At 42.4% G+C, this 128,964-nt stretch overlaps 4 protein-coding genes across 10 annotated transcripts in view; 3 read left to right on the top strand and 1 right to left on the bottom strand.

Moving 5' to 3' along the window:
- The first annotated feature begins 7,899 nt into the window (after positions 1 to 7,899).
- slc19a2 (solute carrier family 19 member 2) lies at positions 7,900 to 74,660 on the top strand. Its single transcript, XM_060919034.1, has 6 exons — positions 7,900 to 8,150; positions 19,570 to 20,121; positions 41,918 to 42,158; positions 43,840 to 44,032; positions 45,210 to 45,351; positions 69,575 to 74,660. The coding sequence occupies exons 1-6, from the start codon at positions 8,022 to 8,024 to the stop codon at positions 69,752 to 69,754; spliced, it is 1,437 nt and encodes a 478-aa protein (XP_060775017.1). The 5' UTR covers positions 7,900 to 8,021; the 3' UTR covers positions 69,755 to 74,660.
- A 4,907-nt stretch (positions 74,661 to 79,567) lies between these two features.
- Positions 79,568 to 87,551, bottom strand: ccdc80l1 (coiled-coil domain containing 80 like 1). 4 transcript variants are annotated; one of them, XM_060919033.1, is made up of 9 exons: positions 87,353 to 87,551; positions 85,296 to 87,018; positions 85,106 to 85,154; positions 84,998 to 85,033; positions 84,756 to 84,892; positions 84,494 to 84,645; positions 83,221 to 83,324; positions 81,517 to 81,600; positions 79,568 to 79,888 (listed from the first exon to the last, which is right to left on the bottom strand). In XM_060919033.1, exons 2-9 carry the CDS (start codon positions 86,991 to 86,993, stop codon positions 79,602 to 79,604), a joined length of 2,547 nt encoding a protein of 848 aa, XP_060775016.1. In that variant the 5' UTR covers positions 86,994 to 87,018; positions 87,353 to 87,551; the 3' UTR covers positions 79,568 to 79,601. The 4 variants fall into 4 exon arrangements, 3 of the variants coding, with proteins under 3 accessions (XP_060775016.1, XP_060775015.1, XP_060775014.1); XM_060919032.1 differs by having other exon boundaries at positions 84,998 to 85,154; XM_060919031.1 differs by lacking the exon at positions 87,353 to 87,551 and having other exon boundaries at positions 84,998 to 85,154; positions 85,296 to 87,044.
- A 15,576-nt stretch (positions 87,552 to 103,127) lies between these two features.
- faimb (Fas apoptotic inhibitory molecule b) lies at positions 103,128 to 104,938 on the top strand. Its single transcript, XM_060918180.1, has 4 exons — positions 103,128 to 103,623; positions 103,737 to 103,965; positions 104,312 to 104,361; positions 104,570 to 104,938. Exons 1-4 carry the CDS (start codon positions 103,513 to 103,515, stop codon positions 104,705 to 104,707), a joined length of 528 nt encoding a protein of 175 aa, XP_060774163.1. The 5' UTR covers positions 103,128 to 103,512; the 3' UTR covers positions 104,708 to 104,938.
- A 4,115-nt stretch (positions 104,939 to 109,053) lies between these two features.
- agap1 (ArfGAP with GTPase domain, ankyrin repeat and PH domain 1) overlaps positions 109,054 to 128,964 on the top strand; it is a 322,009-nt gene continuing 302,098 nt past the window's right edge. Inside the window, exons 1-2 of one of the 4 annotated variants that reach the window (XM_060919026.1) lie at positions 110,133 to 110,248; positions 115,788 to 115,867. In XM_060919026.1, the coding sequence (XP_060775009.1) occupies positions 110,231 to 110,248; positions 115,788 to 115,867 (98 nt within the window). In that variant the 5' untranslated portion in view covers positions 110,133 to 110,230. Of the gene's footprint in view, positions 110,249 to 115,787; positions 115,868 to 128,964 lie in introns of those variants that run through there. The other 3 variants (XM_060919024.1, XM_060919028.1, XM_060919025.1) reach the window with 3 other exon arrangements.

Here is a 128,964-nt window from a genome sequence, read left to right as displayed (position 1 = left end):
TGTAACTTTCAACTGTCCTTATGGGGCCATCCTCAACAGGAGCGATGCGATGAGACTCCAACCAGACACAGGGCACCAGGATGAATCAAGCAGGTCCGAGGAGCAGAAGAGGTCAGCATCTCGATCCCAGGACCGACATGTAACTCAGAGGGACAGATTTGGGGGGGGGGGGGAACACAGGTTGTTAGGTATACCCTAAAAATGATATATGTTTAAACATATGTTATATGTTTTGACAATCAAACAACTAAACAATATATTTTGTTTTTCTTCTAACTTTATTTATCATACGTGACAGGACGGGTTCATCTATAAAGGCGGGATGACTAATGTTAGTACCGATTAATAAAATGGTGGACGTGACGGATGTCTCTGTGAAACTGGAAGAAAAAAGGTAAGATTATACATTATGTAAATAAATGTCACAAAAATGGTATTGCGGGACGGAACACTTGTTATACATGGGACGGAACAGCATATAAAAACCCAGAAGGCAAATATAAGAAAATATGTGACACCACATTAAAATACATGACGGTACTGTTCCATCCCGTTCTGTTCCGTACTGGGTTATGGGAGATGCGAAGCATTATCATTATCACTGTCACGGTTGTTTCTAGCCATATTTATAATGCTGTTTAAATGCTCCGCTTTCTGTTTTGCTTTTGTAAAAAAAAAAAAAACACTTGGAAGATGGCTCTGGACACTTACAGTAATGCATTTATGTCTGAGGACTACAGTCGACTTCCTAACTTTAGGACTGCAGTTGTCATGAACAGTTTTGCACTTGAGTTTCCATCAATGGACAGTTTATAACTTTAACAAAACAGACTTCATGTTAAAACTATAATGACTTTCCTGGTTACACAGTTGTACCTACTTTGTGACTATATAGGACACAGTTATAGAATTGAGTTATTTATAATCACATTATCTGTCATCACCCAGATGAGGATGGGTTCCCTTTTAAATCTGGTTCCTCTCAAGGTTTCTTCCTCATGTCATCTGAGGGAGTTTGTCATCGCTCATTGGGTATAAATTAGGGATAAAATTAGCTCGTATTTAAAGGTCATAGGCAATGGTCGGAGGTGAAACGTAGAATATCAACTTTATTGTTGAGAAGAACGACCTAAAAAGTGAATTCAATCTTCCTGGTGTCTAATTTGCACCCTAAAATTGAATTAAACGGTTAAAATATACTGTTTTGCCCAATTTCCGAAGGTTTGTTTACATCTCACTTATGCGCACTTTCACCGCCAGAGGACAGTCGTCGTGACGTCATTCAAGCCAAACAGCCCTGGAGCAGTTCTGTGTTTATCTGCGAACCGAGCACACGTGTATGGATTTTGGTCGTGAGTTGCTGTTGTTGTTGTTGGTAAGGTCACTCTGGGTCACCCAGAGTCTGCCTGCTCGCATATAAAAAGGTTTAGGAGGTTTCTCCAGACTTTTCTATCCATTGCCAACTGGCATGCTGTAAGAAGATCTTGGTTCTCGCCAAGAAGGGATTTAACATCATCTTCTAAGAAGCGGATTATGGATCCACGAGGACGACCCACAGAGTGTGTCCCATGGGATGGGCTCCAACTGAGCAGGTACCTGGGTATTCTTGCACTGTCCATGCATGCTACGTGTCCCAGGTAATGTAGGTGAAGTAAGGCGATCCTCAGGCTTAGCTGTAGACAACCAGTCTTTACTCTCAGCTCACTGTTAGGCGTGAAGTCATACCAGCGAAGTCGTAAAATTCGTCGGAGACATGAATTCTGGAAAGCCTCAAGACGGTCCTGTTGCTGCTGTTTCAGAGCCCAAGTCTGACAGCCATACAAAAGGATAGGCAGGATACCACCTTCAAAGAGCTTAACCTTGGTGTTGATAGAGATCCTGGAATGATGCCAGATGTTGTTCAAAGAATTAAAGACACTGGAGGCTTGCCTGATCCTTGTATTGAGTTCTCTATCTAAGGAGCCATCACTCGAAATTATAGAACCAAGATATCTAAAATGGTTCACTTGTTCCAGAGGTTCACCATTTATCATGAGTTCTAGCATCTCATCTTCAGGAAAGGGGCGTTGATTGTGAAACTTCCCGATGGTCATAGTTTGGGTCTTCTTGGCATTAATTTGGAGACCTGCTTCTCTTCCAAAGTCAGAGATCTTGATGGTGGCCTCTTGCAGCCCATCTTTAGAACTGTCAAGAACAGCAATATCATCTGCATAGTCGAGGTCAGAGATATGCACTGCTAGGTGACGCGAACTACGGCGCTTTTGGAGTAGGAAGCCTTTGGAAACATCTTTCCATCGTAGAACACTCCATTACCCAGTTTAACACGATATTAAATATAGGAGGGGCTTGAATGTCACCTTGACCAGTTCCAGATTTTACATCAAACCAGTCCATTAGGGTGTCACCTATGCGGACAGCACTGGTGGTATCAGAATAGAAGGCTTGGAAGATGCTGATATACTTCTTAGGGAATCCGTAATGTTGGAGGGCAGACCAGATGTATTGGCGATCAACAGAGTCAAAAGCTGCCTTGAAGTCAATGAAGTTGATGTATAATGAGAGATTGTATTCCAAGGCTTGCTCTATTAAGATCCGGAGCGCGAACAGCTGATCTGTACAGGATCTACCTTTTCTGAAGCTACATTGATTCTCTCGCAGCAGGGACTCAATACCATCTGACAGTCTCGTTATTATGATCATCTGAAACAGCTTAGAAGCAGTACAACGTAGTGTGATACCGCAGTTGTTCTCACAGTATGACGCGTCGCCCTTTTTTCCAATCTTAGTGATAACACCCTTGAGCCAGTTGGAAGGCACTTTCTCAAGATTCCAGACTTTCTCAAAAAGTGGAGTTAGTAGGTCTAAAGATGCCTCACCACCAGAGTGCAACTCTTCGTTGCTGATCTGGTCAATACCGCTCGCTTTGTGATTGCGAAGTCATGCGAGAGCTTTCTGAATCTCCTTGCGTGTTGGGAGGTACATAGGGAGGTCAAGGAAGAAGTCATCTAGGACAGGATCGGCAGGGGGAACTGATGACTGTGCAACGGCAGGGGTGTTTAACAGGTCTTCAAAGTCCTGAGACATGTCGTGAGAGGTTGTGTAAAATGTCTGAAAGCGATAGCAATTTTGAAGCAGGAAGTCTCCAAATTGAATATTGAGAGGTGAAACCATATATGTATGAACCTATGGCCGTTGCGAAGCAATCAGTGAATGTGGCTCACTGGTTTGACCATGCAGCCTCGGAATTGGACAGCAACACGGCCAATTCTGATCACGGTGACCCCAGACTTCAACAAGACTCGCGCCCAAACAATTTATCCTGGTAGTTATGATAAATTCTTACTTTCATCGTAATACTAAATAAGAGGCCTTTTGAAGAATAATTAAGTCGCCCTCCCTAGTGGATATACAGTGGGGCAAAAAAGTATTTAGTCAGCTACCAATTGTGCAAGTTCTCCCACTTAAAAAGATGAGAGAGGCCTGTAATTTTCATCATAGGTACACTTCAACTATGAGAGACAGAATGGGGGGAAAGAATCCAGGAAATCACATTGTAGGATTTTTAATGAATTAATTGGCAAATTCCTCGGTAAAATAAGTATTTGGTCACCTACAAACAAGCAAGATTTCTGGCTCTCACAGACCTGTAACAACTTCTTTAAGAGGCTCCTCTGTCCTCCACTCATTACCTGTATTAATGGAACCTGTTTGAACTCGTTATTAGTATAATAGACACCTGTCCACAACCTCAAACAGTCACACTCCAAACTCCACTATGGCCAAGACCAAAGAGCTGTCAAAGGACACCAGAATGAAACTGTAGACCTGCACCAGGCTGGGAAGACTGAATCTGCAATAGGTAAGCAGCTTGGTGTGAAGAAATCAACTGTGGGAGCAATTATTAGAAAACGGAAGACATACAAGACCACTGATAATCTCCCTCGATCTGGGGCTCCACGCAAGATCTCACCCCGTGGGGTCAAAATGATCACAAGAACGGTGAGCAAAAATCCCAGAACCACATGGGGGGACCTACTAGTGAATGACCTGCAGAGAGCTGGGACCAAAGTAACAAAGGCTACCATCAGTAACACACTACGCCGCCAGGGACTCAAATTCTGCAGTGCCAGACGTGTCCCCCTGCTTAAGCCAGTACATGTCCAGGCCCGTCTGAAGTTTGCAAAAGAGAGCATTTGGATGATCCAGAAGAGGATTGGGAGAATGTCATATGGTCAGATGAAACCAAAATAGAACTTTTTGGTAAAAACTCAACTTGTCGTGTTTGGAGGAGAAAGAATGCTGAGTTGCATCCAAAGAACACCATACCTACTGTGAAGCATGGGGGTGGAAACATCATGCTTTGGGGCTGTTTTTCTGCAAAGGGACCAGGACGACTGGTCCGTGTAAAGGAAAGAATGAATGGGGCCATGTATCATGAGATTTTGAGTGAAAACCACCTTCCATCAGCAAGGGCATTGAAGATGAAACGTGGCTGGGTCTTTCAGCATGACAATGATCCCAAACACACCGCCCGGGCAATGAAGGAGTGGCTTCATAAGAAGCATTTCAAGGTCCTGGAGTGGCCTAGCCAGTCCCAGATCTCAACCCCATAGAAAATCTTTGGAGGGAGTTGAAAGTCCGTGTTGCCCAGCGACAGCCCCAAAACATCACTGCTCTAGAGGAGATCTGCATGGAGGAATGGGCCAAAATACCAGCAACAGTGTGTGAAAACCTTGTGAAGACTTACAGAAAACGTTTGACCTCTGTCATTGCCAACAAAGGGTATATAACAAAGTATTGAGATGAACTTTTGTTATTGACCAAATACTTATTTTCCACCATAATTTGCAAATAAATTATTTAAAAATCAGACAATGTGATTTTCTGGATTTTTTTCTCATTTTGTCTCTCATAGTTGAGGTATACCTATGATGAAAATTACAGGCCTCTCTCATCTTTTTAAGTGGGAGAACTTGCACAATTGGTGACTACTAAATACTTTTTTGCCCCACTGTAGGTAACGATTACTTGACAGTGCGCCGGTAGGCCACATTAGCCTGCCATCCACGGCATTATACTATTTATAGCCTACTCTGAGGGAGGAAATATCCTTTTGTCTCATTTCCACAATGATAGGATCCCTCAGGATTCATGACTTGTCAATTGCAAGCAAAAGTAAAAATGTTTACCTCCAACATTCTCCTTTTTGCTTGAGCGTTGCTGGTCCATTTCTTCTTTGACTGCTTGATTTTGTTTCACGCGCACAATCCACTCTCTCCGCCTCATCAGCTCTTCCAGAAAAGCCAACCCTCTGGCTTCACGCGCACAATCCACTCTCTCCACCTTGTCTCCTCTTCTGGAAAAAGCCAACCCGCTCGCTCCACCTCTTCTCCTCTTCCGGAAAAAGCCAACCCTCTCGCTCCTCCTCTTTTCCTCTTTTGGAAAAAGCCAACCCTCTCGTGCCTCCTCTTTTCCTCTTTTGGAAAAAGCCAACCCTCTCGCTCCTCCTCTTCTCCTCTTTTGGAAAAAGCCAACCCTCTCACTCCTCCTCTTCTCCTCTTTTGGAAAAAGCCAACCCTCTCGCTCCGCCTCTTCTCCTTTTTCAGAAAAAGCCAACCCGCTCACTCCACCTCTTCTCCTTTTTCAGAAAAAGCTAACCCACTCACTCTGCCTCTTCTCCTCTTTTGGAAAAAGCCAACCCACTCGCTCTGCCTCTTTTCCTCTCTCGGAAAAAGGAACCGGTCCCGTTGTTACAGTTCACTGCACAACAATAAGGCATGGTTTTTCTTTGGAAATTCCCAAACGCACGTCTGCACTCAAGCCGAATGGCAATGCAAGTAAACGGGAGTGGACTCAACTGAAGCGGTTTGTTTGTCTTGAATGACATCACGCGCCAAGTGGTCACGAAAATCGCCGAACAGAAATTCACCGCGGGGCGGCACGGTGGTGTAGTGGTTAGCGCTGTCGCCTCACAGCAAGAAGGTCCGGGTTCGAGCCCCGCAGCTGGCGAGGGCCTTTCTGTGTGGAGTCTGCATGTTCTCCCCGTGTCCGTGTGGGTTTCCTCCAGGTGCTCTGGTTTCCCCCACAGTCCAAAGACATGCAGGTTAGGTTAACTGGTGACTCTAAATTGACCGTAGGTGTGAGTGTGAATGGTTGTCTGTGTCTATGTGTCAGCCCTGTGATGACCTGGCGACTTGTCCAGGGTGTACCCCGCCTTTCGCCCGTAGTCAGCTGGGATAGGCTCCAGTTTGCCTGCGACCCTGTAGAACAGGATAAAGCAGCTAGAAATAATGAGATGAGAAATTCACCGCGATCCGCGCTAACTTATTTTAATTATTACTTATTACTTAATAATTACTTACTTATTACTTTAATTATTACTTATTCTGGTCTTAGGACCAGAAGAAAATTACAGAGGGTTTTTTAACATATAAAGTTTCAAATGTGCATAAATTGAAAACCGTTGCCTATGACCTTTAAAGTCTTTAATTCACTGTAAAGCTGCTTTGCGACAATGTCCATTGTTAAAAGCGCTATAAAAATAAACTTAACTTAAATATCACGCCTGCTAATAAACACTCTTCCTGCACTTAGATCCATCTACCGCCATCTGATCCCCAGATCCTTACCCCAGCCACATATGAAAAGTTGTACTCCATGCTCTTCCAGGTTTTCATCTAGCTATTTGTCCATGTAGAATGATGTCTGCAGCACCAGGTAGTTTGAGATATCGGGGAACTCAACAGATGGATCATTTTCCAACTCATAGGAAAAATCCTTCTGTGTTAGCATGTAAGGATCTATCTCATTGAGTGGTTTGTATATCCACTTCTTTTGAGTGTACTTATTGGTTTTAATAACTTGCTTGTTTGCTGTACACAAACATGGCAATAAGTTCTTGTGTTAATCGCCCAGACTCCACTTTTGGATCATTAATCCCTTTTGACTGAGAATGCCCTGCATGTATGGTTTTATGTTGGCTTCTGGCACATTCATATAGTTTTAAATACAATACCTACAATTAAAAACAGCTTGTTTTTAATTGCATTTATTTAATTCCTGGACTCCCATCTGTAACAGGGAGTGATGTTGCATTCTGTTAATACACTTTACAATAGATTACTAGATTCTAATAGAATAGATAAGCCAAAATAATTAGGGATCTTTTTTAATGGGCCCTGACTCATTGCAAGTGTGAATAGGTGGTCCTCAAAGCAGAAAAGGTTGACAGCCCCGGTGCTAAAGGGCATAGGAAAGGAAATACTGAAGCACCTTCAAAGAATTGGATCAGCTCTTATCATGGCTGCCATTTAAATACTTCCAGGTCATTTCACTCAGTTACGAACCTTTTTAAGCAAAAAGACTATTGCAATACAGCCTGACTATACTTTGGAAACACACATGGATATACTTGAGCCACACAATACATTATCTTAGGAAAGTGAAAATTCAGAATCAATATATTGGGAAATACAGACATTTTGCCAAGACTGGGGACAAGACCAAAATAAATATTCTGAAACCAGTTGACAAAGAGAAGTCCGCATCAGTGTCCTTTTTTATATCTTTGAGAAATACACTGGAGGGATAAAGACGATGAATCATTTTAAAAGTCACTTCCTTAACTTTATTTAGAAGGTAGGCACCAGGTTTTCTTCCAGTCCATATCACGGTTATTATTGCTCATTTTATAGAATTTAAAAAAAAAAACACACACTTCCGACCAACAGTGGGAGAAATGTTACTTCAGATTCTATTCAGTTTCGCCACCAGAACGAAAAGCGCCACACGCAGGATGTAGAAAGTCTGCAGATTGTAGAAGGGGCGTGATAGAGGCGGCGGCTCTTACACGCAAAAGAATCGCATAGAACGATTGGTTGCTTTGGCTTTACTTCTATGTCGTCACTTTCTTGCGCCCGATATCTGTATATATACTGGCTGGATCGGCGATATGCTGATAATTCTGCTGCAATTCACGCATGAGGGGAATGTGATACCGTTTTATATCATTCGCGGTTGTAATGGCTGAAACATGGTTTTATCCCACAGTTTTGTTGTGCGTATATGGATTTTTCTCGAATCTCAGACCATCAGAGCCTTTTCTCACCGCCTTCCTCATGGGACCTGACAAAAACCTGACTGAGCGAGAGGTGAGTAGTGGTACATGTGACTAAAGGTGATGCAACTACGCACAAAACTAAAACCGGATAAGCTCGTTTTGAAATGCATTTCCCTGCGTTAGACTCTCAAGTCTTCTGTCTTTTAATAATAACATTTATTTAGGATAAATATTCTGCTTTAATCACCAAAGCTCAGATGACTCTTTAAGAAATGTCATCCTGAGGTGATAATAATAATAATATCCAGTCTTTACTCAAGCAAAAGTGTGATTACACACTTAATTGAACACTATGGTAAAAGCTGAAGTACAGCCTCTTTGTTCTAGCAGATATAATTTTTTTAAAAAACATCTTTTCCCTCCACTTTCTGTGTCACCTTGGGGAAGCAGCTTGGCAGTGCTGGGGCCCAAACCCCTGACCTTCTGATTATTAACCCAGAGCCTTACCCCATTGTGCCATCACTAGTATTTATTATAGTGCTTGATTTTGAGTGTTAATCAGAGCCCAATCTGTAGTAAAGGAGATTGAATTGATAAAGAATGATCTAGGAATGTAGACCTCTACTGCCTCAGAGATTCTGCCTCACAGGTCGATCCGGGAACAAACCGTCACAGACACAGCTGCTCAGAGATATTTCTCAGTTTATTGTAGGGCAAACATGAGCATATATTCACATTCAAGAGTGTGTTGGAGCGATATGATTGGATGATGTGATTGACGAAGCTAAGTTATCTATGTATGACAGGGTAACAAATGGGTAATGAAGCATTACATCACCCATCAGGATCATAGTTTTATGAAAAGAAGAAAGACATTACCGGTCAACATAACCATTAAGCAGAATGTGCGAGTGAAGATAAATCTCAAGATTTTAACTAACCAAAACAAGTAGTAATCAGAACAGTTTATACCAGTTTTAAGCATGCTAAACATATTTCTGTCACCAATTTACCAAGAAACCAAGTAATATGGGAATGCATTTGCTAAAGTTAACTAACCGATCTGTCTGTGTCAGCTAACATGACTCTGACTTTTACTAGTTAAATGCTAATAACTATCTGCCACAATACTGACTGCCTGAATAAATACAAAGAGTGAATGAATTTGAGGATGTATCAGAATTTCAGCTTTCATTTCATATTTCTGCAATGGCTCTGTTCGATATTCCCTTTTTTCTCAGCTAGAAAATGAGGTGCTTTTCTCCTGTAGACAACTCATTGGTCTTCATGTTGGTTTATTCTTTACAAATACGATCTTCACATGCAAAACCAGGACTCAAAACAAAAGTAGACATTCAGAGCTATTAATTGAGCTTGAGAAGGTGTATGTGAAATCCAGTCGCAAATATAATGAACACAAACAAGATAGGTTATTTACTCCTTTCCCCTAAAATCTCCAAATTAATCATAAATAGACTAAACGCAGATTGCCCAATCCAAGTATAAATGATACAAAAGGACAGATGACAGAACTCAAAGTCAAGTATTTTTTGTTTGAATGAAAGTGTTAAATTTTCTGCTGAGCATGATTTGATATTCAGAATAAACATGGCATGAATTCAGCAGGGCATTATGGACTTGAAACACTTAGAGAGGTTTGGAAATCTGGAGCTTTTGGAAGGAGAGTTGGGAAATTGAAGGAGAAACTCTAGATCAGATTTAGAACTTTTTTTTAACTAAAATAACAAAGGGGAACTGAAGACAATTTTTTAATCAAAATTCTATTTATCTCATGTTATTAAATATAGGAATGCATTTGTCACTGCTATAGCAAGTTATGAGTGTTTGAAATATGCTATGTAATATCAGTCCATGTGTCAAAGCAATGGGCGTAAACGAGATTCATTGAGACCTGTGCGAGACATTGTAGGACGGAAGTAAAACATACAGCAGAAATCAAATCCTGTGTCCGAAATCGTCCACTGCTCGTGTGTGTATGTATGTATATGTGTGTGTGTGTATGAGAGAGAATTAATTACTAAAAAAAGGATTATATAGTGAGCTCATTGATAAAATGAAAATGCTTTCAGACACTACTCTGTCGCGCTGGTATTTGTCATTGCTGTTGCACAATTAAAATGTGCCAGACCAGTCAGCTGGTGGGTTTTCAAAATAATAATATATGCATGGGTTTCCCCAAAGTGTTTTAGCGTATCGGGCCTGATACGCTTGCTCTGCCTGCCGATATGCTTAATCGCTTTAGTAAAAATCCGATACGCTTATGTTAGGGTTTTGCTGGGATTCGAACCTGGTTCGTTGGTGTGATAATCCAGCAAACCCCCACTAGGCCACCAGGGGGATGACTCAAATGCAGAGGCGTGAGGCGGAAGTAGAAAAAGAATCAAAAGGTTTATTTAAACTATATACACTATATACAGGGCAAAACAAAAGACAAAAAAAAAACCAAAGAGTATAATCCAAAAGAAAAGCAAAGTGCAAAAATACAAAAGCTAAGAAGATCAAAAAACACAGTACAAAGGAAACTGGAGATCAACATAACAGCACAAAGACTCCGTGACAAGAGGACTGAACTCAGGGGTATAAATACACAAACTAATTAAGGACACAGGTGAAGATAATTAGGACTAACACAAACACAAAACACAGGAACAGTGGCGGCCTCTAGAGGCCAAAATAAACACGACATGAAAAGGAAATAACAGCGGCCTCTAGAGGCCAAAACAGTCCTAGTCCTAACAGGACCCCCCCCTCTAGGAGCGTCTCCTGACGTTCCCAGGGCGATCCGGATGGGCCGAATGGAAGTCCCGACATAGTTCTTTATCAAGGACATCCCGAGCAGGAACCCAGCAGCGCTCCTCAGGACCATAGCCCTCCCAGTCCACCAGATATTGCAACCCGCCGCGGACCCGGCGGGAGTCAAGCAGGCGATTCACAGTGAACACAGTCTGCCCCTGGAAGATGCGGGGGGGTGGGGGGTTCCTAGGGGCAGGGGCATACGTAGACGTCAGTACGGGCCGTAACAGGGAAACATGGAAAGTGGGGTTGATCCTCAGAGTCCGGGGCAACTGGAGCCGGTAGGAGACAGGGTTCACCCTGCGCACCACCTTGAAGGGGCCAATGTAGCGAGGAGCAAGCTTGCGGTTCTCCACCCGCAGTGGAAGGTCCTTGGTGGACAGCCAAACACGCTGCCCAGGGCGGAAAGTGTGTGCAGGTCTTCTATGGCGGTTGGCCTGAGTCTGGTTGGTTCTGGAGGTCTGTATGAGGGTCTTCCTGACCTTGCTCCAGGTCTTGCGACACCGTCTCACATATTGGTTGACCGAGGGCACCCCCGCGTCCTCCTCCTGGTCCGGGAACAGAGGTGGCTGGAACCCGAATTGGCACTGGAATGGCGACAGCTTGGTGGCCGACGACTGCAGGGTGTTGTGGGCGTACTCCGCCCATGGCAGCCAGGTGCTCCACGATGTCGGGTTATCCATAGCCAGGCCTCGCAGGGTGGTTTCCAGGTCCTGGTTGAGCCTCTCCGTCTGACCATTGGACTGTGGGTGAAACCCAGAGGAGAGGCTGGCAGTGGCTCCGATGACCTTGCAGAACCCGTGCCACACTCGGGAGGAGAACTGGGGCCCTCGGTCTGAGACGATGTCCTGTGGAAGACCAAAGACTCGGAAGACATGATTAAACAAAAGTTTCGCAGTTTCAAGAGCAGAGGGGAGTTTGCACAGTGGTATGAAGCGGCAGGCCTTGGAGAATCTGTCAACTAAGACCAAAATGACCGTGTTACCTTGTGACTCAGGGAGACCCGTGATAAAGTCGACTGCCACGTGGGACCAGGGACGCCGGGGAATGGTCAGAGGATGCAGGAGACCCTGGGGACGCTGTCGTGGGTTCTTGGTTCTGGTGCAAACCTCACAGGACAGGACAAATGACCTTACTTCCTTCTCCATGTTAGGCCACCAGAAGCGTCTTTTCAGGAAGTCCAGGGTCCTCCGAGCTCCCGGGTGGGCGGTGAGAGGGGAAGAGTGACCCCACTGGAGAACCTTGGCCCGGGCTTGATGTGGGACGTACAAGAGGCCTGGTGGCCCCGTCCCAGGACCGGGGTCCTGGCGTTGGGCTCGTCGGACAGCCTCCTCAATACCCCAGCGGACAGGGGCCACAATCCGGGACACAGGGATAATAGGCCCGACTTCATTCTCCCTGTTAGTGGCAGAGAACAGTCTGGACAGTGCGTCAGGTCTGGTGTTCTTGGAGCCGGGGTGGTATGAGAGGGTGAAGTCAAACCGACTGAAAAACAGGGCCCACCTAGCCTGTCGAGGGTTCAGTCTCTTGGCTTGCTGGAGGTACTCCAGGTTCTTGTGGTCAGTCCAAACCAGGAATGGATGTTGTGCTCCCTCCAGCCAGTGCCTCCACTCCTCAAGGGCCAGTTTGACCGCTAGCAGTTCTCGATCCCCCACATCGTACCGGGACTCAGCAGGACTCAGGCGGTGGGAGAAGTAAGCGCAGGGGTGCAGCTTTCCTTCCGAACGTTGAGAGAGCACCGCGCCGACACCACTGTCCGAGGCGTCCACCTCCACGATGAATGGTTGGGAGGTGTCCGGGAGAACCAGAATGGGTGCCATGCAGAAGCGGTCCTTGAGGTCTTTGAACGCCTTTTCTGCCTGAGGAGACCAGCCATAAGATCCACCTGTCCCTTTGGTGAGGTCTGACATGGGTGCTGCCACAGAACTGAAGTTCCTGATGAACTTGCGGTAGAAGTTAGCGAATCCTAAGAACCGCTGAACCTCCTTAACGGACTTGGGAGTAGGCCAATCCCGGACGGCCAGGGTCTTGGCAGGGTCCATTTGGAGTTGGCCTGTCCGTACAATAAATCCCAGAAAGGAGACCTCGGGAACATGAAATTCGCATTTCTGGGCCTTGGCGAACAGATTGTTCTGTAGCAGCCTCTGGAGAACCTGGCGGACATGGTGGCGGTGCTCCTGCACGGTCTTGGAAAAGATAAGGATGTCGTCGAGGTAGACAAAAACGTATAGGTTAATCATGTCCCTTAAGACGTCGTTGATTAGGGCCTGAAAAACCGCTGGTGCGTTGGTGAGTCCGAAGGGCATCACCTGGTATTCGTAGTGCCCAGACGGGGTGTTAAAGGCAGTCTTCCACTCGTCTCCCTGTCGGATACGGATGAGGTGGTATGCGTTCCGTAGGTCCAACTTGGTGAAGACGGTGGCGCCTTGGAGCAGGTCGAAAGCAGTGGACATCAGCGGAAGAGGATATCGGTTGCGCACAGTAATCTTGTTCAGGCCCCTGTAGTCAATACATGGTCGAAGCCCCCCATCCTTCTTGCCGACAAAGAAGAAGCCGGCACCAGCAGGTGAGGTGGAGGGTCGAATGAACCCAGAGACCAGGGCGTCTTTGAGGTATTCCTCCATAGCCTTGCGTTCTGGCTGAGAGAGGGAAAACAGTCTGCCACGAGGAGGGGTAGTCCCAGGGAGCAAGTCGATGGCACAGTCGTAGGCCCGGTGCGGAGGAAGAACGGCGGCCCTGCTCTTGCTGAATACCTCCTTGAGATCCCAGTACTCTGTGGGAACTTGAGATAACTCGGTGAGATCAGGGGGCTCGGCAGGAGACACAGGAGAGCTAGAGAGCAGACAAGAGGCATGGCATGCAGGGCCCCATTCCACAACCTGGCTTGTTACCCAGTCTATGCGAGGGTTGTGGCGAGTAAGCCAAGGAAGGCCTAGAATAACTGGGAACTCAGGTGAAGGAATCAGGTGCAGGGATATTTCTTCCTTGTGACCTTGAGACTGGAGGAAAACTGGAGAAGTAACTTGGGTGACTCTTCCATCACCTAACGCTTGGCCATCGAGGGCAGACACAGACAGTGGGACTTCAAGAGGTGCAGTCGGAATATTGATGCTTTGGGCGAAGTGAATATCCATAAAGTTCCCAGCCGCCCCTGAGTCTAACAAAGCTTGACAAGAGTGGACAGACTCACCCCAGGAGATGGAGACCGGGATGTAGATTCCTTGGCCAGGGAGTCCGGGAGAGAGGGTAGGCCCCGTCACAACCCTCCCTCGGCTGGACGGGGCGGTCCTTTTCCCAAGAGTTCGGGACATGATGCTCGGAAGTGACCAGGCTTGCCACAGTAGATGCAGCACTTGTCCCTCCTTCTGCGCTCCCTCTCAGATGCGGAGAGGCGAGTACGACCCACTTGCATGGGTTCTGGACAGTCACTGAAGGAGGTAGACGGTCTCCAGGTAGAGGTAGGGAGGCTGGGGGGGCTCAAGGCTTGGTGGCGTTCTCTCATCCTGTTGTCCAGACGAATAGCATGTGAGATGAGGGTTTCGAGGTCACTTGGGCATCCAATAGAGGCCAGACCGTCCTTGATGGGGTCAGACAGACCATGGTGGAAGGCTGACACCAGGGCAGTCTCGTTCCATCCACTTACTGCTGCGAGTGTTCGGAACGAGATGGCGTAATCTGCGACGCTTCCTCCTTGCCGGATGGACATGAGCTTTCGGGCTGCGTCGGTACTGATGTCTGCCTGATCGAAGACCCGAAGCATCTCTTCAGAAAACAGCTGGAAATCAAAGCACTCAGGTCCCTGTCTTTGCCAGATAGCAGTAGCCCAGGCTCGCGCCTTACCAGCTAATAAGGTTATCACAAAGGCAATCTTGCGGCGATCCGTAGTGTAGGTGGTAGGCTGAAGCTCAAAGGTGAGTTGACACTGGGTAAGGAACTCTCGGCACTCACTGTGCTTGCCGTCATACCTCTGTGGTGCAGGAAGGCTGGGTTCGCAAGGTGAAGAAGGCAGCATTGCAGGAGGCACTGGAGCAGGAGTGGGAGCTGGATCAGGAGCAGGAACTGGATCAGGAGCAGGAACTGGATCAGGAGCAGGAGATGCAGGCAGAGATGTCAGCTGTGCCAGGGTTTTCCCAATTTGCTGAAGCAGTTCCTCGTGGCGAGCGAGGGCCTCATGTTGGCTGGTGAGTGTACGTCCATGAGCGTCCATGGTCGCTCCGAAGCGTGTCAAAGCTGCCATAATTCCCTGAAGGTTGGCCGGGTAGACAGTTGAAGCAGCCTCTGCTGAGTCGGTCATGACGGAGTCTTTCTGTTAGGGTTTTGCTGGGATTCGAACCTGGTTCGTTGGTGTGATAATCCAGCAAACCCCCACTAGGCCACCAGGGGGATGACTCAAATGCAGAGGCGTGAGGCGGAAGTAGAAAAAGAATCAAAAGGTTTATTTAAACTATATACACTATATACAGGGCAAAACAAAAGACAAAAAAAAAAAACCAAAGAGTATAATCCAAAAGAAAAGCAAAGTGCAAAAATACAAAAGCTAAGAAGATCAAAAAACACAGTACAAAGGAAACTGGAGATCAACATAACAGCACAAAGACTCCGTGACAAGAGGACTGAACTCAGGGGTATAAATACACAAACTAATTAAGGACACAGGTGAAGATAATTAGGACTAACACAAACACAAAACACAGGAACAGTGGCGGCCTCTAGAGGCCAAAATAAACACGACATGAAAAGGAAATAACAGCGGCCTCTAGAGGCCAAAACAGTCCTAGTCCTAACAGCTTAGATTTATACCAATATGTTAAAATTTCCTACCGACAAGTAACTAGATACATAGGAGAGCAAATAACAGATCCATTTACATACTGATTGATACTTGTGTTAAACAAGCGGTCTTTTTTCCCAATGTTTGTGTTGATTCTGTCAAAGTAATATGTCCGTGTGGTATGATGTAAACAAACTGTAATCTGTTGGCTACGTCAAGATCACGTGTTCAAACCGTCCAATAAAAATATTGAAAGAAAACGTCAAACATCCCAGAAGTTTCCGATTCATTATAAGCGATCTCATTGGTTGCCGATGTTGTCCCCCACCAGACGGACTGACTTTAATAAGCTAGGAGAAGACTCGCTGGACAATTTGATCCACATCAGCATGGATAACAGCGAGACGGACTATGAGAGGGTTGCCCAACATTGGGCCAAGCAAAAGCCAAGGAAAATTAATCTGCTTTAAAGGAGTAGAAAACTTAATTCATTAGTTTGGGTTTGCAGAAAGATTATGTACTTATAAACACTCTCACGAAGTGAAGTTGTCCAAATGTGTCAAATATAACAATTTCAAATAATCATCATAAGTATTTTTGGCAGTGTGATGTCACTGGGATCCATTTAACAAAAGAAGGCTCCGGATTATTCTTTTGTTAAAGGGTCACAGTGACATCACACTGCCAAATATGCTTATCATTATTATTCAAAATTATGCTACATTTGACGCTTATTAACACAATCTCTTCATGAATGTTTTCATAAATACATAATCTTTCTGAAAACTTAAATGTATGAATTAAGTTTTCTTCTCCTTTAAATATGTTTTAATCTTAATCTAGTCCATTTAATAAAGTGCCAAAATTTAAACTTTATAATATGCAGTTGCCTTACTTTTCTTTTCAGTGCATCTTAGTTCTACATATATTATGGTAATTGCATCAGAAACATTTTAAATCATTACAGTTATAGTAATACAGTAACTTATTTTAAGGTGGCAGTTCTTAGGTTCAGATCCCTTCGTGATCAACAGGAGGTCATGATGATCGATTCTCTTCATTGGATTGCATAAGATGGAGCAAACCACTGTTCTTATTTTCATGCACATTTTTGTTACAACACTACTTGATCATAGATAATTAAGTGCAAGGTATCCCTGTAGATTTTCAAATCTATCGTATACCTAAGTAATCTATAACAAAACAGTTTAACTTGCATGTTGAACTTTAAGGTGAAATTTCAAATGTGTATACATTAATATTATTTAGGTCAGAAATCATTGAAGCACTGTTAAAATCTATCCTATAATCATGTATCTAAAACCTCTCAGAGACCCTGAAAATGCACCTGAGAGCATCTATTTTCAAAAAATTTTCTGGGGGGCATGCCCCCGGACCCCCCTTGTTTCGCTTTGTGCTGTTGGCGCTCAATTGTCTGTGTTTTATCATGCCAGAATTTAGGGTTTTAATTTTTTTCTGGGGAAAACACTGATATGCATGTATTTTTGTGATAAATAGCTACATACTGGGCGTATTTCCCACATTAATCAATGCAAAGTACCTGCATCTTTTAGTTCTTTTAAATCAAGACTGAATACTTTCTTCTTTGCCACTACCTTTTTTTAAATCAAATTTGAGACTTTTTTTAATTTCATTTTTCAGCCCGACTGCAATGCATGATGGGATATATTGCTTTGGTTAGTGACCATCGTTGTACACTTCTTTTCATGATGTATTGTGAGTGCACTATATAGGGTGTAAGTAATCCTCACTAAGGTTTTGGACAGCACTACAAAATGGCGTCCCCACTATATAGTGAGTAGGGAGCGATTTCGGACACAGGGAAAGTGACCGACATCTGCAAACATTGTCAAAAGACGCGCGTGCCCTCTTTCGAATGCTGATGTAATTAGGCTGGAAGTTTTGTTTGTTTTGATAGCAATCAGGAAAGTTTTGTGGGGGGGGAAGTAGGCAGTAATAATCATTTAAACTCGTTTTTGTGCAGTGTTTCGTTTGGAAAACAATTTTCAAAATGGTGGCACAGATACTTCACATTTCAAAGTCTCGCACAAGTCTCATGAAGATCACGCGGATAAGCAATGCCTGCCATGGGCCAAACGAACTAAATTCAACATGGCTAAAAACTGAATAGGCTGAGAAATATATTTAATTGCAATTAGTTGCCAATATGAGTCATGATATAAGGTTACTAAAACCGAAAACGTACAGTGGTGCTTGAAAGTTTGTGAACCCTTTAGAATTTTCTATATTTCTACATAAATATGACCTAAAACATCAGATTTTCACACAAGTCCTAAAAGTAGATAAAGAGAGCCCAGTTAAACAAATGAGACAAAAATATTATACTTGGTCATTTATTTATTGAGGAAAATGATCCAATATTACATATCTGTGACTGGCAAAAGTATGTGAACCTTGAGGATTAGCAGTTAATTTGAAGGTGAAATTAGAGTCAGGTGTTTTCAAATCAATGGGATGACAATCAGGTGTGAGTGGGCACCCTGTTTAATTTAAAGAACAGGGATCTATCAAAGTCTGATCTTCACAACACATGTTTGTGGAAGTGTATCATGGCATGAACAAAGGAGATTTCTGAGGATCTCAGAAAAAGCATTGTTGATGCTCATCAGGCTGGAAAAGGTTACAAAACCATCTCTAAAGAGTTTGGACTCCACCAATCCAAAGTCAGACAGATTGTGTACAAATGGAAGAAATTCAAGACCACTGTTACCTTCCCCAGGAGTGGTCGACCAACAAAGATCACTCCAAGAGCAAGGCGTGTAATAGTTGGTGAGGTCACAAAGTACCCCAGGGTAACTTCTAAGCAACTGAAGGCCTCTCTCACATTGGCTAATGTTAATGTTCATGAGTCCACCATCAGGAGAGCACTGAACAACAATGGTGTGCATGGCAGGGTTGCAAAGAAAAAGCCACTGCTCTCCAAAAAGAACATTGCTGCTCGTCTGCAGTTTGCTAAAGATCATGTGGACAAGCCAGAAGGCTATTGGAAAAATGTTTTGTGGACAGATGAGACCAAAATAGAACTTTTTGGTTTAAATGAGAAGTATTATGTTTGGAGAAAGGAAAACACTGCATTCCAGCATAAGAACCTTATCCCAACTGTGAAACATGGTGGTGGTATTATCATGGTTTGGGCCTGTTTTGTATCTGGGCCAGGGTGGCTTGCCATCATTGATGGAACAATGAATTCTGAATTATACCAGCAAATTCTAAAGGAAAATGTCAGGACATCTGTCCATGAACTGAATCTCAAGAGAAGGTGGGTCATGCAGCAAGACAACGACCCTAAGCACACAAGTCATTCTACCAAAGAATGGTTAAAGAAGAATAAAGTTAATGTTTTGGAAGGGCCAAGTCAAAGTCCTAACCTTACTCCAATTGAAATGTTGTGGAAGGATCTGAAGCGACAGTTCATGTGAGGAAACCCACCAACATCCCAGAGCTGAAGCTGTTCTGTACAGAGGAATGGGCTAAAATTCCTCCAAGCCGGTGTGCAGGACTGATCAACAGTTACCAGAAACATTTGGTTGCAGTTATTGCTGCTCAAGGGGGTTACACCAGATACTGAAAGCAAAGGTTCACATACTTTTGCCAGTCACAGATATGTAGTATTGGATCATTTTCCTCAATAAATAACTGACCAAGTATAATATTTTTGTCTCATTTGTTTAACTGGGTTCTTTTTATCTACTTTTAGGACTTGTGTGAAAATCTGATGAAGTTTTAGGTCATATTGATGCAGAAATATAGAAAATTCTAAAGGGTTCACAAACTTTCAAGCACCACTGTAATTGAATAACACGTTTAATTAAGAAATAAAGCAAGTTTAAAAATGTTCTCCTTTAATGTTAGAATGGAATCTAAACTAATATTTTCCTCCTAGGTTGTGAATGAGATCTATCCACTATGGACATATTCCTACCTGATCTTACTGTTTCCTGTTTTCCTGGCTACGGATTACCTCCGTTACAAGCCTGTGCTCATCCTGCAGGCTGCCAGCTACATCATCACTTACGCGATGCTGGTGAAAGCCCAGGGTGTGCTGGCCATGCAGTTTCTGGAGTTTTTCTTTGGAGTGGCGACAGCCACTGAGATTGCTTACTATTCCTACATCTACAGTGTGGTTGAGCCAGCCAGTTACCAGAAAGTGACTGGTTTCTGCCGTAGTGTCACTCTGCTGGGATTAGCTACAGGATCACTCATTGGACAGATACTGGTGTCACTGGCCCAATTTTCATTGCTTAACCTCAGCATCATCACACTGTCCTCGTCCTGCTTGGCATTCCTGGCACCGTGTTTTTTGCCCATGCCCAGCAAAAGCCTGTTTTTCCACCAAAGAGAGAGGGTGCTTCAGGACAACATGGCACAGGAGCTGGCTGACAAGTCAGAGGACTATGAGTGCAAAGTCCCACTTGGCGTGAGCAATGGCACCATGGTTAGTATCGTTTTGTCATTCACTGTGATCTGCAAGTTGAGTTGGAAAATGTATAAGAAATAAAACATTACCATGTGCTAGAGGAAAATAATCAGTGACTTTGTGATGTGATGCAACCTGCATGAATGACAATCTTTTCTGATGGTGTGATTTTCTTATAACAGCATGCATCCCCTGTCATGTTTTATTCCTCTTACACCACAGCAATGGAATTATCAGAGCTGCTTTATAGAAAATGATCAACATCTTCTGACCAATCAGATTTGAGCACTGTGGTATAAGAATATATAATCATGATGGCCTGAAAAGTTCACAATGCAATTTTGAGATCACTGGTACCATCAACACTAACAAACTTGACTGTTGCTCAAAATATCACGGAGACACTCTACTTTCTTAATTTTTCCTTCAACATGTACAAAATTTCACTTTTTTCTTTTTTCCCCCCAAAGGGTGTTAAAATGTTGCACTACTGAAAATCTGAATATCTACTGACAATATATTGTGTGACGATACAAACTTATGAAGATTTGAATATCCATAATCACTTATCCTGTGCAGGGTTGTGGGCAAGCGGGAGCCTATCCCAGCTGACTATTGCCGCTTTTCCACTACAAACGCGGCTGAGTCGGGCTGAGCCGTGCCGTGCTGAGTTGGGCTGAGTCGAGCTGAGCGGGGCTATTGGAGTTGTATTTCGACTACAACCGCGCTGAACCGTGCTGGCTGGAAGTGGGTGGACACATTGGGTGGAGTTAGCGAAAGTGGGTGGACGTCACGTGATGTCGTTAAGCGGCGCAAACAGTGACATCAATGATCTTTTAAGCGGTAGTCTCACGACCCGGATAGTAAACAATAAACATGGAGGACATGGAGTCGTTAGTGTTGCTGGTCTTGGTGCTGTGGCTTGTTGTCACCGACAACGCCAACAGATACTGGCAAGAGCGTATAGACACACATGCAAACTCCTCACCTTTCGGTGAAATTCGCCGTTTTGGTCCCAAAATAGGTCACTTGTGTGAATCGTGTAGATCCGAAGAGTTTGTTTTTTTTTGGGGGGGGGGGTGTAGGCAGGCTACAACGCTATTGTTGCCAAACATTTCACTTACAAGGTTACAGCCAATCGAGATAAACAGTTACTAACACGCTTCTTTTCCATTGGAGTTCTGATCAGCTGGTGCGCAACCCACTGCTGGTTGCCAGTCCTCGCTTACGGATATTCCACAGATTCAGACCGCAAAGTCACCTTTTTATAGAGAGATCTGGCAACCTCATCTCGCGACTGAATCTGAATACCAATGGAACAGTTTCCAGCGCGCTCGGGGGTGAATAACCATGGGCGGATCTACCGGGGTGGCATATGCCACTCTAAAAGAAAGCCTTGCCACCCCTGCTGCTACCCCAGTTGGCAGCGACGAATTCAAAGAAAAATTACGGCCAATTTGACATTTACGTGCGCGAATTTCCAATGTCCGACTGCGGCGAATGCAGCACGAGATAACGCCAGAGATTGGTTGTTTTGGAAAATTGAGAGGCGCGAAGCGAGGGAGCCAGGAGTCGCGAGGAAAGGAGACACGGGAGGAAAGGGGTAAAAGCTGATTAACTATCTATCAAAAAATGAAATTATAATGAATGAACAGTGCTAGTATAGTTGCGATGCTGATTTTGAGAGGATAAAAATCAGGTTGGAGAAGGTTATTTAGCTAACTATACATGTAAGGCAAAAAAAAAGTGTTTCCAGTAACCCGACCGATCGAGAATTTCCGCGTCGAAATTGCCGACCGTAAAGTTTTTATTACAAATTTCCCTCGATATTTTAGTGTAAGCAGCGTTAGTTTGTCATAATTTTTTTGTTTCAACGCATTCAAGTTGTGAAAGAAACGATAAAAAGTAAAATGTTTTGCCACTTCTATCAGCCCTCCTGGCTGTAATGCAGATTGCTTCCTCTTCAGTATACAAGTGCACTTCCATGGCAGGGAAAAACACTACATTTTGCCGCCTATGTAGTCCCCTATTTATACAAATAGGAGTCATTCAGGATTCAGCCATGTTTTTGCTCCGTGTTTTTGCTCGACCCAAGTTCTACAGTAGGCTAGGCGAGGCCGGCTGCTTTTAATGGAAGTAGCCTAGCCTAGGACGTTAAACCATATTTTCACGTTATTTCTTGATAAGGTGTTTTCACATTATCACATGAAAATATCATGAAATTACGTGTTATGTTATTACATGATAAATATATTGTAAAAACGTGATAACTCTGTTAACAATATCTTTTCACGTAATTACTTGAGTCTAAGCCAAATTTTTTTTTTTGAGTGTGGCAGCAATACGCTTCCGCAGATCATAACTCGAACTCTTGCGATATTTTTTTTATTCGTTTAAAGATTTAAAACACTTATTTTATTATGATGTGTGGTATAAAGGATTCTGTGCCAAAATACTATTTTGTAAGATGTTTACTTGTGTTAATTTTTTCGAACAAAATAAAACAAATTAAGAAAAAAAAATTTCCTACCTACCGACCTTATTTTAGTATTTCATGTTACCTGAAACACACTTTTTTTTTTTTTTTTTGGCCTAATGTTAGCTAGGTCTGACATTAGTTTTGTGTAAAGTCGGCCACAGAAGTTAATATTGATTCACCGTCTGTCAAGGAAAACATTGCTATTGGCTGAAGCTTATGATTCAAATATTGAGGATCTTAAACATGAGTTACATCAGACGAGGAGAGTACTAGACAGAAAAAAGGGGGAACAGGAGAGTCCTACCACTCTCATGGAGTTCACTGTTTTTGGACCCATACCAAGATGATGTTGTTGGTTTTTTTTGAGTTGTTCAGGTTGTGTAAAATAGCGGTTGTCTTGCCTGTGAGCAGTGCATCCTGTGAACGAAGTTTTTCATCTCTCAGGCTCATAAAGACTTATTTGCGGTCGACTATGACAGAAAAGAGACTATCAAGTTTGGCTGTACTCAGCATTGAATCAAAGCGCACAAAAGCATTAGATCTTGATAAATTTGTGAAGCGTTTTGCTGAGCAACATGGAAATCGCCGCATTCAGCTGTTGTAGGCATGACAAGTTCATGTTATGCTCACTGGTGAGCCTTTACAAAGCGTGAGAAAAAAAACTATAAAATGTGACACTGGTGTAAATGGTTTAAATCATGCTGAACTTGAAGCAGTGTTGTTATTGTTGTTTTTTAGTGTCTGTTCTTTTGCATATACAGTATAAAACTGTCCAGAAACGGTATAGACCTCATCTGAGAATGTGTGTTCTTCGTGAACAATAAAGGCATGAGATTAAGTTTATCTGTATGAGTTTGTAAATGGCAGTCTGTGCCCTTTTGTAGTGTGTACATACTATTTGTCGTCAAACTGTGATTAAATTCAGTATATATACATGTCTGTAATACGTATTTTTGTAACGTAGACTACGAAATGTACTTTTGCGCGCGTGCCGTGTCCCCGTGCATCCTTCTCACCTTTTTCACCCCTGACCAGTTTGCATGCCTGATAGATGAGGCGAGGTGCATAAGGCTTCAGAAATTCTCGTAATTAGGGCCCGAGCCCTATGGGCGAAGGCCCTATTGTTCTTGTAAGAGTTCACTATTATTATTCTTTTTCCGTCTTCTTCTTCTTCTTCTTCTTCTTCCGTCTTCTTCTTCTTCTTTATTTTTCTCCGCTGTTGGGCCATTTTCGGGGCACCTGCCATGGGCGAAAACGCGCGAAATTTGGCGCCACTTCCGAGAATTGCCACCGCTACTCAGAACCAAAAGCCCACACTTGGCCGGGGCTCAGGGCCTCTATAGCGCCCCCTAAGTCGTTGTGATTTTGGCATCCCGCATTAAGGTGCCTGGTTGCCATATAGTTTGTAGTAGTGGCATGCCATTTGGTATGCATATGTATCTCACTAAGCCGGACAAAAATGTAATGCCAATGCATTAGCCACGCCCAACAGGAAGTGAGGTAATTTCACTTTTGTGCGAAATGCATGGCCACGAAGACGGCGCAACTCCTCCTAGACCGTTCATAGGAATGTCACCAAAATTGATACACATCATCTACAGACATGGCTGACAAAAGTTACTAAATACGTTTCACGTAGGATAAACCGTTCAGAAGTTATACGTAAATCAATTTTCACTTCAAAATTTTACATGCTTAAAAATTCATAACAAATCTTCTAATTGCTCAACACTGCTCATACTCCACACGCTAATCACTCATTGGGCTTCTGACATGTTACCCAATTTCTGTGATATTTCGCCACTGGGGGCGCTATTTTTGGGCAAAAATTCCAATCTTTCCTCAAATTTGGTCAAACTTCACGGCCACCCTCTTTCTACCTCCCATGTCATGTATACCACATTTTGGGAATTTTCGTCCATGGGGGGCGCTGTTTTTGGCCGACGCAATTTCTCCAAAACGGGTTTTTGGTAAATAATTCCATTATGCTTTTCGTTCACACCACTACCTTGTGATAGTACGTTGCTGTTGTGGACACTTATTTTTCCATCTCATAATCACTCATGTACAGCATAGCGCCACCTACTGACATGGGAAAAACCAAAAAATTTATTCTTCAAAAATCTATATCTCATCTTCTGTTTACTCAATTGTCATCAAACTTCATACGCGAACTCTTCATAGCTCACCTGACATGTACGCCAAATTTTGTGCACTTTCGCCCCTGGGGGTGCTGGTTATGGCAGAAATGATATTGCAGCTTCTGATTTGTCAATCTTGGCAAGCAAACTCTTTACAAGACCCTTTTTGGGGCGCTTGCCATGGTCGACATCGCACTAAATTTGGCTCCTTTTTCTTACACTCCCACCGCTACTGAGAACCAGAAGCCCAGATCCAGGCGGGCCTCAGGGCCTCTATAGCGCCCCCTAACTCATTGTGATTTTGGCCTCCCGCATTAAGGTGCCTGGTTGCCATGTAGTTTGTAGTAGTGGCATGCCGTTTGGTACGCATATGTATCTCACTAAGCCGGACAAAAATGTAATGCCAATGCATTAGCCACGCCCAACAGGAAGTGAGGTAATTTCACTTTTGTGCGAAATGCATGGCGACGAAGACGGCGCAACTCCTCCTAGACCGTTCATAGGAATGTCACCAAAATTGATACACATCATCTACAGACACGGCTGACAAAAGTTCCTAAATACGTTTCACGTAGAATAAACCGTTCAGAAGTTATACGTCAATCAATTTTCAATGCAAAATTTTACATGCTTAAAAATTCATAACATATCTTCAAATTGCTCAAAACTGCTCATACTTCACACGCAAATCACTCATTGGGCATCTGACATGTTACCCAATTTCTGTGATATTTCGCCACTGGGGGCGCTATTTTTGGGCAAAAAATCCAATCTTTCCTCAAGTTTGGTCAAACTTCACGGCCACCCTCTTACTACCTCCCATGTCATGTTCACCACATTTTGGGAATTTTCGTCCATGGGGGGCGCTGTTTTTGGCCAACGCAATTGCTCCGAAACAGGTTTTTGGTAAATAATTCCATAATGCTTCTCCTTCACACCACTACCTTCTGATAGTACGTTGCTGTTGTAGACACTTATTTTTCCAACTCATAATCGCTCATGTGCAGCATTGCGCCACCTACTGACATGGGAGAAACCAAAAAATTTATTCTTCAAAAATCAATATCTCATCTTCTATTTTCTCAATCTTGATCAAACTTGATAGGCACACTCTTAACAGGTCACCTGACATATGTGCCAAATTTTGTGAACTTTTGCCACTGGGGGCGCTGTTTTCAGGCAACAATTTATATCTCGGCTTCTGATTGGTCAAACTTGATCAAACTTTACAAAACAACTCTTCATCGGTCCCATGACATGTATACCAAATTTGGTGAACTTTCTCCACTGGGGGCGCTCATTGCGCTGTAGCAGTTGCAGGAGAGGTGTTTACAATCATGAGGCACCAGGAGTATGTTGTTTTGGTTGCCTTAAACACACATGACTTGTGGACCACTGGGGGCACTCATTGCGCTGTAGCAGTTGCAGGAGAGGTGTTTACAATCATGAGGCACCAGGAGTATGTTGTTTTGGTTGCCTTAAAAACACATGACTTGTGGGGAATGGGTAGGCAGTCGGGAGCAAGTGTTGTAGCGTTACATACAGACTAATAGATGTCTAACAGAAGACAATCCTATGTAGCTTTAGCTTGGTGACTGATGAGGTAAATACATTAATTTGGTTGGGAGGCCATGGCATAAAATGTTCTGTCCATGACAACATCTCAGCGCACCGTGTACTCTGTGTCCAATTCTGTGCTTTGTCACCATTGTGGGAGTAATGTCTCTTGCCAAAGAAGCTGTGGAAGGTATTTCGCGGGGACGCATGCCCCCGCCCCCCTTGGCCGCTGGCGCGAGGGCCCGTCGAGGCCGCTTGCGGCTTTAATTCGTAATTCTTCTTCTTCCGGGTTTGCGGTGTTTACAGATCCCAGCGTGCTCGCGGGGCGTGTGTGGGCATGTGAGGACACTCCTCCTCACCAATCAGTGCACAGGGGAGTGTCTGCTCACGCCCCCAGCCTCACTCAGCTTGGTTTGGCTCGCTTCAGCCCTACTCCAAAACCGTGCGAGTTTTGGGTGCTAAGCAGGGCTGAAGCGAGCTGAGTCGAGCTGTTCTGAGGTAGTCGAAACGCGAGCCATGTCGGGCTGAAGCGAGCTGAAGTGAGCTGAAAAAGGGTAGTGGAAAAGGGCCATATGGGTGAGGGGTGGGGTACACCCTGGACAAGTCGCCAAATCATCGCAGGGCTGACACATTGAGACAAACAACCATTCACACCTACAGTCACTTTAGAGCCACCAATTAACCTAACTTGCATGTCTTTGGACGATGGGGGAAACCAGAGCGCCTAGAGGAAACCCACACGGAGAACATGCAAAAACACAGAAAGGCCCCCTTTGGCCACTGGGCTCGAACCCACAACCTTCTTGCTGTGAGGTGACAGTACTAACTACTACACCACTGTACTGCCCCAAGATTTGAATAGATTAAATTAAAAAAGAATTGCGATTATTAGGCTGGATCATCTTTTTTCAGATACTCCCGTTAGGGGTCACCACAGCGGATCTGTTCTGTTTATTTGATTTGGCGTAGGTTTTACACTGGATGCCTGGTTACAACACAACCTTCCCCAATCTATCTGGACTTGGAACCGGCACGAAGTATGCACTGGCTTGTGCAGCCCAATTGGCTAATCTGCATGTCTTTCACATGTAGAAAGGCCCCCCCGTCGGCCGCTGGCCTTGAACCCAGAACCTTCTTGCTGTGAGGCGACAGTGCTGCCTGATTTTTAGGCTTTATAATCTTATTAGGCCAGATAACTTTAGCTTTTCCTAGCTGTAATTGCGGGGGTTTTGTTTTGTTTAATTGTAATTGCATTTAGAATAACAATATATCAATATTGTTATTCTAAATGCAATGTTTTGACAATAACAAAATATCAGGAATACATGGGACTTCACCCTAGGTGGAAGCTCTAATGCAGCAAAACCGCACACACACAAAGGACATAAATTGGGAAAGAACTGTTGCGCGATTCACTACAAATAGATTTAAGAAGAAATTGGTTCTCTTCTTACAGAGTGCTGAAAGCTAAAGAAAAAAGAAGCAAATCCAGGTAGTATAAATGTTCATAAAAGTTTAGTAAGAAAAGGCCTATTTATCCACTTTTTCATTTTTAATAAAATGAATGTTTTTGTTAATCGGCTAATAAAAATAGGTATTTTTTACTCCAACCTTTAATAAATGTGGGTGAATACTTATTGTTGGTTATTAAGAAAATGAAACAAAGGTGTTTTTTTTTTTTAATAAAAGGAATATTTAAAGCAGATACGCAGAACTTTTTTATTTTTAAATACATTTCTGAATGGATAGTATCTCCATCCTTGACTCTTGTATGCTGCATAAATGCGAATAAAAAATATATTTGAGAGTTAAACTCGACCGCAAAGTTGGCATTTGAGCTGCCCCGCTGAGCCAGCCAGCCCTGAGTGCGTGACGTCACAGCAGGAACCAGATTTAAGGCCAAGGCCTTTGACAGCTATAGACCAAAGTCATATAAATAAACTTATGGTGAAAGTGAGAAATACCGTTACCGACTTGCTCAACTAAGACTGATTTGACTTCATTGATTGTGGGTTGACTCTCATTAAAACAGGATAGGTGTTATAACTTGTGCAACATACATGTACAGTGGGGCAAAAAAGTATTTAGTCAGTCACCAATTGTGCAAGTTCTCCCACTTAAAAAGATGAGAGAGGCCTGTAATTTTCATCATGGGTACACTTCAAGTATGAGAGACAGAATGAGAAAAAAAAATCCAGAAAATCACATTGTCTGATTTTTAAATAATTTATTTGCAAATTATGGTGGAAAATAAGTATTTGGTCAATAACAAAAGTTCATCTCAATACTTTGTTATATACCCTTTGCTGGCAATGACAGAGGTCAAACGTTTTCTGTAAGTCTTCACAAGGTTTTCACACACTGTTGCTGGTATTTTGACCCATTCCTCCATGCAGATCTCCTCTAGAGCAGTGATGTTTTGGGGCTGTCGCTGGGCAACACGGACTTTCAACTCCCTCCAAAGATTTTCTATGGGGTTGAGATCTGGAGACTGGCTAGGCCACTCCAGGACCTTGAAATGCTTCTTACGAAGCCACTCCTTCATTGCCCGGGCGGTGTGTTTGGGATCATTGTCATGCTGAAAGACCCAGCCACGTTTCATCTTCAATGCCCTTGCTGATGGAAGGAGGTTTTCACGCAAAATCTCACAATACATGGCCCCATTCATTCTTTCCTTTACACGGATCAGTCGTCCTGGTCCCTTTGCAGAAAAACAGCCCCAAAGCATGATGTTTCCACCCCCATGCTTCACAGTAGGTATGGTGTTCTTTGGATGCAACTCAGCATTCTTTCTCCTCCAAACACGACAAGTTGAGTTTTTACCAAAATTCTATTTTGGTTTCATCTGACCATATGACATTCTCCCAATCCTCTTCTGGATCATCCAAATGCTCTCTAGCAAACTTCAGACGGGCCTGGACATGTACTGGCTTAAGCAGGGGGACACGTCTGGCACTGCAGAATTTGAGTCCCTAGCGGCGTAGTGTGTTACTGATGGTAGCCTTTGTTACTTTGGTCCCAGCTCTCTGCAGGTCATTCACTAGGTCCCCCTGTGTGGTTCTGGGATTTTTGCTCACCGTTCTTGTGATCATTTTGACCCCACGGGGTGAGATCTTGCGTGGAGCCCCAGATCAATGGAGATTATCAGTGGTCTTGTATGTCTTCCATTTTCTAATAATTGCTCCCACAGTTGATTTCTTCACACCAACTGCTTACCTATTGCAGATTCAGTCTTCCCAGCCTGGTGCAGGTCTACAATTTTGTTTCTGGTGTCCTTTGACAGCTCTTTGGTCTTGGCCATAGTGGAGTTTGGAGTGTGACTGTTTGAGGTTGTGGACAGGTGTCTTTTATACTGATAACGAGTTCAAACAGGTGCCATTCATACAGGTAACGAGTGGAGGACAGAGAAGCCTCTTAAAGAAGTTGTTACAGGTCTGTGAGAGCCAGAAATCTTGCTTGTTTGTAGGTGATCAAATATTTATTTTACCTAGGAATTTACCAATTAATTCATTAAAAATCCTACAATGTGATTTCCTGGATTCTTTTCCCCCATTCTGTCTCTCATAGTTGAAGTGTACCTATGATGAAAATTACAGGCCTCTCTCATCTTTTTAAGTGGGAGAACTTGCACAATTGGTAGCTGACTAAATACTTTTTTACCCCACTGTATATGCATGCATTTTCACTGATAAAACGTAAAAGGCTAATTTAAATAATCAACTGAGACAATCACACTCTGAAGCAAATTAAATAATCTTATACTGGTAACTTAAATACACAATACAAGTTACATGTATTAATGTAAATGCAGGTAAAGAGTGTGGTGGTGTTTTATTTATTTATTTATTTATTTATTTATTTTTTAAATATCCAAATGAGAGTTGGAGCTGTGTTCTTGCTTCTTGAAGGCTGATCTTGTGGCCGATTGTTTTGAAACAATCTGACTTTCAGTTGTTCGTTCAGTTCTCTGTTCATTCACTTCTTCCATGGAAGGGCGGAGATGGCAGCAATATCCAGTTTAGAAATAAGTTGGCTGGGACTTCTGGGAACATGGCGGAGTGAGCAGCAGCAATTTGCCCAGCTCTCCCAAGTTGGTTAAAATAAACCCACAAATAAATGTAACTCGACAGATGAAAACAAGGTATGAGAGGAAGAGAAAAGAGAAGAAGCCAGAGAATCAACAAGAAATTAAACAATCGTTCTGAACAACCCGAAATGGAAGAAATCTCCGAACACGAAGCTAGCGCTAGCGAACACGGGATGGAAGATGCAGCGGAGAAAGTAGATGGTCAAGGCGAGGTGGGGACGCTTCAGGTCGGGCTCGCCATTATCAGAAGTGACATAAGGAAGCTTAAACAAGAGCTACGACATTAGTTTACCACACTCAAAGACGAACTGAAAAGAGAAGTGAAGGAAGAAATCAGCAACTTCCGACAAGAAATTGAACGTAAGCTCACTGAGAGCAACAGCGAACTGCAGACACAAAAGATGAACATCACAGAAGCCCAGACGCGCATAGCGGAGCTGGAAGAGTGGTAGGCGGACGTGAACGACACACTGACGCAGATGCGGGAGCAGACAGGTCGGATGCAAGAGAAGATAACGGACCTTGAAAGCAGATCAAGGAGAAACAATATTTGTGTCTTCGGCATCCCGGAGGGGACGGAAGGGAGCTCTGCCGCCAAATATTTGGAACAACTACTAGGCACCGAACTCCAGCTGCCAGAAGGAACTAATCTCCAGATCCAAAGAGCACACAGAGCCCTTGCCCAAAAACAGGGACCGGGAGCTGTTCCCAGGTCAATTATAGTCAACTTTCTACAGTTTGAGATGAAGGAAATGATTTTAAAGAAAGCGTGGCAGAAGAAAATACAGATGGGCGGTAAACAAGTTTTCTTTGACCATGACTACCCTACTGAAATAGTCCAGAAACGGAAGACATATGCGGGCATCAAAAAAGTGTTAAAAGAAAAGGGAATTCGTTTCCAGACACCGCTCACAAGAATATGGATTCACTGGAATGACGGTGTGAAGGTGTACGGGAGCGCCAGAGAAGCTGCACGCGACATGGAGGAAAGGGGCTACACTGTGGACGTGCCAGCGGAGGACACCGGAGCTGTGACGGGAGGGGAGATGCGAGGAGCCGTGGGATGGCAGCAAGTGACAGGGAAAGAACGGAACCGAGATACAGTGAACTGAGTGAGAGGAAAACTACAAAACTATCAGTGGAAACTGTAAAGAAATGTTTTACTTAAGAAAAGAGGTAACACCGAGGGTCAGAGAGAATACAGGTATGGACAAAGACAAGTACAAAGATAGGACAGAGGAAAAGATATGAGGAAAATCCTTAATCACAGCAAACATTATTTGAATATATCTCTGCACATCGAATGGGACTTTGTCCACAATGTGGGTTGAAATGACTGATTCAAAGACTTACTTAATCTGAGTTAAGAACCGACTGGGAGAGGTCAGGTGATTTTAAGTTGGACATTAGGGACAGCACAAGTTGGGTTAGCTCTGGGCCTAGGAAGGGGCCCTCTCCTAGAGATGAGGATTTCCTCTTCACCCACCGACGGGGACTTGGGGAGGGAGGAATATCCCCCCACCTCTGGAAGTTCTCTTGTTTCTTGTTTTTTGTTTCATGTTATGTTAAATGTTCAGAGAATTTAGTTCAGTTGTCTGGGAGCACATTTTATGAGAATGACAAAACAGAATGATGGCTAATATTGTCATTCATGTCGCTGAACGTAAATGGTCTAAATATGCCAATGAGAAGAGAAAGGGTTATGACAAAACTGAAGAAAGAAAAAGCACAAATCATATTCCTGCAAGAGACCCATTTATCCCAGGCAGAGCATGATAAATTAGAAAGATACGGCTATAGGAACTTGTATTACAGTGCATATAAAGAGGGACACAGAAGAGGAGTTGTAATATCAAACACAATTCAATTTGACTATGAAAAGGAACTCAAAGATAGAGAAGGAAGATACATCATAGTAAAGGGGAGGATAGAAAACCAACCAATGACATTGATAAACATATATGCACCCCCAGAGAGTGATGATAATTTCTTCAAATCCCTGTTCGATGTCATAGCTGTAGAAACGGAGGGAATCTTAATATGCGGGGGAGACATGAATGTTGTTATGAAACATAATATGGACACAACGAGTCTTAAAAGAACTAAAATGCAGTTATCGAGATTCATAAACGTATCACTGGAAGAGATGGAGGTGGTGGATATATGGAGAAACCTACACCCTTTGGATAAGGATTATACACATTACTCAGCTGCTCATAAAACTCATTCAAGGATTGATTTATTTCTTTGTGAACCAGAGCGATAGCTTCAGAGTGAAAGAATGTGAGATCGGTGGGGCAGATGTGTCAGACCATAATCCCCTCTACTTACAAATTAATATAAATAACAGAGAAAGACGCACAGTGTGGAGACTCAATGTAGGAATATTAAATAATGAACAAAGAAAAGAAAAAATAACAGAAATAAAAAGATACATAGAGGAAAACGATAATGGAGAGGTGGACCCGACAATAATCTGGGATGCCATGAAAGCTGTTATTAGGGGGAAAACTGATAGCTGAAACTGCCAATGTAAAAAGAGTTAAATTGGAGTGTAAGAGTTTGAGCGGGTCGGTGGAGCACAGAAGTACGGCAGGCCAGAACTGAGTTGTCAAAACTCTTTATTGTGTTACTTTTCAGTGACACACAAACTCCCAGACACACGCGCGCACACACACATTAGTTGTCTGGTTCGGGAGAGAGCTCCCTTCCTCCTCTCTCTCTCTCCTTATATAGGGCGCGGTCACTGGGGAAGACACACAAACACAGGTTAATTGACGTCAGGTGCAGTGATTCTGCCACTTACCTTCCCTGACTCCGCCCTCCGGTCACAGGCCGACGCTTGACCACGCCCCCGCTGCCACATACCCCCACCGCCCGACTCAGGCCGGGCAGCTGTCCGGCCTGCAGCCGACTCCCAACCCCCCCACCCCCCCCTTGACGGGAGAGGAAGTCCGCCACGACCATCTGCGCTCCCGGCCTGTGGCTCACCTTGAAGTTAAAGGGCTGGAGTGCCAGATACCAACGGGTGATTCGCGCGTTGGCATCCTTCATGCGGTGGAGCCACTGGAGGGGCGCGTGGTCCGAACAGAGGGTGAAAGGGCGTCCCAGCAGGTAGTAGCGGAGGGCGAGGACCGCCCACTTGATGGCGAGGCACTCCTCCTCTATTGTGCTGTAGCGCCCCTCATGCACTGACAGCTTCCTGCTGATGTACAGCACGGGGCGATCCTCCCCCTCCTCCTCCTGGGACAAAACAGCCCCCAGCCCTCTGTCTGATGCGTCCGTCTGCAACATAAAGGGGAGAGAAATGTCAGGGGAGTGTAACAGTGCAGCCTTCACCTCAGAGAAAGCCCGCTGGCATTGCTCCATCCACTGGACCAGATCTGGTGCCCCCTTTTTAGTGAGATCAGTCAGCGGGCTGGTGACGTCCGAATAATTAGGTATAAGCCTACGATAGTAGCCAGCCAGCCCCAGGAACTGTCTCACCCCCTTTTTGGTCTTGGGCCTCGGGCAGGCCGCAATTGCTGCCGTCTTATTAATTTGGGGACGCACCTGCCCATTGCCCAAGTAGAAGCCCAGGTACCGTACTTCCACCCACCCAATCGCACACTTCTTCGGGTTGGCCATGAGACCCGCTCGCCTCAGCGACCCAAGGACGGCCCTCAGGTGTTGTAGATGCCGCAGCCAGTCATTAGTATAGATTATAATATCGTCCAAGTATGTGGCCGCATAGGTGGCGTGGGGGTGGAGGACCCTGTCCATAAGCCGCTGAAACGTAGCGGGGGCCCCAAACAGCCCAAAAGGAAGTGTGACGAATTGGTGTAAGCCAAACGGTGTGGAAAAGGCCGTTTTTTTTCTCGGGATAGTGGAGTCAAGGGGATCTGGCAATAACCCTTTGTCAAATCCAGTGTCGAATAAAAGTGAGCCGTGCCTAGTCGATCCAGCAACTCGTCAATACGAGGCATTGGGTACGCATCGAATTTAGACATCGCGTTGACTTTTCTATAGTCCACACAGAACCGGACCGACCCGTCGGCCTTGGGAACCAAGACCACTGGGCTGTTCCAGTCACTGTGGGACTTCTCAATGATGCCCATTTCGAGCATGGCCTCGAGTTCTTCCCGAACCACCTTTTTTTTTGTGTTCAGGTAGCCTGTAAGGGCGGCTGCACGCTACCACCCCCGGGGGCGTCTCAATGTGTTGTTCTGTGAGGCGGGTGCGGCCGAGCAGGGGCGAGAACACGTCCGAAAATTCGGTCTGCAACTGGGCAACCTCCGGGAGTTGGGTCGGGGAGAGGTGGTCTCCACAGGGGACCAGAGAGGTACACGATGTCAATGTTCCCTTTTGAACCTCCGGCCCCAGCTTCGCCTTCTCCGTAACCACCAACGCCACGGGGACCTCCTCGTTCCAGAGTTTGAGTAGATTGAGGTGGTAAATCTGTAGCGCCCCACCCCTGTCCGTTCGTCTCACCTCATAGTCAACGTCCCCGACTCACCGTGTGACCTCAAAGGGTCCTTGCCACTTGGCGATCAATTTGGAGCTTGACGTGGGCAACAGTACGAATACTTTATCTCCCGGTGCGAACTCCCTAAGGTGCGTACCCCCGTCGTACAGGCAGATTTGCCATTCTTGGGCCTGCTGCAAATTCTCCTGGGTTAGGTGTGTGTGTGTGTGGAGTTTTGCGCGCAGGTCAATAACGTATTAGATTTCATTTTTGCTCGGTGAAGGTCCCTCCTCCCAATTTTCCCACAGTACATCTAGGATGCCGCGCGGCTTACACCCATATAATAATTCAAATGAGGAGAACCCCGTGGAGGCTTGGGGGGTCCTCTCGCACTGTGAATAACAGGGGGTTCGAGCCATTTATCCCAATTGCGTGCGTCCTCACTTACGAATTTTTTAATTATATTCTTGAGTGTGCGGTTGAACCTTTCGACTAAACCGTCCGTTTGTGGGTGAGAAACGCTGGTGCAGATCGGCTTAATTCCCAGTAACCCATACAGTTTGCTCAGTGTGCGTGATATAAACGAAGTGCCTTGATCAGTCAGAATCTCTTTGGGAATTCCGACTCAGGAGATGACGTGGAAGAGTGCTTCCACAATACTACATGCTGAGATATTACGAGGAGGCACTGCTTCCGGGTATCGCGTTGCATAGTCCACCAGGACTAAAATAAAGCGATACCCTTGTGTTGACCGATCTAATGGCCCGACGAGATCCATCCCAATTCTTTCGAACGGGGTCTCGATTAATGGTAGAGGGTGCAAAGGCGCTTTTGGAATGGCCGCTGGATTTACTAACTGGCATTCACGGCATGCCGTACACCACCTACGGACATTGCGAGGACGAGACACGGGGGGGAGGAGAGAAGTGAAGAGGGGATCTGTGATCCTGCCGTGGGAACAGCCGCCAAATGATCCTCCGCCAACTCGATGGCCTGATCCAGCAACGCCGGGCGATGGCACTGGACCCACTCCGCGGTCCCTTTGGGAAGTTGCGCGATGAACTGCTCCAGTGCCACCAGATCAATGACTCCCTCGGCGTTGCGGTTGTCAGCCCTCAGCCACTGCCGGCAGGTGTCCCGGAGTTGCTGGCCAAACGCGAACGGGCGGCCGACCTCCTCTAGGCACAGACCGTGGAAGCGCTGTCGATGTTGGTCGGGGGTGTACCCCACACGCTGGAGGACGGCCCGGCGCAGGTCCGCATAGACCAGCCGGCTGTCAGCGGGGAGCTGTAGCATGGCCAGCTGCGCCTCGCCCCTTAGCAGGGGGAGGAGGCGCGCTGCGCACTGTTCCACCGGCCAGCCCGAGGCCTCTGCTGCTTGTTCGAATAGCGCGAGGAAGGCCTCGGGGTCGTTGTGTGGGCCCATCTTCATGAGGGTGAGGTGGGGTGGGCCCCGCTGACGCGAGGAGGTGCCGGAACGCCTGACAATCTTCCTGTTGCGCCAGCACCAGGGCCTCGAACCTTTGCTCTAGCTCCTTTCGGAGGGCGACCAACGCCTGGTGCTAGCTCTGTTGGGCCGTGGCGAGGGCGTGGACCAGGTCTGCGAAGGGGGAGGACTCCATGGGGCTGTTCTCCTCTATGCTCCGTCCCGGGTTTCGGCACCACTGTCAGAGTTTGAGTGGGTGGGTGGAGCACAGAAGTACGGCAGGCCAGAACTGAGTTGTCAAAACTCTTTATTGTGTTACTTTTCAGTCACACACAAACTCCCAGACACACGCGCGCGCACATACACATTAGTCGTCTGGTTCGGGAGAGAGCTCCCTCCCTCCTCTCCCTCCCTCCCTCCTATCTCTCCCTCCTTATATAGGGCGCTGTCACTGGGGAAGACACACAGACACAGGTTAATTGACGTCAGGTGCAGTGATTCTGCCACTTACCTTCCTTGACTCTGCCCTCCGGTCACAGACCGACGCTTGACCACGCCCCCGCTGCCACATGGAATCATATAAAAAAATATACAGAAAAGTTAAGGGAATTGGAACAGAAACATCAGGACACAAAGGATTCAAAGGTTTATCAGCAAATTAGGATATTGAAAACGAAGAGAAATGACTTATTATCAGATGAAGTGGAAAAAAAGAGCAAGTTCTTGAAACAGAAATATTATGAAACAGGCCCGAGGGCCACTAAACTGTTAGCGAAACAAATACGAAAACAACAAGTAATAAATAATATATGTAAAATCAGAGACCCCCATACAGGGGACTTAACCCACAACCCAGAAGATATAGAGAACATATTTCAACGATATTATGAGGAATTATACACACAGCCTGAATCTGCAGATGAATAAGAAATGGGAGTATTTCTAAATTCACTGGACCTACCATGAATCGGTAATATACAAAATGACGTGTTAACGGCCGATATTACAATAGAAGAGGTGAGTGACGCAATAAGTACGTTAAAAAACAATAAATCTCCAGGTAGTGATGGATACCCAGCAGAGTGGTACAAAATATTTAAAGAAGAGTTAGCACCATTACTCCTGGCCACTTTTAATTGGACACTTAAAAATAATAAAATGCCACCATCGTGGACTGAGGCAATAATTACAGTCATTCACAAACAAGGGAAAGATAAAGAGAACTGTGAGAATTATAGACCTATCTCATTACTAAACGTAGATTATAAAATATATACAACAACCATCTCAAAACGATTGAACTCCTTCATAACAGAAATTATAGAGGAAGACCAAACAGGGTTTATAAAAGGGCGACAAACACAGGATAACATCAGAATAACCTTGCATATTATAGCTCAAGCTCAACATAAAAAACAAAGCACTATATTAGTAAGCATAGATGCTGAGAAAGCATTCGACTGTGTAAATTGGAGATACTTGTATCAAGTGTTTAGAACGATTGGGATTTAATAGTAAATCAGTACAATGTATAAAGACTCCATACCAACTGCCCACCGCTAGAATCAAGATAAATGGAAATCTGACTAACAAAATTAATTTACAGAGGTCAACCAGACAGGGATGTTGCCTGTCACCCACTTTATTCGCCCTTTTCATGGAACTGCTGGCACAGGCAGTCCGCCAGAATACAGAACTAGTGGGAGTTATGGTAAATGGAACAGAACATAAAATAGGACTTTTTGCTGACGACGTCATCGCCTTAGAGCAACCAACTAAATCACTCCCAGTACTGATGAAACTTTTAGAAACCTATAGACACCTCTTGGGATATAAAATTAATATCTCAAAAACACAGGTGTTATCGCTTAACTACACGCCACCGAGAGAGATACAGGAATCTTTTGATCTTAATTGGAGTTTAAAGAAAATTAAACATCTGGGGGTCTCCATTACTAAAGGATTATCAAAACTATATAAAGAAAACTACGACAAAAAAGAGATACAAAAAGAGATACAAAAAGATATTCAAAAATGGTCCACTCTGACACTAGATCTCAGTTCGAGGATTGAAATAATTAAAATTAATGTACTACCCAAGCTTCTTTATCTGTTTCATTCTTTACCTATAGAGACCCAATTTGAGACTTGGGACAGGATGATATCAAGGTTTATATGGGCAGGCAAGAAACCCAGAATTAAGTATGGGACTCTCCAGCTGCCAAAAGACAGAGGGGGAATGGGTCTCCCAAAACTCAGGGAATATTTCTATGCAGCCCAGCTTAGATATTTGATATGCTGGTGTCAACCAGACTATACAGCTAAGTGGAAAGACATGGAAAAAGAGTTCAGAGGGCACCCAATTCAGAATGTGATTGGAGATAAAGAAGTATACAACAAAATAAAGAAACAACTAGATCAACATTGTTTACTTTGGAATTATGGTTTAGAATCGTTAAAAAACATGGGATAAAGAAGGATAGTAATTTATTAAGGTGGGTTGCATTTGATAGTAACTTTAAACCGGCCACATACGACAAGGGATTTAAACAGTGGGAAACTAAGGGAATTACAGCATGGTGTACTCTAGAGAGAGATGGCGAGATGGAGAGTTTCCAGAATATGAGTGACAAATATGATCTGGGTAAACACGAATTCTATAAGTACTTACAAATAAGGGATTACTACAGGAAGGAAATCAGGACGGGTCCCTCCATGGTAGTGAATGGTGTGATCCAAATTATAATCAATACGTATAAAGGCACAAAAGTCAGAATAATGTCTTCACTGTACCAAAAATTGATAATAAGCAAAAATTCAACTAATTATATAAAAGAAAAATGGGAATTGGAGCTCAACACAAAAATCTCAGATGATGAGTGGCAGAATATGTGGAAAATAGATCAAACATCCACCAATTCGCGGATATGGAGGGAACTCACCTGGAAAAATCTAATTAGATTTTTTATCACACCCAAGGTCAAGAGTAAACATCTGAATGTAAACTTACCATGTTGGAGAGAATGTGGAATATTAAATGCAGACCATGCACATGTATTTTGGAAATGCCATGAGATACAGGTGTTTTGGAGAACTGTACATGTAACTCTGCAAGAGATACTGAGGCATGGCATTCCCATGAGCTGCACAGTACTCCTATCTATGTAATTTCACAGAGGGCAATACTTATCCGCGGGAGATAAGTACCTTACAAAAATACTGTTAATAGCTAGTAAAAAGGCGATAACAAGGAAATGGGGCAAAGTAGATCTTCCGACCATGGAACAATGGATAGAAATAATACAGGAAATCTATACAATGGAAAAACTGACACACCGTCTGAGATTGCAAGAAACACAGCTAGAAGACAAGTGGCTGAAGTGGACTAATTGGAGGACCTTGGATAGCAACAGACAAATGAAAAGACAATGGATATAGAGGACAAAACTGCGAGAATTGATGGAAAAAGAATGTAGCTCCCAACAGGGCAATTAGTATTACTACTTTATTTTATTATTATTATATCCTTTTGTTGTTGATGCTCCTTGTTGGTCTGTTGTAAATGTTAAAATTGAATAAAAACTAAAGTGAAAAAAAAAGAAATAAGTTGGCTGGTCCACTCATTTTCTATTTTGTCTATACGGAGTACTCCGCCATTACTGCTCGGCTCAGGCAATTACTAAAACCTTGGACGGAACGGGACGTCACTGGTTTTTGCAACAACCGCAGGGAGGTCACTGCCCGAGTGAAATGTCACATCCCATTCCATCCCGGGTTTTAGCAACAACCCTCGGCTCACTCCGGGAGGACTGGTGCAACTGAACTTGGCTTTTTTTAAAAAAGAAATAAAATAAATACTTTCCTTATAGTATTCTTTTCTCTTTAATTGTTGATACTGCACCCTCTTTCAATATGGGCTTATAGCCAGTGCTCCTCAACAGATCAGAGGTTTTGTGCGAGTCTTCAGTAAAATGTGCAGAGCAGAGGATAGACCACTTCATAGGCACCCAATGTGCCTGTGAACTTCTTGCAAAACACGTCCAAATCTTTGCAGTTTGAACATTCTTGGACCATGAATGAAATGTAAATCCACCTTCTGTCGTGTTGCTGGCAGGTGCAGCAACACATCTACGTGGCATGGCGATAAATTTAGCTCAAAATGGAGGATTGGAGTTGCAGTCAGCTCTGTGTTTTAGTATAGCGGAAATGGCGATGAGACCGATAGACTTCCTGTGACGTTACGGACGTCAAGGTTGTTCACTCAGACTGCTACCTGTATGAATCACTTTAATTGTAAAAATGACTATATTAGATTTATTGTTAACGCTTAAAACTATTCCTGTGCCATTCTTGAGGTCTCAAGGCATTTATAAATGAAAGTGAGGCGATGGCTCTGCATATATGCTTTAAGTAGATGATAAAATAGGGAAATAAATGCTGCTTTTTGGGGGGGGGGGGGGGGGGGGGGGTTGTCAAAAATATTGTAGGAAAATCAAATCATGCAATGGGTGACTCGTTACATGTCTAATGATCGTTGTCTGATTTACTTTTACAATATCATTGATCCTTGATCTGAAATTTATTATATACGTAAGTTATGAAATGTACATTTAAAAAAAAATGTACATAGTTACATAGGTGGGTGGTGCAGTGGTTAGCCCTGTTGCCTCACAGCAAGAAGGTTCTGGGTTTGAACCTCACGGCTGTGTGGAGTTTGCATGTTCTTGTGTCTGCATGGGTTTCCTCCCACAGTCTAAAGACATGCAGTTAGGTTAACTGGCTACTCTAAAGCTGTGTTCACATATATACCGGTACGATAGTGGTATAACTGTATCGATACAAAGTATACCGGTACAGTTTAGTCCACACTAGCGAGAAATGTTTACGGTTTTCTTTCACGGTAGTTGAAATGCGCGTGCGCGAAATGTTTCCGTGGTTACCGAGTAACTTTCTTCCAAGAATATGGTGGATGAAACAACGTGTGTGTGCTTTTTGTTGTCAATGTACAGTCTGTATTTCTGGTGGTCATTTATTCAGTCGAATTGTATAAAACGCGCGAGGCAGTTGAGAAAGAAACAAAGAAAACAAATCTCCGTTCTTCACTATTTTATTCAGCGAAGACATCGATTGAGGTGTGTGACTTTGTGCATGCGCATTATATTTGTATCGATACAGAACCGCTTCATCTGTCCACACTACAGCGATACTGTACCGGTACGAAACCCATACATTTGTGGGTTTCGTACCGATACAGTTATACCGCTACAGTACCGGTATAGTTGCTAGTGTGGACAGGTGTTGCGGTACGAAAGTAGTATCATATCGGTACAAAATCCCTAGTGTGGACAGGGTATAAGTTGATCAAGTTTGGAGGGGGATGGGCTCTGCCAAGTTTAAACGCCCTAGACACACCAATGATGGACTGTTAAAATGTTATCACTGGTGCCCTTGCTGGCTATAGGGAGAAGAAGAATGTACATAATGTCCACTTTTTTATACGAAAATCAATTATTTATATGTATTTTATGTAAATATATTTATATCATAGTTTGTGTTCAAACCAGGGAGAACCGTTTCATTATGTATCTCAAGCTTTCAAATGGTGTAAACCCACAGTGGACTTATTTAACCGACTACATATGTTGTCTGTTCCACAAGATAACTGCATTTGTTTCTTTTAGCTTTCCGAAGAAAAACTTGGTGGCGCTGGAGGTCTGGTGGAGGTCTTGAAGACTCTTGGAGCAGATTTTGTGAAGTGTTATTCATGCCGCACTCTTCTGGCCTGGTCCGTGTGGTGGGCTCTGTCTACCTGTGGCTATTTTCAAGTGGTCAATTATGCCCAGGCCCTGTGGGAGAAGATACTGCCTTCAAAAGATTTTGAGATCTACAATGGTTATGTAGAGACAATATCTACTTTGCTTGGTATGTTAAAGCTCTTTTCTTCATACATGAAAATCCCTCACCTTTCGGCGAAATTCGCCATTTTGAAACCAAAATGGGTGACCTACGTGAATCATGTAGATCCGATGAGAAAAAAAATTGGGGCGGGGGGTGTTTGATATTGACCCAAAGGGCAAGGAGGTCGCTTCGCACCCATAGACAGTTCGTGCCGGTTTGTGCCTCCTCCTCCTGCTTTGATATTGACGCCATAGCGACGAGTACATCTCGCTGCGAAGGGCAAGCAGCATCATTTCGCGCCTCTTCTCCTGCTGGCCAGAGCGTGCACACATCAGTCAGAGTGCAGACCAGACCACCAGAAGCTGGAAGCTGGATTGAGTCATCGGACTGAATTTCCTACTTTTTTCAAACTTTCCTGATTGCTATCAAAACAAACAAAACTTCCGGCTTGATTACGTCAGCATTCGAAAGAGGGCACGCGCATCTTTTGACAATCCCTGTGTCCGAAATTGCTCGCTACTCGCTATATAGGGCACTGTATAGTGGAGACGCCATTTTGTAGTGCTGTCCGTGCTGAAAGAAATCAAATTAAAAGTCTCAAATTTGATTTAATAAAAGACAGCAGCAAAGAAGAAAGTATTCAGCCTTGATTTAAAAAGAACTGAAAGCTGCAGGTACTTCCATATCTTGGCAGGCTGAGTGGTATGCTGGGGCACCTCTTGCCAGCAGACCAGGATATCCAGAGGGAACTTGTGCGGTTCAGTGTTGACCTGACCATCCCCAGCTTCAAGGAGGGAGAGAGCATCGTGGAGTGGTGGGGTCATGTCTACGACAAACCAGACAAGTACCCCTCCCTGGGTGCACTGGTTAAGTGTTGCCTCTCCATCTTTCATGGACCTAGAGTCGAGTCCTCATTTAGTCTGATGAATGATGTAATTGATCAAAGGAGTGGCAACATGAATGTGGAAACATTTAATGCAATACAGACAGTCAAGCACACGCTGATGTCCGGGGGAAGACAGCTATGCAGCTCTTTAGAAGGGAGGACGTGAAGTTTGGGGAAGTGGACAGAACATTGTGCAAGAACATTAACTCTGCAGCAGCCACATACAAACACCAGCAAAGGGTGAACAAGGAGGAAAAGCAGCAGCAGCAGAGCAAGTATGGCTCTCAAGCAACTTGCAGTGCTCAGCAGGCTAAGAAACAGACTGCTGAAGGAGAGAAGCGGGCAAGGCTGAAACATGTGGCAACTCAGCGAAAGCGGGCCATGGAGACACTGGTGGTCCAGGCAAATAAAAGGAAAAAATGATCACTATTCCTTGTGTGTTCTCCACTTTCTTCGTTCTATTATTCGCATTTTTTTCCAGGGCATAATTTCACTATAACTACATGCATTTGAATTTGTATTTGTACTGTATGTCCTTGTGCAAATGTCAATACAGTATACTTAGTAAGGAGGCTATAATATTTATTCTGGGGGAGGACCCCCCAAACAAAATAAAACAACACCAGAGGCCACGTCACCACTCACGCACCCTTCTCACCTTTTTCACCCCTGACCCGTTTTCATGCCTGTTTCTTTAATTGATGCAGCTTTTGAGATTTTGGGATTTAAAAAAATATATATTCTAAGTCTTTTTTTTTTTTTAGAGATTGTATTGGTATTGTGTACCTCTGAGATTGAACCCCCCCCCTTTCCTTATAGGTGCCTTTGCTGCTTTCACTGTTGGATTTATTAAGGTGTCATGGGCATTGTGGGGTGAACTTGCACTCTGCATTTTCTCCATTGTCATTGCTGTGGCTGTGTATGTCATGGACACAGTCAGGAATATCTGGGTGTGCTACGCTTCTTACGTGATCTTCCGAGCCACCTACATGTTGCTCATCACTATAGCAACGTAAGAATGAATTCATTCCATATGTCAATCCTCTGTTTTCAACTGGATCTTCATTTTACATTTTTGAATCGCTCTGAGGGTTAATTTGAGGAAAGTAATGCTCAAACACTATAGAAATCTGCAGTGTTTTTGTGATCACTGTTGACAGTGTACTGTGGTGAGGAATAACAATATCATTAGTGTGTTATTACTGGTATAGTTAGAAGAACATAAAAAAATTAGGGGAGAAAAGTGTGTCCCTTAAATTATGCAGCAGAATCACTTAATTTTATTCATTCATTCATTCATTCATTTAAAAGAAACTTGCATTTGTATACTGTTTTGACAAGCTAGTAAAGGTTAAGAGTAATCCAGGGGTTTTCAAAGTGTGGGAGAGTCAGCCCCCCCTCAGAGAGCAAATAAACAACACCCCCCCCCCCCCCCCCCCCCACACACACACACACACAATTTTTGTTGTTGCTATACTTAATGTTCCATTCGTATTTTAAAAAAATGGTTGTTGTACACATTTTTATTTTTTCTTTTACACATTTTAAACATCTGTGCTTTTTGAAAACATCTTTTTACACATTTAAAACATATGAGCTTTTTTAAAACCTCATTTTTTACACATTTTAAACATCTGTGCTTTTTAAAACATCTTTTTTTTTACACATTTTAAACATCTGTGCTTTTTTTTAAAAAAACATCTTGTTTTACACATTTTAAACATCTCATAGCATCGTTAGCTAGCACCTCTTGGCAGACAACACACTGTGGCAGTGGAGCATCTTCAGATCCAGTCCATGAAAATCCAAACTTTAAATAATCGTGGTCATACTTCCTTCTTTTTTTGCTTGGCCCAGACTCTGTCTCCTCACTCACTGTAGCTTTAGGTACTAAAAATCGATCCATTTTGTCTCTGGCAAAGGCTAGCTGAAGTTCGCTAAATGTCCGCAATAGTAACTTATTCTGGTTTATTTTTCTTCACGTTGCCCCCCCCCCCCCCCCGGAAGAACTCTGGCGCCCCCTAAGGGAGGCGCGCCCCACACTTTGAAAAGCCCTGGAGTAATCCATTTAACAAGACCGTTAATTATGTACTTGATTTTTAATGCTTAAATATTTAACAATGTTAATTTATTTTTCTCCCCTTCCACCCTTCATTCAGTGCGATAACAATTTTGTTTTTTTGTTGCAGGTACCAAATTGCAGCCAATCTAAGTATGAAAAGATATGCCTTAGTGTTTGGCATGAACACGTTCGTGGCATTGTTGCTGCAAACGCTGCTTACTGTGGTTGTGGTCGACTCTGCCGGCTTGGGCCTTGATATTTTTCCCCAGGTAAAAACTCAATAGAAAAGAGGTGTTCTTTGAACTGTCTAAAATTTTGTCCAAATTGTCATGCATATAAATTATTCATGTATCTTTTCTATTGACTTATGGTTTTCTTATAAAATATGTATGTGTGTGCGTGCGTGCGTTATTTACCAGCTGGGAGGTCCGTATCGTGAAATACCGTGACCGAGGTCAGTATTTAAGGCCGATGTCACGGTATTTCACCATACGGACCAACCTTAAGCTGGTAAATAATATATTTATTTTTTTCTTTACCAAATTCTAACAGAAAACAGGAGCACCTGAAAGGGAAAACTGAGCCAAGCCGCTATTTTGAATCCTCGTTCACGGCTGTAATGCAAATTGCTTCCTACTCGGTATACAAGTGCACTTCCATGGCAGGAAAAAAACTACATTTTGCCGCCTATGTAGTCCCCTATTTATACAAAATTGAGTCATTCAGGATTCAGTCATGTTTTTGCTCGGCATTAGCAACAGTTACAGGTTTTTAGCTTTCTCCTGCAATGTTTCTTTTATTTCTTCTTCCTCAGGGTAGTAAAACTCGCTTTCGCTGTGAAGACTGTCGTTATCACTATCCATGATGTAAAATTAATGATACTGTCCTGAGAAATGCAAAAATAAATGTTGACAACAATTGCTACTATGTATGTTGTTGTGAACAAGCGAGTCGCCTGAGGTCCGTAACTGGGGTCCGTATCGTAGGATACGGACCCGCTCGCCAGCCAATCAGAGCACAGGATTTGATGGACTGCGAAAAAAATCAAGTATAATATTATATGGACATGGGTGTTTGACTGGGAACACCACTTGTATTTTTCATACAAGTTACATCCGGGACATAGAGAGCCAAAACCATGACATAAATTTCTATATGTCACTCGTGAGGAAATTAATGAATTGTTTTGCTAAATTTGGATACTTTTTTGTTTGTGAATGTAATTTAAAAAGAACATCACACGTTGGCTTGAAGATATGAAGTTTATCTTCTTGTGTTGAAAAATTTTCATTTTTCATACGAAATACATCATGGATCTGAGTGACCTATATTTCCTGATATTTTTCACTGATGATGTCACTCCCAGTGTTTTCCTGATGATTAGAAGCACGCTGTGGAAAGGACGAACCAGTTCAAAATTAAAATTCTTTTAACTTGCTTTTTTTGTGAATGTGTCTATATAATATAAAGAAAATTATATAGTAGTGCAAAGATATGAAGTTTATCTTCTCGTGTTGAAAATATTTTCACTCCTTTGCTTTTGTTATTTAATTTATTACATTTTCATGAGAATGACAATCATACAACAAACAGACAAACAAATAAACATCCAGGCAGGTATTCAAATAGACATTGACAATTATAATGTAAGAAGGGCAGCTGCTTAATCTCAGAGAAATGCTGGGCATTAGTACATGGCCTCTATTATGTCTTTATCATCAGTGTCTTACATGTTTGAGTTGCTCTCTCCAGACATATATCTACTGAAGCTTTCCCATTGTTCATGAACAATGTAATTTTTCCAGTTCAGTCTTCCCAGCATCTTTTCACATGCCACAGCTTCCATCATTAGAACCCTCCACATATTCAGTGCAGGAGTTTGGGGCTTCCTCCAACACCTTAGAATCACCTGAGCACAGGTTATTAGGCCAGTTTTCAATATTCTAAACACAGATTTACTTAAATGTGGCACTGCAGCTTTGTCCCCAGGGAGACACAGTCTTGGTGATCTAAGCGATTCACATTCCAACCATCTACTCATATAGTCTAGAACATTCCTCCACAGTGGGGAGACCTTGAGACATTCCCATAATGCATGTGTATATATATGTATGTGCCATGCTCTTTCCTACATTTCCAGCATAGCTCATCTTCAACCAGGCCCATTCTATGGAGCTTAGTTGGAGTATAATAGTATCTCCATCCCTCCATCCCTCCATCCATCCATCCATCCATCCATCCATCCATCCATCCATCCATTTTCTACTGCTTATCTGGATCCAGGTTGCAGGGGTAGCAGCCTAAGCACAGCAGCCCAGGCTTCCCTCTCCCTGGCCAACTCCACCAGCTCTCCTGGGGGAATACCGAGGTGTTCCCAGGCCAGCCAAGAGATGTAATCTCTCCAGTGTGTCCTGGGTCTGCCCCGGAGTTTCCTCCTGGTGGGGCATGCCCAGAGAACCTCCCTTGGGAGGTGTGCCTGAACCACCTCAACTGACTCCTTTTGATGTGGAGGAGCAGTGGTTCTACTCTGAGTCTATTCCGAATGACCAAGCTTCTCACCCTGTCTCTAAGGGAGAGCCCAGCCACCCTGCAGAGAAGACTAATTTCTACCGCTTGTATCCACGATCTCATTCTTTCGGTCACTACCCACAGCTCGTGACCATAGGTGAGAGTGGGAACATAGATGGCCCAGTAAATTGAGCACTTTGCCTTTTGGCTCAGCTCTCTCTTTACCACCACAGACCAGTTTAGTGTCCGCATCACTGCTGACGCTGCCCCGATCCATCTGTCCAACTCCTTCTCCCCTTTACCCTCACTCGTGAACAAAACCCCGAGATACTTAAACTCCTCCACTTTAAATAGCAACTCCCCCCCGACCCAAAGTAGGCACTCCACCTGTTTTTGGCTGGGCGCTATGGCCACGGACTTGGAGGTGCTGATCCTCATCCCAGCCACTTTGCACTCGTCTGAAAGAAAGAAAGAAGAAAGCACAACTTTATTCATCACACACTTGTGAAATTTCCTCTCTGCATTTAACCCATCTGAAGCAGTGAACACACACATGAGCAATGAGCGCACACATACCCAGAGCAGTGGGCAGCCATGCTAACAGCGCCCTGGAGCAGTTGGGAGTTAGGTGCCTCGCTCAAGGGCACCTCAGCCCAAGGCCATCCCACCTAACCGCATGTCTTTAGACTGTGGGGGAAACCGGAGCACCCGGAGGAAACCCACGCAGACATGGGGAGAACATGCAAACTCCACACAGAAAGGCCCTCACCGGCCGCTGGGTTCGAACCCAGAACCTTCTTGCTGTGAGGCAACCATGCTAACCACTGTGCCACCCAACCATCTGCAAACCATTCCAGCGCATGCTGTAAGTCACAGATTGATGAAGCCAACAGGACCACATCCACAAAAAGCAGAGACATGATCCTGATGCCACCAAATCGGACACCCTCCACCCCTTGGTTGTGCCTAGAAATTCTGTCCATAAAAGTTATGAACAGAACCGGTGACAAAGGGCAGCCCTGGCGGAGTCCCATGTGCACTGGGAACGAGTCGGACTTACTGCTGGCAATGCGAACCAAACTCCTTTGGGGTTTGGGGATTACCGCCACAACAGGCACCAACAACCTTGCAGCCGCAGCTCTGCACGGCCGCCTCAGCAGTGGAGGTGTGGAACGTGATCCACTCACTCAATGTCCCCATCCTCCTCTGGTATGCAGTTGAAGATCCGATGGATGGGAGCCTTCGCCAGACGTTCCCAGCATACCCTCACTACACATTTGGGCCTACCAGGTCTGTCCGGCCTCCTCCCCTGCCATCTAATCCAGCTCGCCACCAGGTAGTGATCAGTTGACAGCTCTGCTCCTCTTTTCACCCGAGTGTCCAAGACATGTGGTCGTAGATCAGATGAAATGAGTGCAAAGTCAATTATCGATTTACAGCCTCGGGTGTCCTCGTGCCACGTGCACTTATGGACACCCTTCTGCTCGAACATGGTGTTTGTCATGGCCAAACCATGGATGGATGGCAGAGAAGTCCAACAACAGAACACTGCTTGGGTCCAGATCAGGCAGGCCATTCCTCCCAATCACACCTCTCCAGGTCTCACCATCATTGCCCACGTGAGCGTTGAAGTCCCCCAGTAAAATGAAGTCCCCTCGTGGTGCACTGAGTCCAAGAAGGCTGGGTACTGTGAACTACCATTTGGTGCATAAGCACAAATGACCATCAGAGACCGTTCCCTGAACTGAAGGTGCAGGGAAACGACCCTCTCATTCACTGGGGAGAACTCTGTTAGCGCACCAAACTGGGGGCTACCAATAGCCCCACCCCTGCCTGGCGCCACTCACCCTTGTCAACTCCAGCCCCTCTCCAGGAAATTGGTTCCAGAGCCCAAGCTATGCATTGAGGTGAGCCCAACTATATCTAGTCAGTACCACTCAACTTCATGCACAAGCTCAGGCTCCTTTCCTACCAGAGGTGACAGTCCATGTCCCAAAATTCAGTTTTGTCAGCCGGTGATCAGGGCTTCTGCCTTTTGACTGCTACCCAATCCACAGTGCACCGGACCCTTACAGCACTTCCTGCAGTTCGTGGGTCCACTGGAGAGTGGTTCTGTGTTGCTTATTTGGGCTGGGCCCAGCCGGGCCCCACAAACATAGGCCCGGCCACCAGGCACTCGCCAACGAGCCCCTCCCCCAGGCCTGGCTCCAGGGTGGGGCCCTGGTATCCCTGGTCCAGGCGAGGGCACTCGGATACCTGCTTTTCCTCTCATAAGGGTCATTCTGAACCGCTCTTTGTCTGACCTCTCATCTAGGACCTGTTTACCTTGGGAGACCCTACCAGGGGCAAATGCCTGCGACAACATAGCTCCTAGAATCCCTGAGGCACACGAAGTCCTCCACCACATTAAGGTGGAGGATAGCATATTATAATAGCATCTATGTATTTTCATTCATTCATTATCTCTAGCCACTTTATCCTGTTCTACAGGGTCGCAGGCAAGCTGGAGCCTATCCCAGCTGGGATCTATGTATTTTATACTGAATAAATTTTGCTTCTTGCTTCTCTGATCTATTCCTCAGTGTTGGAAAGGTTCCCTTCCCATGTCTTTTCTTCCAATGCACAAGACAGTTCTTTTTCCCCATATCATCCTCAGATTACCACAACCATTATTACTTGTCCATGGACATGTATCATACTACTTAGATGCCATGTAAAATGTTGTTGGCAACTCTGTGTAATACTCTACTACATTTTTATCTTGATGAAAAATAACTTTGCCGTTTACACAGTGTCTAATCTGTAAGTATTTCCAAAAGTGGCTTCGACCTTCTAAATCAGGGGTCATCAAACTACGGCCCGCGGGCCGACTCCGGCCCGCCACCCCCCTTTGACCGGCCCCCCAGCCCTTCTGCCCCCCACCACTTGAACCGGCCCTGTGAGGCAATCCCCAAAAGTGGTCATGGCCTATTTTTTTAAATTGCTTTTTGGCAAATAATAACATGTCTGCATCTTGTATTTTGTTGATTTTATCAATTAAAATTGATATTTAGTTATAAAATGAACTATTCATATTTTCCGAATTTTCGTCATATGCTCGCGATCAAGCAGTGACAGGCAGCGCACGCGCAGAGAACTGTCAGTGTTCAGGACAGCAAAATGGCTAGCGGTAAGCGAAAAGCTGACAGAGCGTGCAGAGTTTTTAAAGAACAGTGGACCACCTTTTATTTTTTTCGTTCAGTGTAAGGACTGTGCAGTTTGTCTTGTATGTAAAGAAAGTGTGTCGGTTTTCAAAGAATATAATCTGTGTCGTCACTACGAAACCCGACACAAAGAGTATGCTAGTTTGCGAGGGCAAACAAGAGAAGACAGGATTCGGAGGATGAAATGCGGACTGGCTGCACAACAGAATGTATTCCTTCGCCAAACCCAGATCAACCAGGCTGCTGTCCGAGCTAGCTATAAGGTAGCTCACCTACTAGCTACCCATGGAAAGCCGTTTACTGATGGGGACTTTGTTAAAGTATGTATGCTTGCTGTGGCCGAGGAGGTGTGTCCCGATAAGAAGGATGCGCTCAACGCGGTGAGTCTCTCCACACCTACTATGACCAGGCGAACCGAAGATTTGGGGGACAACGTGTATGACCAGCTGAATAAGAAAGCGTCAGAATTTGAGTTTTTTGCTTTGGCCATGGATGAGAGCAATGACGTGCAGGACACAGCACAATTGCTGTGATCTATTGATCTATTGCTCATATATTATTATAATTTCACTGTTTTTTTTAAATGTATTTATTTTATAGGCCTATTTATTTGACCTTTATTAAGTGCTGCACACAATTATTATTAATATTATTAATATCAACAGGCCTACCTACAATTTATAATTTTCCACTCACCTTTGCCAGTGTCAATCACCTCAACTAGGCAGATGTTTCTTACCTTGACAGCTTTGATGTTATTTTTATTAGAAAATAAATAAATGGAATATCTGTGGTATTTCAAATTAAAACAAAGCGTGAAGACTCGATTACTACTTTTGCAAACCACTAGTGAAGATAAACAAATATGTGCCAGGAATCAAGTGTGGATAGAGTAGTGGGGATGGCTGTGCCAGGTTAGTAATCTCTACTACACAATGAGGCCTGCTGGTGGTCATATTTGTCTGGGTCATACAATTATGTTATATAGCTGACCCGACCCCGGCCCCCCATCACAGTCAGGAACGACAATGTGGCCCCCAGAGAAAAAAGTTTGGTGACCCCTGTTCTAAATTAAAATTTTCACTAATTCTGCCATAAGAAAGGAATTTACCCTCTTTGAATCGATCATTTACTATTTTAATACCTTTTTTTTATCCATTGAGCCCAATATATTGTCTGTCTGCCTATGGTTATTTTAGGATTGTGCCATATAGAGGCACATTTTTGAATATTATGGGAGATCTTGCATATTTTATGTACTTCTTACCAGACTGTTTTAGTCTGGCTAAAACAGTAGGTTCTTCCCATTATTGTTTTTCTTCTTTTTCTAATATCTGTGAAAGAGCTTCAATAGGTTTAAAAGGAGATATAAGTTCCTGTTAATCAGGATCCAGTCCAGATCCTTGTTTGTTCCAGCCCAGTGTCTAGTGAGCTTTGCCATCTCAAAAGAAAAACTATAATGTTTTATGTTTGGCAACACTAATCCTCCTCTCTTTTTAGCCTGACAAAGTTTGTCTGTGTGTATTCTAGGTTTTCTCCCATCCCAAAGAGTTTTGTCATTTTATAATCTTAGCAATAATTGTTGTGGGATGGATATGGGTATCATTCCTGTTAAATAACTTTTGTGGGGCTGTTATCATCTTAATTATGTTTACCTTCCCCCATAAAGTCAAGCATAATCTGCTCCAGTTATACAAATTACCTTTAATTTTGTTTGATAATGTTTCTGTATTAGTGTCAATTATTTCTCCTATCTCTGGGTTCAATTCTATCCCTAAATATTTCATACCTTTTGGAAACCATTTAAATTTATGGACAGAAGTTAGGGGAACAATTTTGAGACGCCGGCATAGCTTCTGATTTATGCCAATTAACACAGTAACCTGATACTTTGGAATACGATTCAATAACTTCTCACAACACTGGTATAGAGTTGGTTGAATCCCAATTCAACACCAAAATGTCATCAGCATAAAGAAACAGTTTATGCTCTCTACCACCTCCAATAACTCCTTTAATTCTTGGCTCTTCTCTGATCAATGTGGCTAATGGCTCAAGGAAGATTGTAAACAAGAGTGGACTGAGGCTGCAACCTTGTTGAGTTGATCTGGATATGTTAAAGAACTGGGACATTATCCCATTAGTAAAAACTGCAGCTTTAGGGGATGAATATAGAAGTCCTATCCATCTGCAAAAACCATCACCAAACCCAAATTTCGACAGTGTGGCAAATGAAAAGATCCACTGCACCCTGTCAAAAGCTTTTTGGGTATCAAGTGATTTAGCTAATACAGGGTATGGGTTTGTTCTGTTCATCCATATTAGGTGCAGTAACCTCATGTTATCGCTCAACATGTTATTGCCTTTTATAAACCCTACCTGATCTCTGTGGATGACTTGTGGTAAAACCTTATCTAGCCTCAGGGCTAGTATCTTGGAAAGTATTTTACGGTCAACATTTATTAAGCTTATAGGTCTGTAATTGGCTGGGTCTGTTAGAGTCTTGTCTTTTATTATGCCTCTGCCACTGTACGGTGCAGGAGGCATTATGTTTTCGGGTTGTCCGTCTGTCCGTCCGTCCGTCCGTCCCGAAACCTTGTGAACGTGATATCTCAAAGGCTAATGAAAGGAATTTCACCAGACTTTCACCATTTGTGCGCTTTGGGACAAACATGAACTGATTAGATTTTGAGATCAAAAGGTCTAAGGTCAAGGTCACTGTGAGGTCAAATGTCTGTCCGAAAACCTTGTGAACACAATATCTCCAAGGCAGATGAAAGGAATTTCACCAAACTTTCACCATTTGTACATTTGGGGACAAAGATAAACTGATTGGATTTTGAGATCAAATGGTCTAAGGTCAAGATCACTGTGAGGTCAAGTGTCTGTCCGAAAACCTTGTGAACACAATATCTCCAAGGCTGATGCAAGTAATTTCACCAGGTCAAGATTACTGTGAGGTCAAATGTCCATCCCCAAATCACAACTTAATAAGGCATGTAGTCTACCGGGCGCAGGCATCCCCATCGACGCCGTTGGCGTCGAGTTCTATCTAGTATTGTATTAATGTAATTATAGCCTCATTAAAACTGTCTGGGAGTGACCCATATTGAAATGCTTCTTGGCAAACTTCTGTGAGTACTGGACATAGTATATCTAGATATTTCTCATAATATTCTGCTGAGAAGCCATGTATACCTGGTGACTTCCCAGTCTTCATACACATGATCACTGATCTTACTTCAGCTTCTGTGATAGTCTAAATATTCCTATCTTTTCCTTCCTGAGAGAGTTTTGGTCATTTCATCCTCTGGAAAAAAGTGTTCAGCTCCTCAGAGCTGCTTGTACCCATGGAGGTATACAAATCTTGATAAAAGATTTTATAAACTGTCTTAATCTCTTTGGATGATGTGACCAGTTTATTGTCTTTTCTAATTGATGTAATAACTTTATTTGCATCTTGATGTTTGAGTTGTCTTGCTAGTAATTTGTCTTCTTGTCCTTTTCATAGAAATTAGTTTTGAGTCTAAATAGTGAATATTCTGCCCTTTTTTTTTAATTATACATTTCATGTAATTAAAATTTTAGTTGACACATTTTCCTAAATTTACACTCAACTCGATCTGCTAATTGTTTCTCCAACTTGGCTATTTCCTTTTCCAGAAGTTGTAATTTTTATTTGCTTTTTTTTTTCTTTTCTTCCGTAACCCATAAGCTATGAAGTTTCCTCTTACAAATGCTTTAAAGGTCATAGGCAAGGGTCGGAGGTGGAATGTAGAATATCAACTTTATTTTCTAGAAGAACGACCCATAAAGTGAATTCAATTTTCCTGGCGTCTAATTTGCACCCTAAAATTGAATAAAACGGTTAAAATATACTGGTTTGCGCAAGTTCTGAAAGTTTGTTTACATCTCACTTATGCGCACTTTTACTGCCAGGGGACAGTCGTCATGACGTCATTCAAGGCAAACAGACGGGGAGCAGTTCTGTGTTTAATTGCAAACCGAGCACACATGCACGGACTTTGGTCGTGAGAGTTTGTGTAAAATGTCTGATAGCGATTTTGAAGTAGGAAGTCTCCAAATTGAATATTGAGAGGTGAAACCATATATGTATGAACCTATGGCCACTGCAATGCAATCTGTGAATGTGGCTCACTGGTTTGACCGTGCAGCCTCAGAATCGGACAGCGACTCTGCCGACTCTGATCGCGGTGACCCCGGACCTCAACAAGACTTGCGCCCAAACGATTTTTTTTTTCCCAAGATGGCGGCGCGCGTGGTTGCAGCGGCTCACGGCTCTCCTTTTCAGTACTCTTTTTGTTGTTGTTGTTTTTATATTTCTTTCTTGCTTGTTTGTGCACCATCGGTTCTGCGAACATCCGGTACACCCGCCAGACACTTTTAGCCATCGGTGACCAACACCAGATATCTGTTTCGAGCAACTTTCACTTCACGCATAACATCCCAGATGACATAGTGAGACCGCTGGGCTCTCCGTGGATTGTTGTCAGGTCTAGGAGGCGGCGCAGACGGAGGAGGGAGAGGAAGCAGAAGTGGGGCCACAGGTCCGGTATTATGCTAAGGCTAAGAAAACAACCACACAAGCCACCTCTACCGAGCCTGTATCTCTCCAATGCTAGATCCCTGGTGCATAAAACGGATGATCTGGAATTACAACTCGCTGGAAATCGCTATGTTCGGGACTGCTGTGTTTTAATTATCACCGAAACCTGGCTTCATCCGGGAATTCCCGATGCTAGCTTGCAGCTAGCAGGCCACACTCTGCTCCGCTGGGACAGGACTGAGAACTCCGGTAAGAGCAGAGGAGGGGGTCTCTGTATTTACATGCATGATAACTGGTGTAACAATGGAACAATTATAGATAAACACTGTTCCCCAGACCTCGAGTACATGTCTGTAAGCTTTTTCTACCAAGAAAGCTAACTGTGGTGATTGTCACAGCTGTGTATATTCCACCTGACGCCTGTGTAAACACAGCGCTCTCTCTCCTGCTGAACACCATTAACAAACAGCAGCGAGCCCACTCTGACGGTGTTCACATAATTGCAGGAGACTTTAATAAGGCCAACTTGAAGACTGTACTGCCAAAGTTTTACCAACATGTTAAGTGTTCTACTAGAGGGGAGAACACTCTGGATAAATGTTTATTCTAACATCAAGCACGCGTACAGAGCCATACCCCTCCCCCACCTCGGCCAGTCAGACCATCTTTCCCTCCTGCTCTCCCCAGCCTACACCCCCCTCAGACGCAGAGCCAGGCCCACCACAAGGACTATCACAACCTGGCCTGACAACGCACTCTCCAAACTACAGGACTGCTTTAAATGGACAGATTGGGACTTATTCGAACACCAGGAGCTGGAGACATTCACAGGAACGGTACTGGACTTTATCAAGTTCTGTATCGGAAATGTGACGGTGGATAAAAACATCCGGGTTTTCCCAAACCAGAAACCCTGGATGACCAGCCAGGTCCGCTCACTCCTCAGGGCTCGCGATGCTGCCTTCAGGCCAGGTGACAGAGCTCTGTACAGTGCCGCTCGAGCTGATCTAAAAAGAGAAATTAAAAAAGCCAAGGCGGACCATAGGCTGCGTATAGAGTCCCACCTGTCCAGTAACAACATACGGGAGGTGTGGCGGGGCATACAAGACATCACGAACTTCAGAGACTGTGATGCGTCAACAGGAGACTGGAGTGTGCCGCTGGCAGAGGAGCTAAATTGCTTCTTTGCCCGCTTTGAAACATCTCCGCAGCATTCATCTGCTCCAGCCCTGCCCCCACCACCACACAGTTCGTACATCACCCCATTCACTGTTCAGGAGCACGCTGTCAGATGGGTGCTCCTGGCAGTGAACCCCAAGAAAGCTGCCGGCCCAGATGGAGTACCTGGTAAGGTGCTCAGAGCGTGTGTCCACCAGCTCGCCCCTACCTTCACCAGGATCTTTAACCTCTCCCTGGCTCAGGCAGTCATCCTGCCCTGCCTAAAATCAGCCACAATAATCCCGGTGCCGAAGAAGTCTCCCGTCACCAGCCTGAATGATTACCGTCCTGTGGCCCTCACTCCGGTAATCATGAAGTGCTTCGAGAGACTAGTTCTTCAGCACATCAAGGACCACCTCCCCCCAGACTTCGACCCCTACCAGTTCGCATATTGCGCGAACAGATCCACAAAGGATGCCATCGCCATAGCTCTCCACTCTGTACTGAACCACCTGAAGCAGCAACCGAGCTATGTCCGCATACTCTTTGTGGATTACAGTTCTGCTTTCAACACAATAATCCCGGACATCCTTATCAGTAAACTGGACACTCTCGGCCTCCCCCCTCTCACATGTGCCTGGATAAAGGACTTTCTTACCAACCGGCCCCAGACTGTGAGACTTGGCCCCTACTTCTCCTCCACCCGCACGTTGAGCACTGGCTCTCCACAGGGCTGTGTGTTGAGCCCCCTCCTGTACTGCCTCTACACCCACGACTGTAGTCCAACCCACAACAACAACAACAACCTTATCGTCAAGTTTGCTGACGACACCACAGTGGTCAGACTCATCACAAAGGGAGACGAGACAGCCTACAGAGAGGAGGTCCTGAAGTTGGCAGCCTGGTGTTCAGAAAATAACCTCGCTCTGAACACCAAGAAAACCAAAGAGCTCATTGTTGACTTCAGGAAGCACAGCACCGACCTAGCCCCCCTCTACATCAACAACGAGTATGTGGAGAGGGTCCACACCTTCCGGTTTCTTGGCGTCCTCATCTCCGCCGACATCTCCTGGTCAGTAAACATTTCAGCAGTCATTAAGAAGGCTCAGCAGTGGCTACACTTCCTGAGAGTCCTCAGGAAGTACAACCTAAACTCCAACCTGCTGCTGACCTTCTACTGCTCATCGAAAACAAGACATACACCTCAGGACTGTGCACCTTACACACAACACATACACCTCAGGACTGTGCACCTTACACACAGTACATACACCTCAAGTCTGTGCACCTTACCTTACCTTGCAATACTTCATAATGTTTAATATTTTATTTTATAATGTGACTCTCTCGTGCAATAATTTATAATGTGCAATACTTTATAATGTGACTCTCTCTGCGCAATACTTTTATAATGTGCAGTGAGCTATACCTCACTCCATAATGTGTAACACAACACATACACCTCAGGATGTGCACCTTACCCCCCCTTTTTTTTCTTTCTCTCTCTCTCTCTCTCTCTCTCTCTCTCTCCACACTGTTTTGCACTGTTATTGGAGATGCTTTAATCTCATTGTACATGTGTATAGTGACAATAAAGGCATTCTATTCTATTTATCCTGGTAGTTATGATAAATTCTTACTTTTGTCGTAATACTAAATAAGAGCCCTTTTGAAGAATAATTAAACCACACGGGCACACACAATCCCTATAATATGACGTGGATTCATTTATATTGCTAATATAATGTACAGTGGTGCTTGAAAGTTTGTGAACTCTTTAGAATTGTCTACATTTCAGCATAAATATGACCTAAAACATCAGATTTTCACACAAGTCCTAAAAGTAGATAAAGAGAACCCAGTTAAACAAATGAGACAAGAATATTATACTTGGTCATTTATTTATTGAGGAAAATGATCCAATATTACATATCTGTGAGTGGCAAAAGTATGTGAACCTTTGCTTTCAGTATCTGGTGTGACACCATTTATTTATTTTTAAAGTGCAACTTTAACTCCATTAATAAGTGCCTCTACGCATATAACATGTCCACAAGCATCTTTAAGTTATTTTAAAAGTACAACAGTAAGATTCGTGTTGACAAGAATTATTACGTCACAGCTCTTACTGGATATTGGGTTACGAAAGATCTTTCCAACCCAGTCATGTTTCATTTTTAGGGCTTCCTCTTCATTTCTAAAATGTGTTTCTTGAATGAATGCAATATCTGTGTTTTTTAGATTTGAGATAAGTAAGGACTTTTTTCCGTTTAATTAGTGTACTACAGCCATTAATATTCCATGTTACTATATTAATGAACCCATTGTCCATTATCATTGAGAAATGTATACTTGTATGCCTTCACTGTATCTAACTCGGTACAACCTGTCAATGCCTTATTCCTGCCAACATGAAAATCAAAACAAAAACGAACCAGTGTCTCAGAACAGAACACTTTTCAACAACAAATAAGGACAGCAATAACTCAACACCGTTACCAGACCCAACATGGGTTCATAGTGTAATGAGCCTCTCTAGCTTAGTCTAACTGCGGTCCGTGTAAGTCCTATAGACTGCTACCTTTAATCTTCCCCAGCCATCTGGTTGTGGCAGGACCTCAACAACTCCATCCCTGCCATGCCTTCCAAAATAAAGCTCCCCTCTCCTTTACATGTCATTCAGGCCTTCTTCAATTATCTGTAGTTTGGATGTTCTTCTGAACAAAATCTTCAGCCCTCTTTGGATCACTGAAACTCCATCTTTTCCCCCTCCATGTGAATCTTAGGTTGGCTGGGTATGCTAGCATGTGTTTCACCTGGTGTGCCCACAAAGTTTTCATTATCGGCGAAAACCGTCTACATTGGTCGGCACGCTCTTTGGTCATGTTACCCTAGAAAGAAAGGGTGCAGTCTTCCCACCATATTCCCCTCTCTTTTTTCGCTGCTGCCAGCAGTTTCTGCCAGGCTGTGTAACGCAGAAACTTCACCAGTATTATGCGGGGCGGTTGGTTGTCATCAGGTCGTGGTCCCCAGCTTCTGTGACTCTTCTCATTCTCGTACTCATCCCCCTGTAGCCATAGAGCCTCACAGTATTTTCTTGATGTAGTCATTCATTCAGTCATTCAGTCATTTTCTTGATGTACTCCCTGCTTCCTTCTTTCAGTCCAATCAGTTGGATATTATTTCATCTGTTTCGATTGTCCTGGTCTTCAACGTGGCTCCACAGTTCTACTCGTTGCGCCAGTTTCTTGTTTTCGTTAGCCATGTTAGCGTTGCTATTCTCTACCTCAGTAATGTGACTTTCCACCTCTTCCATCTGTGTCTGTATGGCATTTACTGTGGTCTTCAGCTCTGTTATGTCTGACTTAATTTCAAATCAGAAAGAGTCATTATGAATTGAGAGGAACTGTGTACACACACACACACACACACACACACACACAGGTAGATGTTCACCTGCTAAGGCATTGCTGCCTGACCCACCTCCTCTGGTGCCTACAGGTTGGCTTGCTGCAGGGTCATCAGCCGGGTACCACCATTCCTTGACGTTTGGCCCCTTTGAACCCGGAACATCTCCTGGTGGCGGGGTAGCGACCGGGATGTCTCCCAGTTGCCCCCCTGCAGCCTACCCTTGAGCTAGGTGGTGCCCCAGCGTATATCCCTCCTCTTTAGCCACAGCCAGAAGCTACTCCTCTCTGCCTCTTCTGCCAGGTCTTTAATTGCCTTCTGGAGGCCTGCCCCACACACACCCAAATCCCTCAGGAGATGGATGGCTGATGTCCCCACAAAGCCACGGCAGCCAACCTCCACCGGGTAAATAGTGGTCCTCCATCCCGCCTCCCTGCACTCTTCTGCAAGGTCGGAGTATTTAAGCCTCTTCCACTCCCATGCCGCCTCCACACCTGCTTCCCACGGGATGGTCAGCTCAATGAGGACAACCATCTTAATGCTGCTGGACCACAGCACGATGTCTGGACGCAGGCTTGTGCTAGTGATCTCGGCAGGGAACTGGAGCTTCCTGCCCAGGTCGACTCTCATATTACAGTCCTGGGTCGCAAAAGGTGATGTCCATGGAAGCCTCCGAGGAGCTCGCGGAGCAGCATTTGCACCTGCCTCCCCTTCTTGAACAAACCCGATATACCGGACCGCTGGTGGAGGGTGCCCTCTGCTTGCTTCCTGCCTCTGCCCCTCTAGGACCTCTACCAGCTTTCCCAGGACCTGGTCATGCCGCCATCTGTAACGGCCTTGGGAGAGTGCGGTCTTGCAGCCTGACAAGATGTGGTGAAGGCTTGCACTCCTTGTGTTACATAGAGGGCAACATTCCTCCTTGCCCAACCACAGTTCTAGATTCTGTGGGCAGGGGAGAGAGTCGTATATGGCTCTTACCAGAAAACTAAGCCTTGTCTGCAGGATCTTCCAAACTCATATGTTTGTTAAAACAAAGTTCAGAATAAATGTGAAACAGAGGTGTACATCTATAGCAGGAGTTAATTTATGGAATGGTCTTGAAAATGAAATTAAACTGTGTAACACACTTAAAGGCTTTAAAAAAGCATACAAACATAAGACTATCAGTAAATACAAAACCGAGATATGAAATATGTTTGGAAAAAAATGGTTTGATTTAAACTTGATCCACTTACTTGATATGTAATGCTACAGAATACGGAAACGTCAAAATTAATATGTATGTTTTGGTGTTCATTTGGAATTGAAAGTTGTAAAATTGTATCAAACAAAATGTAACCGGTACTATTGTTACTATTTTATTTTATTGTTTTTTTCCCTTTTATTTTTTTCCTTAATTCCTTTGCCATAAAAAAAAGAAAAAGACAGTCTTTAAATTATGAAATGTGATAAGGGTAGATGCAATAAGCTTTTGCTTCAGTCTAATCCTTTTCGGTCTTTCTTGCTGATATGTATGTTACAGTGTGTGTTATTGAAAGTTGAAATGACCAAAATAAATAATTAAATCTAACAAAAAATAATAAATAAATAAAAATCTAATCTAAAATTGTTGACACATCGTTCACCACTCCATTCAGAGTGGAGCCAATCTTCTGAAATTTCTGCAAAGAGGTTCTCAATACTGTTCGTCTGGCATGCTTCTGGGCTAGCACGGTTGGCTTCTATAGTGGCTGTAGTCTTCAGATGAGTTTGTGTGCTTTGTTTTGTCTGGTTCATAGTTGAGTTCAAACCTATATTACTTTATTTGTTTTTGTGGCTGAGTAACAATATCAACTATTTGTGACAACAGAATTTATGGAGAGTGGATAAAACTTGATTCTAAGTAATTGTCAGCGGGGGTCAGGAGCGTGTCTAAAGTGCTGCCATTTCCCAGGTCTTCCCCATGTGACTCCCACTCCTTTGCTTTGTTCACTCATGAATATATTCACCACTCAGAGATAAACTTCATGTCTTTGTGCAACCATGTGATATTCTCTATACACTAAACACAAGTTAGCTTTCTGATTGCAAAGCATGGTATAGTGCAGATATCTAAAGCCTGTTATTGAAATGCACAAATACACTTATGCAAATGTTTGGATACCCCTGACTAAATCAAATGCACTATGGCTAAAAGTATGTGGACACCTGACCATCGCATTGGGATGTGCTTGTTGGACTTTCTTTTTTCTGCTGCTGTAACAGCCTCCATTCTTCTGGGAAGGCTTTCCCACTAAATTTTGGAGAATGGCTTTGGTTTATCCTCACAAGAGCATTAGTAAGGTCCAGCATCAGCCTGACAAGACCTGGTGCACAGTCAGCATTGCAGGTCATTCCAGACGTAGGGCTCTGTGCAGGTCATTCCAGGTGTAGGGCTCTGTGTACTTGAGTTGTTCCACTCCAACATCAGCAAGCCATATCCTTAGGGATCTTTCAAGTCAATTTATTTGTATAGCACATTTTAACAATAAACATTGTTGCAAAGCAATTTTACAGAAAAATAAAGACGAAACATATGAACTACCGTATTTTCTGGACTATAAGCCGCTACTTTTTTCCTAGGTTTTGAACCATGCGGCTTATACAAAGGTGCGGCTATTCTGTGGATTTTTCTTCCACCGCTAGGGGCGGTCTAACCGGAAGTAGAATCAAAAATAAGATAGACGAAAAATCAATGCAAAGAAGAATTAGCAGATCTTTAGCAGATAGAACACGCACGACAAATTACTAACTGGTAATTATTTTCAAATCCAGCGAAGATGATTAAAGTGACTTGTGGTTTCAAACACAGGAGAAATGAAGGTAAATAAATATCGGTTATTTTCTCTTGGTTCTGTTCCGTTTTAATCAGCAAAGTTGCTGCCGTGTTAAAAGGCACTGTTCGGAAAGAATCTGTTCAGGTACATACATGTACATTTACAGTACAAAATCGGTCTGTACATGCAGTAAATATCTAATTTTTCAACATAGATATCTGCGGCTTATAGCCCGGTGCGGCTTGTATATCTTTCTTTAAATTTTTTTTAAAAAATAGAGCGGATGCGGCTTATATACAGGTGCGCTCTATAGTCCAGAAAATAAGGTAATTTATCCCGAATAAATTTATTCATCCTTGATGAGCAAGCCTGAGGGGACTGTGGCAAGGGAAAAACTCCCTTGGATGACATATTAGGAAGAAACCTTGAGAGGAACCAGACTCAAAATGGAATCCGTCCTTATTTGGGCGATAGCATGATTTATAAATCACTTGCTTCTAAAACTGTGTCCTCTATAGTCATAAAGTATAACCAGGGAAATCATAGTTTTAGCCTGAAGTCTATTTTGTTGAAGTTATTAACCATTCATTGATGGAGACTTGCATACAAGACTGTTCATGAAGACTGCAGTCCTAAAGTTCGTCCCTCCATCCATTACCCGTAACCATTTATCCTGTGCAGGGTCGTGGGCAAGCTGGAGCCTATCCCAGTTGACTCTGGGCAAGAGACTGGGTACACCCTGGACAAGTCGCCAGATCAATTGTAGGGCTGACGCATGGAGACAAGCAACAATTCACACTCTCACCTACAGTCAATTTAGAGCCACCAATTAACCTAACAGCATGTCTTTGGACTGTGAGGGGGAAACTGGAGCACCCAGAGGAAACCCACACAGACACAGAGAGAACATGCAAACTCCACACAGAGAGGCCTCCGTTTGCCAGTGGACTCAAACCCAGAACCACCTTGCTGTGGTTAGCACTGTCACCTCACTACGCCACTGTTGCTGCCCTAGTCCTAAAGTTATCATGGCAATTGTAGCCCTCAGCCATCATAGCAAAACTAAGTGTCCAGAGCCATCTTCTAAGTGCAACTTTCGACTGTCCATATGGGGCAATCCTCCACAGGAGCAAAGTGATGACACTCTCGCCAGACATAGGGCATCAGGATGAATCAGGCAGGTCTGAAGAGCAGGAGAGGTCAGCATCATTGGTGTTTCAGGATTGGCCTGTAACTTGACGGTGTGTGTGTGTGTGTGTGTGTGTGTGTGTGTTCATTCAGCTTCCTGACAGCATAGTGTATAAAGCCAGTCTGGTGGAGCTAGCTTGGAGGCTCCAGTACCTTTTATCAGAAAGAAGGGGACTGAAGGTGTGTGAGGGTTGGGTGGGGTCGCTCACAATGCTGGTGGCTTTGCGGGCTAGGCGGGTGTTGTAGACGTCCAGGAGGGGGGATAGTGAGGCACCAGAGAGCTTCTCAGCTGCATGCACTGCACGGTCTTACGATTGGCAGCTCTTAAATCACACAGTGATGCAGCTGGTCAGAATGCTCTCAATGGCACTACAGTAGAAAGCTTGCACTGCAAAAAAATTGAAAACTGAATTTGAGGAGAAAATTACTTAATACTAGTGAAGTTACCATGGTGCTTGAAAGTTTGTGAACCCTTTTAGAATTTTCTATATTTCTGCATAAATATGACCTAAAACATCAGATCGTCACACAAGTCCTAAAAGTAGATAAAGAGAACCCAGTTAAACAAATGAGACAAAAATATACTTGGTCATTTATTTATTGAGGAAAATGATCCAATATGACATATCTGTGAATGGCAAAAGTATGTGAACTTTTGCTTTCAGTATCTGGTGTGACCCTCTTGTGCAGCAATAACTGCAACCAAACGTTTCTGGTGACTGTTGATCAGTCCTACACACTGACTTGGAGGAATTTTAGCCCATTCCTCCATACAGAACAGCTTCAACTCTGGAATGTTTGTGGGTTTCCTCACATGAACTGTTCGCTTCAGGTCCTTCCACAACATTTTGATTGGATTAAGACCAGGACTTTGACTTGGCTATTCCAAAACATTAACTTTATTCTTCTTTAACCATTCTTTGGTAGAATGACTTGTGTGCTTAGGGTCGTTGTCTTGCCACATGACCCACCTTCTCTTGAGATTCAGTTCATGGATAGATGTCCTGACATTTTCCTTTAGAATTCGCTGGTATAATTCAGAATTCATTGTTCCATCAATGATGGCAAGCTGTTCTGGCCCAGATGCAGCAAAACAGGCCCAAACCATGATACCACCAAATTGTTTCACAGATGGGATAAGGTTCTCATGCTGTAATGCAATGTTTTCCTTTCTCCAAACATAACGCTTCTCATTTAAACCAAAAAGTTCTATTTTGGTCTCATCTGTCCACAAAACATTTTTTCCAATAGCCTTCTGGCTTGTCCACATTATCTTTAGCAAACTGCAGACGAGCAGCAGTGGCTTTCTCCTTGGAGCCCTGCCATGCACACCATTGTTGTTCAGTGTTCTCCTGATGGTGGACTCATGAACGTTAACATTAGCCAACGTGACCTGATGCCTGCAGTTGCTTAGAAGTTACCCTGGGGTCCTTTGTGACCTCGCCGACTATTACACGCCTTGCTCTTGGAGTGATCTTTGTTGGTCGACCACTCCTGGGGAGGGTAACAATGGTCTTGAATTTCCTCCATTTGTACACAATCTGTCTGACCTGTGGATTGGTGAAGTCCAAATGCTAGATCGTTTCAACTATTCAAGATATTTTCACTTGCTAAGATCATTTTTTTGCAGTGTGCATGATGGATATTGGGGCTTTGGCTCTCTTCAGCTTCCGGAGGAAATGAAGGCGCTGCTGGGCTTTCTTGGCCAGTGATGAAGTTTTGTTCTTCCAGGAAATGTCCTCTGTGATGTGCACTCCCAGAACTTTGGTGTTGCTCACCCAATCCACAGCAGTTCTACTGATGGTCAGCGGGTACTGGGTGTGGGCCTTCCAGAAGTTGATAACAATGTTCTCTTGTTTTTTCCACATTTAGGGAGAGCTTATTTATGTATCATGTGGTCAGTTGGTTTACCTCTTTTCTGTAATTTGCTTCATCGTTGTTGATGAGACCTACCACAGTTGTCAGTAGCAAATTTGAAGTGGTTGGAGCTGTATGTTAGAACACAGTCATGGGTCAAGAACCTGAACAGCAGGGGATTGAACACACCCTGGGGGGGACCTGTGCTAAGTGTGTGGTGTCCAATGCCTTGTTGACTATCCTTACTGATTGTGGTCTCTGAGAGAAAGTCCAGCAACCAGTTACAGAGTGAGGCGTTCAGGCCCAGCAGATCCAGTTTCCCTATCAGCTGTTGAGGGATGATGGTATTAAATGCTGAACTAAAGTTTATGAATAGCATTCTCACATGTGGGTCTTTTTTGTCCAGATGGGTGAAGGCAACATGGACAGTAGAGGAGATTGCATCATCAGTGGACCAATTGGTCCCATATGCAAACTGAAAAGGGTTGGGTGTGGGAGGAAGAATGGATTTTATATGTTGCATGACTAGCCTTTCAAAGCACTTTGTGATTGTGGGGTGTGCAACGAGGCCTCTGAGAGAAAGTCCAGCAACCAGTTACAGAGGATGGAGATGATGACTTTGGTACAAGTGGTGGTTTTGAAACATCTCGGGACAACTGCCTGACTCAAGGAGGTGGTAAAAATGTCTGTGAGAACATCCTTCAGCTCCTCTGCATACCTTTACAGCACCTGACCAGGGATTGTTTGTCTGAAACTGATGCCTTGTGAATGTTGATTTTGCTGAGCACTTTGTTCATGCTAGCTGAGGGGCAAAAAATCAGAACCTGGTTGTTGGGGTGCTGTCTTCTTTGCAGGCATGTTTAGTGCTTCAAAAGGTGCAAAGAAGCTGTTCAGTTAGTTTAGCAGAAAGATGTCATTATCACAGGCCTGTGGTGGTGGGTTGCAGTAACTGTGATATGGTCAGAGAGTCCAAGGTATGCTCCTTTGTTGTGAGTGAAAACAAGGTACAGTGTGTTATCTTCTCTTGTAGGGAAATTGTGTTTGTGTAGCTTGGGTAAAACAGTCTCTGGGTTGGTATGGTTAAATTCCCCAGTAAGAATAAGAAATCTATCTGGGTGCGTTGCCTGTAGCTTGCTGATAGCCTGGTACAATTCATGGAGTGCCGCCTCTCTGTTGCTGTTACTAGGGCTGGGTGGAGTTACTAGCAGAATAGCTGTAAATTCCCTCAGCAGATAAAAAGGCTAGCACTTGAGCATAAACTCCACCAGAGCTGAACAGTGTTTAGAAACCACCATAGTGTCTCAACAACAAGCATCACTGATGTGGACACACACACCGCTGCCATGGGTCTTGCCTCCTGTACCCCAGGCTCTGTGGCACATTAGCTGGTCTAGCTGTATGGCAGTCAGGGATGTTATTTAGCCATGTTTCCATGAAAATGCAGCAGTCTCTCATGTCGCACTGGGTGGCTCTCAGAAGGCATATATGGTTCATCTTATTGTTTATGGATTGAACATTGGTGAGTAGGACCAATGGTATTGTCGGTCTGTTCGGATTAGCCTCTAGTGTAGCCTGTATACCTCTGCACTCTCCCTTTTTCTGCTTCCTCTTGCACTGCCTGTGGCACCTCCTCTCCCGGTAGGAAACAGTACTTGAGGTCAGCCATATTGTGATCTGGCGGAGTAGGCAGAGGCTCAGAAGTTTCTGCTCTTGTGCTGCAATCAAATTGTTTTCACTTGTTCTGTCGATGTTCAACAGAAACTGGTGACTGTACTGAGAATCTTGCTTTGTGCACAGGGACATTGTCATGCTGGAATAGATTTGGCCCTCTTAGTTCCAGTGAAGTGAAATCATAATTCTATAGCACATAAAGACATTCTAGACAATTGCCTCCAGCTTTGTGGCCATATACTTTTTGGCCATGTAGTGGATTTTTTTTGTTGGCTTTTGATATGTAAAGACAACCTCTGTAGAAACGTTTTCTGTAAATGTTGGTACGCAGTTTACATTTGATTAAACTTAAATATAGATATAGTAATTTTGGTATGTGTGAAATTTTGGATACTTTTCCATTTGTGAAGTCTCAAATTAAATTGTTAGGCCCTAATTGACTTGTTAGGATTTGTTACTCAGTTCAAGAATTGCCATTAGGAATGGTCAGAAAGGCAAAGCAAAAGCTCCAAATGACAGCAAGGACATGCAGGAAGGTTAAGCTGACACAGGCATGGTGATACACTTGTTCTGTGCAGTGTTTTCTTACAGAAACATGATCTGCATGAGAGAGTCATCAAAAGGAAATCATATGGTGCCCCAGAAGGCACATGGAGGGGAGATGTACTTTGCGAGATCCCACAAAACATTTCCGTTTAGGGCAATGTACTTCTGTGTCAGTTTGGCAACATTGAAACCACAACAGTGAAGTGCACACGGCAATGGGAGAGGTTAATAGAATTTTGAGATTGGCCTCAAATGTAAAGAAATTAAATCCATTTTGTGGATGTGTTTTTTTTTTTTTTTTTTTTTTACTGCGGCTTGTGCTGGCAAAACAATAGAAAATTAATGCTAGCAAGTTTTAAAGTTGCATAATCTCTTTAGAGGTGCATGCAATCCATTTCAGAAATATAGGAGGTAGTGAATGGTGTTTACATGTGTTTAGCCTCTACTACAACCCTGTTTCCGTGTTGCCGAACTGACTCTAAAGTATATTGACCTAAATTTAAAAAAAAAAAAACTGTGCAAGCGCTCCCATAACTTAATCGAATTTTATTTTGAGATTGGGCTCAGATATAAATACATTAAACTGGTGCTTGGCAGTAGGTACAGTTTTCATATGAGGTGAGAGAAATCTGAAGAGAATACTTGGCGCAAGAGGACACACTCGTTGCAAGTTTGCTGAACTGATCCAGAAGTACATTGATAGAAATGAAAATCTTTTACGAGCTCTTGCCAAAGTACAGCTTTTTTCCCTTCTTTTCTCCCCCCCCACTTGTGATCTCATTACAAAAGTAAACATCTAATGTATACAAAATATCTAGTTAAGTCAGAGGCATTTTGAAAATGTGCTGTGGTCTGATGAAGTAAAAGTTGAACCCTGTGGCCGAAGTCACCAAAAGTATTTGGTGAAAAGAACACTCTACAATTATTAATCATGGGGTTGGATCTATTACATTTTAGGATTGTGTGACAACCAGTGGCACAGAGCACCTTGCACAAGTAGATGGAAGAATGAATTCCAGTACATATCAGAAAATTCTGGAAGAAAACGTGATGCAGTCAGTCAAGAAACTGATGCTGAAAAGAGACTAGTTTCTACAACAGGACAGAATCAGAAACGTGTGTGTGTGTAAAATGTATAAATTTTTTTAAATGTCTATGAAGCTGACTCGTGGAAAATGCTCAAGAATTCCAATGTACCTGTACTGCAGTGTATTTGTGCAAATGGCAATAAACTCTATTCTATATCCACCGTGAACTACTTAAAAAGGAAAAAATGCAGGATGAAACTTTTTGGAATGGCTTTCATAGTCCCATGACGAACATCACTGACGATTTGTGGGTTGATCTTAAACATTCTGCAAGTTGGCCATGGAATATCTGACTTTAGTGTTCTGCAAGGAAGAGTGGGTGAAATTCTAAAACCAGGAAAAAAAACAGTATACAGTATAAAATAGTGTATATATTCAGATTTTGACCATGTGAATGTTTTCCCATGCTACACATGATTATGGAATCTAAAAATTAGGTGAATCTGTAATAATTGTGACATGAACATCCTGTACATAGCTAACGTTCCTTGTTCCTTCTGCAGTTCCTGATCTATGGTTGTTACTTTGCTGCAATCGCAGTGATCTTCCTCATAGCTGGGTTACATAAAGTGGCTACACACAGGAGTGCTGATGCTGCTGGAGTACAAACTGAGAGTGCAGAGAATGAAACCGACTCATCTGGTGGAGAGACTCCCATCCCCAAAAAGAGCTGTATCATTTAAGTATTTTGAGCACTTTTCATTCACACTGTTATTTATTAAAGTGATTTATGTATGTATGTATTTATTATTATTATTATTATTATTATTATTATTATTATTGTCTGCTGAGTGTGTGCTCTAACCCAGAACTAGACGCTTCCATTTAGTTTCCATTGAGTATGGAACAGAACTTGGTGCTGTGTGTAGTTTCACAGCAATAAAAAGGCAAACACCTGTATGGTTATTGGTTGTAGTTGAAAGAGCGAAAGAACAAAACCACAAAGAAATGGGACCAGAAAACTATACCATGAATATATACGTATTATACATGTATATGAATATACATGTTACATGAATATACATTATCTTCTTTATGCACACTACTGTAGGTACATTTAATGCTGTGTAGAGGTTGCCAAACTGGGGTCTGGATTTGGACCCAGTGAAGTATTGAACAGACCCAACTGCAAAAATACTGTAGCAGAGCTTTTACTGTATAAAAGTTACCATAGTTCAATAGCTCCAGATGTCTAAACATGATCCATCTCAGCTTGTGTACCAGAGCCTCAAGGCCAATTTATGCTGACAACCCAGTCCTCGCAGATAGCGTCGCATACAGTGTCTGCGTAGCCCCCCCACTTTCGCAGACACTCTGCGCGCACCTCCCAAAAATTGTGACCACCGCAGAAGCCTCGCAGACAGCGTCGCAGACAAGAGGGCTCTGATTGGTTCACTCTACATCCGCTGTACACGCACTTCCGCTTCCCTACTTTCCTGGTTTGGTTTGTTTTCACGACCGGCATTTTTAAAAACACGAGCGAAGATGGAGCAGCATGAAGAGCGGTTGATTGAGGAAGTACGTACATCTATACGACTCCAGTTCTAGTCATTATAAAAAAAAAAAAGTTCTAGTCATTATAAGTGACCGGAGGATAAACACTCCACTAACCACACCCACCAACTACTCCTAGCGACTTCGCGCCCCCTTGCGTTGTGCCGGTGAATAACATCGCGCACGCCTATTACTCCCCGCTCAACGATAAATTACAACTGTCTGCGAAAAGCTATCTGCGAAAGCCTTGTCGCAAGAGCATGCAGAGGCCTTCAGTGGTTTGTTGTGGGGTGTTTTGGGGGGGTGTCCTCCCTCATCCAATCACAAGCATTTATATAAAATATTTAGCTGAAGACAGCTCATCAAAGCACAGACTACCAGTATAGCGATATGAGGGAGTTTCCATCTCATCTCATTATCTCTAGCCGCTTTATCCTGTTCTACAGGGTCGCAGGCAAGCTGGAGCCTATCCCAGCTGACTACGGGTGAAAGGCGGGGTACACCCTGGACAAATCGTCAGGTCATCACAGGGCTGACACATAGGCCAAGTTTACATTAGACCGTATCTGTCTCGTTTTCTTTGCGGATGCACTGTCCGTTTACATTAAACCGCCTGGAAACGCCGGGAAACGGGAATCCGCCAGGGTCCACGTATTCAATCCAGATCGTGTCAGCTCCGGTGCTGTGTAAACATTGAGAATACGCGGATACGCTGTGCTGAGCTCTAGCTGGCGTCGTCATTGGACAACGTCACTGTGACATCCACCTTCCTGATTCGCTGGCGTTGGTCATGTGACGCGACTGCTGAAAAACGGCGCGGACTTCCGCCTTGTATCACCTTTCATTAAAGAGTATAAAAGTATGAAAATACTGCAAATACTGATCATTGTGTAGTTATGATTGTCTTTAGGCTTGCCATCCTTCCACTTGCAAGTGGTAAGTGATATGCGCTGGGATCACACACACAGCGGCTCAGTCCCGAATCACTGATTGTGCACTACACTCGCGCGCTCTGTGAGCTGCGCAGGGCCGGAGTGCGCACCCTCCAGAGGGCACTCGCTGTTCAGGGCGGAGTGATTTGGAGCGCAGGATGCCAGCGGAGCCGAGCGTATCCATGTATTGGTGTTGCTGTGTGCAGGCGAATCGTGTATTGGTGTTGCTGTGTGCACACTAATCGTTTTAAAAACGTTAATCTGATGATCCGCTGATACGGTCTAATGTAAACCCCACCATAGACACAGACAACCATTCACACCTACGATCAATTTAGAGTCGCCAGTTAACTTAACCTGCATGTCTTTGGGGGAAACCGGAGCACCCAGAGGAAACCCACGCAGACAACATGCAAACTCCACACAGAAAGGCCCTCGCCGGCCACGGGGCTCGAACCCTGACTTTCTTGCTGTGAGGCGACAGCGCTAACCACTACACCACCATCCCACCCGGAGTTTTCATAGATATTTTTTTTTCATTCATTTAACCTCTCTGGACTGATAAGTGACAACATGGCCTGTGCTTAAAAAAAGGAAAATTAAGTTTCATTATGAATGGGCAGAACCACTTCAAGCTTAAAAATGACATAACTCCTATCTTCAAATCCTGTGGTGCAAGTGATAACAGAAGCACCATTGTGAAACTCCACACATTCAGATTATCTTATACAGGAGGATTAAAAAATATTAGCACTTGTATGGCGATACAACACTAACACTGTTTATTGTGAAAAACTGAAGGACCTCCAGCCATACTGCAACCTTGGTTTTATACTCCAAACTCAATCTGGTCACCATTTCACCAAAAAAAAAAAACCTTTAGCAGTAGTGTTAGGAAAAGAAAAAGGTTGCCAGTAAGAGCTGAATCACCCTGTATGTAGCCATGAATTAACTAATGGTGAAGCATCAGAAGGTAATCTGATGTTATTCAGTCATTTTAGCTGCTTATCCAGACCTTTTGTAAAGAAGGAATTTCATGAAACAACCTTCACATATAGTACTGTCCAAAAGTCTTGCAAAGGTACATGCAAAGAAATTCAGTAAAGCAAAGATGCCTTCATACATAATGAAATTAAAAGTTTCTACTTAAAAACTGCTATAAAGAGCAGTAGGTGAGAGCCGGGAAACTGGGGACAGTTTGTATTCCAATTAATTAATTTCAACCAATCAGGTTTTAGATTACATCAGAAGTTAGATGTTCTCCCATAGAGTAACCTACTTCCTTTGGAGCTATGAAGCCGGATTATGCAGTAAGGTCTGTGCAGTTAAATATTTTTGTCAAACAAAACTTGTATTTTGTACTTCACAGTCCACCTCCATTCTATGGTGTACGCTGGTGAATTCGGGATTTGTTATGAATTAAAGTATGTAGCCTGGAGTTTCTTAACATTAAATTCGGGGGGGGGGGGGGGGGGTTAAGATGGGTTCCCCCTCCAAAATGGCCAGACGGGGAGAGTTCATGTTACAATTTTTTTTCTTGTAGTTTATAACTATAAAATTGTTCAAAATGTGGGAGTGTACTTGCATGATTAAACTTGGTTCCATTCTCAAGAAGGAATTAAATGTTTTGTCTAGTCAGGTTTGAGTAAACTGACATTTTTCTACAGCTGTACAAGCATTGTGGGTTCATACATTTCATATGTTACAAGTTCTGATAAGAAATAAAATTAAACGTGTAGGCCTAGGTATTTTATTTTTGTTCCATGTCTCCCAACTATGTCCCAAGTCTCTCAACATAATGTCCCATATCTCCCCTCAATGTCTCATGTCCCCCTGCAAAAAATAATGACCAAAAAAGTGAAGCCAGTATATGTGACAAGTTCAGAAACTCATGTTGTAGTAAGAGGGTCGAGTAAATACTCTCTAATGCAATATGAATGTGATACTACCTGCAAAGAATTTCCCACAATTTGCAAAAGCTGAAAACTTGTTCCAAATCTCCCTGCTCTCCCCTACATATTAGTAAACTGACCAAAGACAGTAGTTGGTGTGGCAAGCCTTTGCTTAAGGGAGGGGAGGAAAGAAAAAAAACAACAACTTGGTAGTCTGAGTTTGTGCAGTTTTCTAAGAAACAGAGCTGGTAAGTTTTACTGAGACTTTGCTGGAGACTTTGTCCAACTTTCTTCTTTTATTATTTGCATGCAAAACTCAGCAGGCTTCATCATGTGGGGTTTTATTTTTTTTTCCTGAAAGCTATATGGCCTTTTGATTTCATAAAATCGGTGAAATTTAGTCATTGTGAGATGTTTATTTCTGTAATATCTTAAAAAAAAAACCCAGGCCATTCTGTGGCTGGAAAGTTATGTAATTTGAGGGGATTCCCTAGCAAATAATGTGCATGAAATCGCTTGCTTCGCACAGGCAAGCAGACAGAGGAAGTCCGGTGTGCACATGCGCAGGTTTATCATCTTTTGGGTTTTACGGCAGCTGGCATCCACAGCCATCTACAGGTTTACCTTGACCGTGCACTGACAATCGTACCATTGTGTCACTAAACAATCAACTGATCACACTGAGGTGCTCACTGACCGCCAATATCTATTAGTTTGGTCCTGGATTTCCTTTCCTTCACAGCATAACATCTTTTCTTCTCGTTTTCCATTACTGTAGTAAGTCTTTCACGTTTCATTCACGTCCTCCATTTTTGTCTCCTGTTTCAAATTTGTATTCCACAATGTCTTGCGCGAACAGGGAAAACCCACCACGTGATGCATGATGTAGTATCTTGAACTGGGTCATGGTGAAGCAGGAAAAATAGCAGAGAATTTAGGGCCACATGGCCCTAAATTTAATTAATTGTTCCATTTAAAAAAATTTTTTAAAAACCTAATAAAATTGGAAGTCTCTGATTTTGAATTCAGTAGCTTTCGGTCTACTAAACAAAAATAATTGGGTGTCAGGGAAAATTATTTTTATGACCTAAACTTGAAAAATCTGAAGGGCAGTCTACCTTTTAAAAAAGGGGGTCTCTTGTGTAAAATGCTACTTCTTTTTATTGAATGTTCTTTATTCACATTTGCATATTTTTTGTAACTTTTTTTGGGGGGGGCGGCAATGTTTAGAAATATAAAATGTTTTTGATTTGGCTTAATAATGCATAATTCATAGAATAAACATATATAACAAAAGAAATAAGAAACCATAACTAAAGAAATAAGGTGCTTAAGACTTTTGCACAGTGTTGTATTTTAGTTGAATTCCCCTGCTGTGTAGTAGTGTTTCTGAAGTGCCTCTAGAATAGTTTCTGAAACCATCTTTTTTTTTAATTATTATTATTATTATTATTATTATTCCTGTATCATATTCTAGTATGACTGAAGGGTTGGTTTGTTTGTTTTAATTAAAGAGACTCTTGTGCTGTTTTTGTTTGAGGTAATTAAGAAATTAGGTCATTTGGTTTGAGTCTAGAGAACATATTTTCATCTATGTCTGTGCTCTCAGAAACTGCAGGTATCGTACTGATCGCATTACTCTGCTCGAAGAGTTACCTAGTATCAGTTGCCAAATAATGAACTCTGGTGTGCTGCAATACTGGTTTGCTTTATTTCACTACTTTAGTACTTAAAATGATTTCTCAGACATCTGTTCGCTTTGTAGTAATCATTCAGCATTTTCAACCTCTTATTACTAACTCGATGCAAAATGTGTTGGTAGGTTACACAACTTCTTTTTGGTTTCAGTTTTCTTGGTTGCATAGCAGTCTTGGTGCAAAATGATTTTATCATGGCACAGTTAGAGATTTATACAGGCTGAGATTAAATTAAGCACAAGGTAGAGTTACTAGTTCTATTTAGGTAGTCATCACATGAGAGTTGTCAGCTTTGCCTGTGCAAACTGGGAGAACAGACTGGATCTACACAACTCCAATGCTTTATCCAGCTGTTGTGTGTAGGATTGTAATAGATACTTTTATAATAGCATGCCATGATGCAAATGGCATACCAATATAGTAAATGAGATCATGTATATTTATATAATTGTATACAATATTTTCACTGTTACTGTAATTTGTAGCTACATGTTGTAGACTGATGCCATGTGAAATTGAGATATTTGGTTGTGTGGATACTATCCCATAAATGAAACAATACCCCACCATATAAAATTTGTTTAAATAATGTGTACTTGGTCTGACAGACTGTATTCTAATGTAAATCTACTGTCTCATACATGCAGTATAAACCACTTCACAATCGATGAACTACGTACAATCATTGCAGCTATGAGTACAACCCCAATTCCAAAAAAGTTGGGACGCTGTGTAAACTGTAGATAAAGTCAGAATGCGATAATTTGTAAAACATGGAAACCCTATTTTTCATTGAACATAGTGCAAAGACAACATTTCACATGTTGAAACTGAGAAATTTAATTGTTTTTTTAAATATATATGCTCATTTTGAATTTGATGTCAGCAACACATTTCAAAAAAGTTGGGACAGGGGCACATTTACCACTGTGTTGCATCACATCTACTTTTAACAATACCCGGTAAACGTTTGGGAACTGAGGAGACCAATTGCTGTAGTTTTGAAAGAGAAATGTTGTCCCATTCTTGCCTGATGTACAATTTCAGTTGCTCAACAGTTCGGGGTCTCCTTTGTCTTATTTTGCACTTCATAATATACCAAATGTTTTAAATGGGAAACAGGTCTGGACTGCAGGCAGGCCAGTTTAGCACCCAGACTCTTTTACTATGGAGCCATGCAGTTTTAATATGTGCAGAAAGCGGTTTGGCATTGTCTTGCTGAAAGAAGAAAGGCCTTCCCTGAAAAAGATTTTGTCTGGATGGCAGCATAATGCTCTGAAACGTGTATATATCATTCAGCATTAATGATGCCTTCCCAGATGTACAAGCTACCCATGTCATGTGCACTAATGCACCCTCATACCATCACAGATGCTGGATTTTGAACTGTGCACTGATAATGGTCCCTCTCCTCTTTAGCCTGGAAGATGTGGTGTCCATGATTTCTAAAAGGAATTTCTACTTTTGATTCGTCAGACCTCGGGACAATTTTCCACTTCGCTTCAGTCCATCGTAAAAGAGCTCGGGCCCAGAGAAGGCGCCGGTGTTTCTGGATATTGTTTATATCTGGTTTTAACTTGCATTTGTGGACGCAGTAATGAACTGTTTTCACAGACAATGGTTTTCTGTAGTGTTCCTGAGCCCATACAGTGATTTCCACTACAGACACATGACTGCTTTTAATGCAGTTTTGCCTGAGGGCTTGAAGATCACAGGCATCCAATGTCAGTTTTCAGCCTTGTCTCTTGCATACAGAGATTTCTTCAGATTCTCTGAATCCTTTAATGATATCATGGACCATAGATGATGTGATCCCCAAATTCTTTGCAATTTTACATTGAGGAATGTTATTCTTAAATTGTTGCACTGTTTGCCCATGCAGTCCTTCACAGAGTGGTGAACCACAGTGTTGCTTCCTTAGGAGGCTGCGGTCCTTTAACATCTGCAGGAAACTCCTGTGGATGTTCTATCAGTCTGTGGTCGCCAGTGTCCTGTTTTACACCGTGGTGTGCTGGGGGGGCAGCACATCCAAGAAGGACACATCCAGGCTGGACAAACTGATCAGGCGGGCCGGCTCTGTGGTCGGCGTGAAGCTGGACTCTCTGGTGACGGTAGCAGAGAAGAGGTCTATGGACAAACTATTGAACATCATGGACGATGCCAGTCACCCTCTGCACACCGTCGTCAGCAACCAGAGGAGCCTGTTCAGTGACAGAATGCTCCTTCCCAAGTGCAGGACGAACAGACTCGAAAACTCCTTTGTCCCTCACGCCATCAGACTGTATAACTCCTCTCTGGGGGGGGAGGAGGGGTAACAGGAGGACAAAGGATGGGAAGGAGCAGTAGCCTAGCCTAGCCTAACAATAAGCAATACCGGACAATGTGCAATATAATGTGCAATATAAAGTGCAATATCTTTCCTGCTTCCCCCCCTCCTCTCTTTTCCCCTTCCTCTCTTCCCCATATCTTATTCTTTTATATTTGTATATGTAAATACTTAATTTATTTTAATTTATCTAGAAGTTTTTATCTATTTCTTTTCTCTGTTTATCTGTAATGATGCTGCTGGAATCTTAATTTCCCTGAGGGAACCTTCCCAAAGGGATCAATAAAGTTTTATCTAATCTAATCTCTAATCTAATCTAACCCCTCCCCGTCTTTACTTCTGAGAGACTCCGCCTCTCTGGGATGCTCTATTTATACCTAATCATGTTACTGACCTGCTGCCAATTAACCAAATTATTAGTTTTTGGGTTTTTTTAGCATTACACAACTTTTTCAGTCATCAGTTGCCCCTGTCCCAGCTTTTCTGAAACATGTTGCTGACATTAAATTCAAAATGAGCACATATTTTTCAAAACCAATAAAGTTTCTCAGTTTCAACATTTGATATGCTGTTCTTGTACTATTTTCAATGAAATATAGGGTTTCCATGATTTACAAATCTTCACATTCTGTTTTTATGTACAGTTTACACAGCGTCCCAACCTTTTTGGAATTGAGATTGTAGTTAAAAACGTTCAACTGGAGCATTATTCCATCTATCCATCCATTATCGCTTATCCTGTGTAGGGTCACAGGCAAGCTGGAGCCTATCCCAGCTGACTATGGGTGAGAGGTGGGGTATACCCTGGACAAGTCACTAGAGCATCTCAGGGCTTCAATTAGAGCAATAATGTATATTTAGGTTACATAGTACAAATGCACATACTGTATTTGATGTTAAATTAATGATTCTTTTCGTACCAGCAGCACTAAGAACTACTATTGCCTTGTACTTCTATTTAATAGAGATTTTATGAAGATTTGTCTTTTGTTTTGAAAGTATGTGGATATGAGAAATGTGGAATTTAATTGAACTATTAAAAAAAGTTACACCAGACTTACTGTAAAATCAGACAGACCTAATTATTCACTATTCCACTCAATTTCAACCACAGTTCTGTTTGTTAAATGTATTAGTATGTTTTTGTAAATCATTGTAAGAAGACTGATATTGAATCACTCATTAATAAAAAGAGTTTTTCTCTTTAAAAAAAATAACTTCTCATTTTCCTGAGATACTTTATCATCGGATGGCATAAGACACCAAAATATGAAAGTGATTTTTAACCTCTAAAGCAGAGATTCTTATTGCCTGGTTTTAGGTTTTCTCTAATATGCCACACTTAACCTAACTATCACTCACTCATATGTAACTGATAAAGGTCGCAGTGGCTCTGGAAACCTATGAAGCCACAGAGATTCCTGTACTGCATCACTCCACCTGATGGGGGCAGCACACCACAGTAAATCCTTATGATTTGTTTGAATTCGTTCACCCCAACAATTAACAATATTTAAAGCACAGAGCCCATCCATATGTAGTCTGAATAACAGTCTTAAATTTATTGACCTGATAAAGATGGTCCAATTCACAAGTGAGTAATAGTGAACTATTTATGTTTAAAAAAAAACACACACACACACACACACACACACAACATATAAAATAGAATACATTCAAAGTCCACCCTTTATTCCTGGTCTGGGTTGTGATGGATCCAGAGCCTCTCTCATTGGCTATGAGGCAGGAACACACTGAATTGGATAACGGTTCATTACAGAGCAACATTCACACCTGGGGCAAATTAGTGTAGCCAATACATTTACTCATGTTTTTGCAAAAAATAGAACCCAGAGGAAACCCACATGGACATGTGGAGAACATGCACACTCTCCACAAATCACCTGAACTCAAGATGGAACCAGGAACTGTGAGGTACCAGCATCCCACCACCTTTTTAATTACACTATCTTGTAATTCTTATAACACTGATAAGAAGTCAACTATCCAACCAAAACAGAAAAAAAGAGGCCTCACAAATAGGAGTAATGCTCACAAAACCATAGTGCTCTCTTAGTATTTAGTCAATTTATCAAAGTCTAGCTGCTTTTTGGACCTCTGGATGGAAAAGAAGAAAAATTAATGGCAACGAAGATCAAAGGGAAGTCTTTTATTCTTTTACCATTGTTTTAGTAACCGAAACCACGATGAGAGTCTTCATGGTGACCATATTCTTCTTCGGGGCAGTGCATGCCGAATGACAGCTGGATGGCCAACTCTTGCCTGCGCAGCTGCATGGAGTCAATCAGCTCATAGATGATGGACATGGACCACATGGGTGACGGGTACCATGACTTCACGTTGCCATCTTTGCCTACCAACAGCATCGAGAAGTAATCTGCAGTGACCTGGAAGTAGTTCCTGATGTCATACACAAGGGAGGCAGAAAGATCCTCACGCTCTATTGTTGCACTCCCTGCAATATCAAATATGGGGGGGGGCATGTACAGCTGTTCAGTCAAACAATTATCCAAATCAGCAGCAGTGCAATGCATAAAATCATGTAGATACAAGTCAAGAGCTTCAGTTAACGATGATATCAAATTACGTTCTCAGTGACTTCTTGAATGCGGAATGGTTGTTGCCACCAGATAGCCTGGTTTGAGTATTTCAGAAACTCCTGACATGTCTGCCTCCTAGTAGGCAGAAATGCCTTTTTGAGGCGATAGGTCAAGCGAGAATGGCCAGACTAGTTCAAGCTGACATGAAAGCTATGGTTACACAACCACAGTGAGCAGAAAAGCATCTCTGAACACATAACACATCAAAACTAAAGGTGGATGGGCTACAACAAAAGACTGCATCAGGTTCCATCCCTGTCAGCTAAGAACAAGAATCTGAGGCTATAATGACCACAGGCTCACCAATTGGAGGGGATATTTTCTTGACACATACTGAGCACTTCGTTTGAATGTCTGGGTATTGTTGCGAACCATGAGCATTTCTTTATGGCCACAATTTATTTACCAATCTTATAATGGCTACTTCCAGCATGATGATGATCACCTCCAACTGGTTTGTTGAACATGACATGTTCAGTATACTTTAATGGTCTCTCCATTCACCAGATCTGAATATAGTAGAGCACCTTTGGGATGGGGTAGCACAGAAAACTCGCAGCATGACTGCAGCTGACAAACCTGCAGCAATTATGTGATGCAATCATGTCAATATAAAGCAGAATCTCAATGAAAAGTTTCCAAAATCTTGTTGAATCCATGCCACAACGTGAGGCTGTTTTGAGAACAAAATTTACTCACTATATAGTGTCCGTCAAAGTGGTTGAGTGAATCAGTGTATGTTAGAAATGCATGCAAAATCAACCACTGTAGTGCCATATTAATTCCTTAAATTTAATTCTATGCTGTATCTAAATTTAAACCTCGAAAAATGTTGTGGTCAGAGTGCAGTTAAAGGTTAGAGTCCTTGCTTAAAATGGATCTCCGTGCTTTTTACATCATTTCACACTTTTAGACTGATATACTGCAAAGAGTTTCACTGCATAATAGGATTATCAGACTACTGACTGCACTTGTGTAATAGTACAATATGTCTCATTTTGCCATCAGAAACCCATACTTTTTGCCTGGGTATGGATTCTGAAATACTGTGCAGTTTTAAGATAAAGATATCCCTTTCCGCTTCATCCTAAACATACTTAACTGGCACAAGGACTAACAATTCTGCAGTTCATCAAAGAAGTGACTAACATCAATCACCTTAAGTAACCGGTTGTAAAGTGGCAAAATTCAAAAGTAAGGCCAAATATTAAATTCCACCTTGAGCCAGGAATTCAGTTGTCAATCTAAGAACATGATGTAATTGATTTCATTTATCTGGACTTACTTTGGGTTAGGAATTGAACAGTCAGTGTAGGTGGACTTCATTAACATTCAGACATTGAACTTAGTCTTACTTGAAAAACAAACATTTGCTTTATTAATGCATGACATGTTAATGCTAACTAATGTACTACAGTAAGTTAAGGGAACGTTAATTAGCACCCTATTTTGAATGGTGTGGATTACAAGTCATCCATCTTACCATTGATTGGATAGAGCTCCAAGACTCCACCCATGTCCTCCATCACCCTCCCAGACAGCTTTAAAACAGACATATGACGCAGCCCTGGGGCATGAGAGAAGATGCACTGGTCAATTCACACAGCCACAGGGTTCACAACTTGCTCTGGCTACAAAGTTACTGGACCATGATGAAAATGGATGACAAGAACATATTCCCATTGATGTTCTTTACCTCAAAAGCAGGTAGGTAATTGGAAATATAGAGGTCCATTGTTTTTTTTTTGTTTTGTTTTTTTGTGGTCTGCAAATGAGCTCCTAAAGGGCATTAGTCAGGCTGTTATACTCTCTGGCCTCTACTGGAAGGCTGTGCATGAGCCAGTCATCCACAGATCCTACAGGACCACTATATTTAAGTTTTTGAAATCAGCGCCATCTTTATTTCATTAGTGACATCAACTTGCAAGAGTTCAGATGGGGGCTACTTCACAACAAACAAAGCCAGTAAAAGCAGCCAAGAACATTTTTCTTCAAGGCTGTTTGGGTAAAACCCCTGGCAAGCACAGTAAAATAAAATGGCAACAGTACACATGTTCAATAATTGACAGTGAGAGAAATCCCTTCAGGGAATGTTTGCCGATGTCCTTCATACTTCATAGTATTTAAAGAAAGCACCTGACACCCAGTGAGTCATGAAATGCAGTAGAAGTCAATGAATTTCTATTTTAAATTTTTTAAACCACCCCTTGGCTATATAGCATCAGTGGTTCCCATTGCCAGGATAGTGCTACAAACGGTAGTGTTTTCTTCACTTATCCAGTAACTGCAAGTTGCTAGATAGAGTTTACATGAGTGTTTGAGCAGAGAAAAAAAACCCCCCACAAATGTCCAGTGCAGGCATACCAGAATTGGAAAACACTTCTGTACATGAATGCAACGGACAACAAAATGGCAAAAAGTAAAAGGTCACCATCTCTAAACCACAATACTGACATGGTAAACGCTTAGTGACATTAACCGAGCATAAAATGGTCATTTTCTGCCAGGTTAAGTGGTTACATTGGCATACATCTTTAACCACATGGCATATCATTCACACGAGCAGGCAACAACTCAGTGTCAATTTTTTTTTTTTTAGTTCCGATGCGAAACAGTAGCAGCTAACTAGTTAAACACAATTTAAATAAAATACTATTCAGCATGAAAACAGGTTGCATGATTTCATTTTATTGCGAGATTAGCAGCATTAGCCATACTGTAAAAATGAATTGTTTCAACTTAAAGCTAGTAACTGGGCTGCCTTAAAAATTGAGTTAATCGAAATTCATAAGTTATAACAATCAGGCAATCAAATTAAATTAAAATGGCCATTTCAATTAACTCAATTTTAGAGCAGCCCGGTTACTAAATTTTAAGTTAAACAATTTTACAGTCAAATTTAATGAGTTTGTATACTGGACTAATGTTATGAGCAGGGAAGTTAATGTCAGACCACACACACAAAATAGGATTGGCCACTTGAGCCAACTGTTCAACTGGATTTACTGCTGTAACACAATCACACCCAATACTTGAATTGAGATTTTCAATTCTATGTGTTACTTTGTCGCCATCACTGAAATTATGAATCCGTCATGTGCATACATAGAAAAAAATCAGTGTGACTATAGGGTGTGTGTCCCTGTTTTTATCCAAAGACAGATAAACACTTCTTTGACTGTCTCACCCAAATTGCAGGCTTGACTGGTCAGGGCATGGAGCTGCTGCTGATAAGCCCACTCCTCTTCATTAGGGGTGGAGATGACGAGGAGCCTTCGTCTCCAGCGAAACCTTGAGCAACAATGCGATAAATACAGACAAGCCACATTTAGACCGCAAAGAATGTGTGGTCCAAATGTTACATCTTATAATTATTTGCTTTGAAGGATATTTAATTTCATAAGCAATATCCAAAAAAGGATGCTAAAAATGAAACGTGGGTGTATCTTGCAACAACACAACAGTCTAGAACATGAGGGAAAAATTAACGGGGGGAATTCTTTCTTGCCACAACCCACTCAGTCTCATCTCATCTCATTATCTCTAGCCGCTTTATCCTTCTACAGGGTCGCAGGCAAGCTGGAGCCTATCCCAGCTGACTACGGGCGAAAGGCGGGGTACACCCTGGACAAGTCGCCAGGTCATCACAGGGCTGACACATAGACACAGACAACCATTCACACTCACATTCACACCTACGGTCAATTTAGAGTCACCAGTTAACCTAACCTGCATGTCTTTGGACTGTGGGGGAAACCGGAGCACCCGGAGGAAACCCACGCGGACACGGGGAGAACATGCAAACTCCACACAGAAAGGCCCTCGCCGGCCCCGGGGCTCGAACCCAGGACCTTCTTGCTGTGAGGCGACAGCGCTAACCACTACACCACCGTGCCGCCCCCACTCAGTCTCCACAAAAAAAAAAGAACTGATAGAAAAGGCAAGGATGGGTCTGAAATATTGTTTGAGCACATCATATTCAGAACAGAACTGCAAAGTTTTAAAGTGATTTTTGACTTTACAAATATTTGCATGACTGTACAGTAGTCATGGGTTATTGCAGCAGAATCTACGGTAGTTGACTAAAAACAGCAAATCATCAAATTACTTATATTTATTACTTCTATCAACTTTGTAGGAGGAGGTTATATTTTCACCTGTTTGTTTGACTTCTCACAACATAAACATAGTGAACAGATTTTGATGGAATTTTGAGGAAAGGTGGGCCACAGGCCAAGGAACAATTGATTAGATCTGGTAGAACTTCAAATATGCATGTAGATCCAGGAATTTGTGTGCGTGTCTCCAACATAACTCAAAGTAGTGAACGGATTTTAATAAAAGTCTGGTGTACAGCTTTAGCATTACCCTAGATTCAAGTGATTTTGATATGTGGCATGGCAGAGGTGTGCACGCTACTGAATGCCCTTCTACTTATATATTATCAAACTATTGGAAACCTAGAGAGGAAACTTTCTAGAGATCTGGACTTGTCTTCTTTCTTGCAAGCAATTCCAAGCTTCCTCTGAAGCTCCATTTCTTTGAGGCGCGATGAGAATGTGTCGATGTAATCAAACACTGCCTTCAAGACAATAGGTACCTCATACTCTTGCTGTGACACAGAGGCAAAAACAGGCAAATCATTAAAATTTAAAGAATTGTAAAACTATTACTCAGACAGCTGACTTGCAATTTAAAAAAAAAAAAAACACACACACAAACCTTCACTTTCATGTCAAAGTCGGTCAGCACCATGAAGAAGTCATTGTAAACCATGCCAAGCTCTTTCCGGAAGGCTGTGATGAGCTCTTGGTTGATGAGCTCACTGACTGGCAAGCTGTACACTGGCTTGTCCTGCTCTGTAAGCCACAGAACAAAAACACACCACATAAAGGAAGTCTGAATAGAACAAATGTCCTGAGTATTGATGGTAAAATAGGTAAAAGGTCAAAAGCTGAACTCACCCATCTGGTAATGATCTATCTTCATGGTCCCGTTGGCTACAGGGCCAAAAATGGTGATGATGGAGATTTTGCGCAGAGCCATATCACACACTTGTTCCAGATACTCACCCTTCTGCTGACTGTACATTTTGTTATTTTCATTGGGAGTAGTAATTACCTGCAAATAGAGATTCACACCGAGCTGTTTTCCACTCTTTCTTTGAAATGCCCCTATTTAACACACACACACACACACACACACACACACACACACACACACACAAAGTGTTCTGTATCTGTACTTCTAAAACATACTCACAAGCAGCCGTCTTCTCTTCTCAAAATAACCAAGAAATGTTTCTAGTGCCCTTTTGGTATCAGCAGGCTTTTTAGTAGGCTTGCCAACAGCATCTTTATCCTCAAGGCTGCTTGCTTTTTGTGCTACTTTTCTGTTGTGAAGCGTAACCTTGGCATCCTTGAAGGATTCTGCCACTTTTTTCTCTGTGGTGTTCTTTTTCACAGGCTTCTCCGTTCTCTCTGGCTTTTTCTTCTTCTCAGCTTTCTTGGGGAGGACCTTCACCATTTTGGTCGTCAGAAGGTTCGCCGCTGGTTCACTTGCTGTAGGACTTCCTGCTTCTTGCTCTTCTATGTGTTCGGTGATCTGTTCCCTCCCTACATTTTTTCTCTTCGGTGGTTTGTCCTTGATGGGCTTTTGCCTGCGAGTTCCAGGTGAAATCTTATTTGTCCGGTTTCTATGTTTGTCTCTGTGTTGGATCATTAGGTCAGAGGTAATGGATGGGTTAATTACATTGTGTCCCCTTTGACGCTTGCGTGTAACAACAGGTTCTAAGGTGCCAAGCTGGGCTTTGTGTCTGTGTGCCACTGTAGTTGATAAAGTAGTGGGACTGACCACAGTTGAAGGCAGAGTTGTGGGTAATGTAGTGGAAGCAGTAGTTGTTGTTTTTGCAGAACTAATGGTAGTAGCAAGCTGGGTTGTGGACGCAGCTGTTGTAGTTGCAGGTTTCATAGTAGCTATATGTATAGTTATTCTCCTTCTAGTGACTTTAGTGGTTGATTGTGTGGTAGTACTATGAATAGGCTGGGAGGGATGTTTTACACCTTCTGCCATCTTAATATCTTGGGAGCCTTTGTGCACATTGGATTTGGGGTCTCTCCCAATAGACTGCACTACTTTTCCCTGCATTCCAGTTGCCTTGCACTTTTCCACAAAACCTTTCTGCCTGACTTTCTCAAGCCTGCGCATAGGCAACTGGTCTATTATCTCATACATAGCCTCAAGCAGCACTGGGTATGGGTACCTCTCCTCCACCTGCAAAGTTTTCCTCAGCAGCACCATCCCAAACTTACCTTCCTCCAGTTTCAGAAAGCTCATCAGCCTGGGCACTAAGGCTGGTTCTAACTGTTCTTCAACAACTGAGCCATCATTGTTCACATGTCTCACTTTCCCACCCAGTTCTTCCTTTCCATGGAACATGATGATCTGCTGTATATGGCGGTCTGCCATTTGGCAATACACATCTGGCTTGAGCAAGCTCATCATCAGCCTGTAGTATCTATCCGACTCATACGGTACTGAAACAACCAGCAGACGATTCTTGCCTGCAAACCTAGCCAGGATATTTATGGAGCTGGTGCGATTGGAGATACGAAAGTCGGAACTTGGGGAGCCCTGTCGAGGCGCACTGATGTCAGTGTGAGCATGGAGCACATCAGGTTTCTCAACTGGCTGTGTGTTTGAACTTGTTTGAAGTAAAGGTCTGGGTCCTTTCAGAACTCTCCTAGCAGGGGATCTTGAGGAATTTGTAGCCTGATCTGCCTGAAGAAGTGGTGTGTTCCCTGAGATGGCTGCAAAAGTATTTGATTGCAATTCCATATGTCTTTTCACTGCATGAGCCTGTGTTCTTGTGAAATGTGTGCCTTCAGAAGACTTGAAATCTGATGCGTCTACTGTCCATAGCAAAACGCACAAAACCACATGTGTCTGAAAAAGCCTCATTGCAGTGGAGTCACGGGTACAAAGTCTGTTGGCCAATAGAAGGTATAGCATCATCCAAGAGTTAAAATGGGCTGCTTTAAGGTAAAATCTGGCCTACACTTTGGTTTTGTTTTAAATAATTTTTTTTTCATTTAAGTGAATTGTGGTGTCCAGATACATGGTCTACTCTAAATCAACATATGACCTACTGAAGGTGTTCATATTTAATGCAGCCTTGAAAAATTGAATACTAAGAATAATTCCTAATCTAACAATTTCAAGCTGTCACGACTGTTGCACATTTAGTGCGTGTAAATGTGAGAAAACAGAGAATGCGCTTTCTGCTAGATGAACTCCATGAAAATGAAGGTTTAACTCACCCTGAAAGCACAACGGCGATATCCTGTTCATTTCCTGAAATGACGCCGGACGAGCTTCCCGATCTTTTTCTTACAACACAATCCTCACCCTATGCGAGCACAAAAAGCGGTACCACCTCCTCCATTAGCTTTTATCGCCCTCCAAGCTCCACGCACACAAGCAGCCTGGAAGAAAAGCACGCAACCGCTCTTCTGTCCGTGGCTGCGTAGTCCCGCCCACCGCCTGCTTGCATGCCCGCCTGCCTACCTCCATGCCCGCCCACCGCCTGCCTACCTGCATGCCCGCCCTGCAGCCAGAGCAATCAGGATTGTGCTTGAAGATTTACTCAATTCTGTTCAATTCTGCGGAGCCTCCAAAGTCCCGAAAGGTGATATTTTTTTAGCTTGTGCGCACAAATTATCTTGTGTAGACAAGATGATAATTTACTGTGCATACAATATATAAAAAAATAATCTTTCGGTACTTCAGGAGCTCCGTACAATTCACTGATATAGGGGAGACTTGGGACAGTTTGTATTTCCATTTCAACCAATCAGGTTTTAGATTACATCAGCAGCTGGATGTTGCCCTTTAAGCTGCTTTTACATGGGTAGTGGGAACAATTTGCATCCACTTTCCTTCACTTTTACACACTATCTATGGCAAACCAGAGGTTAGAAAATTAAACACAAAAGTGCACATGCGTAGAGTAGAGTGGGGGGAAAAGCCCCCCTTAAGGAAAATTCAGTTTTTCTCCAAGTTGAAATGAACCATGTGTTTTAATCATAGTTTTTGACAACAGTGACACGAACAATAATGCCACCTAAAGTTTGCCTAAAGTTAATACTTTAAAAAAAATTAAGTATTAACTTTAGGCAAACTTTAGGTGGCATTATTGTTCATGTCACTGTTGTCAAAAACTATGATTAAAACTAAACACATGGTTCATTTCAACTTGGAGAAAAACTGAATTTTCCTTAAGGGGGGCTTTTTCCCCCACTCTAATTATGATAAAAGGAAACGATGCCCCCTGGGGGCCATTTACCCTGCCATTAAGGGGGCGTTTTACCCCACAGACTATACTTTTACAAAAAAGGGTCTTACTTTCAAAATGTGATTCAACTTTTTATACCTAATGTATTTTTTTTAACGTACTGACTTGTCTACTCATACCACATACACAGCTGTGATATCTGACGAAATAGCAGCTATCTAAATACAGTTTTACTGATCTGAAAATCATTTACCATGAAATTTGATTTCTCTCCGCTGCGTTGCTGATATGCGATCCACAGTGGATATTTGTATATCCCTGTTGTCAAGCCAGTCCATAGCAACAATAGAAATGTAACTTTACGCCATCTGGTGGTTATTTTGGGTAAAACAGGCCGGGGGCCTTTTACCCCACGGGGGCGTATTACCCCACTCTACTCTATATCGGTGATCAGAAGCTTGTTTTTAACTTGCTTTATTGCCCTCTTGCTTTTAAATGCTTGGTGATTCGGCAGTAAATCTCCCTTCCAGAAAACTGATTCACTCCGAGTGATGTGTTGCTCAGGGAATGAATCAACTCTTTGCTCTTGTAAATTAATTTTAAATAAAATAAAAAGCAAACAATGATCTGCATCTCCCCACAACTGGATGAGGGTAAGAACTACTTCTTTAGTCCAGTTATCACTGCGATTGGCTTGGGAATCCCTTGACTCCATTGTTTAAAGGCACAGAAGTTTGACAAGGGAAAGCACCCAAGAAGAAATGACCATTGAATTTTCCATGAAGTGGTCTTGTCCAGATGATAAATGACCCAGATGAATGCTACCGCACCACCTAAGCTCTCCTACTTGTCACCAATTGTTTTTAGATGGTAAGCGGCAACAAATTGCACCTGAATCAAGATGTTCTGGAACAAATAGCACCACCTCGTAAAGTGGAGCAAGTTGCATCCACCGGTGTCAGATTGTTCTGGAACAAATTGTGTTTAGATGGACCGTTGCACCGGGGCAACTTCTTCTGGGAACAACTTGTTCTGACGCAAGTGCCCATGTAAAGACAGCTTTAGAGTAACCTACTTCCTTTGGAGCCACTAAGCTGGACACTGCAGTAAGGTTTGTGCAGTTAAATATTTTTATCAACCAAAACTTGTATTTTCTCCTTTGCATTCCACCTCCATTCTATGGTGGAATGTACACTGGTGGAGCCAGGATTTGTTAGGAATTAAAGTATGTAGCCTTGAGTTACCAAATATAGTATTATTTATTAAACTTATATTCTGGGTAGAAAACATTTTCAGGACTTTTTTTTTTTTTTTCAAAATGGTCAGATGGGGAGAGCTGGGACAGTTCATATTGCATGGAGGTTTTTTTTCTTGTGGTTTACAAATTTTTTTTTTTTTGTAACGTAGGAGTGTCCCTGCATGAGGATTAAGTTTATTTGATTCCTTCTTGAGAATAGAACTGTTTTGTCTCGTCAGGTTTGGGTAAACTGACATTTTTCTATAGCTGTACCAGCATTGTGTGTTCATACAGTTCATGTTACAAGTTTTGATAATCTGTAGATATTTTATTTTTGTTCCATGTCTCCCCTCAATGTCTCATGTCTGAAAGCTGAGAAACTAATGTTGTGGAAAGAGGGTATAGTAAATACTCGAACGCAATATGTATGTGACCAGTGGCGGCTGGCCCATAGGGGGCGGTCGGGCACTGCCCTCCCAGATGTGGAGGGGAAAAAATATTAAATTTTTTTTTTAAACAAATTATCAATGTCAGTTTTACTTAGTGTGTGCCTACATGCAATCTGAATTATTTAAACAACATTTCCACCAACTGACTCATTCAACAGTGAATTTCCACCGACAGACTCGTATTGTTTCTCTTCTTGAGCGCTCATCAAAGCGTCCTAGAAGTGCAGTGAAATAGCCAATCGTGTACAGTTGCTAGGTAAAAAAATGATAAATATTTGGCCAATCAGCATTGCCGAATTTAATGGTTTTGGGGTGCTGGAAATTTTGCCCCTGCTACAGAAAATGTGGGAAAGTTTTGGATTGCTATGGTGATAAACTTGAGGTCTCCGGTCAGTCAGTCAGAGAGATGATGGTGGCGACGACAACAGTTGAGGGGCAGCTTTCACCAAATTCGGTGAGATTTGTTGAACTACCCTTTCGCAAGAAGGGCTATGGTGGGAAAAAAATCTGTTCAGGAGCTGGGACCCAACAAGCCCAAAATAAACATCACCCAGCCAACCAAGGAGAAAGTTAAAGCCTACAACAGGACTTTTTGCAGGAGCTGGTTCCAGCGCAAGTTGTGGCTGACAGGCTGTGGAACAGCCAATGCACTTTTGTTTCCCCTGCATCTTTTTCAAAAGTGACAGGTGTGATTTGACGTGGACACAGTCTGGACAAACTGATTTAAAGCACCTCTCCGAATGCATCGAGAAGCATGAAAGATCAAGAGTTCACATGGAAAACTGCGTAAAGCTAGCTGTGCTCGGAAGGATTAGCATAGCAACGCAGCTAGATGATGGGCACCGCATTGCTGTAAGAAGGCACAATGAAGAGGTAGATAAAGAGAGTCATATTTTATCTAAGATCATCGATTGTGTTAAAATTTGTGGCGCTTTTGAACTAGCAATGCAGGGACATGAAACTAGCAATGTGGGGACATCTTTATCATAGTTTGTATTCACAACAAGAGTGTCAACACTGGTTCACTCCCCCTCTCTCTCGTTTCACAGAAATACACCTAGCTCAGAACACACACACCTCATTTCTTAGTCACTCTCTCACACAAATCTTCCACTCACCTTAGAATCATACACACGCACAACTTCTCTCTCTTTTCATACAATCACTGTCCCACACTCACCTTAGAAACCTTCCTGTCTCTCTCTCTCACACACAGAGATTTTGTATAGATTCAGCTGAAATCATACCCTCCTTGCTGTAAACTTCTCTCAAGAACTTGAGTATTGTATTTGATACCGTTCCTTTCCAAAGCATAAATTGAGCCTAATATAGCTGTAAATTGTTAATTTACTTTATCTGTGAAACTGCTGATTTTGAGAAGGAAATTAAATTATTGTGGAGTTATCATTTTCTGACTGTTCATTTGAATGCTTATACTGGACTAGACAGGGAAATCTACTGGCACACCCAGCTCCACCAAGAATTTTTTTCACCAGCCTCCACTGCATGTGACTCTACCTGCAAAGAATTTCAGTCTACAAAAGCTGAAAGCTTGTCCAAAGTCTTCTCACTCTCCTCTACATACCGGTAGTGCTTTCAACAGTGGACGTTGTCACAAAGGAACTTTACTTTACAGAAATTTGGATATAAATTATGAAATTTGAAAGTCATAAATTTTCCCGAATGTGAGCCTGAGGTGATGGTGGAAAGGAAAAGCTTCCTGAGACATCATGAAGAAGAAACCTTAAAGAAACCAGCCTCAAATGGAACTCATCCTCATCTGGATAGTGTAATTCTAAATTTCCCTTTAATTGTATACTACAACCCCAATTCCAAAAAAGTTGGGACAAAGTACAAATTGTAAATAAAAACGGAATGCAATGATGTGGAAGTTTCAAAATTTCATATTTTATTCAGAATAGAACATAGATGACATCAAATGTTTAAACTGAGAAAATGTATCATTTAAAGAGAAATTTAGTTGTTTTTTTTTTTTTTAATTTCATGACAACACAGGGCGGCACGGTGGTGTAGTGGTTAGCGCTGTCGCCTCACAGCAAGAAGGTCCTGGGTTCGAGCCCCGGGGCCGGCGAGGGCCTTTCTGTGTGGAGTTTGCATGTTCTCCCCGTGTCCGCGTGGGTTTCCTCCGGGTGCTCCGGTTTCCCCCACAGTCCAAAGACATGCAGGTTAGGTTAACTGGTGACTCTAAATTGACCGTAGGTGTGAATGTGAGTGTGAATGGTTGTCTGTGTCTATGTGTCAGCCCTGTGATGACCTGGCGACTTGTCCAGGGTGTACCCCGCCTTTCGCCCGTAGTCAGCTGGGATAGGCTCCATCTTGCCTGCGACCCTGTAGAAGGATAAAGCGGCTAGAGATAATGAGATGAGATGACAACACATCTCAAAGTTGGGACAAGACCATGTTTACCACTGTGAGACATCCCCTTTTCTCTTTACAACAGTCTGTAAACATCTAGGGACTGAGGAGACAAGTTGCTCAAGTTTAGGGATAGGAACGTTAACCCATTCTTGTCTCATGTAGGATTCTAGGTGCTCAACTGTCTTAGGTCTTTTTTTTTTTTGTCATATCTTCCGTTTTATGATGCACCAAATGTTTTCTATGGGTGAAAGATCTGGACTGCAGGCTGGTCAGTTCAGTACCCGGACCCTTCTTCTATGCAGCCATGATGCTGTAATTGATGTAGTATGTGGTTTGGCATGGTCATGTTGGAAAATGCAAGGTCTTCCCTGAAAGAGACGTCGTCTGGATGGGAGCATATGTTGCTCTAGAACCTGGATATACCTTTCAGCATTGATGGTGTCTTTCCAGATGTGTAAGCTGCCCATGCCACACGCACTAATGCAACCCCATACCATCAGAGATGCAGGCTTCTGAACTGAGCGCCGATAACAACTTGAGTCATCCTTCTCCTCTTTAGTCTGAATGACACGGCATCCCTGATTTCCATAAAGAACTTCAAATTTTGATTTGTCTGACCACAGAACAGTTTACCACTTTGCCACAGTCCATTTTAAATGAGCCTTGGCCCAGAGAAGATGTCTGCGCTTCCGGATCATGTTTAGATACGGCTGCTTCTTTGAACTACAGAGTTTTAGCTGGCAACGGCGGGTGGCATGGTGAATTGTGTTCACAGATAATGTTCTCTGGAAATATTCCTGAGCCCATTTTGTGATTTTTTTTTTTTTTTTTCCCCCCCTCTCTCTCAATACAGAAGCATACCGGCTAGTGGCCTAGTGGTAGCGTGTCCGCCTCTCGATCGGGAGATCGTGAGTTCTATTCACGGTCGGGTCATACCAAAGACCATCATAAAAATGGTACCTACTACCATCTGGCAAGGCACGCTGCAATACAGATGCGAGTGGGGAGTTAAACTCTCGTGGTTACCAGAGGACTAGCCGCCCACTGTAACCCTAGCTATGTAATAGGCAAGAGGCCGAGGGATACGGAGATCGGTGCCGCTCGATGCGCCACATGGCGCGGGAAGGACTTTAACTTTAATACAGAAGTATGCCTGTATGTGATGCAGTGCCGTCTAAGGGCCCAAAGATCAAGGGCACCCAGTATGGTTTTCCGGCCTTGACCCTTATGCACAGAGATTCTTCCAGATCCTCTGAATCTTTTGATGATATTTTATACTGTCGAACTCCTTTCTGATCTTGCTCCACTATTTGTTGGTGCAGAATTAGGGGGATTGGTGATCCTCTTCCCATCTTTACTTCTGAGAGCCGCTGCCACTCCAAGATGCTCTTTTTATACCCAGTCATGTTAATGACCTATTGCCAATTGACCTAATGAGTTGCAATTTGGTCCTCCAGCTGTTCCTTTTTTGTACCTTTTAACTTTTCCAGCCTCTTATTGCCCCGTCCCAACTTTGAGATGTGTTGCTGTCATGAAATTTCAAAATGTCTCACTTTTGACATTTGATATGTTGCCTATGTTCTATTGTGAATACAATATCAGTTTGAGATTTGTAAGTTATTGCATTCTGTTTTTATTTACAATTTGTACTTTGTCCCAACTTTTTTGGAATCGGGGTTGTAGATAGTCAAATATGCTAACTGTGTTAACAGGAACTTGAGTATGACCATGTTTATCATTTTAACTCAGTCTGTTGTATCTAACTGAAGTTATTAACTGTTCCATGATGTTAACTGGAGTGCAACTTGTTCTGAGCAATTGCAGTCCGAAGACGACCAAAGGAAGAATATCCACAGCCATCTTATCATTTCTATGATTGTATGCTGTGCACTCACTTCTCCACTATACATCTCCAAAATTAGAATACTGTGGAAAAAGTTCAATATTTTTCATCAGTTATTTAAGAAAGTGAAAATTAATATTATAAAATTTAATTAAATATTACACAAAAACAAACATTTCAAGCATGTTTCTATTTTAATTTTGATAATTATGGCCTACAGCAAAAAAAAAAAGATTAAAACCCATATATAAAATATTAGAATATTTAACTTCAAGTTTGAATAAATTATTATTCAAACAGTATAAATACCATGTATCTCTTGGTGTAGCTCAGTACACGCAACCACAATCATGGGGAACACAGCTGGCTTGACAGTTGTCCAGAAGATGATCATCGATACCCTCCACAAGGAGGGTAAGCCACAGAAGGTCACTGCTGAAAAGGCTGGCTGGAAAAGGTGCACAAGCAACAGTGACGGCCACAGCCTAGAGAAGATCTCATCTCATTATCTCTAGCCGCTTTATCCTTCTACAGGGTCGCAGGCAAGCTGGAGCCTATCCCAGCTGACTACGGGCAAAAGGCGGGGTACACCCTGGACAAGTCGCCAGGTCCCTAGAGAAGATCATCAAGAAAAATTGATTTCAAGAACTTTGGAACACTTCACAAGGAGTGGACTGAGGGTGGTGTCAAGTGTATCAAGAGCCACGTCTTCAGGAAAGGGGTTATAACTGTCGCATTCCTGATATCAAGCCATTCCTGAACCAGAGACAAAGTTAGAAGTGTCTTACTTGGGCTAAGGAGAGAAAGAACTGGACTGTTGCTCAGTGGTCCAAAGACCTCTTTTCACATAAGTAAATTTTGCATTTCATTTGGAAATCATGGTCCTAGAGTCCGGAGGAAGAGTGTAGAGGAACAGAATCCAAGGTGTTTGAAATCCAGTGTGAAGTTTCCACAGTCTGTGATGATTTGGGGTGCCATGTCAGGTGCTGATGTTGGTCCACTGTGTTCTATAAAGTCCAAAGTCAACCCAGCCATCTGCCAGGAGATTTTGGAGTACTTCCATCTGCTAACAAGCTTTATGGAGATGCCGATTTTCTTTTCCAGCAGGACTTGGCACCAGCCCACAGTGCCAAAACTACTACCAAATGGTATGCTGACTGTAATATTACTGTGCTTGATTGGCCAGCCAACTCGCCTGACCTGAACCCTGTAAAGAATCTATTGGGTATTGTCAAGCAGAAGATGAGAAACACCCGACCTGAAAATACACAAGAGCTGAAGGCCACTATCAAAGCAACCTGGACTTCAATAACACCTCAGCAGTGCCACAGGCTGATCGCCTCCATGCCATGTTGCATTGATGCAGTAATTTGTGGTAAAGAGCCCCAACCAAGTATTGAGTGGATAAATCAACATACTTTTCAGAAGTGGCGGCACAGTGGTATAATGGTTAGCACTGTTGCCTCACAGCAAGAAGGTTCTGGGTTTGAGCCCAGTGGCCGATGGGGGCCTTTCTGTGTAGAGTTTGCATGTTTTCCCCATGTCGGCATGGGTTTCCTCTGGGTGCTCTAATTCCCCCACACACAGTCCAAAGACATGCAGACAGTGGCAAGAAATTGACCGTAGGTGTGAATGGTTTGTCTCTGTCAGCCCTGTGATGATTTTGCCAATTTGTCCAGGGCATACCCTGCCTCTCGCCCACAGTCAGCTGGGATAGGCTCCAGCTTGCCCACGACCCTGCACAGGATAAGCGGTTAAGGATGATGGATGGACTTTTTAGAAGTTGGACATTTCTGTGTTAATCCTTTTTTATCTTAGGAAATATTCTAATAATCTGAGATACTGGCTTTCTGATTTTCATGAGCTAGAAGTCATAATCATCAAAATTAAAACAAAAGTCTTGCAATGTTTCACTGTGTGTAATTAATATAGAATATATGAAAGTTTACCTTTGTGAAATAAATTATGAAAAAAAATGAACTTTTTCACGATATTCTAATTTTTCTAAAGATTGCAAGCTGGTTAGCGTGTTTGCCTCTCACTTGGGAAATTGCGAGTTCTACTCGCAGTTGGGTCATATAAAAGACCATCATAAAAATAGTACCTACTGCCATCTAGCAAGTCACACTGCAATACAGATGTGAGTAGGGAGTCAAATTCTCGTGGTTAACAGAAGACTGGACCCCCACTGTAGCCCTAGCTGTATAACAGGCGAGAGGCTGAGGCCTATAGAAGCAGAGATTGGTACCGCCCAATGCGCCTTAAGGGCCTGGTTAGTACTGGGATGGGAGACTGCCTGGGAAGACCAGGTCCTGGCAAGGGGGGGGGGACTAATTTTTAGCTGCATCTGTATACTATAAAGATGTGTCCAGATGTACACATTTACATCTGAATTATCATACTCGGTGCTCCTACTGGTATGTTTTTATAAGGCGAGTTGAAACTAGAGAACCCAGAGGAAAGCCACACAGTCAGAATACTGTGTGAAGCATCTCTGGGAAATTTGAAAGTTCATTTCATCATTGTCCAACACCATGGACTGTCAACATGAGAGTAATGTCATGCAGGAACAATCAAATTTAGCTCACTAACATACTATTCCCTGGCCACAAGTGATAAAACACTGGTCAAACTTTTTTACATTAATATTTATACCACATTAATGATGGGATACCACAGCACTGTTAGATGCTTGAATCTGTTTGGTCAGAAGGTGTTGATTTTAATATACGAGAACAACAGCTCTCAGTCACTGGCTGCAAGAAATATCAAAAGGTTTATATTAATGCACTTGTGTGTATTATTTTTATAGTAACAAGTAATTTACGGGAATTTATACAGTGAACACTTCCATTCCAGTTTTTTGGCAACCTAATGACCTGTGTTATAAACTTTAAAAGAGAAAGAAAGGTTGGTTAGGGAATGACTCAACATGCATTCACCTTATTCTTGATTCTAAGATTTTTGTTCTTGGCTGGCAGGAATGGAACCCAATGTGGTCTTCTGCTGTTGTATGCTTCGATGCTTTTCTGCTCACCATGGTTGTAAAGAGTTGCTATGAGTTGCTTTATCCTTGGCAGCTCAAACCAATCTGGCTATTTTCCTCTGACCTCTCTTATCAACAAGATGTTTCCACCCACAGAACTGTCGCTCACTCAATGTTTCTTTTTTTTGTTTTTCGCACCATTCTGTGTAAACTCTAGAGACTGTGGCCCACTTTACACGGGGACGGTCTGAAACAAAAACGCAAAAGTCCGTCTACACGACCGTTTTCAAGGAGGAAATCTGCGTCTATACGGTGACGCATAAATGTGTGGAATTCAATTGGATGTTGCAAGTGTGTGCCGAGCGGATGGAGTAGTCAGTCAGAATGATGAACAAAACAAGGAAAATTCTTGTACAAAAATAGTTTTTATTCTTAAGCCGGCAGTTAACATAAACAAGACAAACAAACAAAAAAAAAATTCTGGGACAAAATGCCCACGCAAGCTAGGCTACTCTGGCATTACTCACACAGAGCTAAAGTCATGCGTCCTCTCCCTGCCGAGGCCATCCCCCGAATGAACAGTGCAGCGCATATTTAAAAGACTACGTCACAGTCTTAACACAATTAAAATCAATCAACACACCTAGACAGATTTTAACAGTTCTAAACATTTTCACTGCATGCATTACACTCCTACAACAATGTGCAGACCTTAAATATTACAACAAACACTTGCGTAAGATTTTTAGACCATTTCTCTCCGCTCTAATGAGCTGCTTTCCCGCGCATCGCGGAAGAAACCTTGAAAAGCGCTTTCAGACCTGCATTCTAGCTTGGTCCCGCACCCGGAAGACTACAGCAGGCAATGCCGGGGTGGCCCTATATTTAGCCGGGACCATCCCCGGCCCAAACCATCAATGGTGGCCTGCTTGGAGCATGGGGAAAATAATTTTCACTAATTTTGGTCACTGATCTTATTCTTGCATTAATCATCAATTCAACTGCACTCTGCATTTTCACATGGCAGCCCAGACGCCGACAGCATTGCAGCAGATTAAATAGGCGCTACCAAATAAGGAAATTCTCCCCTCCTCTCTATTGCAGTTGGTTTGGTCCAAGACTCCTCCTCTGTATTGCGGGGAACTTAACATTGGTGCGAAACAGCGCGCGTCAATGATGGAGGGCAGAAAGAGGCCAGGTGGAACCGAAAGGGCGAAGCTTAAAAAAAGGAAGGAGGTGGCAGCAAAATGTGCCAAATTGACAGATATGTTCTCAAGACCAGCTGGTAGGTTACGAAAGATATGGAGTATGATAACCCTGTTTGTCGATTTTTATCAGTCTATGCTAGGCCTATAACAGGGGTGTCAAACCTGATCCATAAAGGGCCGTGTGGCTGCAGGTTTTCATTCCAGCCATGCAGCAGCACCCTGATTTGGCTTATTCAATCAACTGACACACCCACCCTTTAATCAAGGGTGGGTGTGGCTGCAAGTATTTGACTGTGTGAAGACAGTTCAGTTGATTGAATGAGCCAAGTCAGGTGTGCTGCTGCATGGCTGGAATGAAAACCTGCAGCCACACGGCCCTTTATGGATCAGGTTTGACACCCCTGGCCTATAATGTGTCGATAGTTTACGATGTCAATTCAGCTTTTTGATGTCATGTGAAATCTCGCAATTTACACGGTATAGATGTGGTGTATGTCTTAATTCTAAGAAGAACCGGACATTGCTTTACATCCCAGTTATTAACAATTTTAGATGAACAGGTCCCAAATGTGCTGTTGCGCGTTATTTCCTCATCCAGCCCATTTCATCTCGCTGTCACACCGTGCATTTCCACAGGCGTGCGCACATTGTGGTTATGAACTCACAGGCCTAGAAGTCATATTTGATGTTAAATAATTGTTGTTAAATATATAACTTAGAAGAGGTGTATGCGTATGCCAATATTCTAAGCAGAATCGAACACTTGCTTTAGCCTACATTTCATTTAACCATTTTTGAGTTGCCTAATGCGCCCTCACGCTTTATCTGCCGGTTGCTAAGTACCCAGCATTGTTGATTTGCCATTATTTTCGAGGCGTATGCGGCAATGTAATGCACAAGCATTGGTTCAAATGCACGCGAGAACCTATATTGTTGAAGTGAAGTGAAGTTTACCTGAATTTAAACCAAATAAAAAGCATTGTGAAATAACAGTTATTTGTTTTATCTTTTTTAATGTACTCAAATTCCTCCTCCATTTCAAAGTGGCCTGAATGTGAATTAAACTCCCGGACTGAAAACAGGGCCCACTCCGGCCCTGACAGCAGGTAAATGGCTACAGACATTTCTGGCTGATGTTAAACTCTAGCAGAAAAGGATTCAGATGTTAAACGTGCGCACTTAATGAATCTTTACACGCTATTGTTTATAGTGAAAACTAATAAATGCTTGCGCTGTTTAAACCTGTGTCGCGTCTTTTACTATGAACACATGTACCAAACATTTCAGGTTTACATATCTAAAAGTTGTAACAAATGTACCCGTAACAAAACATACTTGTAAAGCCCCCATTACCAAACCCACAATAAACATACAACACAGATTGTATTTGGAATGTCTTTGCAACTGTGGTTTAGTCCACTGCACTTGACCATTGAAACATGACCAGCGGGAGGAACCGCTGTTTAGTGACAGACGCATTGCGCTCTGTCACAGATGTGCATGCCAGGCGGCTAGGTGGTGCTGTGAAAGACCTCCGCTATGTCTGCACGCATGCGCAACGTCTTCCGTCTTGTCTGATCTGCGCCGCGAAAACTTTGACTACGCTGGCTATGATAAGTATAAGTAAGTAAACAAGTAAGAGCATACTATACCCGCCTCTGTTCATTAACGGTATATGTGCAGATTCGGTATAGATGTTCGAAGGACTCCTGGACGTTTATTAAAGCTGCCAGAGCAGCTTGAAGGTCCGTTGGATCGATGTAATCAGACATGCTCTTACTTTTTTACTTACTTTCTTACTTCCCGGGCTGGCATGTACAGTATATTACATATGTATGACGTAAACGCGTACCCGATGTGAGCAGATCCGAGCAGAGTTTCGCGTATTGGGTAGTTTAGACGGATATGCAACGGGGGCTGTTTTTAACTTATCCACTCTGGAAGGCGTTTTCAATTTTTTCCGTTTTTCAGCCTCGGAAACGCCGTCCCCATGTAGACGAAAGGCACTTCCGATAAAATATTTAGTCATTTCTACCCGACAGCGTCCTCGTGCAAACGGGCCCTAAATCAGACACCCATGAATGGCAAGTGAGAGTGAAGGAGTGAGAAAGTGAGAGAGGAAGGAATGAGAGAGAGACTCTGCCATCTACTGGTAGTTCTGTTCCTGAGGCAAGATTAATTCATTCATTCATCTTCAATATGGAAGTTATGCTGCGTTCATGTGCTCTGGGAAGATGATGTTTTCCAGTTGGGAAGTGGTATTTACCAGTGTGTTGTGTTCACATGCTTTTGTTGTTGTTGACAAATTAAAGATGGTGGACCAGATTCAAGTTAGCAATAGTTAGTTAGCTATCGTTAGCAATAGCGTCTGCTCTGGATAGGTAAAAACAAACCATAACAACACATTTTTAAAGGAAACGGATTTCTAACGTATTATATTACACTTGTTAATGACGCAACATTGCATAGACACCAAAAACTACCCACTAGTACTAGTAAAAAAAAACTTTAGTAGCGTACAATGCTTAGCATTCAAGTGTCTTGTACCGCTCGCCGCCATGTTGAAAAGGTTAAAGTTCATCTCATCTCGGCAACTCGTGTATCAAAATTTTCTACGAGTTGCCCAGTGGAAAATACCACAAGAGGGGGCGTTCATGTGTGCTTTCCATGTCGGCGTTTGGTATTTACCATAATTCCCATAGCACATGAATGCAGCATTATCCTGGGAATACTGGATGGGATGCCAAGCACACACACACACACACACACCTCTGGGTAATTTAACATTGAATGTTTTAGTGAGGCAGGAGGAAAGTGAAGAACCCAGAGGAGCCCCACATAGACACTGGGAGAATAAGTGACATTCCATACAAACAGTAATCAGAGTTCAGCTAATGTGCCACTACTAAAGTAGGATGCAGCATACAAATAGATTATATTACATTTTTGATGGTTTCATTGGACTGAGATATATTGCCACAGCAACATATTTTCCTAAAAATCATGTTTTGTATGTATCATTTTTCAAATCATATTTTTCAAACCCTTTCCAAAAAATTAGAATATCATGGAAAAGTTGTTTAATTTCCATAATTCCATTCAAAAAGTTAAACTTTCATAGATTATAGATTCAGGGCCCACAATTTAAACGATTTCAAGTATTTATTTATTTTTACATAATTTGGGCTTCCAGCTCATAAAACCCACGAAAACAGGGATTCAAAAAATTAGAATACTGTGAACAAATCACCATTTACTTCTCAGTTTTTGCAGAAAAAAAGAGAAATTAGGATCACATCAAATCAATCAAAATATGGTACTTTCAAAACGATATGTCAATCTTCAATACTTGCTTGGGAATCCCTTTGCCTTAATCACTGCCTCGATGCAACATGGCATTGAGGCAATCAGTCTGTGGCATTGCCTGGGAGTTATGGAAGCCCAGATTTCCTTGATGCTTGCTGTCAGCTCTTCTTTGTTGTTGGGTCTGGTGCCCCTCATTTTCCTCTTGAGAATACCCCATAGATTCTCAATGGGGTTTAGGTCTGGCGAGTTGGCTGGCCAGTCAAGCACTGTGATGGCATGGACATCAAACCAGGTTTTGGTGCTTCTGGCGGTATGGGCAGGGGCCAGGTCCTGCTGGAAGATGAAATCTGCATCTCCATACAGATCCTCAGCAGAAGGAATCATGAAGTCCTCTAAAACATTCTGGTAAACTGTTGCGGTGACCTTGGATTTAAGAAAGCAGAGTTTACCAACACCTGCACTGGACATTTGCACCCCAAATCATGACTGACTATGGATATTTCACACTGGACCTCAAGCAGCTTGGGTTCTGTTCCTCACCCGTCTTCCTCCAAACCCTTGGACCTTGATTCCCAAATGAAAGGCACACTTTACTTTCATTGGAAAAGAGGACCTTGGACCACTGGCCAACAGTCCAGTCCTTCTCCTTGGCCCAGTTGAGACGCTTCTTACGTTGGCTCAGGTTCAGAAGTAGCTTGACCCGAGGAACCCGACAGTTGTAGCCCATCTCCCGGATGCATCTGAATGTGGTGGTTTTTGAAGCTGTGACTCCCGCCTCATTCCACTCTTTCTGGATCTCTGCCAGATTCTTGAATCTTCTCTGTTTGATAATCTGCTGAAGCCCATGGTCATCTCTTTTGCTGGTGCATCTTCTCCTGCCACATTTTGCCATTCCACTAGACTTTCCATTGATATGCTTGGACACAGCAGTCTGTGAACAGCTAGCCTCCTTAGCTATGCACTTTTGTGGCTTACCCATCCTATGGAGGGTATCAATGATGGTCTTCTGGCCAATTGCCAAGTCTGCAGTCTTCCCCATATTGAACCGAACTGAGACAATTGAACCAAACTGAAGCAATTTAATGACACTTGGGGAAACCTGTGCAGGTGCTTTGAGTTTACTAGTAGTAGATGATTAGTGTGTGACACTCCGTTTAAAACATTCATGCCCTGCAAAATTTGGGCTGATTTGTTCACAGTATTCTAATTTTTTGAATTCCTGTTTTTGTGGGTTTCATGAGCTCAAATTATGTAAAAATAAACAAATAAATACTTGAAATCATTTAAATTGTGGGCCCTGAATCTATAATCTATGAAAGTTTAACTTTTTGAATGGAATTATGGAAATTAAACAACTTTTCCATGATATTAAAATTTTTTGGAAAGGGTCTGTATGTATATTTTTATTTTAAAGATAAATGACTGGAAAAACCCAAATTGCTATTTAGTTCAGTTTTACTTCAGCTTGAACTCATGATTCTGCAACACCAGTGTTTTATGGAGCCATCATGTTTCAATGGACAAATGGCACACACGCACACAGAGAGACGGACAGACAGACAGAGAGGGCCTGGTAACTTAAGCCTCTTAACACTAATGCATGTGTTGCTGAGTGAGCACTGGACAAGAACAAAATGTCTTCAGAAAATTCATCAGCAGTTTAGTACTGTTAAGATTGTTAATATGTCCTGGTTTTGCTTTGGGCAGTGTGTTAAGATGGAATAGTGGGTAAATACATAATCTAGGAAAAGCTTTGGAAGTACAGTCAATAGAATAAAATGGCAGATATGGTGGGTATGTGGGAGGTGCCTCTTAGTGATGGGATTTACCAGATTGAATTTGAGCATGGAACCACCACAGGGAAACGTGTTATTTATATCAATGGAAAGGTGAGCTGAAATGTTTATTATATGATGTTTTGATTGCAGTTGATGGAAAACAATGTTCATAGTGTCATAATATTGCATGTTCAACTCATGTTGAAAACAGTTTCATTTTAAAGGAGGTCCTCAGAAGGGACTGGATGTTTAAACTGGTGGGAAAGGAAACATTTCCTGTTGGATGTACAGGCACAAAAGCTACTATAAATATCGAAGCACTTACCGGCTTTACTTATGAGTACACTCTGGAAATCAATGGAAAGAGCCTCCAGACTTTTATAGACAACTGGGCCAAAATATCCAAGACTTGGCTGCTGAAACTTGATGGTGCTGACTGCAGGATTGTTCTGGGTAAGAGAGAAAAGCAATGCAACAGGAGAAAATGTGTTCAGGGAAGATGCATTTTGGATAAAATGGCTAGGAACTAATTGTCTATGCCACTCACTATCCTCAAGAAGCATATTATCTTCAAATGAATCTCATTTAAAACTGTGTGCAGTCTTCTACAGTCTTTTTGCTTACTTCTTTTTCAGACAAGCATACAGAGAGTTCTAGATGTTTGTAGCATGTGTAATTACAGGATTACAGTCATAGGCATATTCCTTTGCCAGATGTTGCAATACTCCTGCATGTCCTCATGTGCTCCATTTTCTAATGTGTTGTGTTTTAAATAATTCTGCTTTGAATAACTCATCAGAGAAAGATACCATGGATGTATGGTGCAATGGTCAAAAGGTGGAAACCACAGTAAGTTACTTTTTAAATCATGCTTTGGATGATTCCGTGTATGAAAGGATCTCATGCGTCATGATTATTGTTTGTCACGTTTAAGAATAAACTGTAAGAATATAACAAAAACAAGTATAAGTGCATTTGCCAGGATATTCACACATGCTGTGCTTTTTATAGCTATTGCATTAGCAACTTTCATATGTGCATTTGTAATTGTATACAGGGGGAGTTTACAGATGACAGCACTGAGACACACTTTGCAGTGGGGAAACATGAATGTTGCATAAAAGCCACTGCCAGTGGGAAGAAAAGAAATGGAGTAATGCACACACTGCTCGTGGATGGGACAAAGGTCATGTGATGAAGAGGAAATACCTGTTTCACTTTTCAGTACTTGAGTCAGGTGGTAAAAGAGCAGAGCAGTTACTTCCTTGTACTCCAGTGCTTCTGAATCTAATGTTATTGAATGGTGATTAACTAAATGTCTCAATAGGCTATCATCAGCGTGGCATAGGTTTTGTCTTGGAAAAACAGTACAGGAAATTTCAACCAGTGACTATGATCAGTGACTTCAGTCAATTAAATTCACTTTAATTCAATAAAGATGGCATTGGTTATTCTTTTTTTGTGAACTAGATATAGATTCTGGCAATTGTTTCCCTGCTTGGATCCAAATGTTTACTTAATTTCTCATTGCAAGAATACCTTTTCATGCACTAAATGAATTGAAGTATCATGTGCACATTAACACATGTTGCATTAACTAATTGTGACCTGTGTCATTTTAAAGTGAATTTAATGTCCCTAAACCACACCTTTTTCCTTGTACAAAGCAACAATTATGTTGATTAACCATGTGTTTTCGAACCATAGCTGATCCAAAAGGCCATAAATTAATAGAAAATCGATAAGATCAGCCAATTTTCACGGAATTGGCCGAGACTGAACCGGAAGATCCTGAAGGGGTGCATGATGTCACATGTGTAACAATCCAGGTATCAATTTTTTTCCTGTGTGCAGTAGTGGTTAGACCAGTCTCAATATAAGAATCCCGATCACTATCAGAATTCTCTCCAAAACATGATTATGTTTTGGAGAGAATTCTGATAGTGATCGGGATTCTTATGTTGGATGAAGAAGATTATCAAGGATATTCCAGAGTAAATGGTTATCTTTTCGAGCCCCCAGGACGAGAAACTGCCAGTTCACTCAGTTCATGACAGTCCCACTGAGTTTTGTGCAAACGAAGCGGGCAGATTTCGTGTCACCTACTAATAATAAATCTGATTCATCGAGTATTCATCACCACCAGGACGACCACATGGGAATTATTGGAGCAAAAAAGAAACCCATTTATTTAATAAATGACATTTGATCTGACATTTGGACAGTTCATTGATTCCCCCATTATTGCCCACTTCATATTTTCTTGCAACAATTACACTGAATAAGTGTATGTTTTAAATGTTATATTTCTGCATTTATTGAAGTACATATATGAGGTATATTTTCCCTATATTTTGGAGTGGCCAGCTTAGAATAAAAATCCACAAAACAATCTGTGTTTCCAATTCTCTCTGGCTGGTGATGCGCTATTGGCAGTGCACTGTAAAAAAAAATAGTTGAGAATACTTGAAATTTCAAGGCAACCGTCTGCATTAAGAATTTTATGTTTTGCCAACGATGTGCCCATGATAATCCAAACTATGATAAAACTGTTATCTTTATTAAGAATTCTTAATTAAGTCAATTTTCAATTCCTCATTCTGCCAACATAGATTTCTCTTTTTGCTGAACAGTGGCATTCACAGTAGTGCAAAAAGGCAACTGAGGTTATCACAATTTTTTTTTTCTTTTAGATTTTTTTGGGGCTTTTTTCACCTCTATTTGGATAGGACAGCGTAGAGACAGGAAATGAGCGGGAGAGACGGAGAGGGATCGGGAAATGACCTCGGGTCGGAACCGAACCCGGGTCCCCGGATTTATGGTATGGCGCCTTATCCACCTGAGCCACAACGCCCCCGAGGTTATCACAATTTATCATTAAACTATACATGCCTTTTTTCATTGTTCTACACAATTACAAAACTTCAATATTGAAAGTTTTTAAAACCCACATCGTGGGTGTGGCTCAGGCGGATAAGGCGCCATACCATAAATCCGGGGACCCGGGTTCGATTCCGACCCGAGGTCATTTCCCGATCCCTCTCCGTCCCTCTCTCCTGCTCATTTCCTGTCTCTACACTGTCCTATCCAAATAAAGGTGAAAAAAGCCCCCCAAAAAAGTCTGATAACCTCAACTGGCGACTTGTCCAGGGTGTACCCTGCCTTTCGCCTGTAGTCAGCTGGGATAGGCTTCAGCTTGCCTGCGACCCTGTAGAAGGATAAAGCGGCTAGAGATAATGAGATGAGATGAGACGTTTATGTTGACAAATTAATAGTTGGCTTTCCGCTTTTCGTGTGTCTGACATGGACTCAAGTGTGTACCCTGCGGTATGTGCCGATTCCCCGGTCGGTACACCGATCGGCGTAACGGGGGATTGGAGTGAATGCCGGAGGCATGCGCGCTCAGATCAAGCGCGCATATGAATCAAACAGAATTCGGTATGCTGCGGGGTACACACTTGAGCCCACCCAATGTCTTAACAGTTTCCGACAAAGCATACAGATGGCACTATTAATGATGCGTGCGAGAGAACGAGAAAACCCACGACACTCAACCATTTTGTTTGTTTGTTTTTTTGTGTCTGCATTTCGTCTGCATTTCTCACCTGCTCGTCTTTAACTTTACATTCTCTTGAATGAGATAATGAAACGAAGTTCCGTTGGTGGAAATGGCGAAAGCCAAACTACGAAGAAAAACTATCAGAAAATCACCAAGATAAAGTTCGGATTGCCTGTCGCAATGGTCGCCAGGGACGAATGGCGGACTATTTTGGACGGCAGCAAGACGACCCTATATCTGACAAGGTTAGATCACCAGACCAGACGTTAGATTCTAATGAACTTGTCTGACTTTTTTTGTCTAACTTTTACTAACTTAGACTTAGAATATTATTAGAACATTATCATCAGAGGGTCTACCATTGGCCCCATTGGATTCTTATGTTGGATGAAGGGGCAGAAGATTATCAAGGATATTCCAGAGTAAATGGTTATCTTTTTTTATATACTATAATATAGTGTGTGTGTGTGTGTGTGTGTGTGTGTGTGTATATATATATATATATATATATATATATATATATATATATATATATATATATATATAAAACTCGCCTTCGCGCCTACGGTGCTCAAACTTGTCTCCCTCCTGTTACATACACTTTAAGTCCTATCTGTGTGTGCATATGCAGTTAAACATAATGTTGTGCTCAGCTTAAACACTGGATTGAGTGATAAGTACACCCCCTTTGTTATGTGACTTGTGTGTTAGGGCATGACCACATGGATGGCAGCTGTCACTCTTAAAATAAGCCTCACCACTCCAATTCTTCTAACCACAAATCTTGTGTCCAAGAGGATTATTACTCCTATGTAGTTCATGCAGACTTAATGAATCTTATCTTACTCATGTTTATTTAGTATTTGACATTTTGATCCAATACCTTGAATCACTAACTATAAAGTAAATATTAAAGCCAAGATTGTAACATCATAATGTGGCCATTCATTTTGAACTATGAAACAAATCTGATATGATACAAAAGCAATGTTGTCTTATTTATCATTGATTTATGTGAATGACAAACAGTGGGGTAATACAGTGACAGTGATGATGATGATGTAAAACAGCTTTTCAAAATTCTTTAATTCATTCATTTTCAGTGACCATTATATAGATACTGGTCAGGGGAGTGGTGGACCTGGAGCTTATCCCAGGAACACTGTATGAGGTGGGAAATACATTCTAAATGGGTGTCCATAGCAGTGTAACATTCACACACATTTACATCTACTGGCAGTTTTTTACTGGCATGCTTTTGATAGGTGAAAGAAAACCAGAGAACATGAAGGAAACCCAAACAGGCAAAGGGAGAAAATGCACAGAAACCCCACACAGACAGTAACCTGAACTAAGGATCAAACATTGGAGTCTCTAACAGATCCGAAAGCTTAACTTACCCTCTATTTGTCACCTTATTATCTAAAACACTGTAATAAGTTGGACCTCCCCCCCTCCCCTTTCTCTGATGTAAAGTGACATTGGGATTGTGAAGATTTAAGAGAGAGCTTTATTGTCCATACATCTGTATACAAGTATACAGTGCTTTGAAATACCATTTCTCTCAGGCTCCCCATTATGCATTTATGATAAAAATCTTCTAAAAATAGATTACAAAACAAGGTATATAAATAACTATCTTTAGCTATCTAAACATCTAGCTATCTATCCAAGTGCAATAAACAACAAATTACAAGACAAAAATAGGTTCAAAGTGGTATTGTGCTCGGCATAGTGAAAGGTGCTGTATAAATGGAAAAAAGTGTATATAATAATAATAATAATATTATTATTATTATTAAAACCTGGACATACAGGTGTCGCGAACTGCACAGGATTACGCAGCCAGAGCCGTAACGACTGCGCTGCAGGGACGATCCTGTTTTCCTGACACACTGCGCAGGGTTGTTGCAGCCAGGACCGTGACCAACGCTCACCAGCCGCGATTCGAAGCTTTCCAGTAGGAAACGTCCCAAGGAGCGAGCACGCGCAATAGTGTGTGAAGAAAAGATCCGGACGGGACGGAGAGCGGCGCAGGAAGCAGGGGAGCTCTCACGTCTTTGCTCGTGAAACAGAAACCAATACAGCGAGAACAGACGACAAGCAACCGGAACAGAACTGAACATCACTGTTTCTGTGCGTGTGGGTCGGCAGGCTCGTCATGTTCGTGGAAAAATTAGTTTGGCGGCTGTTCTTTGGCCGCGCGCGCTGAAGTGAAGACGAGGGAGTGCGCAGAGCCGACACACTCGAGCGGGCTAACCCGCTAACAGATCACACAACTAGCTAACCGGCGCTCTCTTTCAGAGTTTATTTGTTTGTTTGTTTTGCCGTTTAAACAAGACAACCAGCGGACTGAAAACAATGACAAGGCCCAGCCTGGTCATGTCTACTTTATTCAACAAAAACTGAACAGTTTTTCACGGCCTGTTCTTGTCTCTTTTTCTTTCTTCCTTCACCCTGGTTAGCTAAATAGCCTTTAGCCAGTTATGACAAACACTTAGTGATTCCTGCAGGCTGGATTCATAAAGCTACGCTGTGTGTTGTGATTTTTGTGTTTCCCTTCTCCGGAGGAGGAGGAGGAGGGAGGATATGGGGAAGCGATACCGAGCTGACCGTCTCCATCTGCCCCTTCAGCCAGGATTTCACATCGGGAGAAAACTCAGCCTCCCTCCGGCTTCCCAGCCTCTGCACTGTGATCTGCTGTTTGGGAATGTTCTCATTACACAGGAGGACTTCAGAACCACTGCTCGCTAGGTGCTCAGATTTGGGGTTTAGTTTGATTAGGGTTGAACTTGTTATTCGGAAACCCTAACACTTCCAGGATTAGTAAACATTACATGGCTGAATAAGTGTGTCCTGATTGTAAACATCTCAAAGACAGGATTACTACAGAGAGAGAGAGAGGGTTGTTGGTTCCCCTGATGATGGTCTAGTTTGCTGTTGAAATCATACAGACACACGTTTATCTTGCTAGTTGCATATCGGAGCCTGTTGAGTGGCTTTTTATCCGCAAAATGAACTATCAACAGCATCTCGCCAATTCAGCGGCGATCCGAGCCGAGATCCAGCGCTTTGAATCCGTCCATCCGAACATCTACTCCATCTACGAGCTGCTGGAGCGGGTGGACGAGCCTCTGCTGCAGAACCAGATCCGGGAGCATGTCATTGCCATTGAAGGTAAGACTGGGGGAAGTTCTGGCTCTCAGTGCCGTAATCATTTATGTTGGATCTTCTTTACACAACTCCCAGTGTCCCATCCCACTTCGTCCAGTTTTGCCAAGGTTGTGGCCTAATATTAATATTCTGCACTTTTTGGTTGGATGTTTGATCACCATGTTCACCTGAAGGGGACACACAAATAATGTCCTGGAACAGTTTTTGCAATAAAGAGTTGATTCTTCTTACACCCTGCTCACTTTTACGTTTTCTTTTAACACGGAATGGTTTCCAAGCTCCCTCCAGCAGGTGTTTCTACCTTTGTATTGCTTTAATAGTAGCCACCTGTTCGGGCAGAAATTCATAATTGTGAAACACAAGCATTACATCATCAGATTACCTCAGTCAAAAGTATTATATGGATGGGAGAAGATTTCCAGGCAAATGCCTAAGTAAACCACAGCGATGGGAGTATCGTCACAGTGTATGCATGGCTGTTTCACGAACATTTCAGTGCCCTTGCCTGCTACGTGCTCATTTTAATACAAATGGATTGAGTTGACTCTAAAAATTATTTATTTATTTTTTTAAATATGCTTTTGTTGTGTGCAAGTTGTGCTTGATCATGATTAGATCGCATGATCATAACATGTATGTAGGCTGTAACTATGCTAGGAACTCAATAATTGACCTAAAACCTCTGACATCATCATCTATATAGTCCCTTTCACATACGCAGCCTGTTAATGGATCAGGTAAAAACAACACTGGCTTGATTAAATTTTCATTCCCACCTGACTGTATTTAACAGAATTGTACGAAGCGTGAATCTCCACGAGATGTGTAAAACATGTGAGACCAGCTATGATGTATTACAGTTTCCAGCCATATCTGCTGTTTTCTTAACTTGTTGTTTTGAATTTGCGACTGGTTCCTTTACAGTGAGACAGTACGAGTATTCAGACTATGTACGCAACGTCACTGCGTACATCATTAACGTCACGACCGGTCACAACACATTAATCCAGTGGTTCCAGTTCCCACTGGAGCTGTGGCAAAATATTATTTTTAATAATAAAAATATTATTTTTAACCTATCCAGTGGATAGGTTAACGTTTTGAATTTACCGTTTTGTCCCGATTCCAATATAATGGCAATAAATAAATGGTTTCTCGGTGTCAGCGTGAATGGAGTATTCAATTATATTGATCTCAGTTTTTGAACTTTTGCCTTCTTTTTGAAAAAGCAAAACAGTGTCGTGTCTTTTTACACTGAAGAAAAATCAGATAACCACAGGATATAATGGATCATATCGTATGACGTGGTTATTTCTAGTGGTCATTTACAGCATAACTTTACCAGATATGTGTGTGCATAGTCTGTAAACATTACTGACCTGACGGAATCAGACAGGACTGAAATCCCAGAGGTACTCCAATAATAATGACATTACTCCACATCCCCATGTAAAACCAGTTCAGTCTGAGTACCTTAGCTTTCGTGGCAAATAAATGGTGTGAAACATGGAAAATAGCTATAAGGCAAGTGTTTAGGACACATTTAGTACCTGTACAGGCTTCTGTGTTCTCCACCATCCAGTGTATTGATTTGATTCTTTGCTCTCTGTTTTGCTCCAGATTGTTACAAATATGTAATTAGTAATGGACTGCGTTATAAGTATGGCACTTTTCTTTTTATACAAATTGAAGTTTTTAATTACCACTTACTGGGGAGGTGTACATTGTCAGACCTGATGCAGAGATTTAGTTTGACCATGTAAGCTTTGGGGAGTAGAGATTGAGACCTGCTCAGGCATGTAGAAGGATCATTCTGGCAACCTGTAGAACTCTTATACAAAGAGGTCTGTGCTAGGCTAGCTTCTGACATTTTCTTTAAAAAGGCTAGTTGAGAATGTTTGTCTTCTTAAATCCTGTTTGGTTGGTCATGAGTACAAGTGAAAGTAACAAAGGCATATATTGAGTAGAAATGAATCACTTTGTGTGGTTGAATTATTATTTTGCTTTTTACACATGTAGTACAGCATAGCATTTTCTTCACAACATTCCTTAGATTTCAGTTCCCGAAGACTGCTGTTCTGAGATCCTTTTCTGCATCAGTGCAGGATTTCTTGTAAACTTTTTTAAGACTTTTTGCTAGCCACTTGTTTGACAGATGGCAAATCCCGGCTGAAAACTGATACAGGAAACGCCTCTTGAACTTTCACTGTAGGATGTCGAATGGAACGATTTGGAACGAAAGATGGTCAGAAAGTGGATTCTGGGAGACGGACCTGTGCGCAAAGAACACAGACTGTGAGTGAGAGCAAGGAGAAGATGAAGAATGACTAAGAGAAATGTCTTTCAGTTTCCTGGAAGGATGAAAGAAATCGTGACCGACAAGCACAGGAGAGAAAATGGTAATAGAGGCTGAATTAGAAATGAGAGGGAAAGCAAAAGAACGGGAGAAGTGCAATTATCTGATTGCTGTGCTGTAGTATCAGAGAGATGCTTTTAAACATGGTTGTGTGTGTAGTGGTTATGCAACCATGTACTATACCACTGTTCCAGGATGCTGATGTTAGGAGTCTGTGTGTCTTGGAGAGATCGGACAGTGCGCTGTGCACTCATTGACTACGTTTACATGCACGTACAAATCGAGCTGCTGTTGGTAATCGAGCAAAGAGTCCCAGCAGGGGTGCCAGAGAAATCCAATCCTACATGCACAAGTGAAATCGGGCTATTGTGCAAGGTGCATTGTGCACCCGAGCCACACGTGGCGCTACACGCCCCATCGTGTTGGTACACTTCCGGTTGTCGTCATGAAGAAGAACTATAGTGTTGCCAGATACTGCTGACGTATCCCAGCCCAAACCATGTTCAAATCCGCTAAAATGCACTTAAAACACCCAATCTGGCAACACTAGCAGTTCCGTGTTCAAGCTGTTAGGCTTGCTCTAACAGACTATGGCTACAAACTGTCCGGCGCAGACCACTGTTTTGTAAGACAACTTATTTTGCACAATAATATTTTTCTAAAGTCCATTTTTTGCTTATAAAATTTTTTTTTTTTTTGCTTACAATTTAACTTATGTCTTAATAAACACACAAAAAGTTCAGTTGTTTTGTTTTTATTGACATTCTTCAGATGTTGGACATATATACACACACACAAATACAATGACTTGTTTATGTACACAATTCACAGCTATGCAACAGCTGTACAGATGTATTTGGTGATACAATAAGTGAGCTAAATTTTAACAGTGCAAACAATGCCACAAAAAGAAAAGATTCATGCCGTTGTCATGATTCGTTGTCATGCCGACCGAGGCTGTTGTGTTTCCCGCTTGTGGTCTCGTCACTTCCGGAAGTAGCTCGACAACTAGCTCGATAGGGTATACATGCGCAAAATAGCTCGGCAGAAATCGCATAAACTAGGTCGTGTAGCTCGATTCCGAGAAATCAAGTTCGGTTCAATTTCAGCCGAATTAAGGTGTATACATGGCATTTTGAACTTCGATTTCAGTCGAGCAACGGCAGAAATTCGATTCTCTCTACACTCTAAAAAATAATGGGGCCAGTACCGGTTCTTCAGGGCGATGCCATAGAAGAACCTTTTTCAGGGCTTCAAAGAACTGTTCATGCAACAGTTCTTTAAAGAACCATTTAAACCATTTGTTTGAGCAGTGAAGACAGATTTGTGTAAACATAGCCTATGTGCATTGACCAGCAAATGGTAAGAGAATGCCAGGCTCTGAAGAACCATTTCCAATGTGAAGAACCTTTCGCATAATGTAATGGTTCATCACAGAGTTTTGACTCTCCATGGAACCATCCAGAGATTTGAAGAACCACTGAAGCACCTTTATTTTTTAGAGTGTATGTGCATGTAAACGTAGTGACTGTTTCTTTATGACTCGCTCCCTCTTTGTGGTCATCTTTGTTCAGAATGTTGCTAAGGCAACCCTCACCATAGCAAGTCATTTTAAAACATACGCATGACACATGCAGAGCACATCTGTGAACTTGTTACCACTCTGTTTTTGTAATGGGCATTTCTTAGCATCCTAGTGCAGCAAATTGGGCCCAGCTATCATTTTGCCCTGAGGATTCCATGCAAGTTTGCCTCATATGCAGTTACCATGTGATCAGAGTTCATAGTGAAAATGGAAAAAAAAAAATCCCAAAAGCAGCATAAATCTGCTCTCTTGGGTTAGCTGAGGCTTGTTCGTAATTATAGAGACCCATAGATCAGTCCATGGCCCACGTCACAGAGTGTACCACATGGTCCAGCATGGTCCTCTTTTGCCCTTCATCTCTCAGTGAGCCTGGAGAGGAAGGGGCATGTTTGCAGTTGCAAGATAATTTTAGCACCACCGGCCCCACTGCACTGGCATACTGTTCCCAATAATTCCAACCCATCTTTCCTAAATTAATTATTTTGTTTTTCATGACTAAATGGTGCAAAACATTTCTTTTTTTTTGGGGGGGGGGGAGAACTTTCACGTACAATGCTACCACTTCACATTTCCCGAAGATGGTTAAAGTTGGAAGAAAAGGGAACAGAATCCTCATGCAAAATGTCAGCAGATCCTCAAATTCAGATACCAGACTTGTGTCATGCTTTAAAGGCTGCATGTCATGGCATCATTTGAATGTTAGCATCACTCTGGCATGGCAGCAGCGCAGAGCTAGGGATCCCCAGATCAGCAGAAGCATCATGCAGATGGTCATGTGAACTAAAAATCCAGCCCCTCCCACCCGGTCTGTCTGGAGCAGTCCATTAATGAGCGGCAGTGAGCAGCCGTTCTGTGCTACCACATCCTGCATTCTGCTTGTCAAACCTCGACATTTACAAATGATATTCTGCACTGTAAAATGATTTAGTGATTTATCCTTGTGGAAGCTGGAGTGTGTGTTTTTTGTGGTTATACTCATTTTGTGTTGGTGTAGGACAGAGCTCACTATGGGGGCTGCAGCAGAGATTACGTACATATGTTTAGATTTAATTAGGAACCCCTCAAAGGAGAGTCATATATGCCAGAAAACCTGCTGTCAAGTGTGGGGTCAGAGCTGAATTAATTGACTGCATCAGATCCAATAAAACTACTTTTAATGATCTCAGTGTACATACAAACACAACAAGCAATATGTTAGACTAGAAGCTGTCTGCCCTCTTTCATCATAAATTCAGGATTAACATTGATATCAGTGGGTGCATTTGAAATGGGGAAAACACTCTCAGGAAGACCGCAACGCATCAAGGGCCGTTGAAACTGAACGAATTCTTGATTCCTGTATTCTAAGATGTCTTCGAATTGACCCCAGTTGAAGGTAGCATCAATGTATCTTCCATGCTGCCTATTACCCATAAATCTTTGTGGCAGCTCCCTCAAGCAATGGAGGAAAAAAATTAAAAAGATGGCAGACCGAACTTTATAGAAAAATTATTTCATACACAAGATAATTTTTGGGCTTTTTTCCTTTGATTTTTGAAAATTACTGAGAAGTGAAATGAACATTGTACTATCTTATAACCCTGTGACCATGTCCTTAGAAGATGCCTTCAGTCGAGTCCTGCTTTGAGACACCCGTCTATTATGGCAACAAGGCAGCAACCATCTCTTTCGAACGCAAGTTGTATGTCTATATTTATACCACAGTGCTGTTGAATTTTCGATTCTGATTTGAATCACAGGTTTATATAAATTTGCTTGTTTGAATACAGTATCACTTCTATAGTCATGGCTAATTCATAACAGGAACTAATGTTTCATGTTTGTTCCACGACATTACTATAAATGGATAAAAATAGAATTGTTGGTGAATTGCTGTAGTGTACGAGGAATAAAACACTTTGTGACATGCTGTTATTGGCATATAATCAACTTCATGGTGGTACTTTGTGTACTACGCTGAACTTTTGCTACAGCTGAAATCATTACATTTATTACTGAAGTACGCTGCAATTACTCCCTAAATACTTCATGCTCACTGACCAACTGTAACCCTGCTCCATCATGGACTGATCCAATCAGCTAATCATGTTGCAGCAACGCAGTGCATATCATCATGCAGATACAGTTATAAGCACATTGTCTGTACAGCTAAAGGCAGGAAAAATATCTTTAACTGTCCAGTTTGGTGAGCCGGTGACCACTGTAGCACCAGAGTCCTATTCTCGGCTGACAGGAGCTTCTCCTGTTGTAGCCCATCCTCTTCAAGGTTTGATTTCTTGTTCATTCTGAGATCCTTTTCTGCACACCATGATTGTGAAGAGTGGTTATTTGAGTTACTGTAGCCTTCCTGTCAGCTTGAACCAGTCTGGCCATTCTTCTCTGACCTCTCTCAACAAGTAGTTTCTGGAATATTCAGCCTGTCTGTCACCTACAACTGTGCTATGATCAAAAACTGTGAGATCACATTTCCCCCCATTTTAATGGTTGATGTATCCATCCATTAGCATGCAGATATAAAGGTGTTCCTAATAAAGTGGATGGGGAGCATATGTTTCTAATCTATATATCCTGTATTGACAGTGTGTAAATGAGAGGGATATAAATATAGAAAAGGACTCGTACACTATGATGGACACTTAAAATGTACTCTTATATAGACTCCAATATAAAGTAGCAGACATATTTTTACTGAATGCGTGTTCCTTTTAAAGTCTAATTTAAAAGGATCGAATGAAAGACCACTACTCTGAGTTTGCTTGTGGCCTCATCAGTTGTCTTTCCTATCTCTCGGTCTCTCTGTGCTGGATGTTTTGAGTGTGGGTGGTCAGAGACCATGAATTCTCAAGCTGAGCTGAATAGTGATTTGTTCTTTCCCAGTTAGAGGGGGGAATTAACTGACAGTCATTTTGCACTCCATTTTGATTCCGCCATCTTTTACTCAAGATCAGCATTTGACAGGTGAGATGTGTGATGGGTAAATGTAAAATACAATTCCCTGCTAATTTTCTCTCAATTTGATCCTTTGCCAATTTCCACTCACTTACTAGTTCTCACTATCTGCACACTCTCGAGCGCTGCAGCAGAAAAGCATGTGCCCTATCACCTGGAGATAGGAAATACAATTCCTTGCTAATTTTCTCCTAGTTTGATCCTTTGCCAATTTTCACTCACTATCTCACTTAGTTCTCACTATCTGCATGCTCCCGAGTGCTCCTGTCATTGAAGGGTCTCCCGTCAATCACAGTGATGCTACGCAATCATGGGCATCTGTGAGTTCATGCATACGGAAGGGGACGGATAGTACTTTCCTTGGAGTGTGTTACGCAGCTGTGTTCTCTAGCTTTACATGTCTCAGATGAAGCATGTGATGGCCTTCACCCTCCCTGGTTGGTAGCTGTCATATGATAGGGGAAACCTAACTGGTGATATCCCTACATGAGCTCACAGACACCCATGATTGGTTAGTATTGCTCTGATTGACAGGGAAGCGAGTATGCAGTCCCTCCCACCTACAGCACATGGCCAGCTCTGCTGTCTAAACTCTCAGCCACGGATGGCTGTAGCCTTTTTCCAGATTTGCACTCCCCGACTCTTGTTGACGGGGTGAACGCTTTTCTGTTACACCACTGTGGAGCAGGGGCTTAGCCAGGATTGGGAAGGTTGGGAGTGTTTTTCTGAAAGTAGGGAGTGTAACTTGGTAGTGACCAGGGGCAAATTTTGAAAATTTCATCTTTTTTGGTGCAATCTGGTGACTTCTGGAGCTGCAATTGAGCCTTAAAAAGAAAGCATTAATTTTAAGTGTGAATTATTGTATTTTATTAAGCGTTTAACACATTTTATTTACTAACTTAATAAAATGTTAAAGTTTTTAAATTTAGTTTCTTATTCATTAACCAGAACTTTACAGATCATTGTAATTATCAATAAAATCTTCTACAGATTCCTGCAATAAAAGCAGAAACCTTAAATTATCATTTCTAGTTCACTTAAGACAAAAAACAAAATACAAATTGCTGCAATCAAGTCCTATTACACAGAATATATACAACAAATATTACACTATTACAATATTACAATATTACACTTAACTATATACAACAAAGATAACAAATGAGATTCAGCCAACTCTGAAGATTAATATTATGAAATATATACAACTGAAAATAATAGATACCTTTAACAAGTTTTGATTTTACGAAATATACATAATGCAAATGGTGCATCACAAAATGCTAGGAATCATTTTGATTGTTAAAAAGTGCAATAAACAGGAGTTAAAAATAAGTGAAATTTAAGTTACAAATAAAAGGAAATTTTTCCTGTAGTTACTGGTTACCTGAAATGTAAATACTGTAAACAATACAAAAAATTCAATAATAATGGTAGTTTATGAAAGTACTATTTAAGATAATGTAAATCTTGGCAAAAGAGTGAAAGTGATTATCATGCTGTTACCATATGAACAGTCTTTTATGAACGCGGAAGTGGGCTCTCAGCACACTGAGTCTGGTGTGACTGAGGAAGGTGACAAGTTTTATGTTTTATCTAATTTAGGTCATTTAAATCTATAATATTTTTTGGCAGTGGGCACCTAGGAAAGTGTAAAGTATAAAGTTTCTGCCAATATGTTTATCATACTTGTATGATAAAAACTTTGCAAAGATATTTATCTAAATACATGACCTACTCATTCTAAACCTGCTGAGCTTCGTCAGGTTTAGAATGCAGCAGTTCGCACTCTGTAGTGTTTTCCCAGCCAAATGGAGGTTAAAGATGGAATTGAGAAACACTCGGGTCCATGTGGCCTCTTTCCCAGCAGCTATTTAACACCCTTTGGAGGTGTAAGGCATAAAAATGTGCCTGATTTGAAGAGCGGTGACAAACGGCATTATTGAAGATGCCATGCTGGTAAGAATGGAGGAGGATCCACTTGTCACTTCAGCCTCAGGGACATGTACACTTTGAATCTTGACAGCTGGGAAGATTCGTAGTTCACTGTTGCTTACACGATGCCTGTGAATCTGTTTCAGCCACTCAGACGTACTGGATACTGGTACCAACATACTGGTTGCAAAGTCTGTTGTATTTTATTTAACTGTAGATGTCTGTGTAATGAACTTTCCCTGGCTGTCAGTGCACTTACTGACTGTATTCACACTAAGACTAAAGACTTCCTGCTTCACCAAAGCACTTATTTAATCTATTTAAAAATTCCTTTGACTTGTATGTTTTCTTTTCTTGTTGTACTAACCTCCCCCAACAGGGTTTTAACTCGACGGTATTCTTAGCCGCTGACCTCACCTAGACTAGCATGTGGATATGTGTGTGGGGGTGTTTTGTGTTATTCGCTGTGGATATATAAACGAGGTTGTATAGGTCAATATACCTTCTTCAGGTATAGAGAATTAGAAGCTGTGTGGCCTGTCATTTACTTTTCCGCTGGCACTCCCTGAGGAAATGACAGTTCTGATCTGGGGATGCGATGATGTCATGCCTCTCAACACAGTCCTTTGTTGTGACCTTGGCTTGCTGTGATGCTTGTCTGACTCCTGCTGCATGTCACGACAGTAGATCCTTTTGAGAGATACCACTGTGTTTTGTTTGATATCATAGCCTGATGTGTTAGGAGGAACATGAATATGTAGTTCTTCCTTTTTTACGCTTTATTCCTTTTTCAGTAGGACGTCAGTTACTCTTTCTCACACGTTGTTTAACATTTTGCTGGGAAATGCTTTGCAGCATTGGAATAGCTGCAGGCTGACACCACTACAGCTCCAGCCATCCCCTGTGACATTAATTTATAGTATTGCAGTGGGGGAAGGTGAGTCCTCTTGGGGACTGTGGGTGGAGCTTTGAGAAATTTAGCTGCATTTGAGAAAATATAAGGAAGCCAGTGCGCACCAGCTGTGGTTTGCAGCTGCACCAGGCGTTTGTTACTTTACTCTAAATCAGGACACAGGAGTCAGACCCCCGACCCAGACAATAGCCAAGCTCTGATTCAGGTCTCATGGAGACAGGAATAGCCTGTGTGTAGCAGTCTTCCTGCTGATGGCCATGATTACCCCCCCCCCCCCCCCCCCCCCCAAAAAAAAAAAAAAAAGGGGTCCCCAAGGACCTAGATGTCTGATGTCACTTCCTGTGCGTTGATCACTAGCTGTGATGGAGGACTGCAGACACTTTGATGCGTCTGTTGCAGCGTCACTCACAATCAATATGTTGCTTGTCAAAAGCATTTATATAAGTTTCCGGACAGGAAGGAACAGGAGACTGGGGGGGATTAATGATAATAATAATATGGAGTTCCTCACAGTCTGAAATGTCATTGAGTGAGCAACCACACCTAAGAGGTGGACTAGAGAAACAGATATGCCTACTGGTCAGCTGCGTTTTCCCCCTTTGCTTTTTTTTTTTTTAAATGTGGAATTTCCCCTCAGCATGTTTCATGTTGGAAACAAAGGAAATACATGTGTTTTACATTTGAAGCTAATTTGATGGGAGAAAAGAGGCAGTGGATCTATTTTTGTCCTAGGATTACACAACACCATAATGTCTTGACCATAAAACCCTTCAGTAAGGCTGATGGTCATTATTATGACTAATCTTTTTAAAAAAAAACCCCACAAAAAAACCTGTCTTTGCTTCATGAAACCTTTTGCTTAATGTAGTATTGACTCCAGTGCAGCCATGGTTGTCATGGAAGCTGTATGGGGAAGTTCATTTCAGCCACAATAACCAATCTAAATAATTGTACCATATTGGGAACAGCAAGCCTAATATCTGCACATAATCTCAGACTACAAATGCTAATCAATCCGCTGTTTTTGCAGTTTTGATTAGAATAGATTGAACAGCAAAGTGATCTCGGACGGCTCTGCTCATGTCAAACCGCAAACGGACTCTGATTTCAAAATCCGATGGACGACAAGCTCTAGTGATGAGTTAGCTGAGCCTATGTGCTTATCCATACGTTTTGGGTTAATTAGTACTATAGCTTTAGCTCACTGTTGTGTGTGAGAGAGACTGAATTGAGAGTGAATGTGTTGCATCAATAGGAGGCACTGTTCCCATCTGCCAGTGTTTAAGGGAGGGGGGAAAAAATCAATGGCGCTTTCCTTGTGGCAGGTCACCATCTGTCAGCTCCTGCCCCCACTCCTCATATTAACGCTGTAATTAATGTATGCTGCTGCAGAAGTCCTCAGAAATCTGGTGAAGGTACAGCCCATGCACAGCAACCCAGTTCCAAGAACAGCTGGATTAATTATCTGATACGCCTTACTATTTCTCATTTTACTGCTTGGCTAATACTTAGGAATGTTTGCAGTTTCCTGTTGAGTTCTGATTTAGAAGACAAACCTTAGCTTCTTTTGTATACAACAGAAGTATTCAATTCAAAGTTGTGAAGTTAGTTACAGAAAATTCTTTCCTTCTGAAAGTCCAGATAAGCAACTGAGATGATTGAATAGCAACAACAGTTACTTTTTAATGCTTATCTGGTCGTGATTCATTCATGGCTACTAATGATATAAAACATTTGAACCTGCCTTGATAAAGAAATCAGTGTTTCAAAATTATAGGGCTAGTTTTCTTTTACAAATAGCATGGGAAAGTCTTTCTAGGAAAAAAAAATATAAAACCATGTTAATATTAGAAATATTTTAATTTAATATTAGTAACTCTGGTCACTGATGGTAGGATTTGCTTTCTTTTGTCCTAGACCTCATCTTTTTGTTTTCCCATCTAGCATCCATCTTGTATCTCCAGCTTCTTCCATATGTTTTGCGACCATCTTTGCATTCTTATGTCTTGCTAAAACCCAGGCTGTTCTTAATAAGCATTCATTGGCTCACTGATGGACTGTAAGAGGGATGGATTAGCACTATGGTGGACCTTTCATATTAATCTTTGATTTCATTTATTTCACTGAGAACTGAAATAACATAAATAGATGCCTATCACATTTTGCCCTTTCTGAGTGACTGTCAGAAAGGGCAAAATGTGATGGACATCTGTCACGCGCTGTAGTGAGTCTTTGAGTTGTAAATAATTTCCGTAAATGCATGTGATTATATGAGATGTAACAGAAGCTCTGCTACAGACACTGAGATGAGTGTAGAGTTATTGAACTACAATAATTGGTAATTGGGCAATACATAATCCGAATAATCAATTATTAGTTTCCATAATCAACAGATTATTCAACTATCAAAATAGTCATTTGTTGCAGCCCTTATTGCGATGCAGTGTGATTCAAATCAATGTGTTATGATGCGATGCAAAAGAAAGTGATGCAGTGCAATTCAGTATGGTCCTCTTCCTCCTCCTTGTGATCCTTCATGTGACCTGAGGACAGTCTAGCATGGGAAGGGACTTTTATTTTGAAATCCCAGTTGGCACTGTGGCGAGAGCTGTGTGGACTTTTATCTTGAAATCTTATTGGAGCCACAGTGAGCCACCACTGAGTCTCCTGTTCTCACATCGTTTACTCTTGTGTGACTTGACTGGACACCCCTCCAACTCCCATCAGACTTGGCCAAAGGACTTGACGAGAATTAGTCCTGACAGCAGTGTAGATGAGAGCAGGCTTGAGAAACAGTTTTGAGAGGAGGACTCAATCTAAATATAAAATGTATTGGTCACATTTCTAAATAATAAAGGCATAGAGCCTTTACTAAAAAGTATATATTAATAAATCAGATTTTACTGATGCAAAGCTGTGAGATCCAAATTGTATCTGGTGCACAGTTTTGTTTTGTTTTTCTTTTTTTTTTAATTATTTATTTTTTTATTATTTTAATTTTTTTATTTAATCAATTATTATTATTATTATTATTATTATTATTATTATTATTATTTAACCGGGGCATCATGAATTTTTAAATCTGTGCACTGGTGTGTATTGGTAAATCTTACAATCCCTAGAAATGGCTATCATAGCTCTTTGCAAACAATATTGACCTTTTTTTTTATTTTTGTTTTCTAAAAAATTGTACATTTAAAATCTAGATCATTATCTTAAATTAGTTCCAGTGTTCCAAGAATGATCTGTCACTGTTAAGATGAGGATTGTATGTAAAAGGGAAGTGAACATCTGATGACTTCTGGGGTGGATTTTTTTTTTTTTGAGTGGTGTGTTCATTAAACTATGCCACTCTGAGTAAAAATAATGCACTGATAAGAGGATGCAGCACCATTGTTTTGACAGCTGTGGACTCCCGTGGAATTTCTATTCAAGTTATTTACTGTGGACAGGATGCAACAAGAAGCTGACATGAAAACACACACACACACACACACACACACACACACACACACACACACACACACACACAAAGCCAAACCCTGGGGAACAAGTGCTCAGGTGGGCTAGGGTTACTATGGCAGTTGTGTTAGGTTTCTGGCATTAAGCTAATTAAACCCTGTGGATGTAACTGCAGACAGCTGCAGTGATTTCTGGGCCATTTTTACTGACTGGGAACTGAGCCAGACATCACATCTCCTTTACATCTTTTTTTTTTTTTTTAAATCACCCATTTCAGCTTGGATTATATGAATTAAGGAGAGGCACACAGACAGTCTTCCTTGTGTGAAATTGAGGTCCTTGTGTGTACAGAGGTACTGTAATCACACCTCTTAGCATGCACATTAAACATTATAATAAAATTTGTATATTTACACTTTGTAATAAATCCTATATCTGCCACGGCCAGTTAGTGTACTCACAGGGTGTGTGTGTGTGTGTGTGTGTGAGATGAAACAAAATGCTCATATCATATTTTGATGATAATGTATCATCAGAATGCCTCACAGCAGTAGTACTGCATTTCTTTTTTGGGGGGGGGACAATGGACTTTGATGGATTACTTGAAAGCTGCAGTTTGTAAGGGTTTTTATAATGAAAACAAGAACTCTGGGATGACGCATTGCTGATTTATATTTCTGAAACACTCTTAAAGGTGACACATTGCACCCCTTTTCCACAAGTTGACACAGTTCCTTGAAGTCTTAATGAAATTTATTTTTTTCACGGTCCAAATCCTGCGCTCTGATTGGCTGGCGAGCGGGTCCGTATCCTACGGTACGGACCCCAGTTACGGACCCCGGTTATGGACCTCTGGCGACTCGCTTGTTCACAACAACAACAAACATAGTAGAATTTTTTTGTCAACATTTTTTTTTTTTACAAGATTTATTTATAAGATTATCAAAAATCTTATAAATTTTTGCCAGCATTTCTCAGGAGAAATGCTACATCATGGATAGCAATGACAGTCTTCACAGCAAAAGCGAGTTTTACTACCCTGAGGAAGAAGAAATAAAACATTTCAGGAGAAAGCTAAAAACCTGTAATTTGCTAACACCGAGCAAAAACATGGCTGAATCCTGAATGACTCAATTTTGTATAAATAGGGGACTACATAGGTGCCAAAATGTTTTTTTTTTTTTTTCCTGCCATGGAAGTGCACTTGTATACTGAGGGGAAAGCAATTTGCATTACAGCCGTGAATGAGGATTCAAAATGGCGACTCGGCTCGGTTTTCCCTTTTGGGCGCTCGTTTTCTGTTAGAATTTGGTAAAGAAAAAAATAAATATATTATTTACCAGCTTAATGTCGGTCCGTATGGTGAAATACTGTGACCTCAGCCTTGAATACTGACCTCGGCCCAGAGGGCCTCGGTCAGTACTTTCAAGACCTCGGTCACGGTATTTCACGATACGGACTTCCCAGCTGGTAAATAACATAATATATGACATACTTTGGTCAAAATACCACAAGGATGAAGCACCACAGCTCCTTCTCACTCTTTCTAAACAGCCCTGTTCAAAATGGCTGATTTGAGTACCTGTTCCTTTAAATGATAATGAGCCACTGCTTGCCCCACCCCCATATTCTGACAGCCAATCAGCTAGCAATTTCCCTCATGAATATTCATTCACAAAGACATTTCTCAAGTGGCAGGGGCATAATTATAACGTGCTCCCCTTGTGACATAGAAAGGCGAGTCAAATCTGAATGGCTTGTTGAGGCACATGATTTCTGAAATAGGCAGAACAATTGAAACTGACTGGGTTGCTTTATTTCAGAGTTTGTGGGTTGGTAGGTTTCAGATACCCAAATATATGTGCACAAGCTGTGTGTTTTTTCCTATGTCCCCATTAAAATATACAGTACATTATAAACAGGCAGGAAATAATTGAAGAAAAACTATTGCAGATATTTGACCTTGCTGTATCCTTGATCCTGTTGGATCATATCCAAAATGATAATTTCAGGTAAAGCTTACTAACATTCAACCACTTCTTGAAATGTTGCGCAAACGATAATCTCGGACTGACACGTAGGACGTAACTCCTAATGGCAGAAGCATAAAAAGAGTTAGGGACCACAAATAATGCTTCCAACATGATCTGCTGAGTCACCCTGACACTCCTGTGACTGTAGTTCACAGTCAGTGGTGTGTCCGAGGTGTTGGGTTGAATTTGGTCAGAAATTTGTACACGTCAAACAGCAGCACAGGTACATCAAATGGCCCAACTTTAGCCACAAAAGAAGTCCGACTACCAGGTGACGGACAGGAGCCAGCATCCAATTAATGAGGGAGTTAAACAAATGGGAATCAGAATAAAGCAATTCTTTGTGCTCAGGTTTGGTGGGAGGCTAATGAATGATAGCTGATTAATCCTTATTGTGGAGTCTATCTTGTCATCATTGTGAAGTTGTTTAGTTGGAACTCATGATAGAAAGCTAGTAACTAGCAGGAGGTGCTTGTGTGTTTCTTTGTATTTTTGTATTCCAAACTCCGTTGTATTGGGCGTAGTCCGGGGAGTCTTCTTGCCTCGGTGTGTAACTATAGACTTGTGTGTTAATTTAATTGTCCCTACATTATTTTACGTTGCCATGATGTCAACTGATATTTATTCATATATTATATAGACACAAGTGTTTTACTGGGAAATATGCCACTCGTATTTTTCATATGAACAACATCTGGGACATGTTTCTCAATATGTCACTTGTGAGGAAATCAATGAAATTTTGATACATTTGGGTACTTTTTTTGTTTGTGAATGTGTCTGTATAATAAAAAGAATCACATGTTGGCTTGAAGATATGAACTTTTATCTTATGTTGAACAACTCATACTTTTCATACAAAATACATCACGAATCTGAGTGCCATTTAAATAATATTGGCTGGCTTTGAGTGGTATATCAGGTATATTCCATTCAGCTAGCATGATATTGAACGAGTCGAAGATGAATTCAGTATCATGCTAACTGAATGAAATATATCTGATATACCATGAAAAAAGCCCTTCTTCTTCTTATACACTCTTTTTTATTATTAGTGAATAATTATTATTATTATTATTATTATTATTATTATACACACTCTTCATATCAGCATTCTCGAAGGGCAATGCTAGCTTACCCGCAAGTTGATGCTGTTAGCGCGGCAGTGAAGTCACCTTCCAGCCAGTGTAGGGTTCATTAGCGCAGCAATGAAGTCACCTACAGTCGCTGTAGCGTTCACCAGTAACACAGGCGAACAACCGAGAAACTAAGATTTCTGTCCCAAGACTCTTCGTAGAGCCACAGCATTTTTCGCTCAGACTTAAAGATCATAGGCAGTGGTTGGAGGTGAAATGTAGAATATCAACTTTAACCCAAAAAGTGAATTCAATCTTCTTGGTGTCTAATTTGCACCCTAAAATTGAATAAAACTGATAAAATATACTGTTTTGCCCAATTTCCGAAAGTTTGTTTATATCTCACTTATGCGCACTTTCACTGCCAGGGGACAGTCGTTGTGACGTCGTTCAAAGCAAACAGACTGGGAGCAGTTCTGTGTTTACTTGCGAACTGATCACACATGTACGGACTTTGGTCGTGTAAAATGTCTGAAAGCGATAGCGATTTTGAAGTAGGAACTCTCCAAATTGAATATCGAGAGGTGAAACCATATATGTATGAACCTATGGCCGTTGGGAAGCAATCGGTGAATGTGGCTCACTGGTTTGACCATGCAGCCTCGGAATCGGACAGCGACTCGGCCGACTCTGATCACGGTGAGCCCGGACCTCAACAAGACTCACGCCCAAACGATTTATCCTGGTTGTTATGATAAATTCCTACTTTCATAAGAAAGTATTTATTTAGTATTATTACTAAATAAGAGCCCTTTTAAAGAATAATTAAACCGCCCTCCCTAGTGGATGTAGGTAATGATTACTTGACCGTGTGCTGGTAGGCCACATTAGCCTGCCATCCGTGGCATTATACTATTTATAGCCTACTCTAAGCGAGGAAATATCCCTTTGTCTCATTTCCACAATAATTGTACAGGATCCCTCAGGATTCTTGACTTGTTGATTGCAAGCAAAGGTAAAATTGTTTACCTCCAATCTTCTTTTTGCTTGAGCGTTACTGGTCCGTTTCTTCTTTGACTGCTTGATTTTGTTTCATGCGCACAATCCACTCTCTCCGCCTCGTCTCCTCCTTTGGAAAAAGACAACCCTCTGGCTTCATGTACACAATCCACTCTCTCTGCCTCGTCTCCTCTTTTGGAAAAAGACAACCCTCTGGCTTCACGTACACAATCCACTCTCTCCGCCTCGTCTCCCCTTTTGGAAAAAGCCAACCTTCTGGCTTCACGTACACAATCCACTCTCTCTGCTTTGTCTCCTCTTTCGGAAAAAGCCAACCCTCTGGCTTCACGTACACAATCCACTCTCTATGCCTCGTCTCCTCTTTCGGAAAAACCCAACCCTCTCGCGCCGCCTTGTCTCCTCTTTCGGAAAAAGCCAACCCTCTCGCGCCGCCTCATCTCCTCTTTCGGAAAAAGCCAACCCTCTCGCGCCACCTCGTCTCCTCTTTCGGAAAAAGCCAACCCTCTCGCGCCGCCTCGTCTCCTTTTTCGGAAAAAGCCAACCCTCTCGCTCCGCCTCTTCTCCTTTTTCGGGAAAAGCCAACCCACTCGCTCCGCCTCTTCTCCTTTTTCAAAAAAAGGTAAAAACTTCTTCCTGAACTAGTCCCGTTGTTACAGTTCACTGCACAAGAATAAGGCATGGTTTTTCTTTGGAAATTTCCGAACGCACATCTGCACTCAAGCCGAACGGCAATGCAAGTAAATGGAAGTGGACTCAGCTGAAGCGATTTTGTTTGTCTTGAATGACGTCACGTGCCGAGCGGTCACGAAAATCGCTGAACAGAAATTTGCTGCGATCCGCGCTAACTTATTTTAATTATTACTTATTAACAATACTTCTTTGGACCAGAAGAAAATTACAGAGGGTTTTTTCACATATAAAGTTTCAAATGTGCATAAATTGAAAACCGTTGCCTATGATCTTTAAGTATTCCTTTCCCGATGTAATGTACTTAGTTACTTTTAAAATAAACATTGACAACTACATACAATGGAGCTACCTGGCAGCCAAAATTCTCTCAAAATCTTCCACTTTTAACAAAGCAAACCTCACGGCCATGTTTGTTTCCAAACGGTCACAGTCACTTGCTAGCGTGGAAGTTTTATATCTCCAATGTGTCTCTTTTCGAGTTTTTCAATGTCTGTTGGTATGTTTTTCTCTTGTAAATATGTGTGAAGAATACATAATGAAGTTTTGTTAGCCTTTTGGGTGTTCACTGCATCTTCGGTTTCAGTTTTAAATTTGTTTATTTATTGTTTAGCATAGCTAATCCTTGCAGTAGCACTGGATTAGCCTTGTCTTCTGTGTTTCCCAGTGGGCAAAGAAATGATTCTGCACATGTGCAGCAGAA

The sequence above is a fragment of the Neoarius graeffei genome, chromosome 4 (genome assembly GCF_027579695.1).
Source record: "Neoarius graeffei isolate fNeoGra1 chromosome 4, fNeoGra1.pri, whole genome shotgun sequence".
Taxonomy (NCBI): domain Eukaryota; kingdom Metazoa; phylum Chordata; class Actinopteri; order Siluriformes; family Ariidae; genus Neoarius; species Neoarius graeffei.
The sequence above is the reverse complement of the archived record's forward strand: the minus strand, read 5'-3'. Positions and strand labels throughout refer to the sequence as shown.

Excerpts from the sequence above, each read along its gene's own strand:
- ccdc80l1 (XM_060919031.1), bottom strand. The coding sequence starts at position 87,044 with ATGCTATACCTTCTATTGGCCAACAGACTTTGTACCCGTGACTCCACT. Across the intron at positions 81,601-83,220 it reads CAGTCAAGCCTGCAATTTGG|GGCTGCGTCATATGTCTGTT; the intron begins GTGAGACAGTCA and ends CTCATGCCCCAG. Across the intron at positions 79,889-81,516 it reads GGAGCTCTATCCAATCAATG|GGAGTGCAACAATAGAGCGT; the intron begins GTAAGATGGATG and ends TTGATATTGCAG.
- faimb (XM_060918180.1), top strand. The coding sequence starts at position 103,513 with ATGGCAGATATGGTGGGTATGTGGGAGGTGCCTCTTAGTGATGGGATT. Across the intron at positions 103,966-104,311 it reads TGACTGCAGGATTGTTCTGG|AGAAAGATACCATGGATGTA; the intron begins GTAAGAGAGAAA and ends ATAACTCATCAG. Across the intron at positions 104,362-104,569 it reads GTCAAAAGGTGGAAACCACA|GGGGAGTTTACAGATGACAG; the intron begins GTAAGTTACTTT and ends AATTGTATACAG.
- slc19a2 (XM_060919034.1), top strand. The coding sequence starts at position 8,022 with ATGGCTGAAACATGGTTTTATCCCACAGTTTTGTTGTGCGTATATGGA. Across the intron at positions 42,159-43,839 it reads GACAATATCTACTTTGCTTG|GTGCCTTTGCTGCTTTCACT; the intron begins GTATGTTAAAGC and ends CTTTCCTTATAG. Across the intron at positions 44,033-45,209 it reads TTGCTCATCACTATAGCAAC|GTACCAAATTGCAGCCAATC; the intron begins GTAAGAATGAAT and ends TTTTTGTTGCAG.